The sequence below is a fragment of the Diadema setosum genome, chromosome 13 (assembly GCF_964275005.1).
Source record: "Diadema setosum chromosome 13, eeDiaSeto1, whole genome shotgun sequence".
In the NCBI taxonomy this organism is placed as follows: domain Eukaryota; kingdom Metazoa; phylum Echinodermata; class Echinoidea; order Diadematoida; family Diadematidae; genus Diadema; species Diadema setosum.
In genome coordinates, this window is record NC_092697.1 from 31259724 (window position 1) to 31403902 (window position 144179).

Consider the following 144179-nt stretch of genomic DNA (forward strand, 5'->3'; position numbering starts at 1 on the left):
AACTTGCATGCTTTTTCTTTTGAATACAGGACTGTAGAATTTGTCTGAACACACAGCTGGAATCACAACTAAAAGAGAATGAAGTCTTTTTCATAATTACAGTATCTACTTGTGGCAACTGACTTTATGAATACCAGATTGCATGAATGGTATCACACTTGCATGCTTTTCCTTTTCAATACGCGATAAAACATAATTTCTCCAAACACACGACTTGAATCATAACAAAGGGGACATGTTTTACCCTCCCTGTGTCCTTGACTGCTCCGTGCAGGTTGCGCACAAACGAAGACCACTCCTTTGTGGTAATTAATAAAGAACAGCTAACACCCTATCTACTTAAACCCAGTACGCTCAGTACAAAGTCCATGGGAATATCAGAGTTCGGTAGGGAAAGGCCTTACAACGCAGAATCAAAATGCATCCACGGACGGAAGTCTGAATAATTCAAAGTGACCGGATGCAGCTGTTATTCACTGAAAAAACCACACGCTTGGACAGAGCAACTGGGATATAAAAGAAAAAGTCCTATTTGTACATACATGATTGAAAAATTGGCATTGAATATACCATACCTCAATTAAGCCCTCTGGCCAAAAAGAGAAGGAATATTGAATTTATCAAAATCGTGCATACAAATAAACATAAAAAATTGAATTAAATATAGAGCAAGATATTTCACCTTAATAAATCAGTGCTGCAAGAATATTTGAATGCAAATTTGATCATTCTGTTATGATATTAGCTGAATGAATATATCAACAAATACAAATTTGATCATTTTGTGGTGATATCAACTGAATGAATACATCAAATCATCAAAACCCAGAGAATACAATGGTGTGAATACAGACACAAAGATAGATTAACAGCCTTGAAAATGATCAGAATGGGAAACATTCAAGTCATCCATGTTAGTTTCTACAAAAGAAGAAAATATGAACTCAACTAACACATTCTACATATATAATAACTGATGTACCTAGATTTTATACACACAAGACTGACATCGACTGTGTTCCTAATCAACCCAAGCCAATATAACATTTGCTTGAAATAAAAAAAGAAAAGAAAATATAATTACATATTGTGCAACATTTCAAAGTAAAATCAAAAGATAACAACTTTGATCTAAAGCAATGGAACACACTCCAAGATTTTCTTTTTTTCAGTTAATTTTTGCTTATGTCATACAACAGAGTCAAGACAGTAGTGCATGACTTCTTTGACCATATGTGACAGTTTCGAAAAGAAATAATTACGAATACTGTTATGCAATAAAAAGAATACCATAGTTGATTCCTCATCAAAATACATGAGTTGCTGACAGATGTTGAATACATTCATCAGTTTAAATAGCTCAGATTATTTACAAACAAACAGACAAACAAAATGCTACAATCCCTTGAGCATTATTACTGACCACAACCCTAGAAATGTTTGTCTCTGGTGTTTCCTATACATTAACTAAACATCCTCCTAGCAAAAAAAGCAAAAAAGAATATAAGAGCCAGACATTTCACACATATTTGCATAGAGATAGAGAGACTGAAAAAAAAAGCTTCTACTGTACTTGTAACATTATGGCAATATCATTGCATACTTGAATACTTCTTTGAGCACCTAAAACATAAATACCAACACAAAATATATACACAGCTTTGTCTATACTGAGGCGCATGCACTTGAACACTTGTCTGGTAACATACATTCTAATCACATTGGTACTGAAATTTGTGCCAAGACCACTTGTGCTTGCAAAAACCCATACCATCACACACCTGCTTATTAATCTACTGGGGCCTGCTATGAGCTGACACGTATTGCTTCAGGTTTCTACACAAGTAGCACATCTTTTATGCAAAAATGCTGTTTGTTCTTTCTTCATCTTTGTCGGAGGTATTATTTGGTGGCAATATGCTCTTTTGCTGCTTGCTAATAGCAATAAAAAAAAAAATACTACAATCATCACTTCACATTTCTACAGTGATTATTGGCCAGTATTTGCCATGTAATTAGGATTATTAGAACTACTGGGCGGAAAGAGAGATCAAGTTTATTTTTGCTCCAGCAGTACTGAAGACAAAAAGCGTCATCGCCCAGAACACGAAACATACTACAAACACATGACATGATGATCTAAACTCTTTTTAACGACAGATTCAACAGCTTGAAGCTAAGTGTTACATATCAGTATAAACATCGACTATTGTTGCATATTACATATATATATATATTTTTTTATCAATGCATACTCTTGTTCTAAGGCATATAGCTATACTTCTTGGCTTAACAATATATATCTCGACAGAGGCACATAGATTTAACACAGGCAAATTTACTATACACCCTAAGAGTCTTGATAATGGGGCTTTTGGTCCTTCCTATGTCAAACGGAGCCATATGAATTCTGTCCTGCATGATAATGACTTCAGGATGTTTTCCATTATAATGGGAAAAAAAAAAGAATGTCTTACGACCTTTTAGAAATATATCTGTATGGGAAAAGTACACTCACACCATATCCCAGAATACAAACAAAGCAAATTAAACAAAAAGGGACATTACAGGTCTCTTTGTAAATGGAAATATTTGTGTGGCTAATCAGTGATACATTTAAGTAGTAGTGCCACGTTTAGTCGATGCCTTCTCAGAGATGGAAGTCGAACAAAGTACAGGGCCTACACCCCATTAAGATTCACCATGAGTTGTCTTGCTTACTTGACCATCAGTGTTTTGTAGCCTTTGTTATTTCCTCTGCACTAACTTAATATGTGAAAATCACAAAACACTATCAGTGAGAGTCTTGCCGCATACCTAAAAAAGCATGCTACAGTATTTTCAAGCTCAAGTACACTCACAAAAACAAGAACTACCCTTTATCAATCACAAAGTTGCAATTGATTTGCAATCAATTGCATCTTACTTGTAACAGAATCGATTGTAACTTGCAACTGACTGGACCTTTGCAATTGATTGCAAGACTTGCGATTGATTTGAGGGATTTGCAATTGATTGCAAATTTCTTGCAACACCCTGTAAGTCACGCAGAACAATGTTCTCAGGTTGCAGCATCCAGCATCAATGTACTAGACCATGGCAGGAAGTGCACCATATGGTAGACTAGCCTCTCCTTGCGGTCATTAGCGGTCAAGAGTGGTGCCACGCCACAAACTGAACGGCATGCATGCTATACCATTATACTCTTTTCCATTAAAAATAATACAAAGGTTTACTAAATATGAATACTACAGAAAATTACAAAAAATAATGACACCAAATTCTGTCTAAATCAAGAGTCTAACACAAGAATACATACTTCTATCTATCAAAATATTTCACAACTTGCTTGCTGACTTTTGCCACTTTAAACTATGAAGTAGACCCATCACTGAGAGTGGACATTGAAACAAGCAATAAGATTTGCAATCAATGTGGCCCTTTGAACAGTGAATACATTGTACAAATTTTTTTTTAGAGCACAGGTTAAGTGCTCATTCTGTAACCCTTACAGGTAATTCAATTCTTGAGCACCTGAATCGACAGTAAGGAACCTCCTATAAGGAAGATTATACTAATATTAGGCATTCAAAGGAAGCAAAAAATGCATTCTAGTTTTTCCTCCTTTTTTCTACTGAACACCCAACTATCTTTTAACAAAACATTGCATGTGTGAAAACTCCCAGAGGTACCTCAGCAACCAGGACTTTCGAGAGAAGCCTGCACATACCAGCCAACAACTCGTGTTAAATGCTCTACCCACACATTAATCTCCACTTGCACTTGATCTTTGGCAACTCACTATTCTATTTGTCAATGTTCCGCGTGAACTGTTATGCACGAATATCGCGAACCAGATCCTGTGATGAATAACAAATTAAAACTGATGGGTGGGCGTGGGCAGGACAGATGGAATGGAGAAAATGTGAGTAAAACATGGAACGTTATCCACATTCTAATTTGCTGACATAACCTTTTGACTTTTCATCAGGGCCACTAGACAATAGTAGCATGGCTTTGTTATCTGCCTTCAAAACTTGACACAAGCATGAAATCTAATGGCACAAGCAGCCACCCACTTAAGAGTACAATCACATGCAATGTATCATTCTCATTTTTCAGAAAGTTTCTTGTTTCATATAATTTAATTCCTTTTCAAAGTTCAATTTTTATTCAGGTTGACTTATGAACTTATTTTGATATCGAGTGTTTACCATAGGGCTACATACAGAGTTCTGGCTGGCCAACTACATAAAATGTTCAATTGCAAGTGACTGCGCTACATCGATGTAAATAAGCACTGAATTAATCAGTGTTTGAGTAGTAGCTATGACAAAAATTCATGGACATACATACTAGGGCTGGATTCGGACCAACGACCTCCTGATCACCAGACAGGCGTCATCTCCACTAGACCACCGAGCTTCTGCCCGACAGCAAGTGCTGGTTTACTTGCTGGTTTTAATCCTTATAGCATGCAGTGGGTACTGTGTTTTTATCCAAATGAAAAACAACCTGATGCAAGAATTTCATTCATTTTGAATAAAATGTTCCATTGAATACTGAAAGAACTCTTTGACAGAGCACTTGGCAACATGAAATTGCTTATTCATTCAAATCACCAGGATAGGGAGAATCACACATGCTCCATTTAGCTTGCATTTTTTATTAAAATCTCAAATTGTTTCATGTTCAGCATGCTTTGAAAGCACTGTCAAAATGACAGAAAAAAAAAATTAAAACAAAACAGGAAGAGAGAGAGGTAGAAATAGAACAGAGAAAGAGGAGAGAAAAAGAGATAGAAGTGAAATATTACGTGATTATACAAAAGCTGACATCCATATTTAATACGCATGGGTTCCTACAAAAAATACCTCTTCTTACATGACATAGTACATTTTCTAACAGTCCACATGGTACTAGATGGCTTGAATATTAAGAATGTGACGTTCATATACACAAAGCTCCAACTAAAGAGATCTACAACAACAAAAAAGACTAGACAACTTAATAAACAAACAAAATACAGGCATAATATTAACTAAAAAAGCCCTCTAAACCCTTCAACCATATCTGTCCAATAAATTATCAACACAAATCTAACCAAAAATGCTTGTGGAGATAACTTGGCAAATTTCAAGGCTTCCACATTCAAGAAATCAAGTTACCTCACGGTCGATTTAATGCAATTTCTGGTGAGCCTTCAGTGGCCCGAAAATATCACTTTTTGCCACCGTGTCAATGGGGAATAGTGCTTTTGCCCCACTTATATTCTTTAGTACAATTCCCAAATTAGCAAACCTTAGCAAGGTCTACAGACATTAACCTTTAACAGTCAAAGTCCAAGATTTAAAGCATACTTTGGAGAGTGCTTGCTTCAAATGATATGCAAAATGTTTGATACAAGAAGTACACATACACTCCCAGTGATCCTATGGTTGGCTTTGTGTCTCTTTATCTGGTAAACATGCGAGCCCACACAGTGTGCACACTTTGGTCCATCATTCATTTCATGCAAGTCTCTCTCAGTCCCACTAATTGAAAATGGAGTAAGTCGTAGTGCTGCCCACTGACAATTAATATCACATGATAGGAAACCATGTTCACAGCTCACTCCACCCATATCAATGTCACCTAAAGATGAAAATTATGCTTTTTTTAAAAATTCCTCACAGTATCTCTAATCTGTACACTCATACAATTATTTTGCATTCAACTTTGGACTAGTGCAGCAGCCTGTCATGAGCTGAACTTATTACCTTGAACTGGTCATCACTGTTTGTGGCTTATGTCACTTTTATGGCAAAAAAAAGAAAGAAAAAAAAAAGAGAGAGAGAGAGCAAATACATAAATATGTACACACAGTTACCATGGCATGAATCAAGTCAAGCATATAACATTGGCCCATTTAGCATTAAAAAATTGTTAATTTGTGTATGCATTCATTTAAAGGATGAATTTGGTATCTGAGGATCAGAAACCTTAGCACTGGTGAAACTGGTAGGGAAATTTCAACCTTCTGTAGAAATAAGCCCTCTGAAGAAACAATAATTCAAAGTTTCTCTCCTTTTTCTTCCCTGTTGGTGGTATCGCTTTAGTCATTGGCCACTTTGCCAAGCAGCTGGTAGACCTCAGAGGTGCCAGCAGAAGCGGCCGCGCCCGATGGGGTGGGGCGCGGGGCGGCCGAGGTGGAGGGACCTGAGCCGACGGAGGAAACATTGGTGGACATCTCAAACTCCACCTGGCTACCCTCGCTGTTGTCAGCTGGAGTTTAAAAGAAGAGGAAGAAAGCAAAGAGGATTTCATAAGAAGTTGTTTATCTGGAAAATATATCACACACTTTTAATCTCCTTCCCAAATATCCAATACTAACTCATTTACATGGTTGTTGACAATTGAATTTGAATCTAAATCCATCATTCTCTACAAACCAGAGATATGTAAACACATCATCATGAAATGTACTTATTCTGAGCAAAATAGACAGCTGCACAATAAACTCGAATGAAAGATCTGAAAAAAAATCCAAGTGATCTCAGATGAAAAATGCAAACAATAAAGTTGTGCTGGTATCTTTTTGTGCACAAGCATCTCAGTTTTGCACACGCAGTAGGAATTAGAAAGGTCTCTGAATTGCTTTCTTAATGTGGAGGCTCAAACTGTTTCATTGCTTGCTCACATTATACACTACATCTTTAACCCTATACAGTTCGACCTCGATTATCCGGTCTCCTTTTATCCGGAAATCTCTATTATCTGGACGCGTTCACGCAGTGAAGGACTTTTCTTTTCATCCAAAAATTGAGAAAAAACAGTGACTTTCATGGATCTATTTCACTAATTTCATAAGATGTGCATGATAGGTTTCTCAATATCTAATGAGGTAAAACATGTATGATTGTCACATAAAGATATACTTTATTTTTGTGAAGAAGGGACTACATGCGCAGGCTAGCATAGATTACACCACCGTTGCGGGGAACGCTACCTGCCTAGCTGCCAGTGCACTGGGATGGCAGCTTGGACGGCAGCTATATACATTAACATTCGTGTCTCCCATATCCGGCCAATTCGCTTATCCGGATGAGCGCCGGTTCCGACATGGCCGGATAATCGAGGTCGAACTGTATTGCACATTGACCCTCCATACATTTGTACTACTAGTAAAAATTTGTCTGAACCTGGTAGTACAATAGTGTGAAAGTGGCTGCTTCATTCAGTAAGGAGAGGTTGACAGTTAAAGATACTGATCAATAGTGCTCAGATTCTATACAGATATAACATCCTGATGATTCTCAACGAACAAAGCATTCACGTGTTGGTGTACCCCATGAAACAGAGAATGCACAAAATGTCAGCAGTTGGCAATAAAAATACTATCTTCCTTTATCATACAGTGTTCAATTCCTGCGGCTCAAATTACTTTTTTATGCACACATATACAAGGCTGCAAATCCACTCAATCTACAAAAATACTAATGTACACAAAAAGATATACATATCATTTGGAGACAAACATATTTTTTATTGGAAAACTAAGAAATTGCACAAAGCAAGCTAAATGACATTTCAGAAAAAGACAGCATTGTTAGATGAGAAAAAAACCCACTGAACATCACAGAAAAATACACAGAATTTGGCAGCTCCACATATAGATTGTCAATAGATATGTTCTAAATTCCTGGAGATGAACAAAGAAGAGGAGAGGGTAGGAAATGGGAGTTATCTATTTATCTATTTATCTACCTATCTATCTATCTATTCATCTATCTGTCTATCCATCTATCTACCCATCTATCAATCTATCTATCTATTCACCTATATATCTATCTATCCATCTATCTCTCTACCATCTATATATCTATCTATCCATCTACCTATCTACCATCTATCTATCCATCTATCTGGATGTCTGCTTCTGCCTGTCTGCCTCTCTCTCTCTCTCCCTCTCCCTCCCTCTCCCCCTCTCTCTCTTTCTGTGTCTCTCCTCTGCACACAAAGCTTAGAAAGGAAACTCCAGGGCTTTTGTCCCGGAAGATAGCAAAGCGCATCTGACAGTGACATTCGGGTAAATGGATTAACCGCGGCATCAGTCTCGCTCCGCGGCAAGAGGGGGAAAGATGGAATTGTCAAACTGGGCAAGTTCAAAAGATACCCTCAGCTTTGAGACCCTTTTTTCCCCTAGTTTGCAACACAAAAGACAGAGGAATGGTGGAAAAGAGAGATAGAAGAACACACACAACAGGTATGTCAATTTTGACAAATGTCATAGACCCCGTTTACAGTGCAAGGCTCAGCCCAGCCCCGCTTCAGTGTAAACGCACAAAAGGCAAAATGCGATTTGGCCTCGCATTTGGCCTCGCTCTGGAGGTGGTCTCGGCCGCGGCTGAGCCGCGGCCGAGCCTGGCATTTTTCTCAGTGTAAACGTAAACTGGGCCAAATGCGTGGCCAATTTTAGTCTGGCTTCCAAACTCTCTGCCTGTACTATTTCGCTGTTCAGGATATTAACCCCCTCAACGTCGAAAACTAGTATAGTTTAAGGTGGTTTTGTCCTGCAAAGGATTTTTTCCTTCAGCAAAGGCCTTTGTCCAAACGGCGACTTTGTCGCCACGGAATTCATTTGGCAAAGGGTCTGAAAACCAGACAATACCAAATTGCATTTGTTTACAAGCAGAGCGCCACTACAACAACATACTGAAAGGTTTGAATCAAAAGCGCGGCCGAGCCCGGCAGTGTAAATGGACAAAATTGCGGGGCCCGGCATCGCAATTGAGGCTGAGATCGACCGCAGCTCGGCCGCGGCTCGGCCTAGCCCCGCACTGTAAACGGGGTCTTTGACTACAAATCACTAAGAGAAAAATAAAGATGTGTGAAGTTGAAGTTGATACATACAAAGAGTTTGGTTGTGAAGGAAAAAAATCATGGAAGATGCAGGCAAAAAATACACAGAGTCACAATGATATAGGTGTACAAATGCAGGAAAAAATTACACACAAATAAAACATAAAACATTCAGAGGTGGAAAAAGAAATTGGAGGTGTGGATACAGCTTGGCAGAATATTACCTACAGACACCAAAATCATTCATTGTCCAGAGCAAATGATATAGAGCAAGAATCAAATATAAGAGAGGAAATAAACACACACACACACACATAAAAAAGTAGTACAGGTGAAATGTGCATGTTGCCTAAATGCCTGAACATCTATTAGATATTTGCAAACCATGTATAACTGAATGGCTGGTGTGAGGCGAATGAAAAACTCTCAGAGCTGGGAAATTGGCAATGTGCAACTTTGTTGTGCTTACGTGATGACACATAACTATACATTATACAGCAAGAACACTTTCAAGTCATTCAACTCGGACACATTTTTGCATATAGTATGTGGACGTGCGGTAGCTGTTACATCCGCTGAGGCACCGCAAACCCAAGAGCAGGGATTTTTTTGTTGTTGTTGAAATGCTGGTTTTCTGCTTGGCAGTGATGCTTGGTTTTGACACAATTAAAGCCATCCCCCCTCCCATCCCCTATTCCCCCTCCCCCCCCCCCCCCCATCCTCCTTTTGCACTCCAACTCCCAAATAAGTCAAGCATGCTTCACAATGGTTTGGTACACTCCCTGGATAAACAAGTGTATGAAATTGACACTGCACCATGGATAAATGGGCCTCCACTACCTCTCTAAGGCAGGTACCACCTCTCCTCCCCCCCCCCATCTCCCCCTCCTCCTTCTCTTTCCTCTCTATCTTCCCATCTGTCCTATCAGTTTGTCTGTCCTTCACTCTGCAATCTTCCATTCTGTCTAGATTCACTTTATATTCATAAATTAACCATCCTTCGATTTCCCTTTCATTATCCTCCACCTCTCTCGCTCTCCTTCCATTCATCCACTGTGGCATCACTAGGAGCCTTCAATAAACCATCTTCCAAGATTTGCTCACGCACAGAACAGAGTTCACCATGCCTGCAATTAATTTCATATCAAAACCCAAACACAACAGTGATTACAGTCCCATATTTGGTTAGCAAATTGAAAAGCATCTTTCAAATCATACCAATTTGATTCTGAGAATATAAGGAGGTAGTCCTTGTATTGAAAGTTCTTATACATTACACACATATTACAAACACATGCACAAACAAACACATAAATCACATGTATGTGATTGCCGGCACAATGAACAAGAGATCCGCGGGTCTAGTGCTCACCTGAGTATCGCAAGTTCACCTTTCACGCAGTCACTAATCTAAATTATTCACAACTCTACTAAAATTTGACCAGGCATTCTCAAGTAGAAGATGAAAATGTACAATAAAAAAAAAGGGCCCAAATTTTTTAAGATTTCTTAATTTGGGGAGATTGGGGCCATCTGGGCCCCCTGGGTGGGGCATGGTGCCCATTTTGATAAATTAAGATCCTGACCCCCTAGGGATGCTACCTGCCAAGTTTGACGAAAATCCATCATGAGGTTTTCAGGAAGAAGATGAAAATGTACAATTCAGGCCCCCATCATTTGGACCTTCCCCGCCCCCAAGAGGGGCACCCCTGGATCTGCTATGAACAAACTTGAAACTACAGTCATCAATGTACTAAGTCATAGTATTAACTTAGCTCTATCACTTCTGGTTCTAGAGAAGAAGATTTTTACAGATTCCTTAATTTTGGGGGGTTTGGGTCCCCCTGGGTGGGGCATGGTGCCCATTTTAACAAATTGAGTTCCTAACCCCCTAGGGATGCTACCTGCCAAGTTTGATGGAAATCGGTCTTGGGGTTTTCAAGAAGAAGATGAAAATGTAAAAAGTTTACGCACGACGGACGCCGGACGAAGGGCGATCGCAATAGCTCACTTGAGCCTTTGGCTCAGGTGAGCTAAAAACTAACTATCAAATGGTAGGACCCTTTAAATCACATGTCTCTGCATTTCACTGCAGTGCACATTGTGGTATGCTGCGCTTGAGCCACGAATAGCATCACGGCAAGAACTTTAACCCATGGAGTACAGGCTGATTTTACTACAAATGTATAACACACATTTCCCATAGACACACCTGCCTGAGTATTCTCGGGACTCGTCTTTAACGGAATAACCTGTTGAGGACAAGTTGATTTGTTATAACACATGTTCCCCATAGACATCTGCCCAAGTGTAACCAGGGACTAGTCTTCAACGTGTTAAGGAACTTTTGCAAAGGGTTGCAACTTTCATAAGTTTGGTGCTAAATGCTTACAAAATAAAGTATCAAGGGATCTTCCATCCATTTTCTTGACAACCACCACCTTGCCAATCTCTGTATGATAGCTTATCTGACTTGTCACAAGCACACACAGTCCACTAGCTATAGAAGAAAGGATAAATCACGCTTCATAAATATCATTCCAGCGCTTTTGTAGGATGTGGTGAAGGGGAATACTGTATACGCCAAATATTTCGCGAGGTTTTTTTTTTGCGAATTTCGCGAGTCTGCTGCTATTCGCGAAATTAAAAATACGCGAAAATATTGACTCGAATGCCGATATGAATGTCACGTACGCATATACATTTTCTCCGTTCAGTGCAGAACTCCACGATCGCGAATTTAAAGGACAAGTTCACCTTCATAAACAGAAGGATTGAGAGAATGCAGCAATATTAGTAGAACACATCAGTGAAAGTTTGAGGAAAATTGGACAATCGATGCAAAAGTTATGAACTGTTAAAATTTTTGTGTTGGAACTGCTGGACGAGGAGACTACTACAGCTTGTGATGTCATATGAGTACAACGGTATAAAGAAAATGTAAAGAAAATTCAATATATTTTCATTTTTTTCGCATAAAAGAGCATTTGGTTTTTTACCTCTTTCTAAGGGTAGGGGGAATAATATTACTCATAACATTTGTCGGTAACGAGTCAAGGGAATGTGTACTTTTTTCAAAAGATGAAATTTTGTGAAATTCTCTTTATATTCCCTTATATTGTTGTACGCATGTGACATCGTACACTGCAGTAGTCTTATCATCCTGCGGTTACTGCAAAAAAATTTCTAAAATTCATAACTTTTGAACGGATTGTTCGATTTTTCTCAAACTTTCAATGTTGTGCTCTACTAATATTGCTACATTTTCTCAATCCTTATGTTTATGAAGGTGAACTTGTCCTTTAACCACTCGCGAAATTGATGGGAAGTCCCAATTCGCGAAAATTTAGACTCGCGAAATATATGGCGTATACAGTATGCTCATTTAATCAATACTTGCAAGAGTTTGAACATTCTTTTTACAGTCTTTTAACTCTACCTGTGTAATTTTGCCAATGGCCATAATACAGTAATAACTAGCTTGTTTTCATGGCAAACTGGCAGTCATCTTGACACTAACCATCCACAAGCACCTTGTCCTAATGGTGCATAAGTGTCCCCTATAGAGTACCAAAGTTTGATGCTGTAGCCATTCATTGCCATGGAAACTGGTTCTAAACAACCTCACCTGACATGAATACTTATGCATGCATGCATCTGGTTCAAACCCAAGCCATAAGATTGTGACATCATTTTAGTTGGATTACTGCCTCTCTGAAAAGGACACCATAATGATACCCCCCAATAAAAATGAAAGAATTACTAAATAGCTTGCAAAACTTCATTACTTCAACTCAACTAGTAAAAAAGAGAGATTTGACATATTATGCTTTCAAGATGGATAATTCAAGATCAGATAAAGGCACAAGTTGAGATGTAGGTCTGGGATGAATGTGGCACATGTTCCCCTCACAGGAATACAAAGTAAACATACCTACTGACTTCCCAACCCCACTAGGGAAGAGCATAGAACATCTGGGGTGGAAGAGAAAGTGGACGAGGTGCCTCTTGTCATTCCTGACACTTCTACTGTAGTTTGAAAACTTCTTGCATGGAGAAAAGATACTCAGTTTTATCTATACCATTGCATCATTCTCTTGAGCTGGTCTGGATCACAACACAGTTCATGCGGAGATTCCGCACATGTAGCATAGCAACAGGAGAGAAGTGGGGACAATTATGAAGTTGTTGTGACGCATACAAATCCAGCAGAGCGTACTCCAGAGCATACACTATTTATGTGACTGCAATGAATAAGCTAAATGAGGGTGGAGTGTGTAGGGGAAATCTAATTTCTATGAGATGCTGCATCTGAGAAGCACAGTTGACATTATCCCCTGCATCACCATCACTATCATCATCATCTATGCTCAGTTTAGGAGAGGAAAACTTCGAAGTTCACACCGCAATTCTGGAAAGGTATAAGATATGGTATTTAGACATACAACATCGAGAGGCATGTATCTAACTACATGAAGTGAAAAAGCAAAAGGTAGAAAGGAAAGGGGGGTACAGACATAGCTTTGGCTGCCAGAAGAGATGGAGAGTGAGGGAGATAGAGAGATAGATAGAGAAATAGAGAGAGAGAGAGAGAGAGAGATAGAGATACAGAAATAGAAAGGGAGAGAGAGAATTTCAATATATAGGATAGATGCGAGAGGTGGTAACGAGGATGGACTAAATATAGATTAACATTCAAGAAGGAAGGAAGAGAGAGTGAGAAAGACAGTGAGGGGGAAAGAATGAGCAAGGGAGAGAATGAGAGGGCGAGAGCGAGAAGATAATGGAGTCCTTCCCTAAGAAAATTGAACTAATTTCGAGCCGCTGTCCAACAAATTGCCAGAGCCACGTGCGCAGCAAATTTATAAGTGAAGACCCACGACTGGGATAAGCCCTCCTTGGCGGAATTAGCGCTGATGAATTTAGCGCCAATGCACTCTTCCTTGCCCTGGGGACATCGTATCATTTGGCTCTTCCCATGAACTAACCGGACAATGATGAAATGGAGGGAGAAAAGGTTAGGAGTGGGAGAAGGGGAGGGGGTTGGGGTGGGGGGTAAAGGGGGCTGTGTTGGGCAGAGCAAAAGAGAGAAGAGGATGAGGATGGGGAGAGCATTCATCCATTCACAATCTCATCATTTTTTTTATCTCATTTGGCCTTTCGCTGTCCTGCTCATACTGACTCAACTGATGGTGGCTGGAACACCTGGGGAAAGGTATGGGGGAGCAGAGCATAGGAGGAGGGGTGAACGAGGGGTGAAGAGGAGGGGTGTAAGGGGAGGGGTATACTGGGGGGCGGTGTAGAGGGATGCGGGGTGGTAGTGTGGTGGATCTTACACCTTCCTCTTCACTCCTGATGGGGCAGTCATTAGAGAAGAAAAATTTGCCATTCATGATGCACGTCTCGTGTACCGCAAGTGAAAAGTCATGTCTGTACCGCCTTGTTTGGACATGGGGTTCAGGTTTCTCAGGCAGTGCAGTCAAGTCCATTCCACTTGGAGTGATATTTTTGGCATGATGAACAGAAGTTTATCACCGCTCCATTGAAATCTTCTTGAAAGCACAAGACGAGACAAGACATTTAAGAAATTATAATGAGCATGATGTCTGTTGAGTCGTGGGCAGAATTTTGAAAACACACAAACTGAGAAGGATAATGATGATGAACAATAATCCATGTTGACATAAATTATATGCACCATGACCACAATAACTCTTTTCATTTGACATATATAATGTGAAATAATGAAAAGATAGAGAAAAGGCAATTTGCACGATACCAAAAGGAACCAAAAGATATATCTCTGAGCACTGATTCTGGCAGAAATAATTAGAAATGGTGTCATAATGGGAAAGTATCCCAAGAGAAGGAAACCGTTTGTAAACATTTCAAGTGACAAGAATATTGATAATTGGACGACACAATTCAGCTGCCAGTCTTGTCACATAAATATTAAGACAGCTACTTCCAAATGGTAAAATGATGCACACTAACATGATCTACAGATATATTGATATTCATTTAGTCCCTTTGTTTCCTATTTGCCGAGATATTTTAAGAAGTTGCTTTGTTGACACTTTTGTGACCATTCATTCAAGTTTCTGTTTGTTTGTTTGTTTCTTTGTTGAGAGAGAGGCTGCCCATGACAAGGTCGGTATACCTGACAGAATTTCAGAGGGAAAAAGAAAATCACCTGAGTATTAAATTTAGGAACCTGAATCATTTTCAGTAAATACTCATTGCAAGGACAACATAAATTATGCTGAGAAAATCATAATTAAGATTACTGCCTTTGATAATTGTAAACACAGCCCATCTAACAGCTCAACTTAAAACACTAAAGGTCAGGCAAGATGGGACAGGGTGGTAATTTTCGGGACCTTTGGGTGTTTTGGGTGAGCCTGTCAGCTCTCAAAAAACAAAGGTTACTCAATCCCATTCCACATAATTTGATAGTGTCCACATCATAGTCTTCATCGATCTTCTATCTGCTGCAATTACTGATAATGAGGCAAAAACCATAAAAGAAACTATCCAAGTCAGTCCTTTGGAGTCTTCATTCCTATCACACAGTACAGCAAAGATGAAGATGTAGATGTAGGATTGTTGATTTATTTTTTCTATGTTTTCTCTTACATTTCTACAGTTTTTAAGTTATTGAAGCAATTTTCTTTTTAACCCGTTGAGGATGAGTCCCAAGTATACTCGGGCAGGGGTCTATGGGAAATGCATGTTGTAGCAAAATTAGCCCGTCCTCCACGGGTTAATTGCACTTGAAGTTTAGATACAGTCAAGCATTCAAACACAATTTGTCCAAGCAAGTGGTTAGGAATTATGAGATTGAAGTGTGCTGGTGGAAAGATTTCATTCACAGCGTGCCTCATCTCAGCACCTGTGGTGCTATGGAGGATAACCATTTTTATCATTCTCAACCTTCATCTGTTCGGGAAAGAAAAAAAAATGGATATGTCTATGGATCCTGTCCATTGCCAATGTCAAATGACCAAGGATGGACTTATGAATGGATGGATGGATGGATGAAAAAATAGTTAATGGACAGACTGATGGATTGAGAGAAAGGTAGACTGATGGACTGATAGATGGGCAGACTGATTGATAATCTGAAAAAAAGAAAACAGCATTAGGCCCCATTACTTGGTGGGGTATGCTAAACAGAGAATCTTTGGGTAACAGGCAGCGAGTAATCTGACTATATTCAAGATACTGTATGCCCCATTCACTATATGAGCACAGCAGATGGAAATCAGCATTTTTCTTTTCAAAGAATGCCCCTAAATGTCAGATTTGATGGGATGAAGTTCACTGAAGAGTAAGGACAGGAATCCACTCTTGAAAAAAAAATGGGAAAAAATATCGACTTTACATCATACAAGTCAGTTCTGAAGTAAAAAAAGAACAGTTCACTGGAAATACGAATATTTACATGTTTTGAAGGCTAGAGCCACTTTGCATTGTCGCTGGTTTCTTTGCAAAACGTCCCCGCCGATATCGTTGGGGAAAATTAAGAAAAAGAACAACCCCCTGCTCCTCCTCTTGCACCGGAATCTTAACTAGCCGGCGTTAAGAGCTGCCAATCCTCTGGAGGGGCCTTTAATTCAGCCCGAAATCTTCCAAATTGGCCAAGGAGAGCATCTCCGCACCTCTAACGTTTCACTTTGCTTAAAGTTCACTGAATTCCAAAATACCTCGCGGTGTGGCCAGTAACACACCGTAACCTTATTTCCTTTTTTCCCCCCTTCTCCGTTTGTTTGTAGCTAAGTCTTCTCCCAGGCTCATGATCATGTTGAAGAAAAAAAAAAGGAGAGAGACAAAAAAAAAAACAATTTGAAAACAGATGTGAGGGAAAACATTACTATCTCTTCAAGCCTATCATCAAAGGGCAGAAGGTAAAGTGTAAGGAAATAGAGTATGGTTGATATCTACAGCCAAACATATTAGTCATGTATCAGTTGGCAAAATAATGTAATACTCTACCTAAGTGATTTTTTTTTCCCTTCATCTTTCCAGCCTCATGCTAGTTTTTCAATCAGCAAATTCAAAACAAACAAATAAGTACAAACAATTCACAGATGCAAATGAGTACTAGATATTGAAAAATATATATCTAAAAGATATGCTTTTAAAAAAAAATGCATAAGACAGTTGCCTTATTAGAAGAATGGAACTTTGCATATTGTGTGAAATCAACTTTTGTTAGTTAGATCCCGTTTCAATTTTCTCTCATTACTGATAAATGCATCATTGAAATTAAAATATTACTTTTTTTCTTTCACTTTATGATAGGAGGTGTATAAAGATATTTTAGGTGCATGTGACAAGCTTGACACCCACAAATCGTACTGCCCACGAGTCATACAGCTCATGAATCACACAGCAAATCAGCTAGACACTAAGTAAGAAAGGTCCATGAGCTTTACAGCAAGTAGAATGGAACAATGAGCTATATACAGTTCACAAGCTAAACACTAAAGCAAATAAGGCCCACGAGCTAGACACTATAGACAAATAAGGTCCACAAGCTTGACACTAGGCAAAAAAGGCCTGAGCTCAACATTACATCACAGGGCTCATTTACGTAGTGTTGGGCTTGTGGACCTTTTTTCCCCCTAGTATTGAGCTTAGGGATCCTATTTGCCTATATTGTTTAGCTCCTGGGCCTATTTTACTTATCTAGTATCTAGTTTGTGGGCCTGTTTTACTGGGTGTCTGGCTCCTGGGCTGTATGACTTGTGGGTGTATGATTCATGGACCTTTTATAAAATGTCTAGCTTGTGGGCTGTATGACTCGTGGGTGTCTAGCTCATGGAACGACACCTACTTGAAGAGACCTAAAGCAGATTTGATACAAATAGGAAATGCTAAAAATGATAACTTATTCTTCTCTCAGCAGCTGCACTCTTAACTCGCTGAGGACGGGCTGATATTGCTACAACACACATTCCCCATAGACACCTGCCCAAGTATACTCCAGACTCGTCTTCAACGGGTTAAGTTTGGGCCGATCTCCTTCCATCTTCTGTCCTTCACATTAACCCACATCAGTCACCTGTTATTAGATCCTCCATGACTTCAACATTTAGCTTCTCCTCATGAATGCATTCTGCATTGATTTACCCTCTGCTTTTTTTGCAGAAGAAAAGTGCCGAAACAGAAAGGCAGCATCAAAAATCACATGCACACCAAACACTTTAACATTTCCTATCTTTTTTTTTTGGGGGGGGGGGAGGGGGGGGGTGGGGAGGGGGAGGGGGAGAGGATAAATGAATTGGAAAATAACGATAATGGTTTGAACAGATATATAAGACCATTATCATTACAACTGGCCATTTTGACCACTCATTATCATTATGGGGTGATGCACGTAACATCTGCAAGGAAGGTTCACTATCCTCTTCATTTCAGAGAGTCCACTCCCTGTCTATCTTGGGACCACATCTCAATAGACCATTTCTGTAATTTATTACAATTTATGGATCCCCCCCCCCCCCAACAGCCTGGTGACGAAGTATTTCATTCACCTGCACTCCCTCTCATTAACCCGTTGAGGACGAGTCCCGAGTATACTCGGGCAGGTGTCTATGGGAAATGCATGTTGTAGCAAATGCATGTTGTAGCAAAATCAGTCCGTCCTAAACGGGTTAAGTTCCATAGGCAGGAATTTGCATAGTTGTTGCTAGGTCAGGCAAACCTCCCTGGCAAGCTTTGCAGTTGTCAAGGGCAACTTTTGTGAACAATTAAAGTATGCATAAAATCTGGAGACATTACAGAACTGGTCTATTGGCGATACGGTGTAAACCAAATTTGACCACTGATAGCTTTTCAATGGCAGTGCTAAAATTGATTAAAATTCCACATTTCGTTCCTAAATCATTTACCAACAAGATCTGGTTGTGCCCCATGTAGTTAATGTTTAGCACAGCCACGTCCTTATTCTCATTGACTGATTTTTTGTGCGCTTTGAGTGCAGTTTGGCACAGAAAAACCTTATAGATTTGTCCCAACAAAAATTCCTAGCACAGAAGGAGTTAAAAAGGGGAATTCATCCCAAATATATGTCAGTAGATTCAGCAGGGAGATATTAGAATGTATCAGCAAAGTTTGAGAAAAATCAGTCAATCCATTGAAAAGTAATCACCTCTTACAGGTACCTCATTTTTATACATAACTTATCAACATGCTACCTTGCAAACATGTCCAGCAGAAAAACAGAAAAAAAAACAAACAACTATGAAATATTGTTGCCATTTGGCTCAAATATAAGATATACATCAAATGTTAAAAAAAAAAAAAAAATGACAGTTACATGCCTTATCTACCTGCTGCCTATATGAAACAAATCAAATAATGTTCAGACTATAAAGTGTTTTGAGTGTTTACATAACATTTTGCTGCAGTGTCCTGAATTGACCTGTTGTGCTTAATTGCCTATTTTTTTGCATTACTTGAGTGCATGAAAAATCTTATGACGATTTTCTTAGAACTGTTCATCTGAGGGGCACTTTCTTACCATGTCTCTGAAGGGGTTCCTTGAAATACCACAGAATATCACTGAGTCTTTCGTGTCTAAAATACACCAAGATCTGAACATCAAAGTTCTGCGCCTTGGCCAAAGTTTTGGGGTCACACCAGCCACACATCATTTCACCTGATCATTCCCTCTGCCAAGGACGTTATGTCTTTGTCGGTATTGGTTTGTCTGTCTGTCTGTCTGTTTGTTTGTTGTCTATTTGCAAAATAACTAAAAAAGTTATCAACAGATTTTGGATGAAACTTTCAGGAGAAGTGATCATGACACAAGGAACAGCTGATTAAATTTTAGTAGTGATGCGGATCACCATCTGGATCGAGGAAGTAAAAAAAAAACAACTTTGGGTATTTGAAAGATATTTTATCATTGGGAAGTAGGTCCAACAAATGTTGTTTTAGAAGGAATTCAAGCTGCACGTACTTGAGTTGCATGTACGCCTATTGAGCTCACATTTGTAGTGCAGCAAGAAGCTAAGGAAGGATTCTTTACCACTGGGAAATAGGACAATTCTTAATAGCGTAAATGTAATGGGTGGTAATGAGCTGCCTGGCGGAAGAGAGTGCTTTGCTAGCTTCACCAGGTATTGTCTTTCTTCTGGAGTTTGCGTGCAATGAGAGTGGTAGTTTCGCCTGATGACATTCCACATGTCGTAAAACACAAAACACATGCACACACACACATACAGCTCTCATGTTCTGCCAAAACTTTGCAGCGGAAACTAGAATCTCAAGATAAGAGGTGGAAACAATGCACCCACTTGTTGCCAATTAACACTTCGGTTGCCCGGGCACTTAGCGTAATTTGTCAAGCTTTCTCATCAGATTTCAGCAATTGATCCAATCTTGACCTTGTTAGTAAAAGTTTAGAAAGCTCACTCTGACTCGGGAGTAGCAATGTGCCTCAGTTTAACAGTCTAACAGGATGGACATCTGGTAACTCAATAGGGATTACGGGGATTACTGGTAGGTAATCTATTCCATCACCAATCGATTCCTGGAAATCTGTGCTTAATTGGTGAAGAAAGCACTCCAGTCCGTGTGTGCCCATCAGCGAACAAAACACAGCATTAAAAGGGTTAAATCAATTTTCTCCACTTCAGAGACCCCGTTAACAGTGAGTGAAAGGGCCGGGCTCGGCCGCCGTCGAACCCGGCCTTCATTATCACTGTAAACGCGCAAAAGGCCAAATGCGGTACCAAAATCGGCCCCGCATTTGGCCAAGTTCTGGAGGTAGTCGGCCTCGGCCAAGCCTCGGCCGAGCCCGGCCTTTTCTCACTGTAAACGCAAACTGGGCCAAATGCTGTACCAAATTGCGACCGTCGCGCTCCCAAAAATAGTCGTTTGTTTACAAGCAGAGTGCCACTACGACAAAATATTGAAAGCTTTGAATTAAAAGCCTGGGCCGAGCCCTCCACTCTAAACGGACAAAATTGCAGGGCCGAGTATCGCAATTGAGGCCGGGCTCAGCCCAGCCCTGCACTGTAAACAGGGTCTAAATCTCACCCAATCCTTGTGCCCACCCCCCATCAACAACAAGTAAATACATAAACCCATAAAAAGATACATACATAACATAAATCATACATAATCAAGATAATCACAGCTTTTTCTTTGGGATATTGCACCTTAAAGGCATAATTTACCATTTGCAGATGAAATAAAAATCCAGCATTAGTGCTTTAAAATAGTTCTAAAATGCCAAAATTAGGGATAGAAACGACCACTGGAAAAATTTGAATCCGTATTATCGATGTTAAGTATTGTTAAATACACAAAATGTAAACAATAGTTACAATAAAAATGTTTCCAAACTGAACCATCTACAGTTACGGTTAATTAAGAAAAATACTGATATCTCCTTATATTTTAGGCTTTACTGCGAAAATTCTATATGGTAGGATGTTTTGTGATACAACAGACCTACACATATGCATCAAATGTGGTATCTTGAAAAAATGTTAAATCACTGGTCCCAAAGGTAAGCTGGACCTTTAAACTAAACTATATTTGATAATTGATATCATACATGGTATTTATGTGGAGATGAAGACCGGGTATGGTTTACACTCCTCCATTCTCAGTTTGTTACTGAGCCTGTCAATAAGCTGGCACCATCACAATAGCATATGTGAGTGGACACACATTTCACCATAATATGTGACCCGCTACAACAAAAGGATCTGAAAGTCAGGGAAGGACAATTTTCTGAAAATGGCATGACATCATTCCTTTACTCTTCTACTTTAATTTCATATATAGCACAACTCATAAAAGTACTTGGTCGTGGAGATATCGATGATTTGATTAGCGCATGTCAAGTAGTTGAGGAAATTAGAGTTTCGAGAAAACGCCCTCAATGTTTTCCTTCCGACGCTATCATGATAAAGGGGAGGCGAGACAGTTTTAACCGCTTGACAATAGAAGGCATGCTCCTAGCGACCTCCGCGATGTTCATTCAAGCTTATCGTCAGTGGTCTACGCATGACCAATCAGTAATTAGGATGCCATGCACTGACCAATAAGGTCACTCCCTCGTTGCTAGGGGCGGACTCTAGCTGCGGCGCTATATCCAAATCTTCAGACACTTTTCTGTTACTTTGACAGTCGGCAAATCATGGCCCAGAAAAACGCTGATTTCTTGCCTTTCCTTTGATCATTTAGCTTCGAAATTTCAGCAGATGATAGACAAAACACTAGACTACAAAATTATGCCCAAAACAGAAATCTGATTGTTTTGACCAATTTTGATGATGTGACTTCAAACTTGATTTTCTCGGCTCAGCCATCAGCGACTTTAGGATCCTTTTGTTGTAGCGGATCACATATGTTTCACTTGTGCTTCACAGTAAATCATAGACTAATTTACACAATTATTTCATATTCAGAATTAGATCTGAAACCAGGCCAGAAGAATCTAGACACAAAATGTGACCGTGCATCACAAAACAAACAAAAAGTTGCACACACTGATTTTGTGTGAGGACTTAAAATAGGTGAAATGGGTCAACCTAGCCGATCTTGACTTTTTCATATTTTCTGAAAGGGCAAGTCTTCTCCTACATTATGCTAAGATTTGGGATCATAAAACGGGCAGGAAAGTGTGTTATTAAGCAGTTTCTCTCAAACATATTTGGTTGAATAGTGCGATTAGGTGTGTCTTTACAATCCCCTTTTCATTTCTTTAAGACCTTGCACACACTCTTCACTTTCAACTCTAATGATGCCACTGCTTTGAAAGTTGGCATTAAGTATGGACAGTATGTGTTATTGAGGCATGCTCAATTTCAGTTTAATGTGATAATCCCTTCATTTTTGTTACTCCAGTGGTTAACATCCTGTTTCTTGTCCCATTCATCACACAGCCAGCACAGCTTGGTAAAGCGTTTGAATAGACACTGTACTTCAGAGCCTCTTTTTCTCAGTTCGCACCTTTCCTGAGTGTGTGCTTTATTTCCAAAATTTAGATAGGTTAGGAGAGTCCATTCGATTCGAGTTATACATCATTTTAAAGCTTAAAGTCTGCTCTTTCAGAATATGCTCTTAACTAAAATTTCATGTCTGACAACCTTTTGTTTGTTTTGTGATGCAGGGTCACAAATGAAGTCATTTATCATACTGCACATGGCGCTTCATATTCTTTTGTTTTCAAAGCAAACGACATGAAATAAACAGAATGTACATCAGTTTTTCTGTATCTTCTCCATATACCCTTATCCCTGGTGCCTGTGTGCAGCACAGTTTATAACAATAAAGAAAACATTAAGTAAAGATACCATGTCCCATTCCCTTCAGGCATTCTTTCTTGGATCACAATAATAGGGGACTTGGGATTAAAATGCCATCTACCCATAACCCATGTATATGGATTTCCAAACAGGCACATATGCACGTGTGTATAAATATCATACACATATATCACCATCAACTCCACCAAAAGCATATTATTCAGAGGAACAGATAAAAAAAACCTTCATCTCATCTTCACTTTAAGCATCAAAAACCAAAATTACTTTGGAGACAAAAGTCTTCTCAATCTACTTATGCATCATATCAATTACAGTAACTTTTAGGTTTGTCAATTTATGCATAATCTTTAAGATTTCTACAGAAACTGGTGAATTACTGCCATGTCACAACTGATTTGATCTTTGTGGCTTTTGCAGGCAAAAAAAAAAAAAGGGAAGATACACAGGACAAATTGACAAACAAAATGGCAGAGAATAAAGTCACAGTGTGGTATTCAAGGCAAACAGGCTGTAACATTCTCAAAAGATTTGATGCGCAGCACCTGTAGTGATACATGTTGAATCATCAGGTGATCTGCAAAGAAAAAAAAATAAAAAAATCTTTTCTTTTCCTTTTAACTTCTCATATTTCTAATTATCTTCTCCTTCTCCTTCTTCATCTTCGTCCTCTTTATGTTTTTGGTCATCCCTCCAGCCATTACAATCCTTCCAGCCCTTACACATAAGTACATTGTAGTAGATAATTTTTTCTTTTGTTCTCACGACACTAATTTTAGCAGGACGATAAATGGCCTCTCTTTGACTTCGCTAAAAAACCTAAAAGATATGATAGTGAAAATTTACTCATAATTCCATGGGAAACATTTTTTTAGGGCAATTATCCCATACAATTTGAATGTGCAGTCTCAACTATTAACATCTATGTTTACCCACAGTTCCATGGGAGACTTCTTTTTTTAGGCAATGACATCATTACCCCATACAATTCAAATGTGCAGTCCCAACTATTAACTTCTGTGTTTTGTTCTTTTTTTTCTAACATGTGAAACTCTGAAGTCCATTTTCTTTCTATTTTTTCATGTCTGAGGTAGAAAAAAAAAACCTCTGCCATGGAGTTGTTTATTTCTACTCTGTTTTTCAATGCCAGCTTGAACAAAGAGTGCGATTGGACTTGAATTACTAACACAATTGACAGGTACTACACTTGAAGCTTTGCTTTCATGTGTATGCATGTTGTATGCGTATGTATCCAAGGGGGATATCACATTACGGCACTGCATCTTCATGAATTTCAAGTTTTCCTTTCTTAGTCTAAACGTGATCTGTAAACTAAAGTGTCTGAATGTACATGTACTACACAATGGCATGGCAGGCACTCTGTATATTCTAGGTCTGCTGTGAATAAAGTATGAACACTGAGAGGTTTTCTCCAAAGATAGGTCAAACATTATTTTGCTCCTGAATGAATCGAGACATTGTTGAGAAATGCTTCCAAATTTTCTTCAACAAAGACACATGATGTAGAAAGAGGGTCAGAGAAAGATTTGGCCTAGGGGGCGGCAGGCTGCACAATAAACCATACTGGATAATTGCCCTTTTGAGACCTACAGCTGGGGAAAGTGAAACATTGCCATCAACCTCTCAAAGATACACACTACTAACCGCTCTTCGTTTAGCGGCTTCATTTCAGCCTTGATTTCAAGGATGGCAATCAATTAGCATCCTTCCTGCAAACTTACACGCAGGATGCAGATATTCAGTCAAACCCTGTGAGACCATTTTTCAAGAATGGAGATATGCCTCTATGAAACTACTAGAGAAGACTAATTAATCAACTGGGTATAACAGTGTCTCCAAGCCAAGCAGTATCCAATTAAAGCAGATACCTGTATCAAAGAAAAATGTGTAGTCATCACTATGATCAGAAATATGAATAGAGCAACCCTACAGGGATGCCTCTTCTAAGGATATCACTATAATTGTTGTAAATATAAAGGACTTTTATTCTTACTTTAATGAAGCTCATTCAGATTTTTGACCACCAACTGAGGATTGAACTTTGACCCTCTCTGCGGCAAAGTAATTTCTTTCAAACTAATTTGATTTATTACACACACAAATGAAAAATATTTCTGGAATTATATCTAGTGGCAAGAAATTTGACATCTTTGCAAACTTTTGGTGACCAGTGACCTTTGACCTTGACCTGTGAAATTCTTCCGTCAATTCTTATGTCGATGTAGGGCAATTTGTTAATTAGTTGCAATGAATTTTACTTACCTAAAAAAGAATGTCCAGAGATAAAAGAAAAGGATATAGAAAATCACTTGACAGTAAAGAGGTTGATAAAGCACAATCATTTGAATAAACAGTAAAGTTTTGATTTGCACGATTAAACACATTGGAGTAACAAACTTGGTTAAATCAAGTGTTGGTATTGCATTGCAATGGGACTTACATTGCATCATATTACAATGCATTTTTTTTTTTTGATAGAACATATCTATCTGCAGGATGTTAAACTGGCAGGTAACTACTCTACCATTCACATGAATTTATTTTATCATATGAAATATGAATAAAGAAATACAGAAAAGAAAAATTCTGTCTGAGAACATGAATACATACATGTGTGAGTGTGTGTGTGTGTGTGTATGTTCATGTGTTTAAGTTAAAGTTCATTAACCTGACACTACCATTATTCTAACATAAGGATAAGATGTAGTTATTTTTTGTCTTGGTTTGTGTTGTGTTTTTCTGAGAAGCCAAACAACTATATGTACAAAACCTGACTCCGCAGATCAGCTCAAATTTTCCTCATAAATCAATTCGCACTAACGCCTCCTGGCCAAAGCCTGGTGCTCATGTCGCGAACATTCAGTTCTGAATTCAACATCCTTCCACAGATTCATCTTTGACTCTCATTAAAGAGAAGGTAAAGATAACTTATTACTTAACTTCATGCATGCAGCATTCAATATACGTATCTATCACTTGCATTTCATCAGGGGAAAAAAAAAATATCTTTCAAATAAAGGTTTATAACCTCTTGAAGGGTTGATGTTTATCATTTGCACTAGATAAGCAAAATATGCCCTCAGCTCTGTATCCTGAATCCTGAATAAACACCGTCAAGCCTTTGCCTGCCTCTTCTTCAATTGAAGAACTGAAAAATGCTTAAACATTCATGCCCGGAGAGCCTCATTAATCAGTCATACAATCTATCATGAAGGCCGAATATAATCGACCTATATCCCTCACAGGAGCCAGGTGTGTTGTGTAGTATTAAAGGGGACACAAACCCAAAGAACAATGTGGATTGAGTAAAAGCAGCAACATTAGTAGAACACATCAGTGAAAGTTTGAGGAAAATCGGACAATCGATGCAAACGTTATGACTTTTTAAAGTTTTGGTGTTGGAACCGCTGGATGAGGAGACTACTAGAGATTATGACGTATGAGTGGACAACAATATAAAGAAAATATGAAAGGAATTCCACAAAAATTCACTTTTCTGGCAAAATGAAAGAGTACTTGACTAACCGCTTTCAGAAAGCAGGGGGAATAAGTGCTACCCCTAACATATGTCAGTATCAAGTTGATGGAATGTGTAATTTTCATGAAAAAATGAATTTTTATTTAATTCCCTTTATTTTTTCTTTATATTGTAGTCCACTCATACGTCATAACCTCTAGTAGTCTCCTTACCCAGCAGTTCCAACACCAAAACTTTAAAAATTCATAACTTTTGCATCGATTGTCCGATTTTCCTCAAACTTTCACTGATGTGTTCTACTAATGTTACTGCTTTCACTCAATCCACATTGCTCTCTGGGTTTGCGTTCCCTTTAAGTCTATGAAGGAATTACCAGTCTTATCTTAGAAACAATTGGGCTTAAAGGGGAACTCCAGACCTGTCAAAAGTTAGTCTGAAAAAAAAGAGAGTATAGAATTATACTATACAACAGTGAAAGTTTAATCAAAATTGGATAAAAATTAGGAAAGTTACAAACAGTCATTGATATGCAAATTGCGAGTTGATGATGTCATTGCCATACAACTGTAATTGCCATATATAGTTTATATACAAAATCTTGAGACTTTCATTCTTGGGGGTTGAAAATGCGACAAGGCCAGATTCTCAAATCCTAATATGTGCCTGATCAATATTTTGAAGTTATTCATCAGCCAGGAATAACAATATTTTACACTTTCATGGCACTGCGAGGTGATGACATCATAAGCTCACTCATCTGCATATTCATATAAACTGTTCAAGAATTGTTTTGCAAAAATAAGCAAATCATTAAAACTTCCTAACTTTAAGTATGACTTTGATTAAGTTTCAACTGATGTGCTTGCAGCATTTTACTCTTTTTTGTCAGACTAACTTGTAGCTGGAATGGCAATTTGCTTGTGAAAGTTAAATGAGCAAGGAAATATGGGTAGGCCTACTAGATAAAGAGACTCTCAATTTTGAATTCATAGTTACATGGCGAATGAGAGCATGTAAAGACTAGACGGATGTTGGAACAATCCTACTCGGGCCAAATCATTTTTCACACTTGAAGTAATTGCAAGCATAATTGCTAGTCCCACATACCCAATAACATGTTGCAAGTGTTTAGTTTATATCATCTACAACAAGTTACCCATGAAATTTGTTAGAATTTTTGACAGTAAACCTTTGTTTTCATAATTGATACTTGAAATTTGCACTCATCTACTCTTAACCAGTGGAACACAATTCTTATAACTTTTAGCAAACTTTTGCTAATTAAGTGGCTTTATCTAATCAATGTACATCTACCATCCACCCCACTTTCATTCCCTGTTCCTTTACTTCAAAGATTGGAAGAACTGATGACTTTATGCTAACAACACAGTTTGGTATAAAAAATTATTGCTCGGTGCATGAGCACATGAAAGGTTCATGGTGACAGTCCTCATTATGCAGTGTATTGTGGAAGCAACTTAATTAATAATGGGCAAACTTCAGCTGTGTTAACAACTAATTGGGTAGGTCTGTCACTACCAGTACTTAAAAGCATTTTGGACTATGCATACTAGGGCATTTGCTAAACAGATCATCAGGCCCATATGCATGTGTCTTGAAAACCTTACGGGTGGGATTTCACGGAGCACGCGAACGATTTGCGAATGACGCGAATGGCAAAATCCAGCATTCGCATTTTAGTCTGCAAAAGATCGCCAAACAAACGTGAGGGTTCGGAAGCGTCGTCAATTGTTCGCGAATGTCGTTTTTACTTCGGCGAGAATTTCAAAAAAGTTTGAAATTTTTCGCGAACCTTTTCCGCACACTTAGTCGGGATTTGCTCGTGAATTGTTCTCGAAAGTGTCTTTAAAGCTTCGTCATATGCGCAAGACCTTCGCAAGACACGCGCGATGTTCGCAAAATGTTCGTGAAACCCCAAACAGACTCCGAAACTTCTGAGAATGTTACGCGAAATCTGCGACGTTTTTCCGATCATTTTACGACGTAATCGCAAACTGTTCGCGTACCTTTTGAGACATTCTCGCGAACGTGTAGCGCACGTTTGGGGGATGTATGCCCTGTACGTTTTCTGCAAATAGAAATCGTAGAATACATCTAAACATCAAACAATTATTAACAACTATAACAAAAGAAATTATAGACTAGCAAAGAGAAAGAATATTTGATATACAAAAAATAATCGCAGAATATACTTAAAATCAATCTTAAGTATGCAAATTTCATTTGAACTATAGAGATTATGTGTTGGAGGAACTGCAAAAAAAAAAAAAAAAGATCAAATGCTTTACTAGTGGAGATACGTCCTAGGGGAAAAAAATGTAGGCAAACACACGATAGAGAAATGAGAGAAAACGAAAAGAGAAATAGAGGAAAGAAAAAAAATCAACTCAAGTAAGTTGATTTGAGTTGATTTTTTTTTTTATTGCTTCCACCTCTCCTTGCTCAATTTTCTCCCATGATTATTGAAAATTTTTCGTTGTTCGCATTTCTGTCGCGTGTTCTTCGTGTACGTAACATGCTGTACTTTAGCAATGATACACACGACAATCGCACATACGTCGTGGGAACTTCGCACAAATTGCGCAAGAATAGTTTCCGGCTTCATTGTCGGAAAACATTCAGAGAAAAACTTTTCCGAATGTTGGATTTTGTCATTCGCGTCCTTCGCAAATCGTTCGCGTGCTCCGTGAAATCCCACCCTAACCCGTTGAGGATGAGTCCCGAGTATACTCGGGTAGGTGTCCATGGGAAGTGCGTGTTGTAGCAAAATCAGTCTGTCCTAAACGGGTTAAAGTTAGTTTTTGTATCTTGGGGAAAATATCTGGAACTTCCATGCAGAACTGTGTGCTTTCACTGTATGCAAGGATGCACCAGAAATCTAAACACAAAACAAACACATAAAAAAAAAAACTAGAAATGTCGCTTTGGCGACTGGTATGCCTCCGCCATAATGCATGATTTTCCCAATAGGTCTAGATAGTACATGTGGACACTGTGTGATTACATTTTCACAAAATTGGCAAAATATTGGAATGACAAGTTTGTCACAAATGTGTTGAATGTTCACCTTCCTTGATGTAGGTTTAATTGGATGAATAGGAGAGCATGTATGTAGGGATTTAAGGACTTTAACTTGACTTTGACCCATTCATACATTTAGGCATTGAGTAATTTTCAAGGTACAGGTGTGGAGAAAAAGTGCAATTTCTGAATTGAATAGTAAATTGTTACCATTTTCATCTGGCCCTTCACCCTAAAATTCATAAGATAATTACTTTCAGGTAGAACATGCATAATATGTACTAAGTTTCAAGGTAACTTGAGCCACTTCCGAGATATGGAGGAAAAAGTTAGTTCAGCACTTTCACTAGATCTTTGACCTTTTGACCTTTGAGGCAAAAAGAGAAAAAAAAAGAACTTTCCAGAGAATTTCTATTAGGTTACACACGCATACACCAAGTGTAAAAAAATAACCCTGCTGGCATTGCATAAATATGAAGGTAATAGTAAAATTTTGAAGTCTTGCACTTGACCTTTGACCCCTGACCTTTGACCCCATGAACCCTACATTCTCTAGATAATCACTTCCAGTCAGTACATGTATATGTTCCATGAAGATACCTTGAACAATTTTCCAAGGTACGGAGAAAAAAAAGAAGTTTTAATATTTTTACTTGACCTTTTGACCTTTGACCTTTGACCTCATGACCCAAACTTTCACCAGAGAATCTTAATTGGGTAATACATGTATACACTAAGTTTCAAGAAAATATCTTCAGGCATTCAATAGATATGGTGGAAATAGTGAAATTTTATGTATTTGACCCTGACCTTTTGACCTTTGACCTTTGACCTCATGACCCAAACTTTCACCAGAGAATCTTAATTGGGTAATACATGTATACACCAAGTTTCAAGAAAATATCTTCAGGCATTCAATAGATATGGTGGAAATAGTGAAATTTTATGTATTTGACCTTGACCTTTTGACCTTTGACCTTGAGCATGTGCACCCAAAAGTTGATAGGCACAACTTCACCCCCTAATACACATACATGCCAAGTTTCATTAGGATACCTCAACAGGTTTCGATAGTTACCTTGTCCACAAAATTCATTACGGACGGACGGAAGGACGGACGGACGGACAACCCGAAAATATAATGCCTCCGGCACCACTTCGTGGCGGAGGCATAAAAAAATGGTACTGGGACACAGAATGGCAAAATTAGGCAGAATTCTGTTTAGAAAAAGGAACAATAATTCAAGCCCTACACAGAGCAGCTGCTGACTTTTAACCCGAGTATACTCGAGCAAGACGAGTGTCTAGATCATAAGATGGGAAATGCGTGTTGTAGCAAAATCAGCCCGTCCTCAACGGGTTAAGAGGTAATGCTTGGAAGAGGACGGCTGTCTCGGATCATCTTCTGAATGCAATGTGAGGACTCGGCGCTCCTATCAAACTGTCTGTTAGCACTTCTAGCAGCTCTCCTCCGATTCGAGTGGTTATTAGATGCGGAAAACAGCTCTACAGCGATTTCCTAATGACCAGACAATGTATCTATCATTATGATCGATTCAGCATGTCCATTAGATTGGCATGGCTCCCGTGACGAATTCCGAGTCCGATTAGATTTTGATGGCACTTCACATCTTCAGGGAACCGATCTGTCGGTTTACATTGGCTTACATTTTATTTTCAGTGGGGATTTCACATCAATATCATACATTATATGCAATCATGAATGATATGAATTGTTTTGTCTCAGCAGTTTTGAGATGCTATGTTCTGGAGTCACGCAAACAAGATAGTCGATAAAGATGATTGTCCTGTGCAAGGAAAAAGTCGACCATAAAAATCTATTAAAAGGAATGCATGTTAAAATAATTTTTGTCTCCAACGACCGTACTTCCCATTAGCGTTCATGAAATAATGATTATCCACAAATGTGAGCAAAATGAAATTTACCTCCCTCTGAAATTTGATGTCATCTGTAATGAAATAGGACTGATTTTGCACCTGTTTCTGTATGGTTTAATAACGCCATCTCATCTTTTCCAGCCGGGGTGTCTCACTTATGGCAGGTGTGAAAATAAGATACTTCTCTTTAAAAAAAAAAAATGTACTTAAAAACAATTTCAACTTTGAAATGTGAAAGAGAAAATGATTGCCAGAATATCAAGCTCATTATGTCTTGAGCTAGCTAACTCAATCTTCATATTTTCAGCCAAATGATGAATAAATATTGTTCATATATACATTGTAGTTAATACACACAAAACATTTTTATAATATAGCAATCGATCGCACAGAGAAGGAAACGCAGGGAGGTGACTGAACGTTCAAATCCCTACAAGCGATATGCTGAAGTTCGATGGCAATGACACACATTTACATGAATATTTTGAGGCTTTGTAGATGATGTGCCCATCTTTCTCCTCTACGCTTACGAGACAAACATATTTTGACAGCTAAACTCCCGTCTCAGACACACCGCCTCTGTCTGTTTGTGTTGAAGTTGCTAGTTTTATCCCATTCCTTGGCATCTTCCCCCATCCCACCTCCATATTTTTCTTTCTTTTTGTCATGAGTTTCATGTCTCCAGCTCCTGTTTTCCATCAGACTGAGCACCAAGTCTTTCCTTAAACCCTTCCCGTGATTTGCCTGCCTGAGGAGGTTTGAGAGATGGAGTTCCAACTGGCTGCAGTTCTTCAAACAGTTGTCAGTTTTTCTATTGATGTACAAAAGAATTCCACAGGTGCATTTACGCCTTTTATATGATCGATGTTTGATGCTGTGGTCTTGCTGAGCAATCTGAAGATTCATTTTGAACATTATTAATAACATGTTTGCTATATTTTGTTTGTCTTAAAATTTTAAAATGAAATAAAATTTGCTAAATAATGAAGCATATGAAACAAACTTCAATCCCGTCCAGAAATATGTGCAAACGTGTTTATCAGAGATGCCGGTCTGTATCATGTGAAAGTGTTTATCAAACTGTACCCTCCTAGAAAGCCGGTTTTATCACTTTTCCACATAATTCTAACAATACTGATATGGAATAATCTTCAAGTATAATCCGTTGAGGACGAGTCCCGAGTATACTTGGGCAAGGGTGTATGGGAAATGCGTGTTGTAGCAAAATCAGCCCGTCCCCAACAGGTTAATAGATATATCAGAATAGTGCCCAGGCATGCCCATTCAAGTAATTTTCATTTTTATTTCATCATTCTTTGGGCAATTTCCATTCGCACATCCCTGAGTCTTTACCATTACGTATAACCTATCTTTTATATGCAAAAAGTAATTGCCATCACAAAAACACATCTTCCTCAGAAAGTGGCTGATAATTATTGTATGCAATGAGACATTGCATGGCCTTCCTATTGACCTTGGGAAGATTTCTACGCCTGAGTAAGCTTACTAACTTTACAACTAGTTCAGGTTTGAATGGATCAATCAATGCTGATGAAAATGCTTTGCAAGTTAAGAATATAAGTACCTGGAGACATATACAGTTGAACCTCTCGTATCCGGACAAGTCGGGACCGGGGCTCATCCGGATAAGGGATTTGGCCGGATACGGGAGACTCAATGCTTTATACATGTACATACATGTATACATACACATGTACTGATGTAGCCCATGTGTATACTGCAACCTTTTCATTGTTACACTCAGTAACAGACCCCAAAATAGAGGTGTATGTTAATGTTGGAAGTAATATGTAATTCATGTGTGTGTTTGTGTAGGAGTTCTCAAGGAGTTGGGAATCCCCCTTTCCTCCCGTAATTATTAAAAAAAAAAAAAATCACGGTGAGATTGCGTCCGTATAATAGAGAGATCCGGATAAAGGGAGGCCGGATAAGAGAGGTTCAACTGTAGGTCTAATCGACTGCTCCTTCGTTTTGCATTCATCTGTCTTAAAGTGATGTTGATGCTGATACTAATGATGATGACAGTGAAATGATGAAGAAAATAATGATAATAATAATCATTATAACAATAATGATACTTACAATGAGAAGAAAGAGATGTCAGGTCTCTCTTATCGTGTCACTTTTGTCTTTACGTAATAAAAACTTTATCTCATCAAGACTAACAGCATCATCACTCCAAATCAATTCACAGTATCATGTAATGTTAACCCACTGATTCATGAAGTTCATGAATTAATCTGATGAATTCAAAGGTGACTGAAAGCTGCACTTCTAATAAAGTGTCAATTTGTACTTCATTTTCCCCCTGTGATGAGAGATTAAGATTAAACATGCTGACCACTCAGATATCAAATCAAGTACAAAATTCAAAAGGAACTTGGTGTAGAATGGGAATATATGGGGTGCACAAAGAATGTAACCATCCCCTTCAAAACTGCATCACAGGAGTCAAAGCAAAAATACTGTCACTGGCTCACACCTGCAGAACTCAACACCAGCTATATACCATGTCCCTAGGAAATTGAAGTATGTCTCCTCACGCAGACCCTCAGAGCTCAGACAATCATCTCTCCTGTCTCTCAATCTACCACTAGCTATCTCTCTCCTGCTCCCCATCTCTCCCTCTCTTACTCTATATACCTCTATCTATCTATATCTACTTCTCTTTCTCTTCCCCCTCCCCTTTCAGACCTCCATATACATATATCTACTTACACTATTCATTGGTTCCCCATCTCTCCCTCTTTCTCTCCCCCTTTCAAATCTCTATCTGTATCTACTTCCATCTCCCTCCATATCTTTCTCTTTCTCTCTATCTTCCTCACTATACATAATGACACAATCTACTTCTATGAAGCCCCCCCCCCCATCTCTCTCTCAATATAATTCTCTCTCTCCCCATCTCTTTCTCTTTGTATAACAATACATGTACATCTATCTACTCCCATCTTGCTTCCCTATCTCTTTCTCTCACTATCTATCTCTCTTTCTCATCCCCACACATACAGCACCTGCATGTTTCTCCTTCATAGCTCATCCTTCCTTTCTGGGTTCTACACAAGGGTGTGATATGTCTATGCACCTTTTCACACTGCAAAAGGTACTATTTCTGTAGGCATGTTCTAAAATCTTCATATTTCATGCCAACAAACTGATTTTTATGAAGTCTGAAAGTGAACTTAATTCAGGTTTCTCCCAAACACGACTCTCAAATCACATTTGGACAAGAGTGGTGTATCAAGGCATTTTCCAAATGAGTTTTGGTCAGTGTTGGACCATTCTGAGCTAGCCAAGGTAATTGACTACTGAATCAGAATTGAGGAAGTGGAGTTCAGCCCGAACAGATATTTACTTACGCTTTGGTTTGTGCACACAAACATACAGTGAGATGCATGGCTGATTGGCAGACCATGAGATGTTGTGACGAGCTGTTGACCAGAATGTTGCTTGCAGTTGGCAGTCAGGGAAGAGGCTCATTCTAGTGTCTGAACAAGTCATAACTCTTCAACCACTTAGAAGCACACCTAAGGAACGTGATTACACACAAGTTTTATTGCAAGTGTGAAACTCCTCTAACACCACGCCACATCCAGTCACCTCCAATTCCGGTCCCTCACTTCTCGTCAAATCAATGTTATGTTACCCACGCTCTCATTTTCCACCCCTCGAGGAGAGAGAGAACAGCCCCCGCATCACGGGCCGACTTCCGCAACATACCTTCCCTCCCGGAACCACCCCGAGAGAGGAATCGATACGGACTGCTCGGCCCAGACGGGGCTCCCAGTACTTTTCACATTCTCTCTGGTTCCTTGAAACCATATTCCGTGCACCCTGAGAGTACCATTGCAAACCTTGGTCTGTCCTTTGTTTTCTTTTCAGTGGATAACTTCTCAAAACTCTCCTCTTCTTCTTTAATATCTCCTCCAAAATGTACCGTACTCCACTTTTGAGATCTTATGATAAAATTTGGCTGAACTTTCAAACTTTCTCAGAACCTTAGTATTTACTTCTCAAATAGCATCTCCATTCTTTCTCTCTCTACCATTGTCAGTTTTCCCTTTACTTCAACTCAGACATCTTTAGAGACTCCATCATCTCTTTTCTCCATCAATCTCATCACATTCATCTCTGATATGTCCATGAACTACTTCTTATCGTCATGGTGTACTCATCTAGCCTGACATACTTTTGCACCTGTTGATCTACTTTCTCCATCTGTGAAACTTTCTGGTGCAGGTTCCGCAAGAGCACTATTCTACGTTACCACAGTTTTCATTACAATTTTGATTAAATAAATCTTCACTTCCATGTATCTTCTTGTCTCTTCTTCTCCTCTAATAATCCATCAATCTTTCCCAGCACCCCTCCAATTGGAATAACAATCATTATCCAATTTATGACCCGAAGCTTCTCCCAATTCATGCAGTTGTCAAAATAAAAAGTGTTTGATATTTGTACAACTCATTAATACTGTTGTCTCTTTCTCCTCTTTACATTCTCTTTCCCCTTTCTAAATTCTTTCATGCACTTACAAGTTCCTCCATTCTTTCTCTATTTCCTCTTTCTATTTATCTCTCTCTCTACCTCTGCTTCTGATTATATTGCTTTCATTCCCAATGCTCTTTGTTTTCCTTCTCCCTCTCTCTCTTTCTCCCCCCCCCCCACACCCCCATCTGTTTGTTCACCTCTCAGTTGACTTTTAATTATTCATTTTGACTCTTGAAGAAGTGGTCAAAAAACACAGTGTGGTGTTAGATATCAGTTACATCACACTGACTTCTTTCTGTTGCAGTATGCAGACTATACTTCAACTCAACCCTTCCTGTATTCATGTACTCAGAACAGCAGCGGTACAACTGTACCATGCTGAGCTATAATGGTATTGGCTTTCTGTGAATTTAGGTTAAAAGCCTGGCCTTAATATGAGTGGTAAATAAATTATTCAGGTGTAGCCATTTAATTTTGATCATGGTCATTTTGATATACATGTAAAAAGGGTAGCCACACATCCTTTCTCCCTGAGCAACATTTACGAGCAATTTCGGGAAGAAGGCAAGCCATTAAAAGTGTCATTTGGCTTACTTGATATAGCAAAGTGAGGGTTACAGTGACCAGACAACCCAGGCATACTGGTTCCCATGTGGCATCCATCTGCCCTCAAAGTAACCCCAGATACAGCCAGAAATAAACTAGGTCATTTATTGAATATACAGCTACACAGCCACTCACTAGATGATGATCAGAAAAGAAATGTATATACATGATATACTTTTTCAAAGTGAATAATGACTTAATCAAATCTGCCATGTTAATTGGCAGAGTTGCGGCTGAATTGTAGGCGGGAGGAAAATACAGCTTGAAGCACTGACAAGTGTAGCACAGAACTGTCTGCAAAGATCATCAGTGGTTTTGCAGAACAAGCTACAACTGAATGAACTGCATGACATTCAAACAGTGATATCATCTTGTTTCCTAGTTACAGATATCAGAAGTAGATATGAGTCACAACCAATGGCAAGTGTCTTATTCACTATGACTCACTTTCCAGTTTGCCTAGGCTATATCACGAATCACTAGGATACACCTCAAACTTTCTCTTCTTTTCTCTAATTTCTCATATTCATCTCTTGTCATTTTTGCTCCTTTAAAGAGCAAAATGCCCAATTGTAAATATGGTGTACAACTACAATATACTGAGATAAAAATATGTTTTTATTTCACAATCACAAAAAAAAAATTATTTTGTATCATATAGAGTACTTTCAAGATTGTGAAAAAAGAACATATTTCTATGAAATCACCAATCAGATGAACAACTACTGAGAATTGTAATCACATATCTATAGCTACCCAATCAACTTTTGAAAAATTTTTTCCAAAACATTACTGGGGAGGACAAATGTCGCTATTCTTATATTTGTTGTACGCAAGCAGTCACATTACTCTATAAATTGATCAACAATCTTTCAAGAGAAAATTAGTCTCCAATTTAATATGATCATGGAGAGATTTTTCCTATGTCATTGGGATGCTAGTATTTTATATTATATCTGATTTCAGATTTAGGTTTTTCTTTTTATATTAAAAGATCAGCGGGTAATCAAACATCACACCAAAGCAACAACAGCAATGAGATGACAGCATCAAAGTGAAAAACATAGTTTTGGTAAGGGTTTGAGAACCCGTCCTGAATCATTTCATATTTGCTTGCGATAAATCGAAAGAGTCTACCAAGAAACTGACCAGGCTGACACAATTTGCCGGGATGATGAGTTGCTTCGGAGTAAACTGAGATGAAAAATAAAAGTCGGTATAACGACTTTTATTCCAAAGGATCCAGGTTAACTCGGTCACAGGGAAAACTTGACCCTATTTCAGACAATTTATACGCAGTTCGTGATCGCCATATGCTATACATAGGTGCATGCTCATTTTCTAGGTGCGCCAGAGGTTCTTTTATGCACGCGTTGTATCAACTCGGCCCATAACTGCGACCAGGTGGAACACGACGTGCTCCCATAGTACAACACTGTGCAATGCAGAGAGACAGCTCGGCCCCTCCATAGAGTGAGGTCGAGTTGTCCCCGAGTTTGAGTTAGCCTGACCCCAATCGGGTAAGTTCTGAGATGCGAAAATTTTTGGTTAATACTTCGCATTTTCGTTGTTACCCATCGAATATCTTGTTACTACAGCGTTATTCCACACATTTCTTAGGCATACGTGTACATTTTGGAGCGAAATTTGATAATCTTGGAGGCATACCGGAACTATGTTTCGCGTTTCAGATATCAAGCAAAAATTAGCCTAATAAATTTCAAATATTTTACAATCATGCAAGGAGCCTCTGATGTATCATAATTTGGGTATGTTTGGGGGTTTTAGTCCAATTAATGAGTACTTGTGCTGAGTTGCTTTTATTGTAATTGACTGACAAATTGTCCTTCATCAACGTATACAAGCACCAATTATTCAGTGTTCTAGTGGCAGCAATGATGATAAAATAAAATTAAAAAAAATCATGAATGTTCAGACTCCTGAGCATTTACCCCCATGATTCTGGGGGTTTTGTCATTATTGTTGTTGCCAGTCCCCAAATGTGGAAAAGCCTGTTTGGGGGATGCTTGTTGGTTTGATTATTTATTCATTTTTCTCTGTTTCTTTGTTGCCTTTTATGAGGGTCATAAATCAGCTTATCTAGAATAACATGACACTAGAAAAAAGGGGGTATGTATATAGTTTGTGATGGTGATGGTTCTCTTGGAGAGAGTCTACAGTATTGATGGCCTACACTGATTTTATATGCCTTATCAGTATTAAAGCTTCTTGTCAGAATGCATGTATTCGACTTTTTTATAGTCATGATTTTGCCAGACAGGGTTAACACATTCCCTGAACAGCGATCTTTCACTGGGCTCTTTTGAAAGTAATGAGAAGCACCGCAAGAATGAAGAGGTGTTGTTTCCCCTTACCATGTCCCTCTTTCAGTTTACTCTTTAACTTCATCCTCTGTTGTTTTTATTCTTGTTGCTGCAAGCAGCCCATAAAATAAAACACATGAAATTCAAGCCAATCATGCAAATGAGCGAGTAATCATCATTTCATGAATGTCAGTGCGTCAAGACTACACCTCCTTTCATTATGGACTCAGGAAATACCAGGGCCAAATGACAAGGGTGTTTTAAAGCTCACTCGTTTTACAGCGTACACATTCCATCACATTCATGGTATCTCTCACGAAATCCAAGTGTTTGTCACCATCTGCACAAACTTTCCAAACGTGTGACATCGTTTGCATGCAAATGCTGCAGAGCTCTGTTGATGGTGGCTGCTCTCCGAACCGAAAAAACTAAATACAGGGACAGTACAGGCCCATGAAAGCTTATGAAGTCTTCTGAAGGCCCATTCACACACAAGAATTATTGGTTTATGGGTTGCAGTGCAAAAATGATTTGATTCACTGCCATTCACACGTGGCCGAAAAACCTAACTCCACTGCAAGCACAGTACTTCAGCTCTGAGTAACCAGGTTCCATGACATTTGCTCAGACTGTGGCATCTGCTCCCATGAAATATCTGCATGCTGTAAAGCCAAATATCAATTCTACCCATAACCCTAACCCTAATCCTCATCCTTACATCAAACTAAATCTAACACCTAATCACAACCCTAAGTCCTTGGAGAAAATAAGACCGGAGTAATTGTTGCAGGGGCAAATGGCGTGTCACTGAACTACCCATGCCAAAACATGATCATAATCCTAGGCACCCTCACTCTGACTGAAGTATGGCAGGTTAGAGCATGAAAGTGAAAGAAAATGAATCATTTATTAGCATGCCATTCACACACACTGTACAAGGAAAATTATCATGATAGTTTCAACCCTAAAAAAAAAGGAAAAGATTTCACATCGCAATGAGGTTTTTGTCATCACACATACAAAATTATTGGCTTTCACACCATATTCCACAAAACAACAACTTATTTTTGGAAACCATTGCTTACAGAAGTGTGAGAACAGGCCAAAGACCATAGAGACGGCAATGACAAGAACAACATATGATTGAAGATTCCAGGAGTACATCCTGTGCGACACATAAACTCTATTTGATGGATCACGACGACTATTATCAACACATAAAATTGCTCTACGATATCGAACCGCCATAAGGCGTGTTGTTGTTGTTGTTGTTGTCATTACTGTTGTAACTTTTTTTTTTTTTTTGCTTGTGTTTTTATCACTGCTCACCATCATGGGCTTGTGAATTACTGGTACGAGAGGCATAAATGTGCAATGATCTGATAGACATTAAATGAAGACTCATTAACCGTGACTCAAGGCTTTGGAAAAACGGGCTTGCCCTCAGAGACGGCCGAACCGCCCTTGGAATCTGCAGTGACGGGGAACGTGAGCTTATCATTTCGGTGGTCGTGCAGCTTTGACAGTTTGATGACGCAAATTCGCACACAACTATTTGCTGGCAACACCACTTTGCCTCGTGAGGAGAGAAGCCACTCGCAAAATACAAAAGACATAATGAGGTATGCTCATAGAGTCTTCCCATTGTTCCTTGCTCCTAATCATATGCATCACTTGCTACACATACCTACAAAATTTCTCTGCATGCTAAAGGGTAAAATGTACACAGTGATCATCGGCAAAGCCCTGCTTCCATCCTGTAAAACTGGAATCTATCATCAGTGTGATGTGTGAAATTTCAGCTCAAACTAGTGATCCCTTTCATTGGAGAACATTAAAGTACTTACCCTTTTACTTTATCCCCTTAAAGGTATTATCACCTATATGTTGGTGTTTTTTTTTCTCACATCTTGGTAGACAGAACGTCTAGGAGTCTATTTTTGCAGGTTATATACATAGGAAGTAAACTATTAAGTAACTGAAGCATCATTCAGAGCTATTAAGAAGTAAAACATTTTACCATCTGAAATGCCATTCAAAACTACCATGACGAAAGCTACTTACCAAATGGCATATTGTTCTTACCAAATGCATGGTAAAATATTTGCCATGTGACATATCATTCATAGCTGATACAAAGTAGAATATTTACTACATGCGACACACCATTACCTTCTATATAAGTTGCCATGCTGGGCACATTATGTTCTACACCTCTCTGAGAGCTTAATCTCTCTGTATGCATGTCCCTACCCTTAACCAACATGCCGTCATGATGGCCATCGATGATTATCCCTCAAAACTTGGCAGTAATTTCATTTGCGACACACCCACTCAGGTGTAATAATGCATCAATGTCCGGCATGTAGGCCACTGCAATGTGACGCAGAGTTAAAAGAATTGAATTATCTCTATTCTCCACGGGATATTGCACAAGACCAGAAAGTTTGTGAGGCGGGTAAACATGACCATCACCAAATAGGACAAGAAGGACTCAAGTACAAAATGACTGCTACACTGTATCTTTGAGATGAAATGAACTGTTAATTACAATTACATCACTGTGGAAAATGAGTTATAAGCTATCAATCTTTAACCAAGCTTTAACCCGTTGAAGATGAGTCCCAACTACACTCAGGGAAGTGTCTATGAGAAATGTGTGTTGTAGCAAAATCAGCCTGTCCTCAATGGGTTAAACTCAAAAGATATAGCCAGGAAAACAAAATAAATGTTCACCAAAAATCTGAATATGCTGTACTTTACCTTTGAGAAGAAATGTTAGTTGTACATGTGGAAATGAATTATGAGCTATCAATCTTTAACCAAGTTTAAACTCAAAATTTCCAGATGGGAAAAACAAAAAAGATATTCATCCAAAAATCTGATTATGCCGTACTTAAATAACAATCAAAACCTATCAAGGGTAAATGACAACCACAAGAAAAATGTCACATGTGATTCCCATTTTATTTTGTTGTTGTTGCTGTTGTTGGGGATTATGAGTTTTTACTCAAGATTCTTTGAAAAGAGCAATTTACCCGAAATGTTGACACATGGATTTTCTAATAGACAATGCTACACATTGTACCTAAACAGATTTTTTAAAAAAGAAAAAAGTTGTAGTGCATCAGCATACTGCAGTAGAGTTCTATTTCAACTTGAAAACTATTTTGTTGATGTACAGTAATTTTTTTTGCCATATATAGACAAGGAACAGCAAGGTTATACCAAAACATGTGCAAACGTATACATTATTAATTTGACTTGTCCAACCCTCTGAAAGAGCTGTTCCATCATTTTGGAAGGTTCAAGATAGAAAAAATCTGAAAAAAACTAAATGTTACGACAATCCAGGGAGCAACATCCAGAATGAAGGTCGCCATTCTTCACTGTCAAGCCTCGTTGTCGATAACAAGCAGCGAGTTCAAATGCGTTATGACTCAAAGCATGACTTCATCATGGAGAATAAACATGCCTATCTATATCCATCTATGCATACATACCAAAAATAGATGCCTGTAGATTAATGCATATCGATCAATAGACACACACACATACATTCATACATCCGCATACATACATACACACACGCACACACACACACATACATACATACATATAGAAACAGTCAGACAGAGAGAGAAAGAGAGATAAAAAGGATATGATCCAGTAGTTTAATATCTACTGCAGATGTTATAGAGATATATCTCTTGCAGACAAGAAACAACACAAAAATGTCACGCATGCCACAAATTCTTTGCGTTAACCTACTAAATGCAACAGGATATACCATGATAAGCTAATTGTTGTTTTTTTCAAAAAAATGAAAATGAAAATGTTTGTGACCTTCTCATTCCAAAAAAATACCTGTACGTGAAAATTACAGCATATACAGTACCTACATATCTCCACTGGACACACACATTTGAAAACAGAAACCTGCACACAGGTACACTGTACATGTTATATACCCAGACAGCAGGAAACATATCTGTATAAGTTACAAGCCACTTGCATTTCAATTGTTTTTGTCATGGCTCTGATCAAACAGCGCTCACATGACAGGCCCAAGAGCCAAGAAAATAAAGAAATAAAAAGGGTACTTTAGATTAAACAAAAACTAAGCAAAAATGAGATATATGCTGGAAAGTGAAGAGCAATTATGTTCACGCAAATAAAAGATCCAGCTTCATTTATTCATGGCAAAGAGAAGGGTGTTTAACTCAGTGCAGTGGTCCCGCCTCACATCCCCTGGATCCCATGGAAGACCAGCTATTGCAGCTGAATATGGGCTATTCTGCCATCTTCTCAAATGGAAATGAAATGAATGAGTATTTTCATATACTCATTGTCTATTAAAAAAAACACCCCAAAACAGTCCTTGCACTTCACCGGTAGAAAATGAATGATTACATCAGATCACAGAAACAGGGGAAAAAAGTGTACACATCCTAAAACATGTCATAAGTAAGTGTCCAAGGAGTTTCTCCATTTATACATTTTATCATTTCACAAGTCCGTGTGTTCAACTGATTTTTAGCCGATGGAGGCTATTTTCTATGTATTTTTACAATGGACAAATGAATGAAATGAAAGAAAATGAAATCTCATTCCATGCTCAATGAGGAGATTCACATTTTCCCCGATTATGTGATGCATGGTCACATGTCATACTGGGAAAGGAGACACATCCATTATTCAAAATTCAAGAAGGAAGTTATGATTCGTTGGGGTCGTCAACCGGTATTATGAACCCATACAGCTGTTAGGACCACGTCTGGCTCCTATCTCGACACCATTTACCCTCCCTCTACAAAACGTCAAGTCTTTAAGCAAGATGATGTTTAAAGTCTTCAGACGTAAGTCATTAATTTCATGCTCTCCTTCCCTTCCCCACTTACTCCGTCTTGGCATCGCTTCTATCACTTGCTCCGCACCAGTGCCACTCCCCTTTTTTTCGTTCAGCATACCCTCCAGGGAAGCGTAACCCGGTCACCCGCCCGAGCATCGCGGCCATTCACATCACCAGGTGAGAGCACGGCGGGGCCTTTCCGAATGACTCATTAACGTTCTGACCGACACGCCCTCAACAGTGTGCAAATTGAGACAGTCCCAATTCGTAAAAAAAAAAAAAAGTGCCATGACTATGAAATATCAAATGCTACAGCAGTTACATGACCTATATACACAGCTTCTGCGCATACTGTATAAGCTGTTATTTTCACGTACAGATATTTTCACAAATGAGGAGGTCATAGGCATTTTCGCGAGACGTTGTTTTCGCAAATTGACCCTGTCCGACGTAACCGTAAATGCACTATTACCCTAGCACCTGGTGGCATTTTCATGTGTTGCTAAATTTGCAATCCAACTGTGATTCACGAAATTCGCAAAAATATGGTCCGCATTTTCAACAGTCAGGGCATTTGGCTCAAAATGAAAAAAAAACTAGAAATGTCGCTTTGGCGGCAGGTATGCCTCCGCCATAATGCATGATTTTCCCAATAGGTCTAGATAGTACATGTGGACACTGTGTGATTACATTTTCACAAAATTGGCAAAATATTGGAATGACAAGTTTGTCACAAATGTGTTGAATGTTCACCTTCCTTGATGTAGGTTTAATTGGATGAATAGGAGAGCATGTATCTAGGGATTTAAGGACTTTAACTTGACTTTGAACCATTCATACATTTAGGCATTGAGTAATTTTCAAGGTACAGGTGTGGAGAAAAAGTGCAATTTCTGAATTGAATAGTATATATTGTTACCATTTTCATCTGGCCCTTGACCCTAAAATTCTTAAGATAATTACTTTCAGGTAGAACATGCATAATATGTACTAAGTTTCAAGGTAACTTGAGCCTCTTCCGAGATATGGAGGAAAAAGTTAGTTCAGCACTTTCACTTGATCTTTGACCTTTTGACCTTTGAGGCAAAAAGAGAAAAAAAAAAACTTTCCAGAGAATTTCTATTAGGTTACACACGCATACACCAAGTTTAAAAAAATAACCCTGCTGGCATTGCATAAATATGAGGGTAATAGTAACATTTTGAAGTCTTGCACTTGACCTTTGACCCCTGACCTTTGACCCCATGAACCCTACATTCTCTAGATAATCATTTCCAGTCAGTACATGCATATACTATGTTCCATGAAGATACCTTGCACAATTTTCCAAGGTACGGAGAAAAAAAAGAAGTTTTAACATTTTTACTTGACCTTTAGACCTTTGACCTTTGACCTCATGACCCAAACTTTCACCAGAGAATCTTAATTGGGTAATACATGTATACACTAAGTTTCCAGAAAATCTCTTCAGGCATTCAATAGATATGGTGGAAATAGTGAAATTTTATGTATTTGACCCTGACCTTTTGACCTTTGACCTTAGACCTCATGACCCAAACTTTCACCAGAGAATCTTAATTGGGTAAAACATGTATACACTAATACCCCTTTCCCGCTGAAGAAAATCTTCCCCGGGGGCACCTGGGGGCACCCGGGGAACCCCGCAGTGTGAAAGGTCACTCGGTTGAAACCTAGGGGAAGCCTAGGTGAAACACCGATGAAATTTTGGGCAATTTTTACCCGAGAAGCGTCCTGGGTAAACACCGATAGTTCAACGGGAAATCACCCGGTGGTTCACCGAGAGCGCCCAGTGTGAAAGGTTGTCTCGGTGAAACACCGGGGAAAATATGCAGATTATGTCAAAGGTCATGTCTTGTTTCTGGTCATGCACACGTTTTCAGCTAGCTAGCGCGCACTCGACCTCCCAAATCCACATGTAAAGGGTACTAGTAATTCGTGTTTGTAAACATACACACGACACTACATAGTACACGTGTATGTCGTTTCGTGTGCAATGTGGCGTTCACAGTGCGACAGCATTGTTTTCCATCGTGCTGTGCATTGTATTGTTTAATTAGCACGCCGTGTATACAAAGCTGATATAGGTTTACAATGTACTTGATCGCTTTGATGCTTCCTCCTTCTTCGTCTTCCTCTAGTGTCTATGTAGCTCTTAACTCTTCCAGTAAAGTCTGATAGTGATACAGTCCGCCTCTTGCTTGATTTTTTCGTATTTTGTGCTTTAGCGTCAAGTGCTGGGTTTACAGTGTGCAGGAGAAATCCTTTGACGTTTTGTACTGTTGAAATTTGAGGGAATTTTGCAAATGGCTGGAGCGAGGACCAAAGACGAAGAGAGATTGTTACTTCAATTACGTAGCGAGGCAGCAGTGAACGAAGAACTGAGCGGGACGTCGGCTGACGCTGGCACCGCGTACGAGTCCCTCCTCCGAAAACTTGCTGAACATGGGATCGAAAAAACCAAATCGCAGATGCACAACAAACTCAAGTACATAAGATCACCCGCGTTGCGAGCAGAAAACCCGTCTAGGGGAAAGTTTCACCGAGAGCAGTGTGAAACGACAGGACTGAAACTTTCACCGAGAGGTTCCCCGGGGAATTCACTGGGGAACCTCTCGGTGGTTCACCGAGACGGGCAGCGGGAAAGGGGTATAAGTTTCAAGAAAATATCTTCAGGCATTCAATAGATATGGAGGAAATAGTGAAATTTTATGTATTTGACCTTGACCTTTGACCTTGAGCATGTGCACCCAAAAGTTGATAGGCACAACTTCACCCCCTAATACACATACATGCCAAGTTTCATTAGGATACCTCAACAGGTTTCGATAGTTACCTTGTCCACAAAATTCATTATGGACGGACGGAAGGACGGACGGACGGAAGGACTGACGGAAGGACGGACGGACAACCCGAAAACATAATGCCTCCGGCACCACTTCGTGGCGGAGGCATAAAAATGTATCCCTTGTGATGATTAATACCTGCAAAATAATCCTGTGAAAGCATCAGGTGTTAGGAGAGACTAGCAATGTCGCTTTGGCGACTGGTATGCCTCCGCCATAATGCATGATTTTCCCAATAGGTCTAGATAGTACATGTGGACACTGTGTGATTACATTTTCACAAAATTGGCAAAATATTGGAATGACAAGTTTGTCACAAATGTGTTGAATGTTCACCTTCCTTGACGTAGGTTTAATTGGATGAATAGGAGAGCATGTATCTAGGGATTTAAGGACTTTAACTTGACTTTGAACCATTCATACATTTAGGCATTGAGTAATTTTCAAGGTACAGGTGTGGAGAAAAAGTGCAATTTCTGAATTGAATAGTAAATTGTTGCCATTTTCATCTGGCCCTTGACCCTAAAATTCATGAGATAATTACTTTCAGGTAGAACATGCATAATATGTACTAAGTTTCAAGGTAACTTGAGCCACTTCCGAGATATGGAGGAAAAAGTTAGTTCAGCACTTTCAATTGATCTTTGACCTTTTGACCTTTGAGGCAAAAAAAGAAAAAAAAAACTTTCCAGAGAATTTCTATTAGGTTACACACGCATACACCAAGTGTAAAAAAATAACCCTGCTGGCATTGCATAAATATGAGGGTAATAGTAAAATTTTGAAGTCTTGCACTTAAAGGGGAATGCTAGTAACTGATCAGTGGGAATCAGTGGAAATTCTGGGAGATGATTGTTCCAATCCTTATGGGATTCATTCAAGAGTTCATTGTATATCTATTGTTGTGTGAAAATGATTTGCTTCAGAACTGTCTCATATTCAAGTAATGTGCAGATTAATGCTCCGTCACTGACCAGGGACGCTAACCTGGAAGCATTAAACTGCACATTACTTGAATATGAGACCATTCTGAAGCAAACCATTTTCACACAACAATAGATATGCAATGAACTCTTGAATGAATCCCAAAAGGATTGGAACAATCATCACCCAGCATTTCCACTGATTCCCACTGATCAGTTACTAGCCTTCCCCTTTAACCTTTGACCCCTGACCTTTGACCCCATGAACCCTACATTCTCTAGATAATCACTTCCAGTCAGTACATGTATATACTATGTTCCATGAAGATACCTTGAACAATTTTCCAAGGTACAGAGAAAAAAAAAAAGTTTTAATATTTCTACTTGACCTTTTGACCTTTGACCTTTGACCTCATGACCCAAACTTTTACCAGAGAATCTTAATTGGGTAATACATGTATACACTAAGTTCCAAGAAAATATTTTCAGGCATTCAATAGATACATGTATGGTGGAAATAGTGAAATTTTATGTATTTGACCCTGACCTTTTGACCTTTGACCTTTGACCTCATGACCCAAACTTTCACCAGAGAATCTTAATTGGATAATACATAGAGTATACACTAAGTTTCAAGAAAATATCTTCAGGCATTCAATAGATATGGTGGAAATAGTGAAATTTTATGTATTTGACCCTGACCTTTTGACCTTTGACCTTTGACCTCATGACCCAAACTTTCACCAGAGAATTTTAATTGGGTAATACATGTATACACTAAGTTTCAAGAAAATATCTTCAGGCATTCAATAGATATGGTGGAAATAGTGAAATTTTATGTATTTGACCTTGACCTTTTGACCTTTGACCTTGAGCATGTGCACCCAAAAGTTGATAGGCACAACTTCACCCCCTAATACACATACATGCCAAGTTTCATTAGGATACCTCAACAGGTTTCGATAGTTACCTTGTCCACAAAATTCATTACGGACGGACGGAAGGACAGACGGACGGACGGACGGACGGAAGGACGGACGGACGGACGGACGGACAACCCGAAAACATAATGCCTCCGGCACCACTTCGTGGCGGAGGCATAAAAAAAAAGGAAACAGATGCTTAGCATGTTTCCAGGCAATTTGTGATGAAATTGAGTTTGTTTTTTTTTTGTGGAAGATTCAAGTACGGTTGAGATACAATCGTGATACGACTGCATCAAGTCAGAGATACATACAACTGTACATGTAGCAACCATTTAAAAGGGAAGAACTGAATGAAGAGATGGTTCTACACAGGCTGTAATGCTTAATGGTTTTGTGAAATTAACAAAGTAGAAGGAAGGGTTCAAAACGTGAAAGGCAAGGTGCAGTATTGATTTGTGCATGAGCGCGAGCAGACACGGTCTGAACCCCTTGGCAAACGCTGTTTAGAAGTGTGCGTGTGGGTTTCTTCATAGCACAAGCCATGGCATATATCTGCCTTGCAATGACTTCCTTGCCTTTTCTTCCCTATCACAGAACAATACCACAAGAAATCCCCTAAAACAGAAAAAAAAAATACAATTAATTAAGCCAACCCTGGAGCTTTGGCCTTATTCAATACAAGAAAGGAGCAAGAGTGTGACTCACATAGAAATTTTGTCAATCTAATTTTCATGCTTTAATCTATAATCACAGTGAGTGTATACCAGCTTTCATTTCAGCAACCAAAAACAAGAGGAAAACTACAAAAGTACTCGGAGAGTGCAGACCTCCGCCAAGAAACTCATTTCCACCCATATGTGCTCAATAATTGGTAAAAATAGCCATATTTCCACATGTTAACCCGTTGAGGATGAGTCCTGGGTATACTCGGGCAAGTGTCTATGGGAAATGTGTGTTGCGGCAAAATGAATCTGTCCTCAACGGGTAAAGAAGAATCCTTTCTAGGCTTTTTAATGTAACTTCCTGCTGAAGCTTCCTCCGCATGCTCAGTATCCATATGTGTGCACTTCAAATACATGAAGCTTGAATTCCCTCAATTGTTGGCCCTATTTCCTAATGATATAAAAATCCTTCAAAAAAAAAATCCTTCAAAACGTTTTTAATCTCTTTAATTAATGCATCCAGATGGTGATCTAGGCTGTGGTGATGGCTGTGGGGGCACTGTGGCATAGTGGATAAGACTTCTGACTCCCGATCGGAGGACCCCAGTTCGAATCCCGCCCAGAGCTTCACATCCTTGGAGCAGATTTTCTTTTACCCTCTTTGTTCATCTCGACCCAGGTTTATAAATGGGTGCCTGGCAATGGTAGGGTAATAATAATAGCACGGCCCTCTGGTAGAGCAGTGACAACACTGAAGAGGCTTCCCTGGGTAAATAAGGCCTTATTATTATCTGGATCACTTCCAAAATGTACTCACCTGTTCCTTGTGCCATTATCATTTGTAATCATCTCTTCCTTGTGTCATTATCAAATTTTCCTGACAATTTCATCCAAATCAATGCCTAAGTTTTCAAGTTATTTTGCGACCAGACACATAAACACACAAGCAGACTGATAAACAAACCAGTGCTGGCAAAAATAAAACCTCCTACCGCACAGGGAATATAACACAAAGCAGAACATCTGAGATCTCAAAAATAAGAATGACGTACAAAGTGCAATGAACTCCATCCCATAGAGAAGCTAATCTAGAAAATGCAGACAGCGCTGTCTTCACATACCTCGCTGCACTTCTTACATGTGCTGCTTACTAAAACTCTTAAGCAACCCATAATGATTACTAGCATCACATGCGGTTTTGTTTTGTAACACCGATCATTCATGTGAATGGGTGTTTGACTTGTACTCTGCATCTCAACATCTTGTTTTTTGTTGTTCTGTGACAGCAAGCTAGCGAAGTAGCAATCCCGATACAATTACCTTAATGATGCCTGCATTTTGCAGATTACAATGCACGCATGAGTGCGCCCACCACCAACTGTATGTACCTCATTATTGTGTCAACTTAGCGTGAAACATAATGTAGTAGTTTCCATGGTATATCAATGGATTGAAATAACTTTCAAGGCAATTGATTTTTATGGAAAAGAAGCATACTTCCAAATGTCATTTCCCCTCCCACACTGTAGATACATTAAGGCTGTTAATCACTCTCTCGGTCTTATCAAAAGAAATTGCTGCTTATGAAAAACGGTGAAAATTTATCCCCCAAAATGAACAAAATACATCGTAAAGAAATTTGTACATAGCAACCCAAAACAACATCTGACTGCAAAATATGGTCAACAGGGTTTGGTCATGCATCAATATGTACATCTAAGGTAGATGTTAATAGCCTGCAAAATGAAATGGCTCTCTATTTTTACTGTTCTGTTTGCTGTTTCATTCTTTGCTGAGAGAATGAAATGATCATAAAACTGCTACTGTTCTTTTTTCTCTATGCATGAAACTGCAAGAAATTAGAAAGCACTACATTTCCTGAAATATCTTTTTGTTTTCAATTCTTGAAACTGAGAAGAGGTGTATTCTAAAGCATGATTGTGCTTATTCCCTTTTACATGTATGTGAATGTCCTTGAACTATGCAACAGAAATGTCCTGTTTATTCAAGTATGCCCACTGAAATCACATAACCACTTTTTTTTTATTCCAGATATGTTTTAGAATGACAAATCAAAGTACAATTACAGAAGGCTAAATGAAAAGGTACTGAAGGAAAACAATAAGAATAATGGTCTTTGATTTTAGTTGCATTTCTATTCATTGTAATGTAAGAGTATGTGTTATCATATTCCATGATTATATTCCATGATCATATTCAAAATTCTACATTCTTTCTGAGCCAGTAGTCAGAGATCTTTACCCTTTATCGCCAAAGAGGGCAGCAAAGACATTTTGTGACCAGTATCCTCCCTGCAGAGTATTTCCCACATAAAATAACCGCTTCACTTGCACCAAGCAAGATATGGTTTCAGTTGTTAAGCCACTGCTAACCAGAACCTAATGGCCCGAATTCACAGGGTGGTACGTACAATTGACACCATGGCTTAAACCATGGGCAATTTGTATGGAGCGCCAAGTGTCGCATGGCCTATTTTGTAATGAGATCAGTCATTTCTTCTACGAGATTATCATTTCGTAACAAAATGACAACACTTAGTCGACGAAATGATCATTTCGTTGAGGAAATGAACATTTCGTCAACGTAATGATATTTCGTCAATGAAATGACCGACTTCTTAACAAAATAGGCCATGCGACACTTGGTGCTCCATACAAATTGTCCACGGTTTAAACCATGGTTTCAATTGTACCACCTTCGTGAATTCGAGCCAATGGGTTTTGTGAAAAGTCTAGGAGACTTTATCAAAATCATGAAGGGAATGGATTCTAGTCTAACAGGATGGATGTGGTTATGCTATAATGAAGAGGGGAGATACAGTAATCTCCATTCATTAGAGGTCAGTTTCCTGTATGCTAATCAGCACAGGATGCACTTCTACAGATGTGCTGATGGGAATATAATGCAAAATTATGAATTATTGAAGACTTCATAATACTCCTAAACTTGCTTTGCGCCTACAGCGAAAAAAAAAAGAAAAAAAAAAGATTGCTGGAATAAGAATGGGAAGTTTGGTTGTTGTTGTTGTTTACCATACATATGAAGGAAAACTTGCCAACTTTGTACACAATGTTATAAGATTGTAGTGTGTGTTGACAGAAATTTAGAGTCAATTCAAAATGGTATCTTATACTACAGATTGCTCTATAAAAAAAAAAAAAAAGAGGATATAGCTGGAATGACGTGAATAATGAAACTGATTTGCAAATGAGTCAATGCAAAACAATTACTATTACAGCATGTGGCAAACTGATAGCTTTTGCCATGTACATGTAAAGTATTCTGCACATTTTTACAGATTTTATTTTTTGGGAAGGGACAAGGAAAAATATGGCAATGCATGAAATGGCATTCAGATGAACTCACAGGGGAAGTTCTAATTCGTCTGTTTGAGTGGCGGCGGGAAAAAAAAAATGTGCCGGTAACACGAAGAGTGTGCCTTCTAGCAAATATCAGACGGATAAATTTACGCTGCGAGATTTGCTCCGTGGAGATCATTTCATGATTTGTCGTCAACCATTATATACCTTCCTAGAAACAGACATTTTTTTTCTTTATATCTGACCAGTATATATGTTGAATGAGGAGAAATCTTAAATTAGGAAACAGAAACAAGACACCTGATTGGACTTCGACAAACATTGAAGTGTTTGTTTAAATACTCCCCCATGCTATGAGCATTACTCGACAACACGCTTCCTCTCCGAGTGCTCCCTAAACATCCAATTTTCTTGCATTATTATGGTCAAGAAAAACTAATATGTTTGGTCAAAAGCTAGAGACAGGTTGAAAAAAACCCCATAAAAGATGGGTAGAGGGTAGAAGATTGCAGTGATTTGTACATAAGTTTAGAATTTTGATCATTCTGTAGCAATCTGTTCTCTGCTAACCTACAAAGAATTCAGTTGCACGTCCACTGTAATTATTCAGGTCTCTCGTTTGTTTTAGCAAATGTATGTGTGTCCGTGTGTACATGTACAGTGTATGTGTGTGTGGATGTTATTTTTTTTGGGGGGGGGAGGGGGAGGGGTCGCCACTAAACAGCTTTGGCATTTGTGTAATGTGAATGAACACTTCACAACAGCAAAGCTGCATTAATAGAGAAAAAACGAGGGAAAAAAAATTCTGGCATTTTCACAGACAAACACACTGATCACCAAATGTCGGCCACCACAATACTACTCAAACTTTAAATAGCACCTCCCTTGTAAACCCCTCGAAAGTCCTCCAGACATCCAGGTTAAGATCGTCGTGGGTTCAGGAGTCGGTGTTGAATGACCTGTTGCCATTTTAATAGGTGGTCTTCGGGAGCTCGACAGTCCAGAATCAACAAGAAAAAAAAGTGGGTCTCAGGGTTTCGGCATCTAGGTTGTATGGGCTGCCATTGATGTGGAGGAAATTCCCCCGAGTTCTTCAAAATGTGTGGCCGTGCATTTTCAGGGGGCCCTTCATGAAATGGCCGACTGTTTTGAGACGTGGAGTTATATATAAGTGAATATTGAATGTCTCACATGTGACAGTGCTACTGAACATGGAGTAAAAAAAAAAAAAAAAAAAAAAAAAAAAGATTAAAAAAAATGTTCGCATACTTATTCAAGGACAATACGAAAAAGGATTTCAGTATCTCACATTATGCTAATCTCTTCCTCCTCCTCCACCAATCAATATTGGACGAACTGCTTTGCTTGAGACTAACCTGTTGAGGACGGACTGATTTGGCTTTAACATGCATTTCCCATAGCTTTGGAAAACTCTGTGACCTATTCCCAACAAACTTTCATGAACAAAAAAAAGGGGGCTCACTGACAGACATTTTAGTTTTCAATCAATATTATGAAACAATTCTAATGAACAACAGTAAATCAGAATATACTGATAAAAAAGATACTGTAGTCAACGCAAGAAACTTTTTTTTTTCCATGTGTACATCCCCACCACCTTTTATCATGCTCAACTCTGACCACATGACTGCACACTGGATGACGAAGTCTACGGCCAAGTTAACCCATTGAAGATGAGTCCTGAGAATACTCGGGCAGGTGTCTATGAAAAATGTGTGTTATACTGAAATCAGTCCGTAATCAACAGGTTACTGCAAAAGTGGAAATTTTCGTGGTGTTTGAATTTTCACGCATTTCGCGCAACCAGAAGCTAGCGCGAAAATGAAAGTACGCAAATATCTTTGCGTGCTATATGTTCCAGTAGTTGACGTCTTGATTCTGCGGAATTAAAAACACGCGAAACTCTTCTACCATGGCCAAGCGCGAAAAATTAGTCGCGCGAAAATATCCACTTTTACAGTAAGTGCCAAAAAAGATGGTGGGGGGTTGGGCAAGATGAAATATCAGTGAAATAACCTTTTAAAGAAGCGACAAACTAAGAACTGATAAGTAACTGAGACAAACATCAAAGAGTGGCAGCAAACAGCAACGAAATTGAAAGCTTTTTGTCTCCACATTGTTTCAAAGTTCTAGGAGGATGCTGTATTCCATCATTCGCCACCTGGACGAGCAGACCAACACTGCTGCCATGACAACAAGCGACAACGACCAAATTAACAACAACAAGAATGATAAAATAATCTCTCATCATCACAGCCAGATGATTGAAGACCCTGACAAATTACATGTTACACCCTTTCAACTGCTGACAGTTAAGTCTCATGAAATTCAACCCCATCTCGTTCATCAGGTTTCTTTCACTGCGAACCGACTCAGCTCAACTGTGTCCATATCTTCCAGTGGAGATGCACACTAATGATTATAAAAAAAAAAAAAAGCTACCCACAGTCATGAGTACAATAATTTTTCGTTGAAATGAGGCCTGCACGTGCTGCAAAAACTGAGGTGATTTATTGCATAACGCTGCCGGTGCTGATAAAGTTACCACACTGATCAGAAGATGATTAACAAGTCTCAGCCATCAATCAACAGCCGGCAAAGAGAGATGGCTGTAGTTCAGTCAGCCCCAGGAAAAGTTTTTTCGCCCTACCGCTTCATCTTACATATATACATCCATCATAATCAACCCCACGCTGACTTTGCTTCCTCACAAATCTTGGAACTGTCAATCCCGCCGCGATAGAAGATCAATGACCTCACCACGCCTGAAGCTTAAGCTCAAGTCCAACAGCCCACACCGAGGCAGTTTGTTCATTACATGAGAACATCTTTTATACTCCAGACCCATTTTCATATTTTGCTCTCCAAATGGAATTTGACGGACAACTCTTCAAGGGTAACTCCAAACTTGTGTTGAAATTGAGTGGAAGAATAATTGTGTCAAACAAAACAGCTCTGAGAAGGGTTCACTGAAATCCGGCAAACGAAAATGCAGAAAGTGATGTTATTTTGAGTTGTCAAACATGTTTTTGTCATTAACAGTGATATCATTCACAAGCACATTTAGACACAATTAGACAAAGCATTGACTTGCAATCCTCAAATTGGCGTGTACCGGTACATTGAAATATCACGAAATTACTCTTCATTGATAAAGTAGCAAATATATAGTTGCTATCCCCTCTCTTTACTTGTATGTACCATTTGTCAAAAAAATACAATCGGACGTACTGCAATAACTTTAAAAATGGTAAATCAATAAAAATGTAATTTCAAGGTGTGAAACTACAACTTATTACATATATATACATTTTACAGAAAACCCTATTTGATTTGATTTAGTGGTCACAGAGAAATTGGGATCTTTGTAGAGCATGTCAGGAATGCTTTCCCTCCAAGTTCTGCCCATTGTGTTCATACATTGATTTGCAGTTCCAAGAGCATCCAAGTGCTAAACTTGGAAGAACGGACCCATGACATGCTTTACAATGATCCACAATTCTCTGTGACCACTTAACCAAATCGAATTGAGTTTTCTGCAAGTTGTTGATGAGAAGTTATAGTTTCACACCTTGAAAAAGCATTCAGATTATTTATAATCATTTTGAAAGTTATCAATGAAGAAATCCAATTGTATGTTCGGGGGGTGTACTGTATAGCCAATGGTTTAAAGAAAACAAAAATAATTTCAAGAGAGAGATGTTGTAGCTGTGCTGGAAAAAACAAAAACAAAACAAAAGCCCCAAAACACTGAGCTGCCATGGAAACCGGATTGGGGGGGGGGGATGGTTGTGGAAATTAAGAAGACAGAGGAGTTAGTATCAAGTCACTCCCAATATTAACAATTTGTGTCTGCAATTATGCCTTTTTAAATTTTGTTCCAGGAACTTCCAGCATTCATGCTGGACACTGTTAACAGGTTCTAGGCTAATTAATGTTGATAACATGCAAAGGTCACAGAGCCAGTATTGCATCACATTTAATAGCCTTACATTACTTTGATTAGCACCAAGTTAAAAAGCTGATTGGATCAGAAAAATCACTCATCTAGATTGTCAAGTTACCTGCCATCTAGTTGGAGGGAGGTAAATTACTGGGTGATTGTTTTCCCACTCACATTAAAGGTAGAAACCTCTTTCTTGTGTGATAAGAAAAGAGTACCCTAATCTTCATTACACATTGTTAATACATACATCCATCATGTTCATTGCAGGAACCCTGCTATTAAAGTCTAGTGGGGTCAGTTAGAGCAGAATATCTCTACGCAATTAACCAGCTTACTCAATCAAAGAGTTACAAGGCCTTTAACCCGTTGAAAACGAGTCCCGAGTATACTCGGGCAGGTGTCTATGGGGAAATGTGTGTTGTAGCAAAATCAGTCCGTCTTCAACAGGTTAATACCCAATTAACAAAAGTACCCCATCAACTGGTGCGCCATTGTGCAGATACTATTTTAGAGCATACATTGTAAGTTTAAAGGGATGGTACAGTATTGGTGGAGATGAGAATTGGGCTTTTAACTTTTTGCTAGGTACCAAGAAAACACTTATGAAATAGTACAGAGCATACCATTTTAAGAGGAATTCAAAGTTTATTTGATGAAAATCAGGTTTGGAATGACTGAAACATCCACAAACAAAGTAAAACGAAGCGATCGTAGTAAAGTGTGGGTCCCACACTTATTAGAATCACTCTGTTTTGGATATCTCAACCATTTCAAAACCAATTTTCATCAAATAAATGTTGAATTCCTCATGGAATTACATGCTCTTTCATATTTCATAAAAGGTTTCTCATTATCTCACCAAAAAATGTTAGAAACCTGAAATTAGGTCTCAACCAAAACTATATGATTCCTTTAAGAAAAAAAAATCCAATAAAAATACTACATTGTATCACTCAGATCCTGTTTAGCTGTGAGGAAGAAAAATATCCCTTGGATTTTATTTCACTTTTAAGGCAACTTCCAGACACCTGTCGAGTGCACAGTCTACAGGATACCACCACTGTGACACTTGCATAGCATGAGATGAAACTGCATCATTTACTGACTCTTCAATCAATACACACACTTGTCACATGAGATTTTCGACATGTTCAGTTCCTGGAACCATATGTCGTTGGCTTGGCACTGTATCTTTTTGTTTTTATCGTTTTGTTTGTTTCATATGGTAGAGTATGGATTTCTCTTTTATTCAGTTCAACTATTATTTTAATATTTCCATTCAACAAAAAGGATGAACCACATTGAGCTCTAAGTTGCTCTTCTAAACATTTGTTGCAGTTTCAGAGTTTTTTAAAGCCTCTTTATTTCTAACTTTATACTTGATAATCAAATTGGCAACACATCAAAGAAGATTAAATTTCCCATTTTCTCTCTCAAAGTGGCAACTTCTTGTACATTTTTCACATTGCTTTCCTATAGATTTAATGAATGAAACCAGTTCCATCAAATCTTTCTACAACATAAAGTATGCACGGGAAAATGGAGGTGCCAATTTGATAATGGCAAAATGATGATTTTTGCTGCAGAATAACCCAAGTTTCCCATATCATAAAAGACCTTAGGATAGCAACTCTTGCTGGAATAGCAACTTCCAATAACAACAGCCAATCTGGAAGCTGGATTCTTGATGCTACCATGACAATTGTCATTCCAGCAAGAGTTGTTTTCGTATCAACTTTTTTTATGAAATGGCGCCAAGGTCTGCATCACTGATACAGCATAGTTTCCATATAAATCAGTCTGTAGAAACTGTCAATTTCAGCTCCAAAATGGACACATATGCATAAGAAATTTGTGAAATTACACTGTTATAACAAAATTTTAGTTGGGTATGGACATAAATGTGAAATATAAGCCAAAAAGGTTAACCACCTGCAATTGCCATCTCAGAGCACACTTCATTTAGTTGCTTTTGAATGTTTTATTAAATTATAAGCGATTACACATCAGGCCAAAACAGTATCCACTGACCTTCCATACAAGAGTAAGTTGCAAGCAGCTTGTTGGGAAAAACTTACTGCTAGGGCACAATCAATCATCACATAAAGTTCTACCTAGCAATTACTGAATGGGGAGAGTGCTTCAGGAATGAAAGTTGTGTACTATGATCAAAACTATTTTACACTTTTGATATGAAAATAATCCAAAACAAATCATTATCTAGGCAAATCATGTCAGCCAGACAAATTTCTTTGTAGACCTTTTTGATATATTGCAAGCAAATTCAAAATGATGGAAGATGAAATTTGAGCCCTTTTAACAACTTTGTTTTGGAACCCCTATGAAAAAAGAATGCTTGTGCTGTCATTATGTTACTTAGTTATTGTATACTCTGAGCATCTAATGAATAAGGTTCCCTGACATGGTAGTATCATCATCAAAATAAATCCATTTCTAATCAGCTGAGAAATACAAAAAGCAAACCCATTCCCAGGCAAAACATAAACTTAGAAAACAAAATACCACATTCCCATGTCCTTGCCTCCCCACAACCAAACATGGGGAGAAAATTTAAAAATAAAAAGTGTGGGGGGTGGGGGGCTGGTGTCACACATTTAACATGGGAATGTACTCCAACTTAGAGGATACTTTTAAGTCTTGTTTGTTTCTTCCAGACCCTTGGATTTTTAAAAACATTGGGGCTTTTCAGTTCTCAATGATGTTCACTGTTGATTGAAAAACTGGTGAATAAGTAACCACAGCCATGTTTCCATAACTGAATTACAGTGGAGGTATCTCGGTCTCTACAAATGCAGGGTGTGCTTATGTACTGTATCTTACAGTATCCACCCCAAATGATGTTCATCATGTCTTCCCCATTCACATCAGAGAGATAAAGAGAGAGAGAGATAAGAAAAAGGAGAGAAGGGGAGAGAAAGAGAAGAGAGAGAGAGTAAGAGAGCATAATCTTCCATTTCTCGGTCCTCACGGGGGAGGTATCATGCACTATGTGGGTGTAGGATAGACTCCAATAAGGAATCTGAACCAACATTTGACAACATTACATTATTGTTTCATCTCATAGCCAAACAGATACAGCAAGAGTGACATTTATTGTCATCCCAGGAAATCAGGCATACAGGTATCAGAAGAACCCAAAACAATTATTCTGCTTAACCTGTTGAGGACAGACTGATTTTGCTGTAACACACATTTCCCATCAGACACCTGCCTGAGTACCATCCGGACTCGTCCTCAACAGGTTAAATTTCTCATAGGCAGACTGGGAAAAACTGATATTAAAGGGATACATCATCAACCTTGGGTTGATAGAATCAACTTGGACTCTGGTGAGCATAATCCATCTGACTTTAACCCGCTGAGGACGGTTTGATTTTGCTACAACACGCATTTCCCATAGATGCTCCCCGAGTATACACGGAACTCGTCCTCAACGGGTTAATAAACATACACAATGTGACTTGGATAAAGAACAATTTTCATTTGACAATCAATATCACTGGAAGAAAGGAAATCAACTTCAGCAAGACCTGAACTCATGAAGGACGTCAATGCGGGATCAACTTTGAAGTCATCTCCAGAGTCATTTTTGACATCTGGAAACCTTGTCTGAGGCTTGCCCAACACAGCAACAACAAACAAAAAAATTGGTTTCCATAGACAGAGAAATATGACTGAGGAACAAGCGAACTGGGATGGCGTATCAATAGCTGGTGAGATAAAACCTTTGTTTTGTTCACCAATTGGCACTCATTTGCTCAATAAAGGGCCCTCTTCATAGAAGGGCACACTAACAGATGTCTGCCAACTAATTGTCAATGAATAGAGGTTATTCTAAACTTCCCACAATCCCTAGTGTTACCATTACCTTCCTGTTTGATTGTGGCACATTGTTATACCTGAATAGACTTCCTATTCTTTTACCACTAGCTCAAGTTTGGATACATACAGTATAAACTGAATGCTGATGTAAAAGCTCTGCACTATAAGCCCCGTGCCTGAGCTCATGCAGGGTTAAGGAAAAGAAAAAGATTAAGAAAAAACAACAACATAGTATCCATAGATTTGACAGCAGTAGTAAAACTACAATTCATGTGATCTTCAAAAACTATTATACAGTTGAACCTCTCGTATCCGGACAAGTCGGGACCGGGGCTCATCCGGATAAGGGATTTGGCCGGATACGGGAGACTCAATGCTTTATACATGTACATACCGTATAATAGAGCTCTATGGTACATACACATACACAGTACTGATGTAGCCCATTGTAGTACCACATGTAGTAATGTGTATACTGCGACCTTTTCATTGTTACACTCAGTAACAGACCCCAAAACAGAGGTTCGTGTTTGCAAGCGGAAATCATTTTCTTTTATAAATTCTTGGGATGATTTACCTAAATAATTATTAAGAAATGTATCAAGTATATGTAATTCATGTGTGTTTCCTCCCGTAATTATTAAAAAAAAGATAAAAAAAATCACGGCGAGATTGCGTCCGGATAATAGAGAGATCCGAATAAAGGGAGGCCGGATAATAGAGGTTCAACTGTACCTGTAAAAATCTCTATGGAGAGGCCCATCCCATGCTTCAGTGTTTATTTCACACTCTGATTGTCTCTAATGAACGGAACGTAACTAGAGCTCAGAAAAGTCATAAACCTTTGCGGCTCTTCACCTGGCTTGGTCAGGAAATCATTAAGTATTCATGGAGTGACAGCAATTCTTCCTTCATGAAATACGCCACCTGGAAATATTATCTGGATTAGTCTTTGAGCAATGACCTAATAAGCAGTCACCTGCAAAATCTCGGCAAGAATTCTACTTGATTGCTCATTAGCTTTGGTCAAGGATACAGTGATACACTGATACCAATATACAGCACTACACTGATACCAATTTACAGCACTACATGAAAGCATTAGTATTAAGTAGGAGGAAAACACAACCTTTCAAAGTGATTATTTGGGCACTGAAGGGTCTCCATTACATACATTTTGACCTTAAAAATAATGTAGAACTGAAGCAAAGACTAGCTTACATGCTATGTCTCTGCATTCAGTGAGTAATCATTCAAGATATGATATCATTCTCTCTAGGTATTTGATTAAATCTTAACCCGTTGAAGACGAGTCTTGAGTACACTCGGGCAAGTGCCTATATGGGAAATGCGTGTTGTAGCAAAATCCATCTGTCCTCATCAACAGTTAATGAAGGTTGTATCTCTCCATTGGAAGTTCTGCCCATTTTCATATAAATACACTTTCAATTTCACATCAAAATCAACAAGGTCAGTTGGTTAGAGGCAAAATATCAAATTACCTGGGGCCCGTTGCTTAAAACTCCAACCGGATTTTTTTCTGGTTGAAATCACAAAATTCCGGTTGGAAGCTCCCAACCAGAGTTTTTATGCAACGGATTTTACGTTCTTAGGTTAGCAACCTTAAAAAATTCAGGTTGGGCAAATCCCAACCTGAATTTTTTAAGGTTGCTAAAAAAGTTTTATGCAACAATATTCTAAGATGGGAAGATGCATTAGCATAACAAAACAAAACAATGTGCAGATGTAGATAAAAGTGTGACTTTTCTTTACATAAAAGTGTGACTTCTCTTTACATATCCTTCTCTTTTACATCTTATTTTTTCCCCAGAGTCCTAGTAGGTGCCTGGATTACTGACTGATTTGCTAACATGAATCCAAACCACCAGAAATATCACCAAGGACTGTCAAATTATTCACACGCTGTCAACTCGGTGAGTACAAACTCGGGGAGGGACTGGCTGAATCGTGCATGCCGACAACATTTCTTCCTTTCAGACTCTGTAGCAATGTTTCACACCAGCAACAATTGATAAGGCTTTTCATAAATATTATAAATAGAGCATTAAAGTAATTGTAAGAGAGATGTATTTGAAGTCAGAACGGGAGAGATATGTGAGTAAATCATCTCACAGATTGGCACACAGTATGTTTTCATGTTCCAGGTAATTCCTTTTTTCTCTTTTGAGTTTTCCAAGCCAAACTGCATTGTTACCATTGCCATTACCCTCGGCAACATGTCTGCATTCAACATCAGTGCTATTTTGGGGATAGAGTTGTGAGAGGGCTACTAGTTTGACAGATGCTCTGTTGGTTCATTTACTTTTTGGAAACACAGAGGGTGTGAAAATTACAATTGTAGGTCACTCTTTCATCATTCTAGTCCTGTATCACAAAAAAAAAAAAAAAAAAAAAAATGTGCAGATACTGAAAAAAGATTACCATTTATCAGTATGAGTGTTTTCAGTTCCTCTTACATTTGTATTTGTTAGTTTGTATGTTTGTGCCTAATGGGGGTTGATGACTTGCTTGTGTATGATGCGAATAAACATAGCTTGCATAGATAGGGATAGGAAATACCCTGCTTCAGAATTCATGAAATATTCATGTACAATATGATGCAGACAAGATAATGGGTTCATGAATCTGTGTCATCTACCTTTACCATCCATCTCTGAGATGATATACATGAGAGGAAAGATTCTGTACCTGATCCAACATATTTCAACTTATGAAGGTTGATTTCATGGAATGAAGAGGTTATCAAACTCCTACCTGTCTGAAATAAAGCACAAATAAACCCACAAAGATATAACATAACACACACACAGACATACACACTCATGACTCATGAGCACACCCATGAGCAAGCGCATACATTGCGCATTAATGCACACCACCAATCTCACACACACACACACACACACACCCACACGCACACACAGATCCTTTAAACAGTTCTCTGATTCTACTGTACATGACTCTAATGATTCAACACTAGAGGGGGCTATTGCAGTTCAGGCTACTGTTGCCAAACAATACACAGACACACACAAGTTTATCTGTTTTGGGGGTAGATTTCGTCTTTCAGTCTCCAATGAGAATATCACCAGTTTGCTTTTGTTTTTGTCTTTTAAATCAAGAGTAAAAACTTTCCTCTTGTCAAATTGGGATGATATATAACACTGAAGATGTCAAGGGGCCTCCTGTATGTGCTCTCACTGGCTGCAAGTCAAAATCATGGGCTTTCAACACTCAACATTGTGAGATCAACTCCCATGCCTCTATATTTCAATTTCAATTTCAATTTCAATTTCAAGTTTTATATCAGTTTTTGACAGGAACATATACATTTCACTGGTAACAGAGAATAAGGTTTCATAAGCAAAACACTGCAAAATGAAGAGAGTACACAATAACTGAAACCTTCAGTAATAATACATTGTCTACATTTTCTTCTGGTAGAAAACTACAGTGATAGAAATGGAATAAACAATACGCAAAGTGCATAAAATGGAGGGACCCACTACAGAGACAAAGATTATAGAATGTGGGCTTCTCTGGTAAAGAACATCAACAGGGGAAAAAAAAAAAAGGATTGGAAGTATAGCTGGTACACTTTGAGCGCATGAATAAGTCCAGCAGTAATGTAGAGTTTAAACAGAGGAGAATTAAAAGTTACTATGTAAGAGCACAAAAAAAAGGATCAATAACCAAATACATGAACAACCTATCTCAATGAGGAGTTTGTGTGTTTGTTGTTGCCTTTATTTTATTTATTTATTTATTTTTTTATTTATTTATTATTTTTTTTTTTTGGGGGGGGGGGAGGGGGAGAGGAGGTACAGGGGGTGAGGGCGGAGCAGGACATGGTGCTAGAAATTAAGCAGGGATGTGCCAACCTTGTATAAACAGCATTTGCAACACCCTGAGTGCCAAAAGGCATAATTTTGGTAGAAAATTTCCTTTCTTGCCTTTCCCGCCAACAGACATGTGTAGTCACACAGCTTGGAAAAAATACAGTATTTCCATGAAACACACAAACAACGAAACCAACAAACACAGAGACTTGCCATTTTGGGGAGCAGTCTTCTTGTGGGACGGGGCGTAGAGGATGAGCACGGCCAAGACGTAGATGTTCCACATGCCGTAGACGCCGGTGAAGAAGGCGCTGCTGTACTGGATGTTGTGCTCGTCCTCCCCCCACTTCCAGTTGCCCTCGTTGATCTGGGAAAAGATGAAGAAGATGGCGGTCATGAGGGCGCACACCAGCGTGATGAACATGAAGAAGCGGAAGCGGAAGATCAGGCCCTGGAGTGTGAGAGGAGAGGGAAAAAAAAATCATAGGTTATTAAAGGAATCAACCACAAATTACATTTTCTGAGGGGCTCATCATCTTGTACAGCAACAAGGCTATGCAAGCATACAAATATATATGATTTACTTAACACGCACAAAGGCTCCACTCTAGTCTAAGGTAACCACCTATTATTAAAAGTGAAATCCCCATTCCATATTAAACAATAGAATGATACATTGGCAAAAGTGCTCGGTATATCAAAATTATTCCAAGTCTTTTGTTTTACAGTTGTTGTGACAGTTACATGTTGTTTTTACAGTCTGGTACATTTTAAGTCAAGTGCTTGGGCAGAGGAAGAGTTCATAACGCAAGATGTGTTTCTCTAAAACTAGAAACATTCACGACATGAAACTTTCATGAATTGGAGTCAACAACCTTCTTTTCACGGCATGAAATTTTTGCAAACTGTCACTGGCTTTAATGCATTGAGTAGAAAAAAGCTTATACTTGCATTTTACTTTTACTTTTTTACTCCTTGCGAAATATGCAAAAGTTTCACAAACAAGAACATTTCTGGTCTTTAACTCATTGAGGACAGACAGATTTTGCAATGATACGCATTTCCCATAGACACCTGCCCGAGTATACGCGGGACTCGTCCTCAACGGGTTAAAGATTGACCACGGTCCTCTTCCCTACCTCGTAGTGCAGTCTCCTGGCCTCCATCATGCTGGGGAGGGCAGTCCGCTTCATGCTGATGTTCTTGAACACGCCCCACACCATGAAGATGAGGAAGATGGTGTAGAGGAAGCCACAGATACCGGCCAGCACCACAAAGACCATCTGGACGTCACAGATCGGTCAAGGATTGTAACACCCATCCTTTGATTTTAAAAAAATAAATAAACTAGAAATGTCGCTACGGCGACTGGTATGCCTCCGCCATAATGCATGGTTCTCCTAATAGGTCTATAGTACAATGTCTTGACAATGTGTGATGACAGTTTCACACAATTGGCAAAATATTAAAATGACAGGTTTGCCACAAATGTGCTGAATGTTCACTTTCCTAGAACAAGGTTCAATTGGATGAATGATTAAAACGTCAGAGTGCAGGTATTTGGGGGAACTGATGATTTTTACTTGACTTTTGACCCTTTTATAAGTTTATGCATTGAGTAATTTTCAAGGTATTGAGAAAAAGTATAATTTCAGTATCAAATGGTAAAATAGTATTATCTAAACCTGGCCTTTGACCTTTGACCTCACAGTTCCAAAGAGAATCACTGTTAGGTAGAACATGCATAAATATGTAAGTTTCATGATAATATCTTGAGTTACTTTTGAGATATGGAGGATAAAGTGCAATTTAGCACTTTCACTTGACCTTTGACCTTTTGACCTTTGACCTTTTGGCAAGAAACTTCCCACAGAATAGATATTGGGTAATACATGCATACATCAAGTTAAAAAAAAATCCTTCAGGCATTGCATAAATATAAGGAAAGTAGTGATATTTTGAGGAGTTGACCTTGAGCTTTGACCCCCTGACCTTTGACCCATGACCCCCAACTTCCCTAGATAATCACTGCCCATCGGTACATGCATATATACTAAGTTCCATGAAGATACCTTGAACCATTTGTGAGATATGGAGAAAAACATGAAATTTCAACCTTTTTTTCACAAAATAACCTGTGACCTTTGACCTTTGACCCCGTGACCCTAAAATCCAAACGAAGTATCATCCCCCCAGGATATACCCTCATACCAAGTTTGATGCAAAACCACCTCACAGTTCTTGAGATATCGACAAAAGCAAAACGGGACGTACGGACGGACGTACGTACGGACGGACGGACGGACGGACGGACGGACGGACAGACGGACGACCCGAAAACATAATGCCTCCGGCCACTTCGTTGGCGGAGGCATAAAAAAATGTATAGTGAGGTACCCCCAACTCGTCAGGGGCCCTAGTATCATCACCCTGCGTAAAATTGCTACAAGCGCTCTGAACAAAAATGTATGTCTGGGACTGTGTTCAGTACGTTTGACACTTTGCAGGATAGACCACAACCAAGCAAAATGAGGTGAAAACCAAACAGTTTTTCTTGAAAATCTTAAATATATACAAGGAATATGTGTTATCAGTATCATCAAGGTCACCCGCACATGTCTTTTATGTGCTTTGTCTATGGGAGCACGGGGTGGTGAGGTGTGGGCCCCTTCCTTCATAGTGCACACCTATTTCCCATCGTTCGCGTTTGACGATGATAGCTGCAAATTTCCAGTATCTATCTTTCAAATTGTAGTTCCATTGGAATCCTCGACAGTTTTCCTTTATGTGAGAGGGATTTCATTGAATTTCAGTGACAGAGTGTGATTTAAACATACATAAACATTCAATTTAACTATGACGAGGTGCAGGTCACCCAAGTTTACTCACTGTAGAATATCACAACACCACCAGTCAAGAACTTGACATTTGACCTACCTCACCCATATGGCATGGACTCACGAGATAAGCACAAGCCTTATATATCTCAGCAATGGGTCAATAGACTGTGCAACACTCAGGGGAACTAGCCATAAATGCAAATATATAGATTCAGAAAATTACCACTGGGTGCACGGACACTTAATTCTCAAAGGGTCAGCCATACTTCAGACACATAGTGCAGAGCAGCTATGTGGGAAATAGAACAATGAAATTTTCCATCTGCACTTATGTTTTACCTGTAGCAAATTATTAGTGGCAGGGCCCCATTCTCTTTTTTTTTTTAAGTAACAAAAGCAACAACATTGGTATATGTCAGAATTTGAAACTTCAGCTAACAATTATCCAACACCTTAATTAGTATAATACTTGATACCATGAAATCAAAAATTGAACATATTTACCTTTATGATCACAACAGGGCTTTACAGTACTCTAAATTGTCATCATATGGGAACTGGAGGTCTGTTTTTATATTCGCTTTAATGGAAAAGATGATTGCTTTTTATGGATTAATAGCACAATGCCTAGCATCCATTTGAATACAGGTGGCTTTGTCATTTGTTTATCTGTTTACTTGCTTGCTTATTTTGTTTTGTTTTCCAAGCCATCTCACTTCGGTAAGATGAATGTAATAAATGAGTAAGGATACAGCCAGTTTTCTGCCAGTCTCTGTGTTCCAGATGGAGTAAAATGGGTTGATTAACTGCACACCCCTGAAGAATACACAAGCACAAAACAGACATTTAAAAAAGAAATGAAGCTTTATATTTCACATAATTACATGTATGTATGGATTGCATATTTCAACATATGAAGAAAACTGCTTAATACTACATGCAGTTCAAACTCTTTGCATCTTCTTTGCTTCTTTATTTCTCATTTTTGTTCGTACATCTTTCAGTCATATTACATTTTATTTGTGACCAATCTTAGGTAAAAATGGAAATGGCAATAAAGCCTGACAATAAACAGCATGATCTTGTTTCTTATTTCTATTTTGCTTTAAATTTTCACTCATTTGAAGACTTTTGCTGGGAAGTGTTTACAGCAATCGACATTCTTTCCTCATTTTCCTCCCTTATGATGAAAAGGAAATAATGCTGGCGATTTCAATGAATATTTCTCCTACTCCAAATACTATTTCTTATGGTTAAATTTATTAATGGTAAGAATGATCTCGATGCTAAAAATGATAATGCCAACAGTAGAAGCTGCAGTAATAATGATAACGATACCAAGAAAACTATCAACAATATTAAACATTAAAAGTAATGGTTACAGTCAAAATAAAAACAATAACGTCACAGTTTCATTTGCAGAACTACGTTGTGCTTAGATTTAATTTCAGTTAGTGATATTAATGGCAACAGCAGCAAAGCTGGGACAAGAACATGAATGCTACTGTATCACAAATGTTAAGGGGATGGTATTTTTTTTTTTTTTTTGGTTGAGATGGGGAATTCAGATTTAAACACTTTATGAGATAATTAAAAACCACTTATGAAATATTAAAGAGCATACAATTTTAAGAATTATTCAAAGTTTATTTGATGAAGATCAGTTTTGAAATAGCTAAGATATCCAAAAACAAATTAAAAGAAAGTGTCCAAATAAAAGGTGGGTCCCACCTTATATTAGAACCTTCTTGTTTTTGGATATCTCAGCCATTCCGAAACCACTTTTCATCAAATACACTTTGATTTCCACTGAGAATTGAATATTTCATATAGACATTTCTCATTTTCTCATGAAAAATGTTGGGAACCTGAAGCCCCAATCTCAACCAAAACTATAAGATCCCTTTAATTACAGCTAGTGATACAGTATTTTAAGCTACTGTATCACACTTGTATTAAAACGTTAACAGAGTTCCTTGTTGGTGCATACCTTTCCACCATGTCAAAGACAAAGAGACACATACAGCCCAATGTGATGGAGCCAACTTGCTGCCAGTACACCTTCAGGCGGTTCCTCTCAGTCTGGTCCTGCACCATCAAGGGAAAGACAAAAGATGCCACGGTTATATTAACCCGTTGAGGACGAGTTCCGTGTATACTCAGGCAAGCATCTATGGGAAATGCGTGTTGTAGCAAAATCAAACCATCCTCAACAGGTTAAATTTTGTTCGATACAATACCTCCTCCATTTTATAGCAAGAACAACAAATTCAGTTTGAATCATCAAGCTTTCTGCTGAGAGCAGTCAGGCTGATTTGCACGCTGGTCTTTATTATCCCTTTTGTGATAGTCAGGCTGATTTGGATGCCAATCTCGCCCCTTTATGGCATGCTTTCTTGTCCGCACGGTATAATACATGTGATTGCAAAGCTCAAAATTCACAAAAAAGTAGGCCACATGAATTTCCACTTTTCTACAAAGTTTAAAAGAATATGTTAAGCTTGAAAATCACATATAACTTGTTAACATTGGACCATCCTAACTCATTAAAAAAAGTGATTGAAATAAGAGCGAGTCAGGAGGTGCAATTTCACAGAAAAGGGAAAAAAGGATTTGAAGATTAGGGTCACTCAGGCATGCTGTGCAGAAGCATAAAATGGAAACATGTTCCTTTTCCCAGTAAAAGCAACACTTGTACGAAAAAATTGTGTCAGAGGACGGACACAACCAGCAAGATTCAAATCCACAGCCTTCTGTTGAAAACCCGCAGTATCATTCATAAGACTAGAGTGTGCACAGAAAGACAGCACTTCGAATGATGGCATTGCCCTAGGTGAACACATTATATTACACAATCCTCTCTGCATCAAACAAGAAATTTTTGGGTAGCATACACCTCTGACCTTGACGAACTCCACACAATCTCTACATCCACAACTGCAGCATACAACCTAAATGGAATATGAGCTGCAGACCCAAGTGACAACCTGGAAAAAGGAGCAAGAAAGACAATATTAGCAACGACAGCGACATGAAAGATGCCAACATAGGCCTACCCATTGCACCCAACAGCATAACCTCTGCATCTCCAGCTACCAAGATGTAACCAACTGGCCCTGACAATGTGCTCATCACAGCAACGCTTGCTGCATATTCTAAAGAGGCATCCCGTAACTTCGAACAAATAATCAAGAAAGCAGTGGACTCACTTCTCAAAAGCATCATGAGAGTAGAGCAAGCCATCAAGAAAAACGTTGCCCTTAAAAAGAAACTGGAGAAAACGGAGTCACACATGGAAAAAAAATGAAAGGAAAATATTGCCAGACACAGCGCTAAAGCGAACAAGGCCGAGTCATTTTAATGTCGCAACAACTTCAGGATCATCGGGATAGACGAAGATGCAAAACATGAGCACAAAGACTGTGTCGACATCGTCAAGAAAGTCGTCAAGCAGCACTTCGACATGGATGTTAAGGTGGAGCGAGCCCATTGAGACGGAAAGAGAGTAGAGAAGCCAAGGCACATATTGGTGAAAGTCTTTATCTACAGAGAGGTGGTGGAAATCATTAAAAATATGCGAAAAAAAAAGAAGCTTGGTAAGGAGAAATTCTACATCACTGACAACCTCACGACCTACACAACAAAAGGAAATGGTAAGAAAAAGTCCAGCATCTCTCTCAACATCTGCCTATTTAGAGGCGAATAATCTCTCCCACCGGTTAGGTAGGGCGCCCTCACTCACCATCATGTGCTCTCCGACAAAGATGATCCAGAAAGAGAAGAGCATGGCGTAGCAGGCCCCTTGACGGATGTCACCCAGCAGCAGCATGTAGGGCATGTCGTGCCAGAAGGTCAGCCACTCCAGGGGCACTGTGGGGTCAGAGGTAATTGGTTATGGTGTGTGCAAGTATTAAAAAATATATATATATATTGAATAGGCCAGTTTGGTGCAAACCATTTAGTTTGCACCTATATTTTTTCTTCTCTCTTTTTTTTTTTTTTTTTTAATAAGTAGTGAGGGTTTGCACTGGTACAATCAGGTAGTAGCTACTTATATGAAGACAGCTCAAGCTTGAATTTGATTCACACCCTGTTACATCATACAAAAGAAGATAACTAAGCATATCATTCAATGAATTTGACTGACGTTACCTGCTTATCTATGTGACTACATTACAAAATGAGTAATGTGATGCACCTTGAAATTGGGAATGCAGCAAATTTCATTTCTCATCAATATCAGGGACATGGGTATTTCTCTACATAATTCAATACCTCAAAGAAAAAAACAACAACAAAGTGTTGTTACTCTCTTCTTCAGTTTATCACAGAGCAATATTTGTTTGTTTATTTTTTAATGCCGCATGTGACATATTTATAATCTACAGTATGACACTAGTCTCGAAATAGGAGACCCCTTATTAAAGCAAGAATAGAGGATAATATATTCATAAATATGATGTTCAATGATTATTGACAGGCCCAGGGAGCTGGGAAACAATACTTACAGTTCAGTATACTGATGGTGATGGCAAGAGCAAGGATGGTCCTGGAAAAGAAAGCAGAAGAAAAACGATGATAATGACTGTAGATTGTGTTGTAGATACACGTAATAGAGAAGAGATGGTGAAACGTGAAAGTTTGAGGTGCTACTCTGCAGTCATATCAAGTACGATGTAGCCTTGTGATATAGTTTCAGAAGAGAAACTCTTATCGGTACACGCATTCATATAATATTTGTGACCAAGAGTGAGATAATGTCGAAAAAAGAAAAAGAAAAAGAATCAATAGCCAACACAAAAGATATGGCTCAAAAGAGTTTGTTGCTATTCTGAAGCAAAAATGACTTCCAAAAAGCCAAAGCCAAAATCTAGTCAGCTCAGCCTCTAATGCTTACATTCATTTTCATACAAATTTTACAGCAAAACAAGTACACAGCTATATTGGAAATGGTATATTACACAAAAATGCACACAATTCTGAGTCAGAAAGAAAGATCAGATATTGAGAGTAGAAACTGTAATCTTTTTAATTAAAGTCATTTCTCTACTCAGTAAAGTAAAACCTGCCTTTTAATAGCGGCCACCTGCTTACAGTGGCCACCTGCCATATACAGCTACTAAAACAATGCCCTACAAGAGGAAAGCTGTGTTAAAGACTCTGTTTACAGTGGCCACCTGTCTGTAATGGCCACCTTTTTTTGTCTCCCTTAGGTGGCTGCTACAGACAGGTTTGACTGCATAATACAGATACACATAAGGCCACAATTGCAGACACTCTTGTGAACATTATATGAACCGGGTATCTCTGGTTCCTGTGTCCCAAGTTGACACCACTGGAACCTGGTATGCCCAGTTCCTGGACGGAACAAGTGAACTATGTAACACAGCAAAGGAATATAATCTACTGGAGGAGTGTAACCTCTCCGGTGATTGTGTGTTCTTATTTTTTTTAGCTGCAGCTGCAGCTGTGCCTTCATTTTTTAATCGTAGTGCACTAAATTACTAAATAACACTGCCATTAAAAATGTTTGTTTGCAAGGAAGTAATTTATTATTAGCCACCACTCACAATGGCATGTAATTTCCTAAATAACCCCATGGGGGAAAAACTAAGGCAACTACGTTGCAAACATTGAAAAGTCATTCTTCAAGTTTTAACTTTTGAGGACAAGTTGATTTTGCTACTACAAACATTTCCCATAGACATCTGCCCAAGTATACTCGGGACTAGTCTTCAACGGGTTAACTCTTTATGTGCCATGGTGAAAACCCCCTGTGTGCCACATTATTCAGAGACACCAATGTAGTCATGCTTTGAGAAAACATTTTGTTTTCCCAAACTATGAAACTTCCATTTAGATTTCTGTTAAGCTGGACATGTAGTGAGCAAAGTTGTAGAGAAAATGCCAAGCTTTGCTTTGATGAAAATTGTATGACAAATGGATGATTGTTTTTCTGGGAAATTGATCAGTAGCTACATTAGTATAAAGGCACAAATTTTGCACACAAAACAGTGACATAAAGTTAGAATTTACATGCAAATCTTGATAGTCAATCACCGCTTGACAGTCAGTCACCACGTAAAAAATTCAAGCTATATGTGAGACGAACAGAAGCGCAAGAAAAGCTTTCATTGTACTGCGGAATTTGGCGATTTATCGATCAGTTTGGGTGGATTTGTGGGTTTGAGCAGAATATGCGAAGTTGGCACGCCGTCGACTGAGTTGGACATGCGAACATCACACATAAAGAGTTAATAGAGACCATAAGCAACTTTGTGTGCATGCCAGCATGGCGGGATGGAATTTGATCGTCATACCTCTCGAGAAGAACAGGCGCCCTCGCCAGCTGGACGATTCTCTTCCAGAACCAGATCATGGCTAGGATGATGAGTGGGAACATGGCCGTCTTAAGTGTGAACCACACCAGTGTGAACCCACCATTCTGATGGATCTCCTATGAATGTAGAGAGAAAGGTGATATGGTCATCAAATGAGACCACTAAAGTTCATTTTCAGTTTGGGCAATCTTGCTGTCTACATAAAAACACTTGTGTATTTGCAGTTCTTGTGCTTGCACACTCTTCCTTAGGTCTGTTCTTGTCTTGCATAGGTGTACTCACTGTAAAGTCAAGAATTCAAAACTGCTAGCCCGTGAACAAGAACAAAGGTAGTACGTGCAGACAAATTAATGAAACTCGTTCACACTTCTGGTGATTACGCTCACAGCAACGTTACAATCCCATCAGTATTCCTTTAAATCACTGCATATTATTCATGCAAAATTGCACTTTCATTAACAAAGATTATCCTTGCTGAGGTAAGTAAAAATGAAAAACACTTAATCTAATTCTGAAGTCCAATCTGTTCAAAGCTGGGTGTTGAGTAGTATTTCATAAAAACCTTCTCATTAAGTATGACATGGGCCTACTTAGAATGTGGCGGTACTTCACAAACAAAATAGAGGCACAGAAAGCAAGCACTGTAGAATTCTGAAATTAAGTTTACAGTGGAAATAACCTAGTACTTTTTATTTACACAGTAGATATTGAAAGATGAACTGTACGTAGGGAGGGGGAACAAATTAATGAAAAATGGTTAATTCAGTGCATAATTGAATACAACTTCCCTCTTGGGTGTTGCAGGGAACATGGTATTCCCTATATGCCCATCTGCATGTCATTTATAAATCGTAACAGCGCCATCATACTGCATTTTTATGTGTGACAATGCATCGCAAAACCAACAAAAAGTCGCACCCCATGGTTTTAAGTGAGGACTCAAAACAGGTGAAACAGGTCAACCGAGTCAATCTTGAGTTTTTCATACTTTGGGATAGTTTGGGATCATAAAATGAATGGGAAAGTGTGTTTTCAGCAGTTTTTCTACAACCTTTTTTTCTTTGCAGAGTAGTGAGATCAAGTATACATGTGTTTACAAATGTAGAGGCCTCTTTTCATTTCTTGAAAATCATTCGCACACTCTTCACTTTCAACTCTAACACTGTAACTTTTGAAAGGATAATGCCACTGCTTTGAAAGTTGGCATTAATCATGGACAGAATGTATTGAAAGAGCACGCTCAATTTCAGCTTAATCTGATAATCCCTTCATTGTTGTTGCTCCAGTGTTTTAAATCCTGTTTTTTGTCCCATTCATCGCACAGCTAGCACGGTTTGGTACCGATTAATAAAAGCACTTGAATAGACCCCATACATGTGTACTTCAGAGCCTCATTTCTCAGTTCACTTTTTTCTAGAGTGTGCTTTCTTTCCATCATTAGATGCGTTAGGAGAATTCATTTGAATTGAGTTATACATCATTTTAAAGCTGAGAGTCTGCTCTTTCAGAATCTGCCCTAAACTAAAAATTAACGTCTGGTGACTTTTTGTTGGTTTTGTGATGCACGGTCAAATAAGGTAGGATCTGCAGTGCCAAGTGGCAAACAAGATAGTCATGAAATGTTTCGTCTGGTACACAGGCACAGAGAACGGGGGTGGGGGTGGGGGGCAGGGACCGAGTGGACTTACCACCAACGTGAGATCCTGAATGGAGCCCAGGTCCTGGTTCAGGTTCTGGCCCTTGTTGGGTCCGTGGTGGACCACCGGCAGACGGACGTTGAGCAGGTAGTGCTTGTGGTGCACCGTGCCCAGCTCAAACAGTGGGATGGGCTCGCAGTCGTAGTTGTAACCAACATACTCCTTGCTCTATCATCATTGAAAGTTGCAATGACGCAAATAGCAGTAAAAGTGAAAATGACATTAATTATGATAGCGATAATAAAAACTTTGTCCAAGAAAAGGATGAAAATTCTCTATACACAGCACATGTGTCATTTAGAACATTAATAATTATAAAGCAAATCATGACAATTACAGTTTAAGATATCATCTACTAACATAAAAAATAAGATAAAGAAGAGACAGCAGAAAAGATAAGAACTGTAAACTTTTTTATGCCTTACGTAAGTTTGTTTTGCTACAATTAGTCCATGGGCCAAGAGCCGAAAAATGGGTTGTTGGTACCATCCGAGGGGGCAAAACCTTTTTGGTGTCATTTTGTTTGTCGGACATATATATGCTTATCAAGCTATGATAGCATTTCCAAATGAGTAGCTTAGTCATAATAAATGAATTTTTAACCAATTTGGTCTCGTTTTTATATCCCTATACTTCTGAATCGAAACTAACCGCTATACAAATACGAGCGCTGCCTTCTGCATGTCCACAGGTGTTCTGTTGTAAACGCGATGCGCTTAGTCTTTATTCAAGGCAGGGAAGGGAATATCCAAAGGGTTATGATGTCCACAGCTGTCAGGCGGTGCGCTTAGTCTTTATCTAGAACAATGTACCGTTAATCATATCTAAAGTTCCTAATAAAAGGGATTATCTATACTGTTTTTATACCACCCTCTCAACAAATACATCAGTTTTAAACAAAAATCACTCTGTTCATTTACAACATTATTAATTACAATGTATTGTAGTGTACCGGTACATTGTTTTTGCATAATCTTTCATTGTTGGATGAAAATAAAGCGGCATCGGCGTGGTATTAGCGTTTTCACCGTAGCGTTTTCACCGGAAAATGATAAATAATTGAAAAATACGCTAGAATTCACTAGAAATTGCTTTTTTGTTGTTGTTGTTTTCAGATAAAGGGATATACACTGTATTATAAGCTTTGGATATTCCCTTCGCAGTCTTGAATATTAGACTAAGCGCTGTGGACATCATAACCCTTGGATATTCCCTTTGCTGCCTTGAATAAAGACTAAGCGCACCGAGTTTACAACAGAACACCTGTGAACATACAGAAGACAGTGCTCTTCTTTGTATAGCGGTTGGTCTCGATTCAGAAGTACAGGGATATAACAACGAGACCAAATTGGTTTAAAATTCATTTACTATGACTAAGCTACTCATTTGGAAATGCTATCATAGCTTGATAAGCATATCTATGCCCGACAAACAAAATGACACCAAAAAGGTATTGTCCCCTCAGATGGTACCAATATCTGGCCTGGCCCATGGACTAAATTAGAAGGTAGTATTTTCAACTTTCACCCCAATGTAAGAACACCAGAGCCTTGTTGTAAAGGTAAGTCAGAAAAATCAAACATAAGCCTCTGAATACTCAATTCTGATTGGCTGATACCTGACTTATGTTTGATCGCATCTTTTTTTTTTGCAATGTGGTCCAGAGCTTATACAGAGTGTATCATGCTAGGTTTACATTATGTTCCCAGTGGTAACAAATCATACAGCTGTATGTAAATCTAGCATACTTTGAATAATACTCCACACTGAGGATATGCTGATATTATGCACAAACTGTCAGAGAGCTTTTTTTCCCCTCGTGAATGTCCCTACCATTTCATGGTTGAACGAACAGGTCATCTTCCTGGTCTCATTGACCTTATAGAGGGAGTGCCACTCTCCGCTGGCATCATCATTGTTGTTGTACGACATCAGAATCACAAGGGTTAGCTCAGGATTTTCACCTAGATGCAGAGATAAAATGATTTATAAGCACGTTAGAAATAAAAATTGACCAAAATCAGATAAAATTTATCAAAGAAAGTTACATATGTATAAAATCATAAAATCTCACTACTATAGTAAAATAGCACAATCAGGGCATGCAAATGCGTAACAGTTGGGGAAAATTAACAAATTGGTGAAAAGGCATTTTTTTTTTTTTTTGCTCATACAATTGTATTTCTCATAATGCACATGCACACCTATACAGGTAGAATTCTACAGAGCCTTTTTTTTTTATTTGATTAAAAGTGAAATACAGTTAGCATTATGCAGCAGAAATGAGTCCTGGTTTAAGAGGGTATCTGTGAGTGTGTCTGTGTGTGTGTGTGCGTGTGTGTGTGTGTGTGTGTGTGTGTGTGTGCCTGTGTGTTTGTGTGTGTAAAAGAGAGAGAAAGAGGGGAAGAGAATTTGACACCCAATGAATCAAACACATATTAATTCCATCCACAACCAACCATACAATGGTTAACCATAGAAATTGGTTCTGGATTATGAATTCACAAGTCGATACTAAAACAACATCCATGTTTACCCTGTTATTAACTTGTCTATAGTATACCGTATGTCCCAAAAAAAATTACAACGGGACCCTCCGAAGTGATTGCTTTAAAAATAGTGAATCAATCTAAATGATTTCAGAGTATGAAACTATAACTCATTGCCCACATCTTACAGAAAAACCCATTCGATTTGCTTCAGTGGTCAAAGAGAAATGAGGAATTTTGTAGAGCATGTCAGGAATCTCTTCCGTCCAATTTCTGTCTGTTGTGTTCACACACATTATGCAGTTCCAATAGCACCCAAGTGCTAAACTTAAATTGGAAGAATCAGATCCATGACATGATTTCCAACAATCCACATTTCTTTGTGACCGCTTAACCAAATTGAATGGGGTTTTCTGCAAAACAGCTCTAAGATGTTATATAATAGGACCCTGAAGATGCATTTAGACAGTTCAATCACATTGGATGTTACCAATGTAAAAATCTGACTGTAATTTTTTTTTTTTTTTTTTTTTTTGGGGGGGGGGGGGACATACTGTACTTGGACAGGTGTCTGTTGGAACCGCATGTTACAGCAAATTTATAAGCTCATCCTCAACTGGTTATTAAAGGAGTGAAAAAGAACTTCTATGAATATATATTAAGTGCATGTGAGTATGTTTGCGTTGTCACTGATAGTTTGCTAACAACCACAGTAATTTAAAATAAGCTTGCCATGATACTACATGTATCAACAGCATGTCTTCAACAAAACTGCATAATTATGTCCTGTTAACACTGTACTCCTTGCCAAGGAGCATGACTCTGTCAACAAATAAATCTCGCACAAGAGTTTGGCACACTGTCTGACGCTGGCATGAATGGCCGTCCATTCCGCCATCCTTCAGACCGTCTGCAAACACATCTCAGTGAGGAACGGGGAATTCGTTCTCCATCACATCGGCTTTGTCATCATCCGCTCAATATTACGCACCTGCTCCCTGCATCACTCTACCTCCCTCTAATCATCAATTTGGCAACATTGTCTCCTGCAGCATCCGCGATACGATATCAACTCGCTGGAAGCGGGACGGTTTTTACGGCGTAGAGTCATCGGCATATTTCCTGGTGATCGGCGCAAGTGAATGCTGCTTGATTAATGATGTCATAGCACCGCCATCTGGGCTTATTTCCAAAGACGAGACATGGGTTGTGCCCTTAAAACCACAATCCATCCTCTTCATACACCCTATACTGTCAAACTTCCCCTAGCACCCATCAGCCAGACTACACAGGTAGACATAGCATAGCTCATAGTTTAAGATGCTAATTGAGAATAACATATCAGATCAGCAGTCATGACAACCACGACAGAATGTGAAATTCTTATGACAGATTTGACAAAAACTACAAAATGGAACCAATTCCGGCAGCTGTTGTTTGTCTTGTCACTGTTTTGCAATGATACATGTAGGACATGAAGGGGATGGGAATAGTTGAAGAGAAGGAAAGTCGGGGGGGGGGGGGGGAGAGAGAAAGGGGAACCTTAGCTTTTATTCTGTTACTGTGAAATCTGAAGATAACACAGTCAAGTTTAAATCATGGGAATTGGTTTAGTTGTTATTGTCAAGTTTTTCTTGAAAAGGTTAAGCCTTGATGGACTTTAAGATTTCTTTGTGGTCACTATCACATAAAAAAAAAATGGTATCCATTTTATTTCACAAGTTTCAAAATAAAATGACTATACAAGCAATCATATGCAAATTATGATGTCATCAGCTCTCAGGTTCCACAGTGTATACAAATTACACCTTTTTTTCAAAGAAAGATAAATATGCAGTGTATTCCTCGCATCATATCATTGTTGTATTGTAACAATCTAACAATGTTTTATACTTTTGTGGGAAAGAGTTGCACTTGCTGACTTTTCAAAACATGATTCTTACAACATTTTTGGGAACAAGCTTAATGGAAGAGTGGAAAGGTGATGACACCACCAATCTAATTTAAATGATTGCAACAAAAGATCACTGTTCCCCCAAAAAGGCAAAGTCTTACTGGAAAAACTCTCTCATCTTATGTCCAATCATGATGAAATTTATAATTTGATTTTTTTTTTCACTTTGCTATGATCAGTTTCATCATGGAGTAGAATTTCACTCCCAAATGACACCTTGTCGCACCTACTCTGCACATTTAAAGGAAAATTCCAATCTTGACATTATATTGCTTAGTATGAAAACAGAACAATCACAGAAGTACGTTCCAATTAGAAGGTTTGTTTGTTTGTTTTTTTTTTGGGGGGGGGGGATTAAAAAAAGTTACAAACTGTAAAAATTTAGAGAGTGAGGCAAATTGGCAACTCTGTATGATGCCCGTGTTGAGCAGCTCTCTCCATTTGGTTCATACACAAAAATACACATTTTCATCTTTCTTCTGGAAAAAAAAAAAATCCTTTAAGACCTGTTCTTGGAATATATGAGAGTAATATATTTTTGTGTGTCCTTCACAGCAGATAACTTCTGTCTGTGCAAGAATATTTGAGAGAAATGAAAATTAGTGAGAGTTTGCGTACAAAATAAATGAAGAGCTGCCCAATAACTATGTCACACAAAGCTGCAAATTTGCCTTTCTCTCTTTTCTACGTGTCTCCTTTTCCCCCCAATTTTCAGTGATTTACTTAATAAACTGATCTTTCAGTTTTTATATGGTACAACATACTCACTCAGTAATTAAAATAATGGAATTTCTTTTTAATTTATCATGATGTTGTTCACTCACTCACCCATGGCATTGTTCTGGTCGTACACGATGTCCAGCGACATCACGCCCAGCATGTACTGGAAGCTGCGGTCCATGCGATTGGGCCGGTGGGGCATCTGGATGGAGAACACGATCCAGTCGGCCTCAATGCCCTTCCGCGTGGCCTCGTCGAAGGTGGACACCTTGGAGCAGGCGTTGGGCCCATGGGGCACAAACGGCTTCTTCAGGTTGATGGACGGGTCGACGCACTTGGTGGCCAGGTGGGTGTGGGCAGAAGTGGGCGAGGGCGCTGTTTACATTTTCATGAGAGGGAATAAAGACATTAAAGATTCACTACACAGGCACTGAAGTTGATCATGACTAAACAGATGGATTTCTAGAAATTTGTGACATATACACTTTAAATGATCTATTTCAGACATGAGAAACCTAAAAAAAAATAATCTGTGCTTGATATCAAACATAGAGAAAATGAACACAACTTCAATGAGCAAATTATGGAAACTATACACTATTAAAAGATGTTTCTACATAATTTACAGAACAAAGAAAAGCTAACCATGTAGGCAAATTATGTTCAAGCTTTCTCAGTACCCCGAGAACTTCTCTAAAGAAATTTGCAAATTCAATGTATTTTCATAAATTCTATAATATGCAAATCATGTGTGCTGTTTCAACTTCACAGATTTGGATGAAGTTCAAAATAGAAACAAACAAACACACATATACACAACGTCTTTGAACAGCCTACTATTGACAGACTTTATCAACTAAGTGTTAGCCACAACAACCTTTTTCATCTTGCCTGAAGCATGTCTATCTTGCCAAACCTAGCAGTAAATAATGTCTGCAAATCATCTGTAAGGAATGTTTTTTTTTTTATTTGAATAAAACATGACATGAATATCATACAGTTTTTTCTGCCATAAAAAGCCTAAAACTACACAGCAATACCACAGAAAAATCCCTTATTTAGATGGTGTGCACATGTTTATCCCTGCAAGGAAAAAAAAAGAAAAAAAAAAGAAAGGTGTTTTGCCTTTACAAGAAATAGACAGTATTGATTGCTTTTGCCTGAGGCATTGTAAACAGTCAATTTTATTGACTCTTGGTATGTTAATGGAATTCACAGGTGTATTATGTAAAGCCAAACAATACAGGATAATACAGTAACAAGAAATCTCAGTCACAAATATGTGCACTCTGGCATGTCAGGTGTCACAATGCTTTACAAGCCAGCAATTTACAGGTTACAGGTACAAAGAAGTTTCCAATTTCTATACCATGTGTGGTGTCACATAGGATACAGAGTGAGACTACAGTATTTTCACTGTGAGACTCGAGCCTTGATTTGGTTTGGGGATCTCTTCTATCACAGAGTTAGCAAAGTTCCACTTGGATGTCACATTTTAGTGTGATCTCTGATATAACCTTTGACCTAGATCACCTCATCATGTCTCTAGCTGCACTTCTTGTGTGGCTTCATTGAAAGGGGCACTCACTGTATTAGAAGTGCATCATTTCGATTTGAAATTTTTACATCATCCCTCCAAATTTTCTTGCAACTCACTGGTCTCCAGGAACTGTTCATTTCTCATGCATGTTGCATGTTGCATTTTATGAATAATACGCACCATTTCCTATTAACAAGATCTGGGGCCTGTTGCATAAAAGTTGAGATCAAACATAAATGTCAGTAAATCAAACATAAGTACCTCTGAATACTCAATTCTGATTGGTTGATACTGGAGTTATGTTTGATTTTATGACTTATGTTTGATTGTGCACAGCTTTTTCTGCAACAGGGCCCTGGTCATCATCTGATCCAGTGCAACTCTACAAACTGTTTGAGCTACTGCTACTGCTTTGTTGCTAATGTCCACAGTGCTAAAACATGAAGATATAGCCTAGAACATTTGTTTTCTTCAAAGCAATGATATATAACAACATATTTGAATACATGTACTTGATAAAGTTGGGAAAAATCATCAGACGGATAAACTACATTGTAAATGGAGCCGATTGTTCCTTTCTTCCAACATACACTGACATGCCGTGACATTATCACATACTAAAGGATCTTGAGGATGGGGTTCATTTCTGATTTTGCTAGAGCTAGCTGAACATCACAGGCTTGTATGTCCTGGTATGGAATTCTATTATAGGCCAAACAAGGCAGGTCAAAAATGTACAAACTCAAAAGAAATCATAAAATTTTGTTTAGATGTTGATCTGTCAGATATTAAAAAGCATGATCACCAATTCAGACAACTATAGGCATATCTAATGAATATTCTGTAAAGTGACTAATAATATCGGGTCAACAGGTATAGATTTCACAGGTTTGTTGTTCATCATTTTAATTACTGGTACTGGTAGTTAAGCAAGAATAAATTCACATTTGAGAAAAAAAAAATCTTAACCAATTCTTCAACTTTTCTATCAAGACAAGTTTTATTTGGCAATATATACATGTACATTGTAAATGAAACATGTAGATTTATACATAGTCAAACAAAATGAGTATATGTGCATAAACATGTCCAATGAATACAATTATTGTAGATCAACATTTGAATATCTTCATGAACAGGTAATAGGCAACAAAATAACAAAAAGCCTGTTCCATAGCTCTACAAGAATTCTCTCACAGTCTGAGGAAAGCAATTGCAGTCTGCGTAATATAGTGTAGGCTAGCAGCCAGTTCCACACACCATTATAGGGCCTACAGAAAAGCCTGAATGACTTTGAAGGGTGCAGACTGCAACAGACTTCCGTGCATTCTTGTTCACCCATTCATCAGGTTTTAGCCCTGAGCAAAGACTAGCTGGATTGCATTAAGAAGTTTTTATGGTCTGAGTAAACAGTCCCTATGCACTTTGAGGTTGGTGCTCCTGAAAGAGGGGGAAAAAGGAAAAATCTTGACATTGATACAGCCCTCTAAAGTGGCTCCTTGCTGGGAATGGAGAGGGGAGACTGGGCCTACGTGTAGCTGGCGGTACATCAAAGGGTTATGGGTAGGGGAAGGATAGCTGGGCATCTGGCTCTCTCCAGGCCCATTCACACGCAAAATTATCAGTTTATAAATGGATCACGATGCAAAAATCAAGCTTATTCCCCATCGTTCATAATCTGTCCCCAAAAAATAAATAAATAAATTACTTGACTGCAAGAAATCCGAAGTGCACATGCCTAAACGATGATCAGAACTTGATTTTGGCCACCAAAATCCAGGTTTTGCATGGCAGTTTGAACCACAGGATAAGAAAAAAATATATATATTTTGTTTTGGCGTGCCATCCACATAGGTCTACAGTGTGTAAGGCAACTTGTTTAAATAATAAAAAAAAAAAAAAAAAAAACTCAAGACAGACTGTCTTTTGGGTCACACTGCAGATCAAGATACAATACACAATGTACAGCTGTAGTTCATCATCTAAAGTCATTTCATTTCTAAATGTAATTTTTGGTGCATGTGTGAACAGGCCTACCATGGTGTGGAATTTAGCACACAGGAAATCATGCTGTAAGTATACAGAACGCTTTGAAAGCTTTGCCTAATGCAATGAACTAACCCGTTCATCAATCCCATGCAACCCCCAAATCCCCCACCACATGTATGCCCCTTCAGAACCTCACTAGCTACAGTCGTATAGACATTGGATGAAATGTTTAGTAACGTTTCACACTGTTCGATGATTGCATGCCTATCATTTTAAATCACAGACAGATGTGAGGTGCACAGCATTATTAGCTTGCATGATGTTAGTGTCATAATAAAGTTTACAGGACAGCTACCCTGCAGCAACTACAGTAGGTCATATTTTGTTTAAATGGTAGAACATACTGTCTTATGAACTGACAATCGACTCTTTTCAGTTCACAATTCCATTCCAGTTAATTGTACCATAAAGAGCAAAATCTTAAAGAAACTTGTACCAGTATCATCAATCCGCATTTGGCTTAAAATGCCCTCCCTTAGGTCACATTAATTCAAGTCACACAACTTAAAAACAAAAAAAAAAAACAAAAAAAAAAACAAAAAAAAAAAACATGTACTACAGTAACAATGCTATTGTGGTTCGTGATTGTATCAACTGCCAAAACTCCCTGAAAGATGTTTGGAAGCCCTAATTCTGCACCAGAAGTGAGTTGATACATGTTAAAATGCACCCTTTGACAGCTTAAATCCATAGCAAGCAAGCCAAGAGATCATGTTTACTATGCTGATCTGGGTCAAAGCCTTGTAAAGATTATTACCCATTTCATCTGAATTAATGACAACACTACTCAGCTTATCAGGAAGAGAGTCATCCAATGAAGTAAACTGTCCTGTCAGATCCAGAATAGATTCCAACAACACAATTTTGTAAAATTTAATGACAGTCAGGGGATTCAGAAAAAATATATCTCAGAAAAGTTATAGTAGAAAATACAATTTCACAGGCCTTTATGAAACACACTTTACCCGGTGGTACTGTAAAAGTATATTTTTACCCATAGTAATTTTTCGTGCCCGGCCAGGTAAGATGAGCTTTCATGTTTTTGATCATGTGAAATCTTTTATATGACAAGCAACATATTGTGTGCTTTAATTTTTGCACTACTTTCTTAAGAAACATAATTAAACACTGCAAAAATTTCCAGTTTTACAGTAACGGACATTACAACAGTCACAATCACATGATACACATTATTAATTATGGAAGTTGCTTTGAGGAAAGGGAAATGATGTCATTGCTACCAAAGTTTGTATTGGCAAGCATACAAATCTTGATTAGATTTTCTTTTTCCAACATTTCAGGCAAAAGAAAATTACCCCTTTCACATGAAATCATAACAGAATTATAATGAATATATCTGAAATGATGACATCCAGAAAGAGGAGAACTTTATAGCTGTTAAATCATTGAAAAAATGTTTTGTTGAAGTTAAAGACAACATGTAGTGTCTTGTAATGTTATCAAACAAAAACATTGCTCAATATTCACCCCAGTCTGAGTGAAATAAATGATGAAATATAAAGCTGTCATTACAATTACAGGACAATATGTTAAATAACATTTTGTGTAATCTTGAAAGAGCATTACAAAAGATATTTTGCCCACTTGCTCAACCAGGCATTAGGGCAAGTGTCCTGGGTAAGGGCAAGTGAAATTGTCTTCAGTTGACTTGCATGATGGCGAGTTTTCGTTACCTTGGGGAAGTGCTCATGTGAATGCAATTGGATGTGTTGCACCCCGTCTGAGCTTAGAGGATTTAAATTATGTTGCTTGGTTACATGGCTCTGACATGTTTCACAATAATATCACCTACAAGGGCCTATCTCACTGGAGGAAATATCACCATGACTGCCGTGACTAATCAATCACTGTGGCTTGTGCAGCCTGAAAGACAAAAGAAGGCTCGGACTCTCACAAAGAAGGCAACTTATTTGAGCAGTCTAGGGAACATTGCTGCAACGTCACTGAGATGTCTTCTCAATCACGGAGACACTCAGCATACTCCGCGACGTCTCCACATCGTCGCCGGTAGGTCACCATTGTAGGTCCTACCATTGTAGGTCTCTGCGGTCTTACGGAGACGTCGCCGCAAAAAGATAAACACATGTAATACCTGTATAAGCCAGTTCACAGTTCCACTTTGCGCATGAGCAGAAAAAGGTAATTCGGATTCACTGGGATAAGCATCTGTGACATATTATCATGTAATGATTGTTCATGTAATCTTTATAATAAATACTGCTTGCCAGCACATCCACCTGACAGCAAAAGTGGTATTTGGCAGTATCGATAGAAAGAGATCGTTAATGCATTCGATGCAAAAAATGAAATGGATGCCTTCCGACGTGTTAATTGACGGATCATTCCTGGTCATTTGGTCTGTGCAAGTTCATTATTTATGTTTGAACAGGATTTAAACGAATACCATAAATCGTTACGTAAAGTGACATTAAAGCATTATGTCGCTCTGAAAGCGAGTGAAGTGCCCCTAACCAGCTGAGAAAATAGAAAGGTCAGTCGGACCAATGTGCCCGGGCCATGAGCTAACTTCGAACTGACTTTCTGCCACACCACGGCCATTTGAGACATAAGCTCAGCTGCAAGCTGATGGCCAGGTCAGGTGAGAGCAAGAAATGTGTGACTAGAGCTCCAGAACTACAACTAGAGCCTGGGCTCTAGACTCAGTCTTGTGAGGTTTCATATTCGAACATAAGAAAAAATACAAACAAAAAATACAAACAAAAAATTTAAAAACTGTCTTGTAACGCACCTGCATGCTTATGCCTACAATTGCTTGTTCATATAATCTCTACTAGTATTAGTATCATAGAAGCATAATATTTCAACCACCACAAATCTGGAGTTTACATGCTAATGCATCGCCCAAGTTTGTTATTATCATAAAATCATAAACTGTGAATGATGATGATGATGTGAGCTCAGCCAGACCAGCCCAGCCAGCCAGAGAGTGCCTCAGACAATTGAATATCGACATTGGATATTTTCCCTCCATACAAGTGCAACATGAATTTGGTTGCAAGAAGTTCAATTCTACGCGCGGTTAACCCTGTTGAGCGTGAGGTCTAATCAGGAATGCATAACCCACTTCTATGTAGACAGGATAAACGTCGTCTGTAGTGCACTCACGCAGTGCAGAGAACGTGCAGTACGTTAGATCTATACACTGTACCCTGCCGTGTGCGGCTGGCATAATGCGACAGCAGCGGACTTCCAATAAACGTGGAGCCAGAGCTTCGGGGGCTGCACTAACTCACCGATCAGACCTCCCACGAGAAAACACACGATTTGCATCACCAACAGAACAGCTACGAGGCCGAGAAGTTTCCTGTTGCTCAGGTTTTCGATTACGACGCCAGCCATGATGGTTACACAAGTGTCTTCCTCACAGATAATAACAAAATGGAGTGATGACACAGTTCCGACCAACACAAATGTAACTTCAGGAATTTCAGAAATATACGGTCCGCTGTGTGTGTATGCGGTCGCTGACTTCCGATACGGCCTTTGTTATTTCGAGTTTTCCAAGAATTGATGAAGCTGGAAGGATTATGCCCTCTACGTTGATAGGCAACGCAAGGTGATCGGACATCTAGTAACGCTTATGTGCGTTTCATGGGCTAGATATGTCAAAATTGATTTTGACAACTGGGGTAGAGTTTATTAAACGAAGAGAATTCAGGGGATTTGGTAGAACGGCAAGTAGACCAGAAAAGTTGTAGAGTTTATAAAGTCTTTTACATTGCTCTGCATTAAACAGTGATACTGAAGGGGTCGCGGAAGGTAGGGGGATATGCAGCGGAACTCTTTGAAAACCTAGGATTTTGTGTTTGGATGAGAATGTTACTCTTCAAAAGAAAAAAAAGTGAGTGTTAGTCTCCATGCAAGTCTCCCGTTTACCCAACATGCATATTTTTGCTATCTTTTTTTCAAACCCATTTCCCGCGAAGTAACTGAATTCTTTCGGAGGAAACGGATAGACAAAAAAAAAAAAAAAAAAAAAGAGGAACGATTTTGTTCCTAACAGATTCGATGCATAATATTGTTTAAAAGAATATTCATTGACTCTAGAATAATGTTTCATTGAAACAAATCAGAGATTCTTGATAAGTACTTCTTCGAAAATTTAGAGAAACAAGAGTAAACTGCTCACAAGTATACGTATAATGAAGATCTTAATAATCGGTACTCACTATACTTAATACCAAACCATATCTTTAAGTTCTCCCCATAACACCATTCTAATAAGTTTAAAATGATATTCAGTGTTACATTTTGTTCTCACATTGAATGATAATAATGTCTAACTTGATGATAGATTGATGGGCAGTGTGATAGAAAATTCCTGAAAGAAAAAGTGATCAATTGTTGAAAAAGCACAAGTGCATTCGTCTTTCTGTCCATACCCTCTCCAATCAAAGACACCTCCATTAAAAGATATCATTAGGAAATGTTTAAGGAAATGTTTAAAGGAAGCATTCCTCGGTAAGTCCATTAAAGAAAGTATCTCTTCACTATACTGTACTGTCGAGATAAGGGAGAGATGTATTACACTTCCCTTTCAGGACGGGACTCTTTATTGTTATGCGTTCATCTCACCCCCATCCCCCCCCCCCAAAAAAAAGGAAACTTGAAACTAAAAAGGCTTGAAATTTCAAAGTATTGTAAATACTTAACGTGACAAGGGAATAAATGGGCATTTCATTCATCAACCTAATAGGATTATGGTGACTAAGAGATAAATCAAAATAAAAAAAATGCGCACTTCTTCAAAGTAACCGTTAAGCATTAAAAAAAAAACAGTATTGACTGAAGACCGTTCGGAAAAGACGTAATTTTCAAAGGTCCACACAGCTTTCATCTTCTCCAATGGATTCTGTCTTACGGCCCTCTATACTTAAATGCACGGATCAGGCTCCCTATCTTGTTTTGTTTGTTTGTTTGTTTTTTAATGAAAATCATGCTGAAGTTATGCAGCAAAGTATGCCATGATTGTATAATTTCTTATTATTTTCTCCCCAAAGAATTAGCTGGCTTCTACACTTGTTATTCTAAAAGCGTGGAAGCCAGTAGCACGAGGGGAACTTGATATAGAAAACGGATATATAAGAAATATGAACAAGAAGACCCATGCAATCCTCAGTAACACCATTGTACGAAAAGAAAAAGAAACTTAACTGAGTTAAACAAAGAAGAGTTAATGACAAGAGTTTATGTGGGAAAGTTAATCAAGAAAAGAAAGGGTAATCGAGTACAGAAGTCTAAGATCAAACGGTAAACTCACTTCTGACATGTCCACAAATGTGTTCAAAACAAACAAACTTGTCAACAACAACAGCAACAAATTAATAAAAGCATTGCTTACTTTGAAACCGTCTTATAACTCGTCCAAGAGCTGCCATTGTTATATTCAATGAGTATAGTCATTGTACGAATAATTGGCTTTGTAAAGTATACCGAAAAAATGACAAACCGTAATAGCATGACATAAAAACACAAAACTGCTTTGAAAGGAGTGCTACGAGAAATGTCCAGAATAATGCCCTTGTATTAGCTTTTTTATCAGTTCAAAGGAGGCTCATCTTTGGTCAAGATTTTATTTTTTGACGTTAATTGTTTCATTGTGCACAAATTACACACACAAAAATGAAACAGAACGCTGTATACGATGCCAGCGAGGTGAATGCACATCGCAGTAGATACAAAAAAAAAAAATTAATGTGATCGAAAGAAAAAAAAAACACTTTCACTCACTTGTCAAATATTCTTCGCTGACATGGATGTGCTCTCGAAGTTCTCACAGCTACGTTCGAATTTGTGCCAACTGATTATCGATAATTACCTTTCGACAGCGTTTACTCCCAGCCCTGGCTGCAAGACTGCCAAGACTTGACTCCCTCTCAGGTGGTGAAAGGAGATTGCCGCCCTCTTGTGTTCAAACAGAGCCTTCACTGTCCGTTGGAAGCAGTATGGCCTGCATCACTGACCTCATACAAATTACTCAACTGCACGAACTTACGTTTTATATACAAAACTTTTTTTTTAGATCAAAGAAATTGAATTAAATAAAATTACATTAATGTTTCTACCAAGAGTATATAGTAACACGTCATTACAACACACGCGCGCACATACACACACACTCATTACGAAAAAAAAAATGCCAACGTATTTTTTAAATCTCTTCCGACGAAAGATTTTCAGTGGATGGATGTTACAGCACCTTGTCAGTATATCATATAATATAATGCACACCATTCTTGGTTCGACCAGTCAAAAGTAGGATATAATACCATAGATATCCGTGTCACGCAAATGAGCTCAATCAATACATGGGTTCAACTGTGCTTTGTTTTATGGATGGGGGGGGGGGTTCCTTACATCTGTGCATCATACATCAATCATTCTTATCTCCATCGATTAAAATTTTACTCAAGATTCTCAATCCCCTGTCAGACGTATACGTGTACGTCAGAGCATGGTAGGTTTTGATTTACACACAGTAATATCAAATTATTTACACTGCACAACAAAATGAACGCTACTCTAGATAATCGACAGAATTTGTAAAGAGAAAAAAAATTGGTACTAAGAGATTATATTTGCCTCTTTTGAATTGAATTTGTTCAATACTGAACATTTCCTTTATCAGTATAATGATTATTAGCATTGTTATCATCATCACAATATAGTTATCATGTGAAAACGTGAGATTATTAAACATATTATTGATAATGATTGTGTTTGGGTGCAACACTGGTAAAACATTACTTGAGACACCCCACTGGTCTCTCCTCTAATTTTGTCTCTCTTAGCAGCAGCTTTTTGCGGACGGTACTTTTACTGCAGCCATGATTTTTATGTATCAAAAATTATTGTGTGTGATTTATGCAGCCATTTTCTCATAATACAAAGTGCATGAAATGGCAATACTTTCAAAGGAGATTGTTATCAGTCATAGTCGAACTATCTTAAAAACGCAATGGCAAGACTTTATTTGCAGTAGTTCTTAAAGGAAAACTGTAAAAACCACAATGGTAAGAAACGAGACTTTTGCTTCCTTTGTCTATACTGGAAGTCCCTCTTGCAGCAAGTCGCTTGATAAAACATCCGACTCGGCAGCCAATTTAAAAGAAAAGAGTCTAATAATGTTGTAAATGTACTCTTAGAGATTTTCAGCTCTATCTTACTAGCAGATGGTCATCACTAGTTGGCAGCAAACAAAGATAAAATCTGTGAGCCATAAAGACATGCGTTGTTGGGCAAACTATCTCATCATGGTCCTGGGCCCCGTTTTATCAAAAGGTAAAATCGTTTTTAGATTTCCTTACCACCCAGGCTGCCATACATAGACTTACAGTTGAAATCAACTATATAATCAATTTCAACTCTTGATAAAACAGGGCCCTGATCACGTGGTTTGTAGTTTCTTCGTATAAACCAACCTGTCGTTCGCTCACTGGCAACATTCGTTTAACGGCGCCATCTATCGCATTTCATTAGACAGTGCACTCTCTCGAAATACAATAGTGTTGCAACAAGGCTGACATTCCACATCATCTTTTGGTTTCAGATAGAAATAGATGAAAGGACAAAAAGCCATATATAATCATTACAAATATCGATGCTCTTATATTATTGTAAGTGGCATTGTAACGTGAAATTTTCCTCAACAGAAACTAACCAGATTTGAAAGGTTACCTATGCAGAAACAAAAAATGTATATATTATATGTATAAATAATATATATACACTGTAAAAACATCGGTGTTAGATTTAACACCATGGGTGTTAAATTTAACACCGATCAAGTGTTAATAGAGGACCACACCCACAGGTGTAGAAAATGCACTGTGATGGTGTTGAAAAGTGTTCACCTGACACTTCGTGGTGTTAATTTGACACTGTACCTGGTGATATTTTGACACTGTACTGGTGTTAATTCAAAAATGACACCACATGTTGTTGATTTTTGATATTGCTGGTGTTAATATCAATGGTCTAACACCCGTCCAGCTTCAATAAGAGACCACACCAGCTGGTGTTACTGTGGTGTAAATTTATTTTCACATTTTTTCAACAATGTAGTATTTTAATGTAAAATTCTTGATCGTCTTGTTTAAATTAAAATTCAACAAGAAGTGCAGTTACTAAGAAACTCTTCAAAAAACGGTTTTATATTTGGAAATGACACCCAGAGGTGTTAATTTAACACCATAAATGAGCACCGAAAATTTAACACCAGCTCGGTGTTCACTATTTAACACCGGACTTTTTGCAGTGTATATATATATATATATATATATATATATATATATATACATATATATACACATTGTTTCGAGATCAAAACCTATAGTAAGTCTTTTAGCATCGCAAAGATGCCTCCCCGCATGTTTTGGAACAAGATGATAAGTTGTTCGTTATTGTTATTTCGTTTTCAGGATATTTTAACACATCGTCTCCGAGCCTGTGTCAACCCATTATACCCCAATGAATAATAAAGAATTTTATTGCATGTCAAATCCATTACCCAGTAAGCAATGGTTCAATGACACTTAAAGGGATGGTATAGTTTTAGTTTTGGCGGGGATTCAGATTTTAACTTATTGGGAGATATACTAGAAATCACTCGTGAAATATAAAAGAGCATACAATCGAATAGGAATTCGAAGTTTATTTGATGAATATTGGTTTCGAAACGGTTGAGATATAATATTGTACAAAGACAAGGCACAACGAAGTGATCCTAATGTTAGTAAAAGAGGAGTTCCACCTTTCATTAGGACCTCTTTATGTTTTGATATCCCAGCCATTCAAAACCAATTTTCATCTAATAGACTTTGAATTCCTGTTAGAATCATTCTGTTGTTTCATATTCATAAGAGGTTTCTCATTATCTCACAAAACGATGTGGGGAAACCTGAAGCCCATCTAACCAAAAACTATACTATCCCTTTAACTTCACAAATAATGTTACAGGGTATATAGCACAAGACTTGAAGATTCAAAGAGGCTTGTAAACTACATCCTGCACTAAATCTCCTATATCAAAGGATACTCCCGCATTATTTTCAGACGTTTGTATTTGATCATCTATAAATTGGTTACACTGGGTACAGGGTTTCAGAATTTGTAGTGATTTATGGGATGAGGAATGAGAATGTTTTCAAAATTCATAATGAATCATATTGAACGAGGATGATGACATAGCAGCTTCTTTTGTCATAAGAATGCACGATTCGATGCTCAGGGCATTAAAACAAAAGAAGAAAGCATGCATGAATTCGTCACAGGTTTAAGCAAGTGGTATTCTGATGAAATTACACTACTGCATTATTTAGCCTGCTGTGTCATCATCCATGTTCAATGTATTATGTTTTGGGTTTTTCAAAGTATTGAATTCTCGGCTCAAGGACCTCAATGAATTTAACAAATCTATATGTGGCACTATCTATTTACGTATGTACAACATGACGTGAAATTATGTAAATCATTTGGAATGTTCCTTTAACGTAAAAAGTAACATTGTGTAGCCTTTAATTGCTCTGGTAGGTAAGCAACTTTATAGAATGTACACCCATTGACGTGCTCTGTCGATACTTTTTGCCATCTTCGTGAAAAGTGGTCCGTGATTTGCACAATGTAATGATTTTTGGTGTCGGTGTAAATCTGGTCATAGTCACAAGTGCTTTTTCCCCGAATCATTGTCAATATCACCTTGAATCTGTCATATCGAGGTGTGGTTTGTTAGTCTATCTTCAGACCTTACGAGAGTTTTATCCCAACAGCACCAACGTGTCCCTACGCTCTGCCACCTGCTGTTCGTTGTAACGATTTCTCGACGCTCTTCAAATACGAACTGAATGAAGACTAGCTGTCGACTCCAGCTTTTGAATGGATATAAAGAAAACTGAGGAAACGAGAGTTCAAGGTACGACCAACCGCTGGCTTCTTGCCGCAATATCGGAATCAGACTACTTGAAGACTTAATTGACACTTGTCAACTGACGAAAGCACACATTCTTGAAAAGAGTACGGAGGTAAACGTATTAGGGAACAATAGATTGAATGGAAACTAGCTCATTGTAGATACGTGACGCTTTTATGTTTGTGTTTGAGCACAGTAAAACCGCGAGCGTTTCTATATGGCTTGAGTGTGGAAACTTTTTATTCTTTTTTTTAAAGGAAGGGGGTACAGGCGTGGTATCCTTCGTTAGGCACGCACTTGTTGCATTCTTTATCAGGCCTTACGTTTAGTGTATTCATATCAAGGATTTTACTTTACAAACTATATCTTTATCTAACTTTGTTAAAGATGGAACATGCGACTTTTTTTCCATTATCCACGCAGGTGGCATGTTTTTACAATACATTGTACTTGATTGATACTTAACAATTCTGTTTTAATGCTTCCTGAGATGAAACACATACTTCTTTAAGTTTTCGTATTGTCAAAATTCATGTTAATTGAAGAGTTAGACTAATCTCAATTAGTCGTAGACATTAATATTATTATGCATAATCACTTAAGGAACCCAACAGCAGAGGAAATTGTTAGGTACAGAACATTATTGGAATTGGATATGTAACGTTAACGGTCTGATAGGGAGGACAGAATTCGTTGAAATTAACTTCGTTGTTAAGGTATATGTTCTTGTAATAATATTAACTGTGTTAATAGACAACTTATCTGTAGCGATAGTGTAGGAACTGTCGCTAACAACTGGAGAATAAAATCACGAACCACGCGGCGATGATTTTATTAAAAATCGTCGTATCGTATTACTTGATGTATAAAATTAATGGTGTGACAGTAGCCAAGTAAAGTCACGGGTAAAACGTTACGTCGATTCTTTACTCTTTACAGTTCCTATGCTCTGTCAACATGGTTCTGAATTACAGATTTATCTTGAAAAAGTTGTGATTTTATACAAGAATATATCAATATACTTATCAAACTGTACGATAATTCCATGAGGCAGGTACTATCGAAAAATATCGGACTCAATATCATGGTCTGCCGGTGTCACACGACAGCATAAAGCTGAAATCTTTCACACGTTTTCCTTGACATCAAATTATCGTGGTGAAAGACTGCAACCCTAAAACAGATATCTTACCGATATAAACTCGTTTAGCCCGTGTTGTAAGTGGAAATAAGGGTCATCGCCCCATCTCTAAATAGCGGGCCACTTCGTTCAAAGTTTAAAACTTGGTTCTGGTTATTCATTTTTAATCCATTTAGTGCGACCACGTTTGGCTAAGCAGCCAGGGTTGTGTGACAACTTTTGAAATTCTCGGCCAAGCTCTCAAGTCTTAAGTCAACTCGGGGATGAAAGGAAAAGAGAAGAATAAAATAGACGGTTTCTTATGTGTCCATCTACTCCACAAGGCTTTGTCGACTTTGTCCAAACACGGTGAGGGAGCCCATCTATTGATGAGGCCAAGTTGGACGCCATTGAATTCGAGAAGAGCAATCAGTGTCCACAAATTGACACAGTTGAGTTGGGTTTCTATGTAACCAATGACCGCTAAATCAATTCAACACCGTTCAAAGAATCTTCGTGGAGATATAAAGACATTGGAGATAGAAAAAAAAAAACTTGGTGAGACGGGTTGCATTAGGCTAAAGAGAGGTAAAGGGAAATTGATTTTTAACTGCCATGTTGAAGGAGTGAGAGAAAGAGGGTAATGTACTGACGACAACGAACAAGTGTTTAGGAACACATCAAGTCAAGCGCATGTGACAGATAACCTTAAACATGTTAAATAGGATAACATTTGCGGAGACTTTCTCTGACGCGTAACAAAATGGCACAACTGTTCTTTAATTACTTTGTTTTAAAACTCACATTGATTTTATTGTATTATTATTTTTTTTTCTCTCTCTCTCCGAACACACGTCTTAATGACGAAAACTATTTTTTCCAGTATCATGAATTTTTTTTTCAATCAAGATTGATAGATTCATCATAACAAAACGATCGACTGAGTATTGAAAAATGTACTTCTGAATTTAGCTTTAGTCGAGCTTGTCTGGTAATTATGTTACATCCTTAATCAGAGAAGTTCCAAAAGATTGCCAATCTTTTGTGCATTCATGTGTGTTTGCGCGTATGTATGTGGGTGGTTTTCATTGAACAATACTAAGTATAATTCTCTTCTTGTGCTCTAATCTGGCACTCATAACTCACAATATAGAAGGAAGTGTAGCAGCATTGTGAGAAGGCTACTTCACATAACGTCTCGTATTCCACAGGCTGTACTATATGCCACATATTTAGACATCACACGATGAGAAATCTTAGGCCCGAATTCATGAAGGTGGTACAAATGAAACCATGGTTTAAACCATTGGCAAAAACCATGGAGCGCCAAGTGTCGCATGAAATATTTCGTTATGAAATCAGTCATTTCGTCGATGAAATGATTATTTTGTAACGAAATGACAACATTTTGTAACTAAATGAACATTTCGTCCACGAAATGATAATTTCGTTAACGAAACGGTCATTTTGTCGACAAAATGACCAAGTTCGTAACGAAATATTCCGTGCGACACTCTTGGCGCTCCATGGTTTTTGTCCATGGTTTAAACCATTGTTTCATTTGTACCACCTTCGTGAATTTGGGCCATTGTGTCCTTCCTTCATTACATATTTTTTTAATGAAGTCATGATAATATTTATCGTCTTAATAGCAGTCTCCATTACGACTGCATTACATTTTGTTTCAATAGTAATATTCTTCTTTTTTTTTTACCTGGAACCAACACCATTTCAATTAATTCATCAAGAGAGCCATGCGGTATCGCAGACTCAAGGCAACTGATGAAAAGATTCTAGTGTGCAGATCACCCATAATATAGTTACTTTGTTGTTGTTGTTGTTGTTTTTTTGTTATTTAGATTATTTGTACAATATATTAAGAAATTGTGATACCTGATATTTCCTCTCTATAATCTCTCATTGTCCTCATACTTTCTCCTTCTCCTCCTCCTCCTCCTCCTTCTTCTCTTTCTTTATACTGTCGGCTGCACCTTTTAATCTTTCTCTTCTTCCTCGCTTTCACTTTTCTCTGTCTTCTTCTACTTGTCTTTAATCTTACTACGTCCCCTTATCCTTCGTAAACAGCTCTATTATTATTCTTGGACTTCCGCTCTTACTTCGTTCGTAATTGTTTCTTTTCTTCCATAACTTCCATTCAAATTCTTCTTCAATATGTTTCTCCCTTTTCTATCCTCCTTCGTCTGTTTTTTTTTTTCTTCGTGCATTATTTTCTTCTTCCTCTCCTTCATCTTCTTCTTTTGCTATTTCTCTTTCCTCATCTCCTTCTGCTTTCTCTACATTCTCCTTCCATCTCTCACTTTCTCTACCAGTAACTTGTCTTTTTATCTCTTGCCTTTCACCCATGATATTAAGGGGAAACTGTATAGTCCTTTCCTCCTTCCCGGTGAGCAAATGTTGACAGTTCGCATCTAGATGCCCGACACCAGGCGGGCATGCATAGCGGAGATGCGGTGACGGTAGAGCTGGAGTCACAGCAGCCGAGCCCACTGCGGACCAGCGAGGATCCGTCCCCGGGTGGCGTGTACTCGCGAAATACGGCAGTTCGCTCCCTCCTTTGAAGATTACGTCCCCGACGACAATAGGGACCCTCTGGAGGATTTTAATCTTTAGAGCTTAGAGTGAATTGAGAAGAAGGTATCCTGATTGTTTGGGGGAGGGGGAGAGGAGGGAATGTAGTTGCGGTTCCTTGATCACACTGTCACTTTCTTTCTTACGATGTGATAATGGGGAGGGGGAAAAGGAGTCCAGGGGAAAGGGGAGAGAGAGAGTCATGATTTGGGTGAAAGTTCGTGAGAGATCGGAATAAATGAGACTCTTGTTTTATAATCAATTTGTCCTCAGTGTTGCAATTTTCAGTCTGTCCTTGTTCTCAATGAACTCTATATCAGCAATTTTTCTGATTATGATACGTCATCTCATACACACAAACGCACATATTCATATTGAGGCAAATGGCAGATTGCTTCGAAACAACAGCCCTGCAATGGTCATTACATTGTTGACGTCCGATTTTCCACATGAATAATTAGTTGTCTTCTCTTGTCGTCTTCCGGGGAAAAAAACATTCAACCTGTCCACAGTAAGAAAGTTGACGTTTAGCCTCTCGGAATGAGAGGCTTCAATTACCAAGTTCCTAGGGTAAAAATTATAGATACTATGGGTCTTAATCCAAACCTACCAGTCCACTCTTTACCCCTTCTGGAATATTACATCTATCCTCATTATTGTACACCTGTTTTATGTCAGCTGAGGAACTAGACATCTCATGTTTAGCACTAATATATCCTCATACTGTCCACCTTTCTCAGTATAATATATCCATTCATACTACATCCACTCGTTTATTCACCATATAGTGTTTAAGCAGTCAATGTGCTGATAACCCTTACAAACCACATTCGACTCAAATGCAACAACTGAAAAAAAAAAAATCTGTGAGATGTTAAATGATCGGGGTTGGTAGAGAGCAGAACCGTAAGAATTACTGAAGTGTGGTCTTGAATTTTATCAGTAGAGATATGTTTCAGGTTCGGCCGCATTCCCCCTTTCTTCAATTAGAAATGGTCTTATTAGCAATGTTAAGAGAGAACGAGAAGAAATGAAATGAAATAACGCACAATTTCCACCAGGATTGCCTAAATTGACTTCGCAAACAAACCCGATATGCACAATAAGGTTGAGAACACAGAGCTTCCTAGAACATCATTCTCACATTGTTTGTCCCCAATTCGTCGCCTTATACACGCGATACCACGGGCACGCTTTCAAATCCAGCAAAGGGACAACGGCATTTTCCCCCATTTTTCCCTCTCTCATATCTAGACTTATGATTTCAAACCGGAAAAAGAGTCAAGGGAAGGTGTATCAACCCCCCCCCCTCCCCCCTTCCCCATCCCGAGAAGCGGTAGGTATCAAGGTCGAACTGTTGTGGCGTACATTTTTGGAAATGTAACTTGTGGCCACATAATAAAGATCAAGAAAGCCGTTTCCTTCTCAGTTCTCCTACATTTCTAACTGTCTCTCCCTCTCCATTCTTTTTCTCTCTTTCCTGTGTCAGTTCTTCTCTCTTGTTATTCATTCCTTCATCTTTCTCTCTCTCATTCCTCCCTCTCTTTCTTCATATCTTAAAGGGATGGTACAGTATTAGTGGAGATGAGAATCAGGCATTTAACTTTTTTGTGAGATATCAAAAAAAAAAAAACACTTAAGAAATAGTACAGAGCATACCATTCTAAGAAGAATTCACAGATTATTTGACGAAAATCGGTTTTGGAATGGCTGAAACATCCAGAAACAAAGTAAAACAAAGCGATCGTTATAAAAGGTGGGTCCCACCTTTTATTAGAATTGCTCTGTTTTGGATATCTCATCCATTTCAAAACCAATCTTCATCAAATAAACGTTGAATTCGTCATGGAATCACATGCTCTTTCATATTTCATAAGAGGTCTCTCGTTTTTTTTTTTTTTTCACCAAAAAATGTTAGAAACCTGAAGTTAGGTCTCAACCAAAACTGTATGATCCCTTTAAGGTCTGTCTTCTCCATCTTTCATTCTTTCATCCTTCTTTCTCACTCACCATTTTTTTCCTTTTCATGAATGATGTTTGTTGTCAAATCGAGGAAATTAAGGAAATATAAAAAAGCCTCCCCCCCCCCAAAAAAAAAAAAAAAAAAGTGGATGAAGGGCAAAGGGGTAACATGGAGATCGACACAGACAAAAAAAAAAAATACCGTTACAGTATTGTGGCGAGTCCAAATAAAAAGAGAGAAAAAAGACAGAGAGGACAAAGTGAATAATATGACGGAGAATAAACAGCTTAAACGAGTAAATACACCTGCCTCTGTACACTGGGGACCAATTGGCGCTAGGTGGACACAAAAGCCCCCAGCGGCCGGGATAAGCCGCGCTAGTGGTCCGCGTGCGGGTATGCAGTGTGCCACGGATACCTTAATTGTTATTTTTTTTCAATGTTATGATTTCATGTCGACCATAATCAAACAAGAAATGTAATTTACATTTTCATTGTAATTTACATTTTCAATTTCCTTTTTTGCAAATACATTTTGATATAGTGGTAGGAATTATGATTACAATTCAAGTCTCTTTCGAATCAAGTCAGCGATAGTGTATGAAAATGTGAATGAGCAATTTGCGATGTATAAGTCATTTTGTTTGTCAGATAGATTTCCAGTATTCGAAGGTAGATTGTACCTCGATTAACTACGATAAGAAACTTCATCTCTCCTGTGTTTGTCTGGTAATGATAGAGCATTCTGGATGATAAATTAATTAGTGATTTATGGAAACATACAAAGAAAAGAATCGAAATCACATACAGTAACAAATTTAAAGCACACTTGTAGCAGCGGGTGCAATGTTTTATTCTCAACCTCCTTTCCTTTCACGCAGCTCATCTAATGTATCTCGTGCTCGATGTGCGATAGCATACCTAAATAAGATGTATTTCAAGAAATAAAATGTGAGAATTTTTGTAAGCTTTCACGAATCATACCCATTGTTCTATAGCAAGACTTATCAGTAGCAACAGTCCGCTCCTACTGCTAACCTCTCTGTTCTCCTTTTTCTTTTTCTCTTCACTCCCACATTGTTTTTTTTTTCTCCATTTCCCTTTACCCCCTCCCCCGCAGATCACTAATCACTAATGAGCATGTATTATATATAAATGCATAATGCACGACGTTTTATATCGTTTCATGTGCGTTTCACGACCCCCCCCCCCCCACCAACAAAAAGAAAGACGCTGGAGAGAGAGAAAAAAAGTGTATAAAGTATGAGAGACCTCAATATACTTTGAATTCCTAAGACAAACCTTTTGTCAGTAATGCATGTTCAATCAATTGTATCTCTTCGTATTTTTTTATGCTGCCTTCAGGACTCAAGATAGGACTATTTTTGCTGGGTTGCTCTACCTACACAATCATGGCACATGACATCGAAACATATTATAAGCGACTTCTGAACCGAACGCCATATAGAACCAATCGGGCATTCATTGTGATTCGGAGCGCACTTGTCAATTTGGCGTGTTTGCCGTCGAATTTGTATCACCGGGTATCAGAAAAATGCTTGCAAGAATCTTATTGACTCAACCTTTTACAGGCCCAGCCGATCATCCATTTCTCCGGGCCCGATCCGTCAACTTTTGGAAGTAGAAAAAAAAAGGGGGGGGGGGAAGAACGAGAGAAAGATCCGACACAATAGGAATGATATTGTTATTCGGTAGCTGTGTGTACGCGGTTGCTATGGGCGCGACATGCTTTCCCCAAAATTCGTTACCAAGTTGATGCACTGACACCGGGCATCACTATTCGTTTTCTTTGTCTAATTCTCACTCTTCCATCTCTCCCCCTCGTTCTTTCCTTCTCTTACTCATACTCACGAATGGAGATGGGAAAAGGAACCATATTCTGCAAAACATGATCAACATCTTGGCCATCTAAAAAAAAAAGAATAATTATCATCATTGTGATTGCGTTGACGACTGATTTCTAAGTTTACTCTCCATTTTTAAGAAAGCAATTGAGGAAATACGTGCAGACCCATAGAATAGGAGAAAGAATAGTTGATATTTTTTGAAGAACAATGATATTGTAGACGGAGAAATATATATATATATATACAGATAGATAGATAATAATAGATCATAGCGAATTAATCTACAGTACATCATAGGAAGAACTATACATTTCATAATTTTGATTCTTTAAGACCGAGACGACAACTTGAGTATAGAGAGTGTGTTGTCTCTCATCAGTCATTCTCCTTTTAATTTGTTTCGATTTTGTCAGAAATGAACGGAATTCCAATGTTTTGTTAACATTTCAGAGATAATATTTTTCTTTTTGGTGTTCTTTGTCAGGAGTGAATACAGCGCACCCGTTTATGTAAGAAACATTTCACTTCTGGTCTACCACGCTGTCATGATTGGCTTCCATCCTTTTTTCATGAAAGACTTTATTTCTATGCTTTTAATTATACAATGACAGATCACAGCATTTTGCAATATAATGTTCATTAACTACAGAAAGAAATAGATGCACTTGTAATAAGATATAGAAATGATAAATTATGACTCAAAAATAAAAATGTGTAAGAAGACTTGAGTTTATCTTATATTATTAAAAAAAAAATAGACATTGGTAGGAATAGCTATAGAAAGGGCAGAAGGCCGCATGTGCTTTTTGTCTAAGAGTCAATTCCGTATAGAGTCAGAGTGAAACACTTAACGCATTTGGCGCCCCTTTGCATCCCCGTGGTTTCTTTGAGTACGATGTATACAAGTTTTCTGCTACCATGGAGGAGGTAAAACAGTGACCTATTTGGCGCACTTCAGAGATAATGTCCCGAGTGGTACGAGTTACCTACCCATCGCTCTTAATCCTATCAAAGGGAGGCGTGAGTTTGAATAGTTTGGTCCCTTTAAAAGGAAGATGATGAGGGCTGGTGTTAGTAACGCCACCGATCATCATTGTATCGCTAAATCCAAACTTTCGGTTTGGGCAAACAGCATTCTGCTTTCACCGCACAAACCCGAGAGGCAACAAGAAAAGGAGAAAGCAGTGGGGCTCTACGCGATGACTCTTTGATTCATTCGATCTTTCGGCGGGAAAACAAACACGGCCATTATGTTCAGAATCTCGTTGCGTAGCTGTATTTGACTTGAAAACCCCCTTCTCCTCTCTAACCCTAAACTCTCTAATCATCGAAGTCACTAAGTCGCCCTCTGTTCATACAACGACGATGAGCTAACCAAACAGCGCCGACTGTTGTCAAGATTTTAAATCGAGTTAAACTCTGTTTGCTGTTCCACGCGAAGTGTCCAGTCCACTATGTTCCCTCCCCGGCTATTCATGGGCTTCTGTGTGGCCCGGGCGTTGCCTTGAGAGATACATCAAATGCTATGAAATGAGAAGAGATAGGGGGAGAGAAATCAGATGTTAATCCCTATTCTCCACAGTCAAACAAGACTGGAGATTGAATGGAGAAACGTTTTCGTTTGATCTGCAATCGAGTCTCGGCATGTTATAGTTACCGCTGCTAATCAGATTGAACAGGGCAAGGATTGTTCAACGTGTTTGTTCACTGCAGGTCCAGCTCTTTATCTTTTCATTCCCCACTTTGTTTTCTCTGGAACCAAGGGAAGGTGGTGATACAATGTATTGTCGAGACTTTCAAACCATCTCCCTCTACTCCTTTGTTCGCACCGTCAGGCAGGCATAGCGCAGATTTGCCCGACTATTTCCCTAGTGACTGAATAATAGTATCATAGGAGGCTATGATATCAAGTATATTCTTGACACCGCTGCAGCCTATCTCGTCAGCACCGAGACGGGAAGAAAATAGCGCCATCATCGTCAACTAGTCATTGTCTATTTGCTATTGTTAAAGAGATAAAAATCTTTGGTATGTTGACAATTCTAGGGGAAGGGAAGGGGAAAGGGGGATTTCAAATTAAAGTTATTATGATGAGATGTGCCAAGTTTATAAAGCAAGTTTACGTTCGCATTGTAATCACTCTATAATAGCTAAGAAGGTTCTTCTCGGTCCAACTGTGGTAATAAATCTTGAATGGAGACTCATGTCAGACCACCTAACCGAATGTCAGACACAGGGCCCGACTTTAAGGAATGATTGCCTGTAGATGAGTTTTGATTGAGGAGAAATAACAAATGAAACTGACCAAGAATCACTTTGTACAAATTTGAAGATCCAAACAAAGTATCAGTTTATGCAAAAATTTACAATGTAAATGAAAATTTAGTTTTGATGCCAGACGATGGAACGACGGCCAATCGCAAGGTGACTTTTCCATTGCGTTCCGACACCCTCCCACACCCCCTCTCCTTTTCTCAGTTTTCTCAGTTTTCTCAGTTGTCAGGGTGGATTCAGCGATTCCCAGCAGGCCCAGTGAGACACCAATTTGATGTGATTACATAGTTATAACACCTAACAGAATAGAGTTGTAGATGGTTTTATGTCTTCAGCTTCGGGTAGATGTAAAACCAATTTTTAGCTAGTCGCTAGATCGATGACACAACGAAGCATTCCAGTGGACAATTCAATGCAGTGTTCCAACTCTATTTCAAATCAATTTAACTCACTTTAAGATTTGTTTCAATTTTTAAACAGAACACAAACTAACAAGGTATGCAGATGAGATGACAATACAGTGACGTAAGTTTGTAAGTTGTTATCATTCTTTTGAAACAAATATACTTGCTTGCTTGATTTGTAGTCGTTTTGTTTGTTTGATTGATTTTATTTCATCACGGATTAAAAAAAAAAAAAATCTGATTTCAACTATTAGCTGGTTTTCAGCAAGGCCGTGAACATTCATACAAATCGTATGTTTTATACAAACAGGTTACAACGAATCAATCAGAACGTGTACAAATTAATAGTAACATGAAATATTATGCAATGTACAAAAGAAGGAATGAGGAAAGGGCTGTCATCCTATCAAGTACAGTAGGCTACCATTATTTTCTTTATTATGACGGCCCCTGCAACATGGTACATGTCATAGAAGAGATGATGCAACAATCTACTGTATTTTGTATCTGAATGATTTATAAAATTTGTTTGTAAAACTTTAGCAGTATTTTCTCATTGTAGAAAATCCAGCTTTACCAAAATCTCTATAATTACGTTCTTGTTGTATTTTCGTTCATACGGTGTATTCTTGAAAGAAATAAGTTGCAGAGATAAATCTAAATTGACATTTTGATGAGGAATCATTGCTAAAACTATAACTTCAACACGAAGAGAGGCACATTGATACACTGTGATCAGTGGAATAACACATGTAAACAGAATGAAACGCAGTCTACCATGGCTTCCACTGTGTTAGTATATACAACCAGAGACTGTTCACGCTATTGCATTTGGACGATCTTGTGACTTGATGTTACAATATAACCTAAATTTCTTCCTCTTGTTACACTTAAAGTGTTGCATCATATTGCGTAGAATGAATAATACTGGTACAATATACGCGTGTAGGCCCCAGTAAATCTTGAGTTATATTCATTTCACAAAGATCCTAACAAAGTCCTCATTGTTACTATTAAATACACGTGGACATAGAAAAAAACTATAAAAAAATGATAATCTGTCTGAAAAGGTGATTGGGGATTTACAGACTAGCGATAACATTTACCCCTTTCCTTTTTCCCCTTTGCAGTCTATTTATTGCAAGGAGACAGTTTCGTGTTATCTACGAGACGTCTTTCACCAACCTGAGGAGTCGTTTAAATAAATATCGAGATTTGCCAAAAGACCAGCGGGAGCCTAGCGGGCTGCCAGTCCGGCAGTAACACTCATGATAATAGCTGACGGAAGTCAACTGATATAGTCCCCTTAAACAGAAACACACAAAAAAGGTTAGAATACAGTATTTTGCAAGCGTCAAATCGCAACTTTTCATCTTTTGTTTTGGTCCGGAAAATAAGATAAGGTCGACGCCACTTTGAAGTGGTCTGAATGCTTTATTCTATTCGATATTTGGAATGGCACTTGTAAAAGTAGCCCAAGCTCTTATGAAAAAATAAAAACAAAACAGGATGTGAAAACTTAAATCGGCAACGTCTTTTTTCTTTTTTTCTTTTAAATAGGATGTATAACCGGGTTCACAGTGTTAACATACTAAATGTATCCAGCGAATGGCGAGGACATTGCAAAACAGATTTATGGGACAAGTTGCTTCCGAGTCTTGTTCTTGTTTTCAGGAGTTGCGCTCGGCATTCAGCGTAGACGACCACGAATACCTGAAAAACAGAATCAAAGAAATAAGAAAATTTTGCTATTAGAACCTACGCAGTCACCTAACAGCAAAATAAACAAATGGATAAATGAATAAAACGAATGAAATAAAAGCAAGTACATGTGTCACTCACTAAGTCTTTAACAAACCATTGCAATAAGGCACGCAAAGAACTGGTGATAATAATATTTGTTATTATGCCAATGAAAATGATGACGATGATTTTATCAACAACAATACAGATAGCTGTTGTAGCTATGATAATGATTAAGATATACAATGCAACAATGATAATAGCATCGACAATTTTATTGCTGTCACCATAATCATATTCAGTCATTGTAATGTCAACAGACACATTTAATGATTAAAGCTGAAAATAACAACTTATAATGAAATAATATATTTTCAAGAATGACATTATGCAATTGATTTAAATTCACATTGGACGAATGGGCCACTATATAGAAAGTAAGAACGACTACTTATGATGACGTAATGATGCGTCATAGTAACAATCAATAAAATTAAGTTTGCCAAAAATGTAGTCTCAATATAACGGACGCGTGATGTTTTCGTCGTCTTTGATCAAACAGACAAAACAGGAAAAGCAAGTCTCTACCTCTTGTCACGCTCTTTCGCCCATTTCTCTTTCTATCTCTTTGTCCTGCCATTTCTTCCTCTATCTTACCCTTGTATGTTTAAACATCAGTAGGTGAAACAAGGGATTGCACATGTATTAGGAATGACACGAAGTCAGTGATGTGATAAAAGTGTATTATGACATCACAGTGTCTCGCGGAGAGTTCGTCATTCCCTCCATAGTTCGCTCCTAAACATTCGGCCCCCTTCCCTTCCAGCGCACGACTTCGTTTGGTGCACTCTTGTTCGGATAATCCACCACGGAATACCGTCGACCTCTGCGTCATCGTATTTACCGGGTATGAATTCTCGAAGAGGAACGTGTAATAATCGAAGTGGCAAGAAGAGAATCCACGCGAAAACGAAGTTTCGTCATAAACAAGAGCGGGTTTACTCGGTCATTCTACGTCCTTGAAAGGGAAGAGAATTGCATGGGAAGAGTGGTCCGCCTTCCCCTCTTATATCTTTATTTTTTTGAGCGTGAAAACGTCTCGCAGGACGTTCTTGCAAACATCCTGTTTCGCTGCTCCACAGCTCTCTAATGGTCCTTCCGGTGTTGACACAGAGTTGAGCAAAATCGAGCAAAAAAAGTAGAAATAAACAAGAGAAAACAAAAATATGGAGGAAATTTTAGCATGAGTTCTGTATGGAATATCGTCTGAAGTTCTGGGGACCCACAGTTTTAGAACGGGAGATGTCACGCGCACTAGCTTCCGGAATTATCCATCAATGTACCGAGCTGGTCGTGTAAAGAGATGCTTAGGGTTTCGTAGGGACGATGAAAGGGGGAAGGGAAAGGGAGGGGAGGGAGAGGGGGCGAGGGGTAAGGAGAGACAAGGTGATAGGTACGAACACGGAGACAAGTGATCGTCCATTTCGTCGATAAAGCGGGAAGAAATTCGAGCGAGTTAACCTCTCCATCTTTGCCACTCTTCGCTAGTTCTTTAGAAACTCTAGTATGCAGATCACGCCTTGATAAACACGGAGTAAAGTTCCTTGATTGATATATCTTATCGACCTGTATAGTGATCAAACTCGAATACATTCCCAATTTACTCCCTGAAGAAACAAGAGGAGTCGTAGAGGGATTGTACAAATTTAAGCTCGCCTACAGTGGCATCAATCTCAACCCATCACGCATGCTCAGTGTTTAACATTGTGTCAAAGGAACAGAGAAAGCGGGAGGAAGCAATTAACGTCCTTTGCAATCAGTCCAATTTTAAACGAAGCACATTTTCATGCCTTTCACCGTCTCGAAGCCAATACTGAAGATATTGCAAATGTAAATAACTCAGACCACTATCGGGCGTTTAAGCAGACACACCCTGCTTATCATCTCTCGTGGAAATGATAGGAAATCTCGGTAAATCTTTGAAATCTGTTTGTTTGAAACCAAAATCTGATCTGAAGAAACTAGGCATCCAGTAATCATGTCGATTTATAATTGTAGCTCAAATTGTGATTTGAAATAACTCGCAATCATTATCGCGTTTTGTGCATAAAGACTGCTGACATGTGTGAAAGTTTGTAATACTGCAACAAAAACAAACAAACAAAAAACAAAGCAAAACAAAAAACATTGAACAAGATTACAAAAAAGAGGCAACAAAGACTTTCCAGCATTTTGGTATCAATATTATAAAAATATGCTGTACTATAAAGCATGCAAATAGTTTACGTATCAACTATTGCATGACTCCGCATCGAGGCTATCGATAAGTTAATAAGGGTTTTAAACTGATGGTATAGCAGAGATCTATGATCACTGACTTTCCGCCTTTTTCGGGGGGGGGGGGGTTGGTCAAACTTCCTGTGTTTCAAAGAAAATTGTTAGAAGTGATGGATTGAAGAAAGGGGAAAAATTACATAAACCTGAGTGAAGTCCACGGATGTGACCAATCCTTGCCACAGTTTGATGGATTATAAAATCGACTTTTGAGCCGTTTGTCTCAGAAATGTCAACTAAGGAAAATCTTGGCTATTGCACGAAAGATATTAGTGACGCAGAGGCTAGAAAAGAAAGCTCTTCTTTCACAAAGCCTGTTAATTATATTGTTTGATATAGTCCAGTATCATATGATGTGATGTGATATGATATGATAATATATGATACGATGATATGATATGATATGATATGATATGATATGATATGATATGATATGATATGATATGTGATATGATATGATATGATATGATATGATATGATATGATATGATATGATATGATATGATATGATATGATATGATATGATATGATATGTGATATGATATGATATGATATGGAATGACATGATATAATATGCTGAGCCGATATATTTTCATAGTGGTTCACATCATCGTTCTCATGGTCTCTATTTTGTATGCTCCTGACAATAAGCGTAGGCGTAATATTCTCTAATGTTTTATTTTTCGTATCTAATAGTCAGTTGAATAATATTATTAATTGGAATGAAAATTTCATTAATATTTTGGTACTTGTTTGCATTTCAGTTGATAAAACTGATAGGTAAAATTATACGTGCGGAAGTAATATAAAATATTAGAATTATGGTCAAATGAGAGAAAGACAATGTATATTGATGAGTTTCGTCTACAAATTTAAAGTCGTCAAAACATGCTATAAGTGCTCTGCATCACCTTCTTAAACAACCAATTATCATCTTCAGCACTGGAAGAATAAAAACAACAAAATATCGGACTCGAGGAAAAGAAAATGGCTGCAAGGAAAATGAAAATACTACTTACAGATCAACGTTTAAGATGATGTCTGAAGGCAGGACGTGAGAAGGTGATGACAAAATGTTTCAGTTAGTCAAGGAAAGAAAAAAGTTTGTGAGACGTGGGAAAGGGCAGAGTGGCCGCTTAATAACCCTTCTTGACCCTCATTCCAGGAGCGAATACTCCGTAAATTTTTGGGCTCCCGCTCGGAGTTTGAGTCTATAGACATTAAAATATCACATTTTTAGCTAAATGTTTTGTCACTTAGATCGTTTGACAAACCTCATTGTCGAGCCCCTGTTTCGTTGTTCAAACTACGTGGCTTTCTTAGTTAGTTCTTTTGTCCTTCTCCCCTCCTTCTTCTTCTTCTCCCTTTTTGTCCTTCGTTTTTTTTTTTCTTCTCATTCTGTGTATGTACAGTGCGGCTTGCCAAGGCGGTTTTCCCTTGATAGTTATTCGGTGCACCTGCAGAAGCTTGTTACGAAATGGCATCCCGAATTCTAAGGTAGGAATGAAGAGAGAGAGGGGGAAAGTAAATCTATTACAGAAAAAGGAACTCATTATCATTACAGGACGTCAAACATAACCATTTCCCAAATTGTGTGCTCAATTACTTAATGCTTTTATATCGCGAATGTGTATCGCCGAGGAAAGCGCATGCGGAGGGGGGAAAATATAATCCTAAACGCAATCACAAATATTCCCGCTTTCAGCTTTCAGCGCCCAATAACAACTTCGAGAGATCTTGGGCTTATTGCAAAGTTCACCTTACCTTTTTTATTTTCCTCTCAAATCGCTGGATGCAGACAAATCCTTAAATGGAGACTTCCGGATGTCTCCAGAAATCTCGATTAATTGATATATTTCTCGGCGTCTTGTATCGTCCGTCGGGCAATCGATTTTCGTTTCTTTGGTATCGCACACATCGATATTGGAATGTGGGTTCTTTCTCGGACCCTATTGTTTAACCTTTAATACGCATTCGGATAGAGTTGATCGTATAAATTTGTAAAGCTGCAGATGAGACGCTTTTGACAAGATTTACAAATACGAGCATTGTTCCAATTGGCGCTAATGTGAGGCAATAATATGACAATCTATCCGTTATGTACACATTTGCTTAATGCCCATTAACAATCAATGGGATTATGGTTGTTTGAATGAACAATTAACAAAGATTATGCGAGCGAATCTGGCGATAGGGAGCACCCTAATTTCAATCAAATTAGCAGCGATAGTCTTGCTTCTGCGCTTTCGATCACATGCAATGAGCCAACGTCACTCTACACATACTATCACAGAATCACGTTAGACAAATCATAAGTTCATCATACCTGTATTGGTCTCCCGATAAGAATGTGCTTTTGCTTAGTTTCGTTTTCTTTAACTGTCATCGCTTGTCATTAACTTATCTTAAGATTGCATGGAGCTGAAGACAGTCTGCGTCAATATCTTTGGGAAGTAAGACACTTACCCCATGGTTACTGATAGTGGCACGAATTATCAATAGTTCCATTATATTATAGTCCTTTGTTTGTCTAAACATCATGAATTGTAATTGATTTCCTTGCAAATTGTCTTGCTGACAGTACATTAAATATTACAAAAGGAAATCCAGAACATTTTATTCACTGTGCCATGACATATTTTATCAGTTGTCTCCCTCCGTGCAAATGTATTTGGAAGATTGCAACTGCTGATCTACATTCTAACAGACATGTCTGGGAAAAAAGAACCAGTGGGACTCGAACCTGTCATCTACTGCTTCCCGAGTAGCGACACTACCACCAGGCTATCCCTTGTTGCTGGCAGTGACACGATGAACTTGGAGCAAATCCCATGCTCTGAAAGGGAGACAACTGATTAAAACTGTCATGGCACATCTTCATCCCTCTGCTTTAATGATCTCTTGCCTTCATCTCAGGTTTATTCTCTTAGACATCATCCTACAGGTAATTTTCTTCGCTGATTGTGATTTGCGCACTTACTTCTGACGATTTTGAATGAGAAACGAGAAAATGGGGGTGAGGGAACTGCACTGGAAATGCCTTTAGAAACTGTCAAAACTTGGCGAACCATCACGAAAATCCTCGTGACGTCATGTCGGGGAGGAGCTCCAAAACAATAATCTCATACAGAGCTATCAGTTTGAACCATAGTATCTTTATCTTGTATGGCGTAGAATAAGCTCGAGCTGAGTCACAGATAGAAACAGCAGTTCATGAGCAGAGAGACATCAATGATTACAAAAATAACAGTCACTGCAGGTGAGTATTTTGTGTTGTTTTGTTTTTTTGATCTCAAATCCGAGATCCGCAGTATAATCTTTACTCATTTTTCATTATCAATCGAGAGCATCGCAGAGCAGGTATGTATTATACCTTAGCCTTCACTGTAACTATTCGTGAAGCCGCAGCGATTCGACGAGCTATGGGCCGCTCCACTCGGCAGGAATGAGTTCGACGCTGGTTGTCCAAGCCCTTCGCAAACGTTCGCCTCGAAGAAAGTAATGCAACTTACTTCTTCCTTGTTAGTTTCGCTACAGCCAGCTATACAGCAAAGCTTGCCGGCATTTACACAGATGATTAAAAAGACAGCTTACAACTTAAATTCAGAGGTCAGAATACGACCAATTTATGAATAACGGCGTTCATAACAATCTGCTCAGCTGATCGAAGAATGAACAAACGAAGCTCGCACAACGAGCGTGTATCAGTCAAATGGAAATGATACACCGCGAAATTTAAACCAGTCGTGGTTTTTTTTTTTTCGGCATTCATCACAACACTGGCCAGACTCGCCAGCCAAACTCATAACGACTGTGATATGAGTCTAACCAACTGCTTGCGCCCCCCCCCCCAAAAAAAAAGTGGCCCTCGAAAACATCTAAAATCCCCATTTAATCCAGCCTTTAAAAAAATAAAAGGTTTTGATGTTGATATGAAAACTTATAACTAATAAACCAATGCTGTAATTTTTACATCTGTGAATGTGAACTATCGTCTTATATTTAGACTTCGAATATAATACTGCATAGATCAAAATTGGCAAGTTCTTCGGCAGTGGCAACACGTTACGTCTTAAGTCAAGCCAACAATTAACCTTTTTTTTCGGGGTTGGGTTTAAATAGCATGCGTAGAAACATTGTGGAGAACTAGATGATATTTTTTTCCATTTCTTTTCATTTCAGAGATTTCCTAAAAAAGAAACATAAAGGTGAAATGTATACATTTAAAGTTATTTGAGCATTTTAAGAGGCTAAATTAGTTTGATTGCAGAGACCCTTTAATTTCGAGCTTCTTTCTCTCCTCTCCCTCCCCGAATACGTGTGGGTCCCGGATGTATATGATCATGTATATTTTGAGGTGTATGCCTGACTTCCATAACTATCACACACCCCTTTCCCTTACAAGCGCTAGACCATGTGACACTTCTACCCACCCTTGTAATTTAGTAGACAGCCTAGCTGCTGCTTGGTATACCTACCACAACCAACTTCACCCTCGGAGCTATCGAGGTACGCATCGCATCTTTCACTACTGACAAATAACTTCCGCCAGTAGCATAGCCCCTTGCTACGGACGACTGGAAAGGGTGTGCAAAATGATGTTAGGTGGGAACCTCTTGCTACTATACAATCCCACCCCACCCCGTCTAATCGGTACCTTCCTTCCTTCCGCCGTATATGAAGCATAAAAACCACCCTCTCCACCCCAACCCCATCCCGACCCCAACTGCCCCCTTCCCCCTGCCAGTCTGCCGTCGACATGTTGTGACCTCAGTCTCGAAAGTGTCACGTGACGACGCCTTATGCCGGTGGGGCTTTTTGAGGAGCAAACAACTCGAACGTGTTAAAGTTCAAGGGCGAGGGGCGAGGGAGAAATGGGGAGGAAGTGAGGTACAGTCATCAAGGGAGGGGGTGCAGGTATGTGTGTGTGTGTGTGTGTGTGTGTGTGTGTGTGTGTGTGTGTGTGTGTGTGTGACTCTGTGTCACGTGAATCACTAAAATTCATATGGTTCTAAAATACAACTTCCCATGCAATGTCCATTATCGATGCTAGATTAAGCTCTCACCTTTATCATGTTTATGTTGTTACCTTTGTTGAAATCATCTTGTCAACATGGAGGGGGGGGGGAGACAGAAAGACAAATGCAGAAGTAAAATGGCAGATCATTTCAGACAATGCGGAATACTTCTATTTTAGTGTCTACGCAACGCAAGTCGATGGACCAGGAGGGAAAAAACTTAGAGAAGATGAACTTGGACTGTCCCGTGTGTAGCTGCCCTGGTTTGACATGTGATGCATCTAACCGACGAGGGCTTTTTTTTTTAACTCAAAATCCACGTATGCACTGGTCAACTGCTCTTAACCACCTCATGCTTCATCTGCATGTGTGATAGAGTTTTCATCCTGCACGTGTCAAAATGAAGAGCGCTGGCTAGATTATTCGTCTCAGTTTTGACACGGATGACAAACGTGGAACACACCACTGAATGCACCTTAACAAAGGATGAAACCTCCCCAAACTCTCTCCGTACGACTCCGATAACCCTCCCGGTCTTGGATGACAGATCGCGGTGTGACAGCGCTCGGAAGGGGTGCAGATTTTCGTGCCCTCCTCGCCCCCTCGTCAGTCACCAACTCGGCAGTCCTCGATCGAGTCCCTTTCTCATTGTATTCTTTTGCGCCTCCTGATTTTCCTTTCCCACTTTCTCATTCTCTCACCCTCCCGTACTCCCCCTTCCTCCATCCCTCCCCCTCCCCTCTATCTCTGCCCTCCTTCTCACTCTCTCCCAAAAAATCTTTCTCCTCTTTGCTCCTTCTCTCTCTCCATCTATATATTGATCTATCTGTTTTTTCATATTTTGGTAATCTATTTGTGTATCTATAACTCGCTGGCTAACTATCTAGCTTAGTTGTCTATTCGGCTGTCTGTGTACACATCATTTACACTTGTAATATATCAATGTAATACACTTGTAATATAATGATTTATATAGTAATGTAAAGAGATGAAAATAATAGAATGAGATGTAGTTGTATTATTATGATAGAAAGGTATGTTTTGAAATCAAATACATGTATTGTATATTTTGATTTGTTTGTGTATAAATGTATTTTTGGTCAATTTGTTTGTGAGTATGTAATAGTACTTGTTGAGTGTGGGTTTTTTTTTTACCATGTAAGATGTATTTACATGTTTTTCTGTATTGTCCTTTTTCTTTGCCTCGTGCCTCCTGTTCAATCCAGGAGACAACCTAGCCTTTCATGTTACATTGTTTATTGATACCATAGAGAATGTTGAACAACAAAAATCTACTTACCTCCTCATTTTCCATCAATACTTAGTTCGGGGACATACATTTAACTCCATTTTAATCTCTATATCTTTCTCTTTCCCTTTTTAAAAGGGCCCTATCTCTCTCACAAAAGCAAACACATCACATCTCTCTCACAAAAGCAAACCTTATCACTTTCACATATGAATATATATGATAATATCCATATATATATATATATATATATATATATATATATATATATATATATAGTGATTATATTCATTAATAAAATCAATGTTTCATTACTGTTATTTACAATTGTTGGTCTGATGCATTACACAATGATGCTTCATTCTTTGGGGTTTTTTTTTTGTAAGGATTCATTGCACTAGTTCACTTCAGTCATCACCGTTTAACCAATGAAATAAAGAGAAAAGATCATCTTGTTCTCTAAACCAATAACAGACAAACGTCATCACAGAGACTAATCATGGTCCTTGGTGGCTCGAACCGTCTCTGTTTGTGTGTTTTACTCCGATTTGTGATGGTAACATAAATGTCACACTTTTTCCACCAAGGGGAGGCGTATCGAAGATAAAAGAGACATGTAAACAGACAATGACAACAGAGAGACAATTGTTTGAATTCCATGGTGGCGCATTTCTCTGCCATGACTTGTCATTGCAACATGCTTTCAGTCCAAACAATTTAACTTCGGATGAAATAACATTTTTTTTTTTCTCATGACACATCGCCGTGGTTTATTCCTCTCAACCATCACTTATGATGAAATCTGGGTCGATGATCAAGCAAAAAGTGCAAAACTTCAGACAGAAAGAGGAGAAAAGGGTGTCGCTCTCCGATGCGATTTGTCAAATATACCCCAATTATCAGGCGAAAATAACAAACCCTTCGGCCAGGGGTAAAGCACTGCAAATAAATGTGTGATATCTCAGCGAAGAAACTCTACTCTGGTCCGCAAAAACATTGCAATCCTTCTCCCTCTTCCGATTTGAAGCTAGGAACTTGAGAAAAAAAAAGAAACAAAGTCGTAAGCAAACAGGGTTGGGTAGAAAAAAGGGTGGAGTAGAATGTATGTCAACCCTGTTCACATTAGGAATCTAGAACTGTATGTGAATAAGGTTACAGTTTTATTAATTCGTCATCAGGTGTGACATGTTTAATATAAGATAACCTTTCAATTTAGGAGATAGGACAAGTTTTTGAAAAAAACAACAGCAGTTAAACATTTATTTCTCTGAAAGTTTGTTGAAGCGGCAGAACAAAACGTTCATTCCGCTTGATAATATTAAAGATAATCTTCTGTTGTTGACATAGGAAGTTTGGAATAAGCATCGGTTTCCTACTTCTTTGCAATGAACAGATTTGCACATACCTTATCCTTCCTTCTACCTATCATTATCTACTTCTTTGGGTGTTTTTTTTTTTTATTCCCATGCAAAGAAAGATCACGTTAAGAGCGAATGCTCAAAATTAATGCTGTTTAAACGCTAACCCCGTAAAGACGAAAGAATCCATTACGAAATTTATTTAATTTTGGTAATTATGGCAAATCTTACTTGGACGCAGGCTTAAGAAGATTTATTTTTTTTTTCAGATTAGCAGGCAAAATTGAACTTTTTGTTGGGCTTTAATTCGTCAATGTTTGAAGGATGTTTCTATTAGTATTTTTTCATCTATAAAACATATAAAAATATACGTCGAAGAGTAACGTAAAGTTGGAAGTTAAGATTCCATTTCTTTTGTGACGTCACGTTACCCTGTCTTCTTATCACTTGAAATCGATATAGTAATATTTGCTGAGTATGTAACTTTTATTCACTCTGACACCAGTGCAGTGGAGCATTGGCGTGCTTTGCACTTTTCACACCTCCAGATACGCACACCGGGAGTTAGACAAATCGAGCCTGAGTGTGTTGCCCTGTATGAACTTGTTTATATCTGCCAAGGGGCGGCGCAGTGATATTTCCGAGGTGAAGTGGGGGAAAAGCTGTAGAACAAGGAGCAGAATGAGAAATTATCCCATATGATTGATGTGTGGGTAATACAGCTCGTTTGCAAACAAGCCCCAACGAGGTGTTGTGACACCAAACAATAGCTCCCAACGTGAGTCGATGTCGGAAGGGTTTTCTTTTTTTCCGTCAGCGAACCAGGGAGTGGACGGGAGAGGGTGGGGAGGGGGATAAGAGCGGATGTCGAAATCTGCGCGGGCAACATATTGGTATACACTGTGTATAACGCCAAAGTCCTGTTTAGTGGTAGGTGCAAAGCGGAGCATTAGCGAGGATCTTCGTCGAAAGCTAGCCCTCTTCTTAACGCCACCGAGCTCTCGGGGTGAGCTGCACTTTCTTTCCATCTCCCGTTTCGCTTTTCTCTTCTCTCCCTCTCCTTCTCTTGAAGTCTCCTTCATCTTTCTCTGGTCTCTTACCGGTTCATGCTTACCACCTCTATTAGCCTAGTTCCAGCCGGTAAGAACAGTATTTGATTTAAGCCTCACACCGAGACCAAACAAGACGCAATGAAAATATTCGCAGTTGCGCCGGATCTAACTAATACAGAGGCGAGATTTTCTCTATTATTCTTCGCTCCGGTCCTCCTTCATTGACACATGCAGACAGCCAAGCAGGTGAATTCTAAGACAATTAGGGGATAGTGTAGAATAATTGACGGGAGAGGGGTTGGCTAACATTATGAATAGCGGCGAGACTAACCCCGAGGGTCACATTGGTTGTGACAACCAATCATACACTCACGTTGGAGATCGCCAGTAATGTATCGGACATAATGAGGGTGGCAAAAGAAGACACGTGACAAGGAAGAGACAGGCAGACAGACAGACAGAAACAAAAAACAACAACAAAGAGGTGGAGAGAAATAGATAGAGAGAGATAGATGGGGAGCGGAGAGCAATAGAAAATGAAGTTTGTTTTTTTTTTTTTTTTCGCGCAGATGTCTTTCGATGGCTGTAATTAAGAATCAAGTTCATTACGCTGGTCCGAACACCGCCTTTAGAAATGTTAATCCTACAATGATACACACTTTGACGAGAAAATGTATTATGAGCTTAACTATAGAAGCGCAACCCAATCAACCCTTTGTGTGCCACATTAATTTGCTGAACATAAATTGTTTGAAATTCTGTGCACATTTGACACATTGACACAGAAGGGGTTAAAGATTTGTTTAACAACTTGAAATGGGGTTCTTTAGAAGCCGTCACATCGTTTTCAAGTTATACAAGAGAAGAGAGCAACTTACATTACTTACAACCAAACCTGACAAGACTGTTGGTCATTACTAAAGTCTGAATCGAATGAATACGAATCATAATGAAGTACATAGGTCAGACATTCACATCCGTAGTCACTGGTATGAAGAAGCATGCAGTATAATCAACATCATTTCAGTCGAACGTACATTTGCAATGACACCCATTAACTGTTTAATATGCGCATCATGGCATGTAAGAGTATGAGGTATGTGCCCACGTGTGTTTTGTCAGTGGGGCAAATAGTAAGATCTGTTAATTCCACATGGAAACACAATTAAAAAATCATGATGAATACAAGTATACAATGCTTTCATCATTCAGATATTAACAATAATAATTATTGTACCTTATGTCTATACATTTTATAATACCACCTCTCGACCTCAGGTAATTGTAGACCTGAATGTTCTTTGGGTAATTAACATTAAAAACGGACTTCTACTTATCAATGCTCAGTAAGTTGTCAGTGGTCATGTCGCAAAAAAAGAAAAAAAGGTGTCTTCTTGGGTTTGAATAGATTTCCTAGGTGAGAAAGAATGATGGAATGGTGGTAGTATTGATGGTTGTTGTTTGACGCGCCTGCTCACCCCAAATTGTGTCAAAACTCGAGGAAAACGGAAGTTATGTTCTCACCTGTTTGAATCCGTCTTTCTCACAAGCCAAGGGGTGACCTGTCGATCTTCCAATCAAGGGGGGGGGGGGGTGTACAACGATCACCAGGAGCAATAACGTACAACTCCACTCCCCCTAGGCTACCCATGTAAGGACCAATACCATCCCCTCTTTTTGGTATCCGGCTCCATCTCGCCACCCCAGATCCGAAACAGTCTCAACACACACATCTGACTTCTGTTTGGGTTCTTCTTTTGTTTTTGCACCTTGTGGAAATAGCTATCTCGCTTTCTTAACCGTTTTCATCTTAGATCTGACAACTTCCCATGATCATAATCTAGACAGGGCACTGCCGGTTTCGGTGTGGAGTAGATTAACTACGCGTGGATGATGGGGCATGAAAAGGGCTGGAAATGAGAGAACAATTTTCATACAGCTGCGATACCAACTGATGATAGCATTGTGGAAGAGTTTAGTTATCCCATCCCACTTTGTGAGTCGCGAGTATTGATAAAAATTGTACAGTACTAAAAGTATGTATATTGGCGTTTAAGAGTGAAGATACCCTTGTGTTGGCGTTCTCATGTGTGAAGCCTCATTCATGGTTTTTTTTCGGTACCCATTTCGGAGATTGAATTATCCTTGCCAAAGTAGGCCGAACCATTATCAACTCTCAACCTCCACACATACCATGACTGTGTCGAACATCTCCCCATGATAACGCTAACAGTAGCGTGTACCATTTATAGTGTCGATATAAAGTTGGTTGGAGCAACGCGTAAAACGTGTGTATTGCCCTTCTATCCCATATCCTTTGTGTTCCTGATGATTAAAAGTGATGTTACCCAACACTATAGGTGCATGATCCGACAATGAATCTTATACATTTACAGTTCATGATTTTCGGGGATTTTGGAATATTGTGGTATCTTCGTTTTCATTCTGAATCAAATACTGCGCCATGTGCTACAATATTGACTTTCTGAAAATATTAACCTGACAACAGACCAAAATACGTGCACATTCAAGCTGCAATTCCCAACTGCTTCAAGTAATGAATGTCATCTGTAGAACCATTAAGGAGCCTCGGAAATGACATTAGTTTGTGTAAGCATTATGCCTCTTAAGTTCGATTTATGTTTTTTCGTGTCCTGATTCATCCTCATCATTATTACAGTGTATTAGCCTTGTACTTCTAAAATTATAATCATTACTTTGCCTTGATTCTGCCTCCATATCTCAACCTTCTTCTTTCTTCTTCTTCCGCTTCATTTTCGTCTTCCTTTTTTCTCTTCCCCTCGTCTCCTTCTAGCCATACTCCATCCGATGCCTTTCTTTCTCTCTCACGCTCTCCCTCTCGCGCTCTCTCTCTGTCTCTTTCTATCTTTTTCTGCTTTCTGTCTTCCCCCTCTCTCTCTCCCGTCCCACCCCCTCAACTCACCACGTCGACAGAAAGTTTTTCATGTCGCAAATCTCAAGAGTTGGCCGTACGTCGTCGCTCGCCGCCTGAGCGTGCCTGTGACGGGGTCCGAATAAATATACAGCCCGCTCCGGCGCGGCTCGCTCGCCCGCCCCGCTCGCTGCGATAGCTATTGTCACGCGTCCCTGACCTTAAACGCAGGTAGGCCGGCGGATTAGGCCTGTTTACGTTCGAATGTCGACAAGTGTTACAGACGAGCAAGGGAAAAGCGGTCTCCCCACCAGTGCTCGCTGGCCGAACAGGCTTGGTCTGAGGTATACAGCTATAGCTGCTGGCTGAATGGCCGGCCAGATTCTGGAATGCATTTCTTTCAAACCCGTAAACTTTTGACTTTTCCTGCGAGTTTTGTAATAAGACTTGCATACTTCGCTCGTACTCCCCTCCCTTTCTCTGTCACTTACTTCTTCCATATTTCTTCTATTTTTTCAGCCTTTGCTATAACATTTGATTACTTGAAGGATTATTCACATAGAATCTGATTCAATGATGTTACAAAATTCGATCTCACGCGAGTGGACAGTGTTCTGGGTTGGTGTGCGGTGCGCGATACCTGTCGGGTTTCGTATGCTGTGTATATTGATAAAAATACATCAAATCCGATGCATTCACTCAGTGCGCTACTGAGGGGAACAAATTTGCTTGATCATTGACACTTATATAAATCTGTTACGTGATTGATGATTACGTAATAACTTTACGTCTACGGTAGATAACCGGTTCATAATACGCACATAAAGCCAAAATGATTGACTTCACATTATTCACCTAAGCTGGTGGATAGATTTTACATCCCAGCGTTACACTATCCTACTTGGATCTTCTCCTCTTCATCTTACTACCAATTTTTAATTAAAAGCGCGCCGCAGTTGACGTTGCCGTGGAAGTGAACGGTCTGTACGGCAAAGTTCTAGTCCGATTTAGTCCTAATCTGTAGGAATGTTGGTAAGACTATAGTGACCGTTCAGGATGCGTGAGAATCCCTTTCAAACTCTTCTGCTCCTATCCCCAACCTGTTCTGTTGATTTCCTCTCGTTTAACGTTTGCATCAAATAGTCGCTATATGTGATATCAAAACGATAGCAAATACACGATATTCTATCAAGATGCAGTCATATAACGTAATACATGGAACGAAATTGCGATATCATGAACCAGTAACGGCGTATTTTGAAAAGGAACATTTCAAAAAAGAGAGCTCTTATGTTTTCATAGAAAATTTCTTTTTTTAATCCATGTCTCCAATTATGACATACAATGAAAATGAATCACAAAGGAATTCTTGTCAGTAGGCAAGTTGTGTTTTTCCTCATCAAAGAAGTGATATCTCATCTTCTTGTTCTTCTTGTTCTTCTCTTTCTTTCCCCCTCTTCTATCTCTCTTTATATTCATCTATCTATTACTTTCCTTTTCTCTCCCCTGCTCTTCTGTGCTTCTGTCTATCTTGCATATCACCATCTTCGCAACACACACAGGCTTACATTGATCAAAGCACAAATATGGAACGAATCCCAGGACGTAATCCAGCCGAAATAGTTGTGAGCAAAAGGCACCTCATCTAGACAGCCAATATGGCGTGTCAAGAGAGTCAAACAATTAAAGCCGTGCAGCGACGAAGCGATGTGCCGAGCTACCTACGGCGGCAAACTTTCACATCGCGATTTTTAAGCCGGATCTTCGCGGAGCTGGCCCACCGTAATTCCGAATCCCACCTATATTGCTGTCACCTGTGGTATGCGAGAGGTGAGAAGTAAAAAGGCGGAAAGGTGATGTGATTTCTATGCACATGTGACAACATGGCATGATTATTGGAAAAGGATTTGTGTGTCAGTGACAATATGTCATCGGGACTGATGTTGCCGTTTCTCGACAAAGTTTTCAGCATGTGTGCGTGTCTGTACCTGTGAGTATAGGGACCCCCCCCACACACACACACACACACACCTTCGAGTTTGATGGTCTGATTGCGTGTGTGTGTTTGTATCTACTGTAATCGTAATACTGTGAGGGAAAAGAGAAAGAAAAAAGACAAAAAAATACTCACACTTTTTTTTTGTTTATGTTAACTATTATTGAACTATAGCAGTTGCAGTGCAAAACAAAACAAACAGAATGCTTACGATATACCTAGATTTGTCAAACTTTGCTTGCAAATCTTTTGCGTATTTAGAATAATTTCATACTTTTGAAACAAAGTGAAAGAAAAAACCGAACAATTACCTTATAAAATGTTGCAAATAAGGTTACATAATGTACCTAGTGATATTAATGTATGCAATAATCTTGATCCAGTCAAGATTGTTAGAATGTTATTTTTTGAAAAGTTGAGAGTTATGACTACATGTTCGATTTAAAACTGGGATGTGAACAGGGTCTGGGCATCACTCACTGTTGTTCGTGTCATGCTGCCCTGTTTGTTTTCACACGACATCGTTTGTTACATTCTGTCTCATTTTTCGCGTTCGCCCCGATGTCGAAAAATTCCCTGTTATCTTTACCCCTGTGCGTGCGCGCTGGCTGCTAGCTGCCTACACTAGCCATAATGTTCGCTCCCCGCGCCCTCCGTGAGATGTGTGACGTGTCTGCGACCATGACTGGAATGCGCAGTATTTGGCGGTTGACATTGTGCGTGAGCGAGCCAGTCAGAAACAATAACAACGAAATTACACGGAAAATCAAACGGAGCGGGGAAAACGAAAATATGGCGATGACGGAAGCAGCAAAGGGAGAAAAGGAAGAAATATTGCCTCGCAAAGATTAACTTGTAAATGCCAGGTAAGAAAGGGGTTTGGTGACATTGATAAGTTTGACAAGTTGGACAAGTATGAGACTGAGGTATGCGCAATATTATCTTTAAAGTTTTTTTCCCTGTTTTATTACACAAGTGAGAGCCACGTTTCCCCATCTTTCCTTTTTTTCCTTTGTTTGTTCTCTTCGGCATGAAGAAGCACAGCGAGAAAGGAACATAACACCGCTTTCTCGCCGACCCTACGGGTTTAGCCGTCAAATCTGTAGTCGGGATTTGGACTAAGAGGGCGTCTTTATTTCGCGCCTAGAAACTGACTCTGCAGGCGCGCGTAAGGTGATAGCTCGCCCAATTCATCAACGGAATTCACCTCTGCGCCTCTCTTTTCCTTTCTTTCTTTCTTTTTCCCTCTCTGCCCTTCTCTCTGCCTTTCTCTGCAAGTTGCACCTTTCCCTGGATCTCGAAAACACCAAACGGCTACAAGTATTTTCTGGGATGAAAATAGTTTTATACCCCAAGATTGTCGCACCTCCTCCTGAAGTCTCTTCATCTTTTCTCAAGAAATCCAAACTCACCTTTATCCCTCTCACCTCGTGGTGCCGTTCATTTCTCTTTCACTGCTTCTTTGAATCATTCTACTCTTAACAAGACATTCTTGGGGGAAAGGTATTTACTCAGATAAAGGGTGTAAATTTTTAGTCAAGGTCTCACAAATTTGATATTATTGAGCGGCAAAGGATACTTTCAGGCGAAGAATTCAAACCGTGTGTGACGGGGAAAAAAAGTGTGAGAGAAAAAAGAAAGAGAGAGGAAAGGTGCGGGGGTGCACTATGTCATTCTGATCCAACACGAAGTTATGTCCGCCCAAGTCAAGGATGATGAAAGACATAGAGAATTAAAGACAGAAAGAGAGAGGGAGAGGGAGGTAGATAGGTAGATATATAGATAGAAAGAGAGGGAGGGGGTGAGATGAACTTATTTCAACACGCCTTGAAAACTCGCTCTCGAACGTATTTGTCCTAAACTTGGCGATAGTTTGCGGGGTACGACAGCGCCACTTTCCAGATGGCAGCTACGGATCTTGCCTTCTCCTTCTTTGCCAACAGAGGTTTCCGCTGTGCTCTTCAAAGTAGCTAGTTAAAAGAATGATTACTCTCTTCCCCATCCCCTTCCCCCTTCGAGAGAAAGGAAACACTCCGAAGTTTGACAAGAGTAGTTTTTTAATAAGGCTGGGACCTTCTTGGATAGGCAGTCTCCGTGGATAGTTCTTCGAACTCATCAACACCTTTAAAGATCCTTGCATAGTTCAACCATCGTGTATATACCTTTGTAGAGTTGTCGTACTAACGGAAAACATTCAAGGCTGAGAATATGGTACGGGCAAATGCTATCAAAATAAAAATGAGCCACAATTCACTAATTTAACTAACATTGAAGAATCGATAGGCAAAATGGACTGTACTGACTGAGATGGCAAAGCCACTTTTGTGGCTTTTGTGACAATCGGATAAAAAGTAGTATGAAAAGACATTTGCTCGCAGTCGCAATACCTTTGACGGAAGTTAAGATAGTTGGTGGTTCAGTGTTGTATTATACTGAGATATTGAAAATTTTGGTTGGCAGTGTTAGGTTTTGCTTATGCTAAAATTCCAACACGTACTTTATCATAATGGACGACAAAATTTGAAACAAGTTTTGATCTGTTTTCTGTGTTCATGATTATACACTAGAAGAAACCAACGCAAGATCCCATTGTGGAGTTACAGTTGTCTAAACATTTAATTCGGTTCTCGGGTAAATTCATTAAAGTTTTACAGCAGCTCTCTTTCCAACTAACAGATTTGCAAGTTTTCTCCTTCGTTTGCCGAAGTGTTACATAAGAAATCAATAAATTATTGTCAACATCTTGAACAAAGATGTATATATCTTTTTATTTGTTCCTTCCATAGACGTTACCATATTGTGATACTGACACATTAATATCACAGTGAGGTTTGATTTTACACCCGGGATTTTACAATTTACTATAAATCGTCATGCCTGTACGCCTGAATGCAAAGAAACACACATCTCCGCTCATGTCTCTATACAGATGACGAAATTACGCACGACCAGCCTTCACTGTGTATCGAAGTGATAATCTCACAGTCTTTTGTCCTGGAACCAGGTGCTAACATGATTAGAAACAACAGTTTTCACAGATATTTGGAACAGGTGATGTTGTTTAGAACCAGTTTCCATGGCGATGAATGACTATGACATCACACTTCACATCCGCATACTAGCCCTCCTTGGCATGATACACCTGTTGCCTATTTATGTAATGTAGCCTAAAGCAGGCACAGGACCACCTCCCTTCACTGGCTCTCAAAGCCTATACGGATAGACTTCTGTATCTTACTCTATTGGAAGCACACGTACTCGTACTCCGCGCCGGAATCGTGTTCATCCGTCACAACACGACATCGCCGCAACCAAATGGTTTAGATTGAGTGCTATCGCCGGTCATCGTCGACGAGGATGGATGAACGGCGGTTTCACGGGAAGGTTGGCTGAGTAATGTGGCTGAAAACCAATAGGCCTTTTGGTTATGTATTCAAAGTAATGAGTTATGTTTTTCTGGTGACTCGGTAGGCCTTACAATGTCTTCCGTTCAACATTCCAATTGACACATTTCAATACTTGGGATTAAGTTTGCGTATGATTTTTTGTTGTTGTTGCTATTATTATGATGCGCAGGATTCGGGCAAGGTTCTTGAATGTCATGAACAACCTCTATTACACACTGTTACAGTTTTGATAAGTAATAAACCATTCTCATTTACTCACCATTCTCAGAGAAAAATCCATTATATGCTGAATGTGTAGAGATTCAACAAGGTGGCATTGCACACAGATCATTGAGGATTGTCGTCCCCCCCCCAAAAAAAAAAGTAACGCTGTCAATGCCTTCCATCTACGAACTCGACTCGATGAATTGTTGAACATGAAATGAAACAGTGAATCACGGGCCATCTCTTCCAACACTTTTGTCTCTGATTATTTTCGTCATTCAGAAACGATGATTCTTTGAATTAACAATTACTTCTTGCATCTCGGAGTTGCTTTGGAAATGCTAATCATAGATAATGATCACATCACATGTTACAAAAAGTAGTCCTTAGTTAATGAAAAATCGAGAGCGTCCAAAGTGGATGCATTGTGATGTAATAGCTAAATCTATGGATACAGCAAGTAAATATCTCCTCGATGTTTGATGTGAGTTTGATATGAGAGGGGCAAAATTAAACGAACAAAAGAAAGAACACTAAAAAAGTCCCCAAAAGTACGTACAACTTATTACTCGGTTCCCACATCCCGAACAAAAGATATGCATTTTGGAGTGAAATTTTGTCTGTGCCAGTAGCTACGGATTGGGAAAAGGTACACAATACTATTTTTTTTTTTGTACTATTGATACCAAACTTAGATCTTTTTATTTCAAGATTTTCCACAAAGCTATTGCATTGAATGATTTTCTTTTTAAGATTAAACGGAAGGAATCTCCTAACTGCTCCCTATGTGATAAAAAGGAGGAAACAATTGTTCATTTATTCTGTGAATGTGAAAAGGTTACCCCAATTTGGCAGGACCTCTTTGACATAATTTCACGGTATAACAGTTCAATCAATAATGTAACCAATTTCGAGAAACTTTTTGGATTTTGTAATGATAAATTCGTTTCATATTTATTTCTGTTAATGAAATATCATATCTACAGTTGCAAGTTTGGTAATAGACTCCCCAATACAGTAGCATTCAAATCTTTTGTTAAAAAACAGAAGGAAATTGAATATTATATAGCAAAAAAGAAAAACAAATTAACTTCCCATTTCAAGAAATGGCGTTTTGAGATTTAACTCCTCCATGCAATCCTCAGGCCATTGCAATAGACCAAGTACATTGAAAATAAAAAAGTAGAAGAGAATTGTGAAACTGAGAGTCAAAATGTTTCCATGTGATGGCATTATCGAATGCGACAACATTTTCTGATTTATTTACTTACTTACTGCCCGGTATGCCTCTATTCGCATGTAGAGCAGCAGCGAACATCCTCCACTTCTGACGGTCCTGGGCGAGTTTCTGGATAGATCCCCATTTATGTTTTAGGGCCTTTAATTCTCCCTCCACCGTTCTTCTCTGGGTGGTCTTGGGACGTCCCCTCTTTCTCTTTCCTTCAGGTGTCCAGTGAAGTGCTACACGAGTGATATTTTGAGCATCCATCCTGAGTACATGCCCAATCCATTTCCATCTTCGTCTCGGAACAATAGTACTCATGTCTTCTTGATTGCACTTGGAGAGCAATTCTTCATTAGATATCTTGTTGGGCCAGAAAATTCGAAGGGTTCTTCTGAGGCTTCGTGTGTGGAAGACTGACAGTTTTCTGACGTCTCTCTCTGTCATTCTCCAGCGCTCTGATCATTTTTCTGAGTAGTGGAAGTAATGATCGTGATGATGTATTCGTCTCACATTTCTCCTATATCTGTACATATGCAGTTCATAGTTTATACGAGTATTTTGCGGATGAGAGGTTGTTGCTGACCTTCTCTTGAAATAGACTTGTAACTTGGGTATTTGAAAAACTGGATATGTCTTCATGAAAACTATAATTATGTTATAAATATTTATGCATTAACCAGTTTCATATCAGAATGTACAGGCGAATGTGTGTCCTTTTCAACCAAAGCTACACATGTAGCACGCTTGCAAGAAGTACCATTTTGGGCTTGGTTGCTTTTGATTGTTCTTTTAATCAGAAAGTTGATCCATGTTTTGAAAATTGCGCAGTTCAGATGTCTTAAGATAATGATCATTGCTATAGATGTGATATTACTTGTTGGTGTGCACTTCAACGTGTTATACAAACCATGTAGTATTTACAACACCCTTCCCCTAAACGTAATATTGCTACCAATTAAGGCGTTGCAGCTTTACGATCATTAGGTATGATGGATAGTTTAATTCCTTTCGATTTGTTCCGAAAAATGAAAATTCAGTTACGACTTCATGCAGGCTGTTCTGAGTTCATGTTGTGCTTGGTGAGTTCATTCTTGGACAAGATATTTTTTACCACGACGGCTTATATTATCCGTACTACTAGCGTATAAAATGATGTCTAGCAATAGTAGGGTAATATCGTAGTTGGGCTCCATGAGAGAAAAGGCAGATAAGAGAATTATCTCTGTCATGGTCCTAAGAATCCGGCTTGAACAGTATTAACCTTTGTGGTGAAAATTGATTTCATAGACGCTAAACGGAATTTGGTTCAAGGTTAAGAGTAGATTAAATCGACTAACCGTCTTCTGATGAAACAAAATGTGTTATTTTGCATTGTGAAGACTGTTAATTGTTAGCTTAAAACATAATAGAATTATCTTCTTTTCTCAAGTTTGATCTGAATGTAATTCTAGGAGAGAACTGGCCGTTGGAAAGAATACACATAAGACATTTAACAAGTGCAATTTCAAGAAACATAATCATACTGACAGTGCCTATGGGGGACAGGTAAGAAGTTTTTTTTTTTTTTTTTATTTGATAGAACGTGAAAGCATATCGAAGCTTCTAGATATCTAATTCCCTTTGGTTAATTCCAGAAGAATTAATTGAGACTACATGAGTTTGTAAAATGTGAAAATTATTCGCAACATGGATTTTATTACCTTTTTTTTTTCTTGTACAAATACACGATTGTCGTCGACCCTACGAAATACATTAACTCTACACCGTGCATATAGACGCACAGATGTCGGAACTGCATTACCTCGAATGACGTAAATCTCATTGTCAACATCTCAAGTTAAATACATCTTTTGAAGTCGCCTCATTTCCTTTTGCAAAGGGTCTCCCCGTGCACTTTTCCCCACTTCTCTCTGTTTGTCTCGGTCGTGTGCAAATTTCGGCACAGACCCGAAACCGTTTCTCTATGTTGCGTGGCCAATTTCACGCAAATCAGCCCCCTCAAACACTCGCCCCGCTCTTGTTCTCTCTCTTTCGGCCTGCACCAAACGATACTTCGCCTCGCCAGTAAAACGCAAATACAGCTAGCCAGCCCACACAATCTCTTCAACCAAATGCTCACAAGTTCCAATCCCACTATCCATGAGGCAAGGGGGACCAGCCATTATACCCTCTAACACTTTGAAGTCAAGCAGCATCCCATTCAAGAAAAGGCGGGAAGAGAGATCGAGTCGCACCTTATCAAGTTGGCATTGTCGATCTTTCAATTAAAATGATAATGGATTTGCTACCGGAGGTGATACTTCTTCTCTATTATCCCTGAAACAGGAACCCCTCTTCAAGAGAAGTCTCGCGTAATTTCGCCTCAAGAGAGGGGCACTTCCTTTTTCATAGAGAAAAAAAAAAAGTGGCAGGGGAGGGGAGATAGGTACTACTTCTATATACCACAATTTCTCAGGAACCGGTTCTCTATCTGCTCCGTTACGCGATATCCTCTCCAACCTCTCGTTGTCCCGTGTCTGGGCCGCTAGTCCGAGTTATCCTCCTAGGGCTTTGCTCCACTTACACTCGCAATAAATACACTTCAGACACTGGTAAGACTCATCAATAGGGGAACAATTCACCTTTCTTCATCCGCCGAAGGGGTCCCCTCTCTCCCTCCCTCTTTCTTGGGCTCCCCCTTTTCTCTTTCGCTTTTCTACCTTTCTCTCATCTCTCTCCCTTTCTCCCTTTCTATCTCTCTACCTTTCTCCCTTTCTATCTCTCTGCCTTTCTCTCTCTATCTCTCTCTCTCTCTCTCTCTCTATCTGTCTATCTCTCTTGTAATCCATTCATCCACTTTTCTTTTCATCTCGGCATCCATGTGACTCTTCATTTACTATCATTTTGCTTGTCTTCCTGAGCCAGTTCCTCTCTATACATCCTTTTCTATCAATCAATCAATCAACCAATCAATGAATCAATGAATCAGTCAATCAATCAATCAATCAATCAATCAATCAATCAACCAATCTATTTATTTATCTATCTACCTATACCTATCTATATAAATCTATCCATCTATCCGTCCATCTATGTATGTATGTATGTATGCATCTATCTATATGTGGATATATATATATATATATATATCCATCTATCTATCTATCTATCTATCTATCTATCTATCTACCTATACCTACATATCTACCTTTCTATATACCAATCTATCTATCAATCTAACAATCTATCCATCTGTCCATCTATCTATGTATCTATCTATCTATCAATGTTGTATTTATATACATTTTCTCTATCCATGGCTTTCTCTATATCCCTCCATCTCTCCTCCGCCTCATCTTCCACTTCCTCCTCCCCCTCTCTCTTTTCCTCTAGGTTTCCTTTTCTTTATACTTCTTGAAATGTGACGCACATCAAGGAAAAAAAAATGATAGAGAGGAGTTCTCCAATATTGTTGGGTAAAACGATCGCACCATTAAAAGAAAAAAAAAGAAGCTCCAAGCCTTTGTTGCGCCGTGATGCGGCAAAAATATGGATTGCCCCACGCGAGAAATCAAAAAGCATTGTTTTCTTAAGAGACAAGCCTCGTAATAGTGTCATCATAGCAACAGAGAGAGAGATCACGTCGACCCTTAGGGCCCCCGCATCACTGGCTTACATCATGCCAAGACAGAGATGCCCTAGAGGTTAAACTGATGCGTAATAGTTCATATTCTTTTCCCCCTTTTTTGAGGGGGGGGGGTGCAGGCAGGCAGGCTCATTCTTTTATAGACTCATATTGGGATGCCTCCATCGGGTTAAAAAAAAGACAATTTTTCAGACATGTATTGAGTTAGACACAAAGACAAAGATGTTTGAATCATTTGGGTTTTTTTTTTCTTTGACCAGTAGAATCGCCTTGGTCAGAGTGTTGGCACAAGTGATCTGAAACAAGGTTGTGATTTTTCTCTTCATGACAGCGAAAGGATATCATTAGAGATATACTGACACATTGATTTTTCAGAATAAAACTGCAAAGTCAATTTAATGTTGTGATCTGACGGTAGTATGTCAGTTACCAATGTGGTCTTTATAGCGTATAACCGATAGCAGTCTATCATTCAAGGAGAAAAGATAACGAAGATTTTACAATGGCTGCTTGAAAACAAATTTAATGCGACAGGAACCAACATGCGATCAGGAAAATCGAATGCATGAAAGAATAGCACAGTAATTAAGCTAAGGTTTGCTTGGCCAACATAATTGATAATCAAGGCTCGTACAAGCACTTATTTCATATCCGTTATGTGCGATTGATCTCATGTCATAACAACCGGTTAGTCTTTGAATGAAGGGTAAAAACTGAATAAGAAAGCGTAGTGTATCAAATCTTGCAAAGTGATGTGACTGTGGTATTTAGTCAGTGTTAGCACATTATTATACAACCGAAGTATTGCATTTGCAGTACATCTTTGAAATTAATCTTATAGATTGCTAGGTGATTGTTAAACTTTTCGATAGTGTACATTTTAAAAGAAAAAATGTACATTTTGACAACTAATTCGAGAAAAAAAAAATCCTTCTAGAATAAACTGCACTGCCATAAGATATGAAAGTATGGGGTTTTCGGTCTGGATAATTACTATTATCTGCTTGCATTATCACATGCGTAAATATGTGAACATATGTATTTATTCATCTTTCTCTCTCTTTCTCTCTCTACATGATATTGTATATACAAGTATGTGTGTGTGTGCGTGCGTGTTTGTATGTTATATAATAAATGTTTTATATATTATAATATATATATATATATATATGTATATATATGTAAAACACATTTAATGTAAGTGAATAACAAGAGCATTTACAGTATGTGATATGAACTTAGACACTTAAATATATCTGTGTCGCGTTGTTTGTTTGGATTTGTGTAGGCCTAAGTGTGTGAATGTGTATGCGTGTGTGTGTGTATGTGTGTATGTGTGTGTGCGCATGTGTGTATGATACTCCAGGTCTTGTAAATGCCGATTTCTGGTTAATAAAAAAGTACTTATCTTCCTCGACCCGGTCTTTTTTTTCCCCAATCGAGAGGAGATATAAAAGTGGAGTTATAGGGAGAAATTGAGAGCCCTATTATAAGAGACAACAAGATAAGATGAAGCTTTCTGTAAAACAATATCCCCAGTCATTGTTGTTTGCTTGTCACTTATTATCCACGCCTCCCGAAATGACATGAAATTTAATCGCGTTGAATTTTCGATTGTAAGAATCGCTTCGGTCGGGCAAAAAATGGTTTTGAGCCTTTATGAAGGTAGAGGAAGATGACAAAACGGCGGAAAACTCTTGGCACACGTGCATTTTCTCTCCCTCCCTCTCTTTCTTTTTCACTTCCCATCTTGTAGCCCAAAGCGATAAGCAGGAACGGGCAGGCAGTATTAGCCATAAAAAAACGATCGCCTCATATTGGCTCTCGTCAACCCCGCCGGCGTTTCGGTGTAGAGTAGCATAGCCTTCTACGAGACAAGACTTTTGTCATCGTTTACATTTGAGATTCTCGTACCTTTTTCTGTGTTCAACAATGTAGGTTTTTTAGAGGGGGGCTTACTCCCGCGGGGTGGGAACCGTTCTCGCTCGTGTTTGGACTGCTCGTCATAGTAGGTATTGACCGGCGAGCAAAACGCGCGCGTGGCGGAAGGAGGTCCGAAAAGTTAAGACGCGTCCTAATGTGCGGGAAAGACATCTCGCGGTGTGAATTAAAACAGGAAAAAAAAAATGGCGGGCCACACTTGACTTATAGTTTGAGGGGCTAAGCGGCTGAGGTATCGAATCGCACAAAAACGTGCCGTGAGAGTTGTTGCCATCGTGGAAAAGGGTTATAAGCAAAGAGAAAAAAATGAAAACAATTAGAGGACTGGCTTGAATCCGCCGTGCTCGCACGCTTACAGTTCCTAGCAGAGCGTATCGCGCGTTGATCGATACGGAACCTATTTAGCCAGGATATCGCCAATACCACGAGCGTGTCGTAAACAGTTGTCACAAATATCATCCGCGGAGAGAGCACAATGAACCTACTATCAGAATCGAAGAAAAATCCAATACGACCATTGAAGACAGAGGGATGTGAAAGAGGGGATGGGTAGACATTTTAGCACTTTAGTCACTTGCGACTCGCAGAAAGAAAGCCACTAAATGGCGGAATTCCTCATCGTCGTTTTGTTTTGCTTGTTTTTTTTTCTTTACTCCATCGTCTTCTTATAAGAAGACTCGAGATAAGTCGAGTTTTTTTTTTCTCTCTCTCTCTCCATTTCACGTATTCTTCTTCTTTCGTTCCTTTCCCGCGCCGATAATTGAATGCGCAGGCGTGCTTTGGAAACTATTAAAGATGTAACTTGTTAGATAGCAGGGAATTCGCGGTCACGAGCCGCGCGGGCTTGTTGCTGTTCTCTTCTCACCAGCACTGAAAGCCGATATACGATACAAGCTTAAAAGCCCATCGCATTACAAGCGTGATCTTCGCTCATTTTCCTCTTTCCCTCTCTCTTCATCTCTTCGTTTCACCCACCTTCTCCCTTTCCTCTTTCCAAAGCGCCTGGCAGGCAAAAGAATATGCCGAAGTTTCACAGCTCTTTTCGCAACGACTCTCGGCTATTTGGAACATCGACAAAAATTCCCTCCTTTTTGATGCTTTTCCCACCGTTCTTTTTTCCTCCTTTGCTTCTCTTCTCTATTTTCTTCACTTTCTCCTTATTCCCAAGCCATGCTATGATTGTTGGCGCTTTTCCCCCCTCGGGTGGATAGCAGCTCGCGTGGCGCACTGCCCGCGGGCGGTTCAGGGCTTGCCTTACTCGGGGTTTCCGCCCGGCACTCTTACACGAGGAGTCAGAGTCTCTTCCATATTCATGTTCATTTCTCGAGCTCAATAATAAGGTCCGTTTTCTAGGAGAGGGAAAGTTTTCATTAGCAGACCATTGATTTTCTCTTAATCCGAGCCTCTCCACTTTTGTCTCATTTTGACGTGTTATCAGTGTAAGCACAACCCGCGAGAGTAAAGGGTCCTCCATGCTACACCGCAGACCCTACCATAACAATGCTTGAGCCCTAACGAAATGATCAAGTGCTAAGTAGGCCTACAATTTCAAAGCCTCTTCATTTCTACCTTGGCTTGGCTTGGCTGAAGTCTCCGATCCTCTGCGCAAGTCCTGCGTAAATAAATGGCGGTGCAGTGTCAATAGTTTTCGGGGGAATATGATTGTCATAATCAAATCGATCTCCACAGAAAAGTGCTCGTCTTGGATGAGGAGAACTTGAATAGTTCTCTTCCGCATCCTGTCTAGAACTCTTTGAGCCCCGCCCTGGTGTCGGGTGGCTTGATTACATCTGGGCCTCGATCTTGCGCCCCCATCGTCGGGAATGACAATAGCAAGAAGAAAAAAAAAAGATGACCTTGAACATTCATCTATGCAGTCCACCATAGCTTTCCTGCCATGCCTAACTTGTAAAAGAATGACATTACGTTCTGTGATTCACCTTAAAAATTCCCTTTGACCTTCCATTGTTGGCATGCTTGTCGTGCTGCACGTTTTTAAGATATCAGTTACATCAGTATGTATACATGATTCATCTCTATTAGTTTGTTGTATATCGTTAATCCTTCGCACTTTGTACTGTATACATGCTTATGATGGATTTTCTGATTTACCTTGTGTTATGTTTTGTTGGAAAGAAAATGAGAATGAAATAAATGAATTGAATTGAATTGAATTGAATTGACTTGATTCTCTCTCTCTCTCTCTCTTCTATAGTTTCATTGATATATATATGTATGTATATATATATATATTATATACATATATATATATATACATGTTATCATTATTATATGTGTGTGTATAAATACATGCACATTCATACATAATCATATACATATAAACAGACACATGCTCAGAGAATCACAGAGAAAAATATGATTTCACATTGTTTCGTAAATATATTGAAGTAAATATTTTTATTCCATTTTTTTTTCATTTACCCTGCGTGAGCCAAGTGCAATTGACAGCGAGGCAATGAAATAAATCCAGTTCACATGTTGAAAGATGGATTAGCTTTGGAGCGTTTTTATTAAACTGGATTTTTTTAAAAATCAATCATGAGAAGTGTTACTCAAGGTAGGATTTCAGTATGAGGACGACCTTACATATTATCATTTTCACGCCGGTAAAAAAAAAAAGAAAAAGAAAAGGAGCCTAATGCATTACAAAATTTGCGAAGACGCCGAAGAAGAGATATTTCGCACCTGTTGGCTTCAAGCCGTGGTTTTGTTTGTGAATTGGTTTTGCTAGATATTGTTATAGCTTTCACACTGAGAAATTCAGGCCCTCGCATTGTACTAAAAAAAAAACAAGAAAATAGTAAAACCATCTTTCTTCATGTGCACATTTGTGTTTTGCTAATTCATATTTCACCTAGACACTAGCATGCAAACACACTTGTGATATATATGCGTATATTATGTTTATATTCATGCAAATATGCTATAATGTGTAGGCATACACATGAAAAAAGGTGATATTATAAAGCTTCTTGCAAAAATTCGAATCTCAACCTCTCTCTCCCCCTGTCAATCTATCAATTTATCAATCAATCTATCTATATATCTGTCTGTCTATCAATGTATCTATCTATCTATCTATCTATCTTTCTTTCTTTCTATCTATCTATCTTTCTCCACTCACATCGTCTGTGGCTTTTTCTTTCTGCATGAATGGCAAGTCCTGAGGCATTTGATTCCGACAAGTGCGCCTTGTAATCATGAATCACATCAGAAGACACACTGGCGACAGACGTCTTTGCGAATTATTCACTTATATCCATAATAACACTATAGAGAATTGATTTTGATTACAGTGAAGGAGTCCTGTGGTGGTGAATGTTCTCTGTGTTTGCATACAATGCAATGATATTAAGCATAATGAAAACGAAATAGCGTGATAGATCAATGTATTATCTTTACCTTCTCCATGACTTGGCTACATGGACAGAACGCTGCAAGACTAGTTACATAACGTTCGTACTCAATAACAAAGGCGCCCATTTTGATATTGTTGCTGTGATGTTCTTTGTTATTGTAGGATTTGTACCTTCTTTAACTTTTGTTTAGGTTATTATTCATTTCACGTATGGCGCAAGAGCGTTGGCATTTTGTTAGATTTACATACAGAAATTGCGTCTCTTATCTTGTACCCCACTGCGATACCTGTAAAGGTCATCTCGATAAATATGAAATCATATAAAAAGAGAGAAGCAGTTCTAAGAAATCCTAGGATTAGTCAACATTTCATCGAAAACGGTCTGCTGGCAAACTTTGGCGTAGTCCCACTTACTACAAACGAGGTCTTGCCCCCCTTAACAGGTAGCTTCTCCCCCGAGACCACCCAACCTGCCATGTTCGTTTTTGTCGTCCCATCCGACAAGTGCGGATGTCCCCGGGGCCAACGAACTTGGTGTTGTTTCTCTCTTACCTTCCGCTTCAGACTTATTACAGTCGTCCCTCGATTTTCGTCATTATCGACTTCGGCGTAATCCGTCGTCTGCTGATTTTCCTCCCCGCCTAATTCTCCGCGTGAAAGACGTGTTGTCCGCGCCCGAGCGTCACATGGCGGGTGTGAACACACCCTTCGATCGCGGTGACTGCTCGCTGACAGACGTCATCCGCGGTCCTGGATACAACAAATGAATACAAGTGGCCAGGGCAAAAACTATCAGCTGAACTGAGTGTGACACACTGCGTACCCTTCTACTCTTTTAGTGTACTCCTTGGTTTGACGTAAATTCAGTCATGTCAGTTGAAACATTTTGTCCAATGCCGTTCTTCTTGGCTTGATTGTGCCCATTATTCTTATTGTATTTTCTTGATTTTCTTAAGTACAGGGAACTGCAAAGCATATCAAGTTCATCTGTTTACATTATCAGTAAATTGTAAGTCAAGCATGTGTTGTCAGAAAGTTGTATAACAAAATCTAAAAACGTATACTGTTATGGTGACATTTGGGAACCGTAAACATAATAATTAATAACTTTCCTTCCGATGTGCGTATAATGATATTGATATTTGTAATAACAATGGTAATATTAATGACAATGATAACTATAATAAACATCATAACAATGATAATAATAGTAATGATAAAAGAAGAAAAAGAAGATTCAAAAGTTTTATAAAGTGCATCTCAGACTTGTAAGGAATTTCAATATACTTCACACAAACAAATTATGAAATAATGCAAAGTATAATCAATGACAATTACAATACATTGCCTTTTAAGTGTACAATTATAATCTTACAATGATTGTAAGTATGTCATGATATCTTGAATCTCCAATATGTTCGGCATAATTATGTGAATAAATTCAAATTTAGTAAATATATGCAATTTTGTACAATAGAGTTTCAATTCTTTTGTTTGAAATTGTCAATAGGCATCTGACTTCTCAGAGGGTCTAGTAGAGAATTCCAAAGTGTTGGTGCAGCATGAGAAAAGGCTTTTTTTCACATATGACTTTGTGCGGATGAAGAGTATCAGGAACACATTTTAAGCACTGAACTGGAGACATCTAGAAGGACTGTAATGATCAGTTCAGAGATGTAATGCGGGCATGTTCCATGTACTGCTTTGAAGGTGATTAGAATATGATATAAAAACATCTCCGACAACGAGAGTGTTACTTTAAGGGAAAAAAAGATCATAGAGTAAAGTGTTGTTTTATATAACTTCCCTAGTCCAACTTGGGAGTGTTATTATAAGACCAAAATAAAAAAAAAAAAATGTTATGGTGAAATTCAGGAAACATGGATATCAACATCAATATATCTTACTTCTCGATATGCATGATAATGTACGTCTCAGACAACGAGAATGTTACTTTAACCCTTTCTGTGCCATTGAATTTGGACAGCATATACACACAGGATAAAGAAAAAAATTCATTATGCAGAATAGGTAATTGATTTGAAGATTATACTCCTTTGTGGAACTGCGTTAAGGATCGGAAAATTATAATAATCAGCAGAAGTAGCATCTTTATCATCAATGCGTGCATCCCTCCACGCCTGGGGAGCAGAGATGAGAAAGTTGCATCACCGGTATCAACCTCGCCCAAAACCAGATCCAGATCTACATTCCGCAAAATGTTCTCCTTGCAAAAATGCAAAAACCTTTAATGAAATGAGACTGATGGAAATTAACTACAAATATGATTTAGAAATGGATTTGAGCAGTAAGTTTATCACATATTCTGATGATCTAAGAATTACTGTAAAAAACACACAACAATTCTTAATATCTGATCATAATTAACCATTAATTACGATGATTACGATGATGTCAGGCCATCAAAGTTTCAAAATGCATCTTTTGGTGGCCCAATCGGGCAACTTAGATTTAAAATAGATTGCTCAGTTTCCTTTTGTTTGCTCCCCTGCAATTCTTTTACGGACTACCAACATTTACAGATTAGTTATTTTAGCGGCCTGAACGGATCAACAGAGAAACAAGTTAGTGTCGGTATGATTACTATACGTATCAATTTTATTTTATATTTTTCATTTTTCATTTGTGTGCCAACATTTACAACGATTGGATTGAGTCTGTAAATGAACAATAACTTGTCTTCATTATTTATTATATATTTGCCTCGGGTGTTTTTTAGCTACATAAGGTTAGACTTGATATTGATTCTGGGATATAGAGGGTCCGCAATTGATTCTTTAGGCATTAATATGCGTCGAGTTGTTGTTTTTTTTTTTATTGCCACTGATTGACACATTGCCCTACATCGATGTAGAAAAATTCGTCAATCATTTGCAATTGATATGCTCTAAAACTGCTACAATGCATATGTCACACACGAGGTTATACTCATTGGACGGTTGATGGATGCCAGCAAGTCGCGAAAGGAAAGGACCCAACAGAACACATCATGATATCTTAAATCAGTGGGTTTGGATCTCAAACCTTCCACCTCAAATTAAGTTCCTACATAATATCATTTGTTTGCACACACCGGTAAATGTATTCATCTTACAAGAGAATATCAAATAGAGGGGTGAAGGTTGAGGTGTGCATTTTCTTCACTTTGTCTCCCTCTACAAATTAAATTTGTTAAGATCGCAACTGCTGATCTGTAATTTAAAAAAACATGTCGGAAAAAGGAACTATGGGACTCGAACCTGTCATCTACTGCTTTCCGGGCAGCGACACTCCCACCAGGCTATCCCTGGCTGCCGGCAGTGACACGATGAACTTGGAACAAATACCCAAGCTCCGAAATTCCGATATTGTTATGTTGTAGTCCAAGGCGGACAAGGCATTGAATCATCGTATATTCATGTATTCATCTTGTCGTGTGTGTGTGTGTTGTTGTTGTTGTTGTTGTTGTTGTTGTTGTTGTTGTTGTTGTTGTTGTTGTTGTTGTTGTTGTTGTTGTTGTTGTTTTTCTATTTTTCATGTACGGAGAAGATTGAGCATCAGTTTGATTTGATTTGACTTGACATGATTTGATTTTTTATTACCTTCATTTAGATCAGAGTACACGTTTTCATGTGATTGCAAGGATTAAGCATTTTTTGTGTGTGTTAAACAAAAAAGAGTGAAATTGAATGAAATATATAGGGACGGATAACATCAATAAAATCATTTTTGGACGCATTTTAAGCAATCGCTGAAGCACAGTCTGCAACAATCTGTTACTACAAAGCGGCGCTCAGTTTCATCTTATCAAGCTTAATCGTTTTTTGATATTGCAGGATAGTGAAGAACCTTTGAGAAACTGGTTGGACTGCATCGTGATCACAAGGACTTATTTTTTGATTCATGGAGGGAACAAATCTTCAATTCACCCCCGATCATGAGAAGAGAAAGGCACAAAAGGTTTTATCACTCCCGAATCGATAGAAAAGCCTGATGTATATTAAAAGGTGGGTTGTTATCTTTGTGCAGTAATTGAAGAGTTAGTGGGAAAATCGAAGTTGGAACGAGAGAAAAACGTCGATAACTGACGTAGGGCGGGGAATTAGCACATTTTTGCGCTCACGGCTACATTCTTCGCTCTCGCATTAGGAATGCAGATCGGGGGACTCCGGTGGCCGTTCGATAAGATAAACGCGCCCTAAAATCGTTGACAAAATTCTCTTGTTTATCCAACGTGATCGGCCGCCCGGCGCTAACCTTCTCTCAGCCACAGCTGCCGTGGTTGAACGCCGCCCGCGTCCGGTCTTCGGCGGCTCTCGAGTGCCGCATTCATTGCCGCCTTGCTCCGTCACGGGTTGCAAATGTCACAGTGGGAAAAAAGGCCCCGAGAAGAGCCCCTCTCCCTCCCGATCCATCTTCTCTCTCTCCGGCGCTCACGCCCGCGTCCCCCGAGAGTGTCGGCCCAGCCAGCTTTTGAAGAGGCAACGGCGGTTTGATTACTGTGTTTATCCCCCGCCACTTGTCCGTTTCTAACTTTCCCCCCGCAAAATAACTCTCCTTCTACTCACCTGAAGATATCTGCCACTTATTCAATTCAAGACGTCTTCGTTGCCAACTTGAGGAGCTGTTTTAAAGGAGCTTAAGGCTATAGCATGACAAGGGAGGGCTTCAAGTTTTGAGAAACGAATCGTTCTGTTTCGTCAAGTTCTCCCCGCGCGCACTCAACTCCTTCCCCATTTACATATTCACAGGGTTTAGGAGAATGAAGGTAATCTGTGGGAGAACGAAAACACACACGTTATTGACAGAAAATCGTCAACTTCAACTTCAAATTCACCAAACTGACACTGGCGTGGCGGAGCCAGCTGCGCCATATTTGCTGTCCCTAGTGATCGATTTCGTCCCTGTCGCCAATTTTATGGAAATAACAACTTTGTTTGTTGGCTGTAAACCATTGAGTATAAGAATCCAAGTCATTCAGTTTCTCAGATTGACATATATTAAATGCCATGTATGTAGAACAAGCGCGTCGGTTTTCGTTACTTATTGGAAATGCCTGTGCGTGTTTTCACCGAATTCCTACACAGCCCCTTCTTATTGGAATACCGGTGCCCTTTACAATATGTATTAGAGTATTTGCAACCAACCAGGCATATCCTTTTTATTCTTTTCAGCTAGTTAACTTGACTACGATAGAGTTAGATTAAAGGGATGGTGTAGTCTTGGGTGAGATGGGGCTTCAGGTTTCCTTTTTTTCAGATAATGAGAAACCTCTTATGAAAATCTCAATATGAAAGAGCTTGTAGTTTTAAGAGGGATTCAAAGTTTATTTGATGAAAATTGGTTTTGAAATGGATGAGATATTTCAAAACAGACAGGCTCTAAAAAATGGGACCAACATTTCATGAAAACCACTTTGTGTTATTTCGTTTTTATGGATATCTCAGCCTTTTCTTAACCGATTTTCATCAAATAAACTTTGAATTCTTTTTAGAATTGCATGCTCCCCAATATTTCATAAGTGGTTTCTGATTATTTCACAAAACTATACCATCCCTTTAAGACCATTTGATTATCCCTTACTTTCATTGTAAATTCCAACTTAAAACAGAATTTAATAGACATACTTCCTCTCTTACCCGATCCCTCTCCCTTTCATTATATATTAAATAGATTAATGAATTAATTAATTAAGTGATGAATCAATGAGAAGGAATGAGTTTATTTGGTTATTTATTCATCTATTCTTATTTTCATTTCCAATCGATGAATGTACAATGTATATTACATACGTCAAAATAGAAACATGAAGATTATATTCCATGTAACATGTAATATAGAAACACATCTTATTTCTTACAAAAAATATTTGTTTCATAAAAGAAACATATACCCACCTACACTTCAAAATCTTAACTCATGATGTAGCGTGAAGCAGGTTCCTCCCACAAAGAGATTACAAACAGCTGCATAGTACAGACATAGACTTAGTTTTCTTCCCCCACCCCATCAGGTTACGTCAGAGACATGTAAATTCAAAATCGTATATGCCCTAAGTGAAATACATTATCATTTTACAGCTGCCATCAAACTTTGAATTTTCAACTTCTTCCTTTCTTTTTAAGGTTTTTTTTTTTGTGGGAGACCGAGGTCGGGGGTATTGTGAATTCAATTGAATTGAAATGAATTGAATTGAAATGAATTGAATTGAATTGAATTGAATTGAATTGAATTGAATTGAATTAAATTGAATTGAATTGAAAATGTTCCTGGAAGTAGTTTGTATGATCCACGTTTGCACCGCGAAATTTCTTCCTCTTAAGTTTGACATTAAGATTATGAATTGATGTGACACGAAAAAAAAAAAGGAAAATGCGAAATTTAACACGCCATGACAAATAAAACCAAACATCCCTTTAAATAGATGTAAATGGGGGAAAAAAGGGAAAAGGCATTACTATGGTTAAAAACCAGTAGATTCAAAGGACTTGAAAACGCAAAACCTACAAAAAACGATATAGTGAACGTGTACATGATTGTACTTGAATATATATATATATATATATATATATATATATATATATATATATATAAGAAGATAATGAATAAACAAATGAATAGAAAAAAAATAATCATGTATGTATTCAACTGTACCTAATTGCATAAGAAGGACGTCGGATCTGAATCTATTCGATTTTATCCGATCATCTGAATTCCAAATTACTACTGCCGTAACTTTACAATAATTAGCTTCCATTGGAGTTGTGTTTGTGATACAGAGTACTAAGTATGTGTGTGTGTGTGTGTGTGTGTGTTAGTGTGTGTGTGTATGAAGAGTTTGAAAGCAAATACAGCTAAATGCCAATTTCAAATCTTTAAAGTACGGTAATCCTTGAATAGACAAAAATTGAATCTTTTCGGTGATGCGGTTCTCGTTACATAACAAGAAATATTTTTGAAGATATAAAAATTCTAGCATATATTCAATTATTTTCTTGTTTTTTTTTTTTAAGCATATACGATCTCAGATATCTCAAGTTGATGAAAATGGATATAGTGGTTTCGGCATTTAAACTCTACATGTTTGCATGTGTGTGTGCGTGCGCGCGCGCGTCTGTTTCCCATATACTTGTGGGGTTTTTTTTATGTATACGTTCTTATAAGTGGAATATGATTCATATGATCCAACATATTCAAGGGATATATGTTGGCGTATTTTGAAGAATTTTGAAGAATTTATTAGTGGGATTGAATATAACTGAGTTATTATCCATCTTGAAGAGAGATATTATTTGTAGTATAAATTGAAAATTGATTTGTTTGTGTCTTTGACATGTATTTGCATTGTGTTTGTTCATGTTACACCCAGAATCGGTTAATTCATGAATGATTTTAATGAAATCATTAAACGCAAAGGAAAAATTTAAAAGAAAAAAGTTTTCACAAAGCCCTGCTGTGATGGTGTGTTTGAGGACACCATAGCTGTCAAAAATCAGAGTACTCTCCTCAATGGTTTAATAACCCACTTGTTCGGTAGCTTCACCCTTCATTGGCGAAGTAAGAGTTCAGTCTCATGGCGTCTATTATTGCAAAATATCCTGCTCTCCCTCCCTCCCTCTCTCCCCCTCTTCATGCTGCGCCTCTAAAACTCTCAACACGGAAGTGAAGATCACTACTCTGTTATGATAAACTTAACGCAGCGTAAGGTATTAATCAACGTCTTTGGTTTTGAAATTAATTATCGTCTTCTGTAAAGCGTCCTTATAGAAAAGAGAGGAAAATAAAAATCGATATGAGAAGAAAAGAAGAACGGTGGCTCTCCGCAGTCTGTTTGTTATAAACCAAGATGGTATGAAATCTCGGGAAATAGTGTTTCGCCATCGTTCACTGGTTTCGCGAGATAGCTCACAAGCGAGCACGGTCTCGGTTTATTGATTTTTGACGGAAGATCATGTTTTCGCGCGCGTGCGTGTTTGGTTGGATCGTGGCGTGAAGTTTTTTAACCGCGCTTTCTTTCTTTTACTTGGTTTGTTGACCAATATGAATTTCGTGGGATGTTTCATATACCTATCTTTATATTTTCTCCCGTTTCTAAGCTGGTACGGGTACGCGCGACATCAACCGAAGACAAATATTATCTTTGATTTTTTTCCATTTTTTTTTCTTTTTTTTACAGGCGACAAGGTTACGACATGTATTTTGTACCTTTAAGAGGTAGGTCATCACGTTTCCACTATCGCTTTAGATTAATATAAACATCGTTTTAGACGTAAGAATTGGAAATTGTGGATCATGTTGTCTAAGTTTTTGGTGGCCGTTAATCTTGAGAAATCTCAGTATTGTGGCGCGTATGTTTGTCTAATTTAAGGATGTGGTTTTGATTGTTCATATGTCATTCTTTATTTTGGGGAATAGAAAATAATTCAAAGCTATGGAATTAATCACTGTAGGATTAGCTAATTTAATAAAGTCGTATTTGTGTCAGATTTCTGTTATAAGACATCAGGATTACAGCAATGGGGTTTTGCCTTTCCTCTGGACTCTCTTGAGGAAGATAAGTATTCGAAATGGAAATAAGTGAGGTATATCATGCAAAAAAAGAACACCCTCTGATCTGAAATAATATCCTAATTAAACATCATTATTTTGCATCAGATGGTTAAATTTCTGACACAGATAGTAAATGGACACAGTTTTATTTCTACTTT

At 38.6% G+C, this 144179-nt stretch overlaps 1 protein-coding gene across 1 annotated transcript; it reads right to left on the reverse strand.

Moving 5' to 3' along the window:
- Window positions 1–6094: 6094 nt before the first annotated feature.
- LOC140236588 (protein wntless homolog) lies at window positions 6095–87371 on the reverse strand. The gene is made up of 12 exons (XM_072316514.1): window positions 87158–87371; window positions 80402–80668; window positions 76964–77094; window positions 75122–75298; window positions 73413–73549; window positions 71601–71641; window positions 70835–70962; window positions 69083–69180; window positions 67845–67908; window positions 65392–65535; window positions 64466–64703; window positions 6095–6264 (listed from the first exon to the last, which is right to left on the reverse strand). Exons 1-12 carry the CDS (start codon window positions 87261–87263, stop codon window positions 6095–6097), a joined length of 1701 nt encoding a protein of 566 aa, XP_072172615.1. The 5' UTR covers window positions 87264–87371.
- Between the last annotated feature and the right edge of the window lie 56808 nt (window positions 87372–144179).

Excerpts from the sequence above, each read along its gene's own strand:
- LOC140236588 (XM_072316514.1), bottom strand. The coding sequence starts at position 87,263 with ATGGCTGGCGTCGTAATCGAAAACCTGAGCAACAGGAAACTTCTCGGC. Across the intron at positions 77,095-80,401 it reads CGACCAGAACAATGCCATGG|GTGAAAATCCTGAGCTAACC; the intron begins GTGAGTGAGTGA and ends CTCTGCATCTAG. Across the intron at positions 70,963-71,600 it reads CACCATCAGTATACTGAACT|TGCCCCTGGAGTGGCTGACC; the intron begins GTAAGTATTGTT and ends CTGACCCCACAG.